The following is a 144179-nucleotide window of genomic DNA, read 5'->3' as shown; positions in this document are numbered from 1 at the left end:
TTCAAACAATTGCTGCCCTAGAAGCTGTAGACATTTTGCAATGCGAAAAAAAACTCACTTTGTGTTATGTTTTCCTACCACATCCAAAATTATGAGGTTTTCTGGGCAAGAGGAGGAATCATAATTGTGAGAAATCACTGTAGTGGAAATTTTTTCTTCAAGATTTCTTGCATATGATGATAACGTAACATCCATTTCCCACACACACCATATTGTTTCCTTATCTGAGGTAATTTTTCTCATCATATTAACTTTGAATAGTTACTCTGTTCTCTTCCATGTGACCATTTGATACCAAATGCTCAGATTATTCATACAACTGGTTAATGCTAATGATAATAATAAAAGAGTGAGATTGCATATGAAACTTTAAATGAATACGTACTGCATAAAATGAAGATTAGAGGTTAAATAAATCAAATACATGCCAAATAAAATGAAGATTAATAAGTGAATTACAAACCAAATAAAACGATCAAAACAGAGAGACTGAAGATGAACAACATGATGAATACATATGAATGATCAAAAACATAGAGATTCCCCGAAAGAATGGATTAAAGGTTACATGTATAAATTGCATACCATATAAAAACCAAAACAGATGATTTAAATTAATTATATAACAAAACTAAATGGTCAAATTAAATGAATTACATTGAGATTCAAATATAATTAAAATGAATTAAATGCCAAAATAGATTATCAAAACATTAGAGATTCAAGATAATTAAACGGAATGAATATGCCAAAATAAAATGATGAGAACAGATTGAAATGAATGATGGAGGTCAGCACTAAAATAAAATGATGAGAACAGTGTGAGGTTAAAGATTGAAATGAATGATAAAATTACATACCATCTTGTTGATTAGTAACTCCAATGACCACCGAAGGAAAGAAGAAGAGGAAGAAACTTGCAATGCAAAAGAATGAAAAGAAAGGCAATGGATTAAATCTCGCAGCTTTGACTAGCCACGAATACGGATTGAGGACCATGAAGAAGAAGAAGAAATGAAGATAGAAAGATGAATGGATGAATGAATCAATGAATGAAGAAGAAGAAGAGTATTAGATGGTTTGTTTTTTATTTTATTTCTTCTTCTTCTCCTCTGATCTTACAGGAATAGCAGAGAGTTAGAGGTAGCTAAAACAAACAAATAAACAAATAAAGAATAAATAGACAGGGGATTCTAATTAAGGAGGAAAGTGAGGTGATTGAATAAATGAATGAATGACGGCAAAGTAAGAATATAAAGGTTTTGGAGGTACAAACAAATCTTTACAGAAGATGGAGCTAAAGTTAATTGAGAGAGAGAGAGAGAGAGAGAGAGAGAGAGAGAGAGAGGGGAAACAGTTGGAAACAAAAGAAAAAAAGAACAGAGTATATATGTATATGTATACAGAGAGGGGAAAGAGTTAGACAAAAAAGACAAAAAAGAACAGAGTATGTACATATGTATGTACATATAGATATGAGAGAGAGAGATGTTAAAAGGATTTACACATATATGTATTTATTATACATAATAATAAAAAACTGGATTACATACATATGTACATACTCTGATTATCTTAATCATCACTTCTGTTCCTTAATTATTAGTAAATTCTATTAATTACTTAGGTTTGCCAAATGAGCGCAAGCGATATAAAAAAAACAAGGAAGCGAGAAATGTGGTTGTGCCATGAACAATCGTGAGGCTTTCTCACACGTGTCATTGTGTATTACGAATCACGATATAATAGCATTGGTTAAACCCGGCACAAAACTATCGATCGCGTCTCTTCCCGCTTTCTGTCCTGCGAATGGGTTTTGTGGTGTTGATAGCGTTAACAAGTGGCTACTTTTTGTCCACACACTACAAATGGGGGTGTGGTGTGGATGTCGCAAATAACAAACTTGGTTTACTCCCCTGCTTGCGTTGGATAGAGGGGGGCCTGTAAGGGAACTATTTGCGAATTGGGACATAAAATGTTGGCATGGCAATAAATGGTTCCTCAAAACTATTTTGCCTTTGGAAAATGGTGTAGTGTCGACGTAGCCATAGATTTGTGGCTCATTGCTAAAGAATCGGGTTGGTAGTTTAAGCTTCTGAGGAAGCCTTTCAATGAAGCCTTGGGGAACAATTAATTACACGGCAAATCTTATTCTTTTTCAAAAGGTGGGTCCTATGGGTTGTAATTTAGGGTAAACTTTGACCTAATGAAGAATTTTCAGATTGTGCCACACACACATTGATATGATGATAGTTTTCTTGTTGACCATATCACCGTCCAAATGTGTCATGAATATTACGATATTATATTTTCCCATTACCTTTAACCAATGATTATCCACATGCGACCTAAATTCCACCTAATAAAACATTACATACAAATATAATCGTGTTTGATAGAGCCACAACAACAACAAAAATGTTGCTGCCATGCATTTCTCTCTATCAAATGCCAAAGTTTGAAGTTTTGGGAATTTCTTGTGGTTAACAAAGTTGAGATTATAGTTTGCAGAGTCCATAGTAGCAGTAGTTGAGGAGCATTCCCAATACTTGTCTTGAAAAACGACAGTTTTACTGAAGTAACATGTTAGTTGAGTTTTCAATTTCTAATTGCGTAAAATATTTTCCAAGGAAAGGAGTTGTATCCTAAATTCCATTTTGTAGGTATTGCTCTCATGAATTCGTATTGTTTCATGCATGAAAAAGGAAACTTGACTACTCATAAAGAGAATTTGCCGAATACTAGAGCAATGGCTCAAATATGAATGAAAAGTAAGGGGTATATCTATCGAGAAACACTACAAACCCAATATAATCATTAGAGAATGGATGAATAATTCAAATAATGTGTTTTTGTGAATTGCTTACAGAGAGTGGTCAACAAGTCACAATGGTCTCTTTTGATCATTTTAAAAGAGCCAATCAATATTTTGGATATTATAATAGTGTCGTGCCACATTCACATTTGAATGTTTCAATGGTTCTTCTTCTTTGTGGTGAGCCATGACATCATGCCGACATCATGCCATACATTGTTTTGGATTACTTTCATGACATTGCTTTATTTAACAAGAAATTTACTAAAAATACACTTACATGAATCACAAACTCTTAAAGTAAGCTTACTAGTTATTAAAAAATTGACCTATATATGCTTGGTAAAACTAAGGTAGGCTTTCAAATCACATGTATATTAATAACATTAAGCATCAAAATTCTCAAACTGGTTTTCATAACAATATTTGTTATGGGACATATTTTTTAGCATGCGTTGTTAAATGTTTGACAAACACTTCTTACATGCGTGACCTGATGAATGATATGTTTCAAATGAGAATCCATATACCCCCTGCTCTAGAAAATATTCACAAGAGTTTCATGTCACCTTTAGAACTTCAAGGAAACTTTCGCATTCTAAACACACACACCCACATAGATGTTTCAATGTAGTGTTTTTTCAAATACAATTAATATGATTGTGAGTTTTCAGAACAAAAAAGGAGGGATGATGGCCAATAAAGGAAAAGTATTTTTCTTTCATGTTTTTCAACTTTTGAATCCTCAACCTTTGCATGAGGCTAAGGTAATTGCTTGGTAATTGCTGCCACGAATATTGGGGTGATCTCAACGACTAGATCAAAGCAATGACACGTTTGGTCTAATAGGACTTGATAGAGCAAGACTAGTTTTGACGATTGAGCATTGGGAAGAGTCTCAATTCATTTTAATATTGTCATGCATTTTAACTTAATAATCCCCTTACTCACGATATCTAGAAAACTAATACAATCATAAGAAAAGTTATGTTTCTTAATTCATGTTTTGTAATTTCAAAATCTTACAAATTTTGAACTAAGAAAACAAGAACAAAATTTGAAGTTAAAGCTTTATGCATTGAATAGGAGCAAATATAACCATTACATTAAGCCTTTCTTTTTTAACAATAAAACAAAAATAATTAAAGGTCATCTCATGGTAAGAAATCCATGAAAGATTGGTTCATGATGTTCAACAACATAATGTCACATATTTATGCATTCCCAAATCTCGTTTCACCCTGTCCTAAGGCTAGGACTAAAATAATTAAAGATGATCTCATGGTAAAAATGCATGCAATATTGGTTTGGGAAGTCCTAGCATTGTAATGTCACATATTTTTGTATTCCTAAATCATGATTTGCCGTCTATTGAGGCAACCTAAATTGTCTACAAGGCCCAAGGGTATAGGGAATCTAGTCTAAAAAATCTTTTGTATATCTTAGCCTTATTTCGAAGGTCCATGTAGCAATTCCTTATCAAGTGACTTTGAGGAAACAAGGAATACCCCCTATCTCTAACATGATGTGATTAATGTATACACAAATACATCGTAAGCATAGATTGACCCATGCATGATATTCGTGGTATTTGCCATCCGTAATATTTGAGAATACAAAATGACCCCAAGAATATTAGAGAACTATTCGTTTTAAATTTACATAATAGAAATGATTTAATTGACTAAAAAAAGAATTATTTCACTAAAATATTAATTAATTCACTAATAATGAATTAATTTACTAAAAATATTAATTAATTAGGGTTCCTAATCTCAGCCAAATTTAGGGTTTTAAGAATTAAAATATTAATTAATTTACTAAAACATTAATTAATTCACGAATAATTAATTAATTAGGTTCCTAATTTCAGCCAATTTTAGGGTTTCAGCAAAACCTTGAGTTTGGAGGCCGGGAACAATATGTAGGTGTCACTCAGAGGATGAGGGGGTGGCGAGGATGCAACTGAGAAGAAGAAATATGGTCGAAATTAGGGATTTCAACCAAAACCCTAATTTGCAAGCCGAGAACAGGATGCAAGGGGAGGTGAAGGTGTAAGCATCACAGACAAGATGCTTGGTGCAACCTCTTCGCTAATTGTTCGGTGTTGCTCGCTCATAGTAGCTAGCATTAAAAAAAATCATTTTTTTATTAAAAAAAAGTTAAAAAACGAATACTATTACCTTTATTCGTCTTCACATTCGTATGAATTCGTGGGGGAGGGCCCACAAATGCGAATATGTCAATCTATGATCATAAGAAAGATTTATTTATTTAATCACAACGAAGTTTTAGTTACTAAATAAGTTTCCAAATCTAGTTTGAGACTATATTTACTTATCTAAATTTGCACTTGCACATATTGCCAAGATTTTTAGATGCAAACAAATGTCCTTGATCAAAGAATGTTCAACAAAGTTATTACATTGTCGAACATGATATTGTCCTTTCCAATCTAAGTGCACTTGTTACAGTGACCTCATATATAATTCAAGATTGATGTTGACCAAGATTTCATTTCCTCAAGGAGTGTTTCTCCATAGGACAGGGAAGCAACTTCACAAGATACATATTTGAGATAGTATAACCATCGATGATTAAGTGGTTGCTTGTCTCTTCAAGGTCATATATATATATTCAAGAAAGATACACCTTAGTATATTACTTGAGAAATGTACATATAGAAAACAGAAGGAGACATTTCATCTCACCTCTATTGTAATACAAAAGCTACTACCAACATCTAATGAACTAGATGATATCATATAAGGAACAAATGGAGCACAATCTACAAGCTATGCAATAAAAAAGGAGGTATGGCATAATTCCACTTCATACCAGAAGTCGTATCTGAAAATAAGTGAAGCCCTCGCCACCGTTCCTTAAAGTCCACTTGACGTTGCCTTTGAGCATCAGATGAACCCTGCAGATCATCATATTGTCCACGTATGGTTTGTTGGAAGAGATGTTGTAGTGCAGCAGAACGAATTTGCAACCCAATGGTTGCTTCCCTTCCTTTGTTGTGCTCTTCAAGGTCATATTTATTATTGATGTTGGTGATTTCAGTCTCAAACATGTCAATAAATTCTCCCTCGTGGGAGATTGTGTATATATTTGTGTGTGTGTGTGAGTGTTGTTTAGTCATGTAGTCATCTCTTGTGCATTTCCCCAAAGTGTAACATGCCACATTGCACTAGTTTGTTATATACTAAGTGCATTTTTGTTGCATGTACAAATGTATGCAATTGCGTTTTAAAGTACTTTAATGTAGAAGCAAGCATTGGTATTTGTTTTGTTTGCCTACAATTTCAAGATGATCATCTTTCTTAGAATTTTATGGTAATAACCCCAATGGGTCCGTTCCCTATTTGATGCAAGAGGTACATATATAGGTTGATAATTCATAGTACGTAAAATTCGTGTTCGTCTAGCATGACATTCGTTTTCCTACGTTGGAAAACGAATGCGAATGTTATTCAAACATTCTTGTGTGTTTTTTTTTGTTTTTTTCCATTTTTAGGCTTATTTACCTCATAATAAATAGTTAATCCAAAAGTACGGTATTTATCATTCTTTGAGGGTGTTTTTCTTACACGAATGATTGAAACATTCGTGAATGCGAAATGCACGTATGGTACTTATGGTTCATACTATGGGTTGATTCTCCCTTCAACCAACCAAACTCGAATGTGGAAACTAAAGCCAAAGCTAAATAGATAGAGCTTATAAAAGAAGAGGTTCTCTCTTTATTAAGAATCTTTTAGTTTCTTTTGTAGGGCATCTATTCGTCATCGTGCTGAGAAAATACTTAAATTAAAACGAACATTCAAAAATTATAAAGAAAACCAAATATTGATTGCTTTCTCACAACACATACATATGAAGACAACAAAAACATATAAAGAGAGACAAATACACGTAAACAAATGTGCTCATAATGCCTCTCCTTCACAAACACAAACACACACAAACACAAACAATCAACAATATAAATAGAGAGAAAGAATAGGTTGAGTACAAGGAGAGAAAATACGAAGCAGACCATGTTTGACTAGAGTTGAGCAGGTGGAGAAAGAGTAGTTGCAACCATAAGCAAAAGCAAACAAGACCAAAAGTCTATTGTTGGGCACATTGTAGGCAAGGTTCGGGAAGACTGGATTAGACCAAAAGTAGAAGCAAAGCAAGTTGCAAAATATCGTATCTTTCAAGGTTAGGGTACGTGTGGTCACTTGAGCCCAACCAATCGCACAATGTCTTTACAAAAAAGAGCAAATGACTCAAATGACAACTAGATTGTAAAGAGTGTTTGACTCTCATAGAGTTTGGGAGTGAGGAAGCATTCAATGTGTATGAGAATGGGTGTGTCAACACGAGAAAAAATCGAAGAAAAAAATTGGAAATATACAAAAGAAGGGGGATGGCAACTCATGCACAAAAAAGGAAACTATATTGATCAACTAAAAATAATCAACAAAACATTATGGGCTAAGGGGGCTACATATACAAGTCCTCAAGGCACTACCACATTAAATGTGGCTGGTGAAGTCTAGTCATGGACATCCACTTGACTGTGATTCTTTCATAAGAATATATAATATTCTTTGACCACATTGAGACTTGACAACTAACTAGATGTCACAATCTAATCCTTTGTGTAACTAAATAGTTCACATGGATTACAATAAATAGTCCTTCGTGTAACTAAATAGTTCACACCATGGTTTTCTCAATAAACACGCATTCAAACGAGTTAAACTTGATTCTCAACATGGCACTCAAGGTCAATTGTATGTCTTGTTAAGCTTGTGCAAAGTTGTGCTACCTTTTAGGCCATGGTCTTCACGTTGTTCCTTTCTTCTCGATCTCAATCAAGCGAAGTTGATCTTCTAGATCCAAAAATGTCGATAAAAAATCCTAGGGTGTTGGGGATTTTCATCACAATTACCAATTCATGGTAAGGCTTATTCTTTATTTCAAAATTTCAAGCTTCAAAAAGTCTTCCTCCAATTTTCCAAGTCAAGTCGAATTGAGTGTGTCAGGTTTACTCAATGGTTGTTGGTCTCATTGTTTATCATTTGCTTTTCTTCGTCTCGTGAGGCGATTCTTCTTTGGGCTTATCCCATCTATCTTCTCCTTTGTCATGCTCCTTGGTCTCAATACTCGTTCTTGTACCTATCCTTGTACTCGTATTGGTACTGCCCCTCAAGCTCATCATATGGAGTGATCTAAGGCCTAGATTCACCAAGAATTGTCGCAACTTGTAAAGAGCTAACATCTTTGTTAAAAATCAACCACTTCCTAATTGGTACTAATGCATTGGAGGTCGAAGTCTCCCATTGTGTATGATTCTTTCTAGTGTCTCATAATCCTTGCCCCCACTTGTCTTAATCCTTTGATTAGGATAAACTCCCCCTTGCTTAACCTCCAAATCTTCTAAGTCTTTGATTCAATCTTGGCTCTCAAGAAACTTCAAGGCCTCCTCTTCTTGTCCTTGATGCTCAACATTTTGCTTTGATACCACTGACAAAAGTATATTACCTCCTAGTTGCAATACAAATAAGATGAACCCTTCCCTTGATAAGAAACAACAACAACCACCCTCCACTAAAACTCCAGTAGCTCTCTATAACACATAATTGAACCTTTGAAATTTTTTATACCAAAAATAGACTTTCCCAATCTTTCCAACAAGCTATAACTCACTAAATTTGTGGAACTTTATGATAATCAACTTCCTTGCACAAAAAAGACTAAAAAATTTGTCCAAATAGGCAACTTGCATCTATATCTATGTTTCAATCACATACACTTATGAATATACACAAATATCAGAAGACTTTCAAGCTTAGTATATTGAAGAATAATAAACAATTTTCAACTCAGATTATACTCAAGGGGAGACTTACAAGAATAGAACCAATATGAGCTATATTAAGCTAAATGCATGTTAAAACCTACATTATGTACTCTCAATGACAACAAACACAATACCCAAAAACTAAGAGGGAGTAAGATACTACTCTCCAATGCTTTTCTTATATAGTGCTCTAACAAAATTGTGTCGAATTTGAATTCAAAAGTCACTTCCAAATTCCTACACTTTTCTTAAGTACATACTTAGATAACAAAAAAGGTTTAGTGATGCATTAAATTACATAAGCAATGGTTGAAACTTCATACGCTTGAGGCTTGCTAGATTTCTAACACCAAGTAGCTCTCCACTTCCTTTTATAGACCTCAAGGGAACCTCATGGAAAAAAAAAGAATAATTGTGTTTCCCCCCCCCATACATTTGCATTCCATGCATTTATCTCATTGATGTCGACTTGATATTTTGTAGCCCAAACAAGAATCCAACCCTTCACCTTTCGCTCTTGAAGTAAGCTTATCAATTGAGTTCTACCTTTTGTTGAGTTTTATTTCAACACATTTATTTCCCTTCTTGTCATACATGTGACCTAAGGTTGAAAGATAGGTTTAGCTCATTTCCTCATGTGGGATCCCCATATCACAACAACACGCTACCCATATGTGCATTCATCTTCTTGATTTAATTTGATTTATAAACTCCTCTCCTCTACATACGCCTCCACATGTAATATAGTAGCACTACAACAACGATAGCCGGTTGTAAACGATGCCTTGAACAACTGACACAAATTCACTGGTAGAGCTTGATAAAGGATCTCCAACCGGCATGCTTTGATACCATGGAAAGAATGCTTACTCTCATAGAGTTGAGTATGCATACACATTTTATGTTTGTGATACTGGGAAGCAATCAAAGAAAACGATGTCGCGGATTTCTGCGTGGATGTGCTGGAATGGGGCAGGACCATCAGGGTCTCAGACCAAGGAGTCGGTAAGGGAAGAAGTGTTAATCGGATCGATGTCCTGAAATCTCTCGCCAGAGTGCTATTCTGGAGTTGGTAAGGAAAAGGCGTTATCCAGATCGGTTTCTGGGTAACTTCATCGGAGCGTGGTCCGGACAAGTCTCTGGCACACGTTATCGGTTCCGGAGCTACGCCGGACAACGAACAATGAGCACACGGGCGCACAAACCGAACACACACACTCAATCATAATAGAATAGAGATGAGATCACAAGATGTAGACGTGATAAACACATGACAAACAGAGAAGGCGCGGAATTACCTAAACACGAACAGAAACTCAACAAATACTAATAACTAACAAAGGAAAATAGAAGATTACAACCAGACGCGGTCGGTAACATATAACTTCAAGCTCCCGAAACTCACATACACGGACACTATCAAACCTTCAATCGGGAGCACACGGGCTACCGGTGCGAAACGGAGGGCTCACAACACAACAAACAAAACAAAGATTAGGAAAGCAGAAATCTGCAGAGCTTGGTCCAACATCACTTCCTCTTCCAAATTGTGGATCCCCTTCTCAATCTTCTCTCCCTCCTTTTCTATCTCAAGGAGAGAGAGAAGTTGTTACATTAGGCTGTTAAGACAACCACTTTTCTCTTAGATCTTCCCCTCGACTCTCTCTCTCTCTCTCTCTCTCTCTCTCTCTCTCTCTCTCTCTCTCCATCCTATGCGCCCGTTGTCGTGAAGATTTTCGGCAACGGTTTGAAAATTGCATGGAATGTACAAAATCGAGTGTGGTTCTTCACACACAATATGAAACAATAATAGTGAAGATATTATTTTATATTAGTTTAATATCTTGGTACGAAAAGATGGATGTCTTCAAGAGCTTCTGAATGCATTTACCTACATGTGAAACAGACAACTTAGTGTCAAGTATGTGAGTGTGAAGTTTGAGAAGAAGAACAGGAAAACAAAACTATGGGATATCCCACATAGATAGGACAACATCAGTATTGAAGATTATATAACTAGAGCCATATCTTTTCTTTTATCTATGTGCTAGGAGCACGGAAAGGTTGGGTTGTATAACTTGGATGAATGGATGTAGCCAAGTTGTTCAAATCGTGTTTTGGACGGAACCGGGACCAGACGACGACGACGATGGCGATGGAACTGGAACTGGGATCGGACGAATACGACAACGGAACCAAGACCAAGGCCGGATGGACCAGATCACCGGGTCAGATGCAGACCAGATGGATCAGATAGACGGGTCGGTCAGATAGGTTGATCGCGAAGCACGGTGTCTTGAAGATTTTCTGTGTGAAACGAAAAAACCGAGTCATTTCTTTTAGTTATATTTTATCATTATACTTTCACATTTAATTCTGATACATGAGATCTTGAATGAGTGACATGGTTATCATGCAACACATGTAATACATGAGCGCCAAATGGCAAACATACATCTCATGCATTTTATGCATTACATGCATGTCTTGCACCCTCACATGCATCATATGCATGGGGGCATCTATAAAAGAGTGGATGGAGAAGAAAAACGGGCTATGTATTAATCAAGAAATTAAGAAAAAGAAAATTCGTTATCCCATTTGGCGATGTATTAATCTTGTCTCTCAAAAGTAAAGTCAAGGGTTCAATCTTAATCTCCCTCTCTCTCCATCTCAATCTATCTCTCGCCAAATCAATCTCTCTCAATCTATCTTAAATACTTTTTCGCTAAAGCTAGTACAAACTTCGAATCCTTCCGGTCTAAGACCCCGGCGGTTCCGCCTCACGATTTGCACATAGTGACGGATTTTCACGACACCGTTTCTCTCTTGCCATCGTTTTTTCTGCGTTCTATATCTCGTTTGAAAGCTATTTCAGAGAGCTTTCTAATGAATGTTTATTAGATGAATTCCGTTACCATGGTGAGAAGTTATGAGCATTTTCATCCGCAACCCTCTTTGCCCCACGGTTCCTCAAACTCAAGGTAGATTTTGAAACCCTAAATCGATTGAAAGGTACATTCTACATCTTCTATCATTTTATTAATAGTCAATATGCCAAGAGGAGTAAAAGTCAATGATGATGTGACTGAAAGCCCAAACAATCAAATGCATACTTTGTCAATGGAAAAGATGGCAGTTATGTATATTTCATTGCAAGAGACAGTGATGCATATGCAAAGCGAAATGTATGGTTATAAGGAGAGAGAATTGTTAAGAAAACGTGAAGAAGGCACTCGGGCTCTTCTTTTGTATGCGCGGCGGATCGTAGTGTGCTGGATCGTTAGCGTGCTCTAAACAGACAGAGAAAGGAAAGGGGACTTACCTCTGTAGTAGCAAAATGGTTTTCTTCTATTACATGTAGAGCTCAACTTGCTCTCGTCAGTCTTCTGGTCTCTCACTCTCTCAGAGTTCTCTACTCACTATTCTCTGTTTTTTCTTACTACTTACTTACTATTCACTCTCACTTACTTTTACCTAAGTCATAAGTTATTACACATGCAGCTAATTAGCTGCCAGTAGCTAATTAGCTGTCAGTCGCTAAATAGCTGTTCACTAGCTAATTAGCTGTCACTAGCTAAATAGTTGTTTTACCTTTTTGTTCACTAGTAGCTAAATAGCTACTATAGCTTATTTCTCATAAGCATCACATACCATGTTGAGCTTGCTTCTCAACACTCCCCCTCAAGCTCAACTTATTCTTGCTTGAGGTTCTCTTCAATCTTCTTTTCCATTTTGCTTTTTTTTAGCCATCTCATCAATGTTTACAACTCCCATCATGTTCCGAAACTGTGTATGTTTTTCCACACTCAATCCCTTCGTAAGGATATCAGCAACCTGCTGATTTGTATTCACATACACCAGATCAACTTCACCTTCCATCACTTTTTCTCTAACAAAGTGATAATGCACCTCAATGTGCTTTGTTCTTGCATGGAACACTGGGTTCTTTGCAAGTTGAATGCTGCTCATATTGTCACACCATGCTGCTCTATACTCAGCTTCTGTACTGGACAATGCAACAGTAGCCTGTTTCTTGCTACTCCATGAAATTCCTGCACTTCCCAAGGTAAACATGTATCCACTTGTGGATCTCCTGTTTGTTTGGCTTCCAGCCCAATCAGCATCTGTATATCCTTCCAGATTTATGTCTAGATCAGCCCTGTAAAATAGTCCAAAGTTCTGAGTTGCTTTTACATACCTCAGAATCCTTCTGATGCAGTCCAAATGTGGCTTTGTTGGCTGTTGCATAAACTGGCTGACTAATCCAACAGCATAGCTCAAATCAGGTCTTGTTATAGTCAAATAAATAAGGCTGCCCACCATAGACCTGTACATGTTTACATCTTCTATCTTGGCTCCCAAATCAGCCCTCAACTTGCAGTTTTTATCAAGTGGTACAGCAATAGGTTTGCATCCAAGCATACCATACTTTTTCAACATAGTTGTTGCATACTGTTTTTGCAACATACATATACCACTTTCAGATCTGATGATTTCAATACCAAGAAAATATCTCAGATCTCCCAAATCTTTCATATGAAACTGCATTTCCAGATTTTTTTCCAACTTTCTTATTTCATCCACGGAATCTCCTCCAATAATCAAATCATCTACATAAATCAGAATAATAACAATGCAATCATTTTCACTTTTTACATACAAAGAAGGATCAGCTTTTGACATTTTGAAACCAAGATTTTTCAGAGAATCTGAAAGTTCTCTGTGCCATGCTCTTGGTGCCTGTTTCAGTCCATAGAGAGCTTTTTTCAGCTTACATACATAATCAGGATGTTTCTTATCTTCAAAACCTGGTGGTTGACTCATATACACTTCTTCTTCCAAGTTACCATGTAAAAAAGCATTTTTTACATCCATGTGATGCAAAATCCATTTTCTGGCTGCTCCTACAGCAAGTAGTGTTCTCAAGGTTGCCATCTTTGCAACCGGTGCAAAAGTCTCATCATAATCAATCCCTTGCATCTGAGCATATCCTTTTGCAACCAATCTTGCTTTATGTCTACTTACATTCCCATTGGAGTCATGCTTTGTCTTGTAGACCCATTTGCAGCCTACCACATTTTTCTCTTTTGGTAACTTCACTAAATCCCACGTTTTGTTCTCAGCCAATGCATCAATCTCTTCTTGCATTGCATCCATCCATTTCTTCTCAGATTTTGCTTCTTCAAAGCTGTTTGGGTCAGGGATCTGTACCACCTTAGACATATATGCATAGTGCATAGCCATATATGTATCATACCCAAATCTTTCCACAGTCTTTTTCTCTCTATCTGATCTTCTCAGTTTCTGATTTGCATCCTTCAATGCTTTTTCCATACCAGGGATTTTCAATCCTCTTATACCAAGAAGATCATCCAATGACACATCTGAATCCTCATCTTCCATGTTTTTAGACAAGTCATCCAACATTTCATACTCTGGCATTTTCTGTTTTCCTTTTTTATCATCACATTTTTTGTGTCCTCCACTTTTTCCACTCCAAGAATTTGAATCAGATTTACCATCTGAGCTTTTTGATGGTCCAGAACATTCTGTTGATGTTGGACTTTACTGTCCAACCTTGCTTCCATCTCTGTGGCAGTCTTCTATGTTTTCAGATTTGTCTTTGTCTTCAATCTCATTGTCTTCATCAGTCTCTGGATTCTGTTTTGGACTATACCAGCTGGCTAACTCATCAAAGATTACATCCCTACTTGTCACAATCTTCTTTGTTACAGGGTTATAGCATCTATACCCTTTTTGTTCTTCTGAATAGCCAACAAAAATACATTTTTCTGCCTTTGGATCCAACTTACTTCTTACTTCTGCAGGCACATGTACATATGCAAGGCATCCAAACACTTTTAAGTGTTCTAGACTAGGTTTCCTTCCATAGAAACACTCTTCAGGAGTTGCTTCATGTACTCCCGATGTTATACATCTATTTAGAATATAATTTGCTGTATTTACAGCTTCTGCCCAATAGTACAATGGCATATTCTTCTCTGTCATCAAAGCCCTTGCAATGTTCACCAATGTTCTGTTTTTCCTCTCAGCAACTCCATTTTGCTGTGGAGTATATCGGCATGTGAACTGTCTTCTTATTCCCTGATTACACAAAAAATCAGAAAATTCATTGGAGAAATACTCTCCTCCTCCATCAGATCTCAAACATTTTATCCTTGTACCAGCCTGCTTTTCTACCATGCATTTAAACTTACGAAAGCAGTCAAATACTTCACTTTTCTCCTTCATGAAGTACACCCATGTCTTCCGTGAACAATCATCAATAAATGTAACATAAAATCTGCATCCACCAATAGATGCATTCTTTGTTGGTCCCCATACATCTGTATGTACCAAATCCAACAGATTTTTGCTTACATGTCTCTCATGAGGGAATGGCAACCTGTTTTGCTTACCATATTGACATGCTTCACATACTTTTCCCATTTCACACTTTTTCAAGTTTGGCAGTCCAGCCACTGCATCTTTTCTCAACATATTCTTTAATGTTTGCATACTTATATGGCCAATCCTTTTATGCCACATTTCCACATCTGAGATTACACTCGTTCCATTTGCAAACATGGCTGAAATCTGTTTGGGCATTTCTACATCCAAGATAAACATTCTTCCTTGTCTCTTCCCTTTTGCAATGAGCTTTCCATTCTTTTCTATATAGCATCCACTTTGCTTAAACTTCACTTGCATACCTTGCTCTACAATCTGTCCAACAGAAATCAGATTCTTAGCAAGGTTTGGAACATGCATCACATTCAACATATACTTGGTTTTTCCTCTTTCTTCCCACAATGGGATATCTCCAACATGTTTTATTTGGTGAGTTGTGTCATCACCTGTTTGTACATAACCAGGAACCTCTGGTTCTCTTAAACTCTCAAACCAATTTGCATGTCCAGTCATATGGTTAGATGCCCCCGAGTCTACATACCACGTAAACTCTTCATTACATTTCTGTGAGCTTTCAGCCACTGCTGCTATCTCATGTTGCACTACAAAAAACACCTTCCTTTTCACAATCTTCACTAGTAGAGGCATAGTTACTCTGTTGTCCTTTTCCTCTTTTCTCATCATTTTGTTTCTTGTAACATTCAGCCTGTGTATGGCCTGGTTTACCACAATACCAGCAGCCATCATCATTTACATAAGTTTGCTTACCTCTACCTTGGTTGCTCCCCCTGCCTCTGTTGTTGTTTCCTCCTCTATGAGCTTGTTGTCCTCTTCCTTGAAAGCCATTATTATTGGTTCTTCCTGAGCCAAATCTTCCATGGCCTCTTCCTCGGCCTCTTCCGGCATTATTATAGAGGGCTTGCCCCTCGTTCTCTGAGTTTCCTTTATTTGCATCATCCATCTGATTCCTTTCCTCTACCACAAGCATTGAGACCAGATCTGAAAAACTTGGGATACTATCCCTTGTGAGCATAGAAGTTTTAAAACTCTTGTATTGAGGTCCTAAGCCTCTTAAGCATATTTCCACTTTGTCATCATCTTCTATCTTCACATTGATAGAAGCAAGTGATTCACATATACTCTTGATTTTTAGGGCATATTCATTTATTGACATCTTACCTTTCTCCAAGGTATTTAGCTCAGTCTTTAACTGGAGCTTTCTAGCCTTTGTGTTCACAGCAAACAGTTTTACCAAGTTGTCCCAAGCTTCTTTTGGGAGCATAGCATCTTGTATATGCCCAAGCATTGAATCTGAGATGCTGAGTGATAGCCAATGCATTACTTTCCTTGCCCCTTGATTCCAATCGTTAAATGCCTTAATATGTGCAGCTGTTGCATTCTCTTCTGGGATCTCTGGAGCCTCTTCTAGGTCTCCTTCAATGTAATCCCAGTATCCTTTCCCCATCAGAAAGTTTGTCATTCTGAATTTCCACGCCGGGAAATTGTTTTTATCTAATTTCTCTGTGACCATTTGACCTACATTCTCTGCAGCCATTTTTTTTCTTCCAAAAAACCAGGGTTTTGCTTTAGTTACTTCAACAAGTAACTTTCTGATTTCTGATCAGCAACCAGAGAAATAACTTTCTCAGATTAAGGCACTGCTATACTCTTCCTTACGAGCTACTCTGCTCTGATACCATGTTAAGAAAACGTGAAGAAGGCACTCGGGCTCTTCTTTTGTATGCGCGGCGGATCGTAGTGTGCTGGATCGTTAGCGTGCTCTAAACAGACAGAGAAAGGAAAGGGGACTTACCTCTGTAGTAGCAAAATGGTTTTCTTCTATTACATGTAGAGCTCAACTTGCTCTCGTCAGTCTTCTGGTCTCTCACTCTCTCAGAGTTCTCTACTCACTATTCTCTGTTTTTTCTTACTACTTACTTACTATTCACTCTCACTTACTTTTACCTAAGTCATAAGTTATTACACATGCAGCTAATTAGCTGCCAGTAGCTAATTAGCTGTCAGTCGCTAAATAGCTGTTCACTAGCTAATTAGCTGTCACTAGCTAAATAGCTGTTTTACCTTTTTGTTCACTAGTAGCTAAATAGCTACTATAGCTTATTTCTCATAAGCATCACATACCATGTTGAGCTTGCTTCTCAACAAGAATTACCTCTTCAACATACAATGGAAATGCAAAAGTTAGATATTAAAGCTTGGCGTGAAGGACATGACTATTCAAATGCAAGATAATCGGATGCCTGAAATAAAAAGAAAAATGTTGACTCTAGAAGAATAAAAAGAGATTTTAGTGAAGGCAAATGTCGAAATAAAATCTACAATTGAAGGGAAGGAATATGTGATCATGACAAGTTGGAAAGATGTTCTCTTGAAAGAAACACCGAAAATCACGCAAAGACATTCTAATACCATGGATGTGTTAGATGCAAAGGAGCAATATGAAATTGAAAGAACAAAGAATAATATTGTCATTAGAGGTATGCAAGAGAATGAAACAGGTAATGCATTATCTCTTGGAGAAAATATTACAAAATTCTTTGAAGATCACTTTGTGATGCGAATATTATTGTATACGCCGCACATAGGGTTGGCAAAAAACAACTAGAGGGAAAGTCATCTCGAGCTATTGTTTGTACAATCCTTGATGAACGTAAAAGGGCAATGATTCTAGGTAATAGTAAGGTGTACTTAAAAGGGACAAGTTTTTTTGTAAAGGAGGATAGAACTCGACAAGAGCAAGAACGTAGAAGGCAAGCATATGCATCTAGGAAAGCAAGTAAAAAGGCATAGCAAGCAACGACCTATGGGACTATAAGTGCTTCACGATTAAAAGTAAGTGGTGGTGGTGATGATGATGGTCCATTACCTTCTATAAGTGATTTTAATCCATTTTGAAATATGATGAATTGGTTTTAGTATAGACCTGGAAGACTTGATTTACCAAATGCTTGTTGCTTTGCTGCTTTGGAGGTTATAGATCCTGTAAATTCAACAGGTAGAATAATGGAAAGTATCCACCTTGCTATAGAGTATATGCGTCATAACCATGATGGTTTTTACATGGCTCTTGAATATCCTTTCAGAACACGCTTTCCCTGTCTATCTTTGGTAGGCGATTTATTGGTTTCTAGAGCACCGCTTGTTTAGCAGGTGGATCCAGAGTGCCAAAGAAAAGAAGAGCGGTTTTCAGCTTCTTCCGTCGGCCGCAGGTCAGCCTCTGAGGGCGCATCCCGGGTTTAGGGCTCAATGATGTAGCTCAAGGTATGGATATTGTATTTTTGGCTTAAACATGGGAGCATGAGGCAAAACGTATACCTAAGATAGACGGTTACCTCATAAAAACGATATGACCTCTCTCCAAAGGGAATATTGGGTGTGTCGAGATAGCATGTATCTACCATGAGAGCTTAGATAATTCTATCAAAGTATGCAAATATGATGATAGAGCTTAAATAATTCTATAAGAGATACATATGGATAAAGGTTAATTTGGGGAAAGAGAAGTTGTATATAGTTGCATGTTACATTCCTTACAAAGACTCAAACTACTATAGTAGGTTTGGGTTAGATTGTGACGATCCTTTTATAGAATTATGCCATGATATACTGTCATTTGAGAAGCTTGGTAAAGTTTTAATCACGGGAGACTTCAACGCAAGAGTTGGAAATTTCCAAAATGTGGAGTCATTTGAAGAAAATGTAGTAGAACATTGTCTATTGCGTGACTCAGAGGATTGTGGCATGTCAGATTATGGAAAACTTTTGATACATATGTTAAATTGCACAAACTTGATTATCCTAAATGGTATATAAAGGCATTCCCATTGACAAATATGCTCACATGTTTACCATCCTCGAGTGGAGGAAGTGTGGTTGATTACACATTCATGTTGGCATGTGATCTATCATTGGTGAATGTGTTTAAAATTGGTTCTCTATCTCCGGACTCAGACCACAAGCCACTATACTTAGAGCTTGCAATTCCACATTTCACCAATAGATGCCATGGAGTGAAAGATGAAAAGAGATGTACCATCTGACCTTGCTACGAAAAAGCTAAGATGTATGCAAATGAAGTGGAGAACCATTTGTTATATTTTTCTCTAAGCAACAATGTTAAAGAAAATTGACAACATTTGAAAGATATCATAATTAAGGTTGGGTATCAATACTTTAACAGGCATGTAGTTTTCCATGTCATTCTTGGTTTAACGATGATTATAAAATGTATCTCAAATGGTTTAAGTCCACAGAGGGGGGAAATGAAAAGATTGTTGCATGGCACCTATATAAGAAAGTAGTGAGGAGAAATAAAAGAAGATATTTCCAAATGCAAGAAATGAAAAAGAAAAACTTGTTTAAGCTCAAACCAAAATTAGCATGGGGACAACTCAAGGGTAAGAAAGAAGTTGTGAACGATCACTTTACAAATGAAGAGATGTTAGACTATGTACAAAGGCTATATATGCATGAAGGTGTGGCTCCTATGGTTGAGAAAATTGAAACACCATGCACTACATGTATTGATATTGATGACGTCAATAAGGGAATAAAGAAGATGGCGAGTGGGAAAGCAGCAGATGCAACATATGTCTCAAGTGAGCTTTTAAAATGGACAATGCCACATACTCGTCATTGGATAATGACAATTATAGAACAAACTATAAAACAATGATTTCCAAATGATTGGCTTATGAATTGGATTAAACCAATATTTAAAGTGGGAGATAAGAATCGTACAATAATGGTGAGCTCAACTATTGCTAAATTATATAGCACATTATGGAGCAAAAGATAAGCACATGAGCTGAAAGTGTAAGCAAAGAGCACTTGGGCAAGCATGATTTAGACCAAAACACTCCATTGTGGATCATTTGGTCACATTGAGAGTAATCATGGAAGAGAGTCGACTACAAGGAAAAACAATTTATTGTTGTTTTGTTTATTTTAAGAAAGCTTTTGATACCATACCAAGAAGTGAGCTTTGGAATAGAATGGTAGAGATTGACATGCCATTAGAGTATCGAGTTGTTGTTGCACGCCTATATGAACAAGTTAAATGCCAACTAAAAATGGATAGTGGATTCTCAAAGCACTTTTTAAGTAACATGGGGGTCAAGCAAGGATGGCCGCTATCACCCACACTCTTTGGCTTATGTATTGATAAATTAGAAGAAGTGGTGAACAAGGTTGCAAGAGAAGAGGAATTGAATGCCCCTAAATTGATGCAACATGTTATCTTATTGCTTCTATATGCAGATGATGTGGTACTCTTCTCATATGATGTTGATAGTATGCAAAATTTACTTGGGGTATTAGAAGAATTTTGTCATAGTAGTGGACTAGTAGTGAATGTGGAGAAAACAAAAATGATGGTAGTGCAAACCATCCAACCTCATCATTACCCTATGCTCACATATAGAGGTGAACATATACAATTTGTTTGAAGCTTTAAATATATTAGTATTGATGTACCTGCCACAAATAAATGGAGTGCATGTTTTGATTCTAGGCTCCAGGCCGGTTGGAAATCGTATTACCTTTTGGAAAACCAATGCAACGAAAATGATACTTGTGGATGAGAAGTAAAACTAATGTTGTTCAATGCCATGGTAACTGAAGTATTGCTTTATGGAGTAGACATATGGGGTGGCACCATCTCTCTTAATGCATAGAATGAGATTGAGAAAATTCAAAAGATATTTTTAAGGAGGCAATTAGGAGTTAAATGCACTACCTCTTACTAGGTCATGCTCTTGAAAATAGGTGTTCGACCCATAGAACTATTGACACTCCAAAGAGTATATAAATACATTACAAAAGTCAAGAATATGTTGAATCATCGATTGCCACATCTTGCTTGGAATGTTGGATGTAAGCTACAAAAGAATCATAAAAGTAAGATTCTCTCATCCATTTGGGTTGTTGACATAAGGAAATGGTTTACAAGATGGGGTTTGGATTATCTTTTAGAGCTTTTGGGCAATGCTATGCAATATGTAATGATTGAGGAAAGGTTGGTGGAATCATTAAGGATGAAGTGGGAAGATGCTAAAAGGACAAAGCTAGAATACTACATTGCAAATGTCAACCATGAATGTTGGTCTCAATATAAAGCAAGAATGGCTATTGATCATAGCTAACCTTATCTCATTACCAATATGAGTAGTAATGCTCGTAGAGCCCTTACACTACTTCGCACTAAATCTCACAAGTTAGGCATTGAAGTTGCATCATGGTATCAAAATGTAACTAATTTGAAGACATGCAAAGTATGCATTGAAGGCATGTTAGAGGATGAATGTCACTTTCTCTTCACATGCTCGACATATAGTGCAATTCGTTCAAGATATGCTGACATACTAAGAGGGAGTGATAACTTAAGTGCCATACTTAAGACACCACCGAGAAGGTTGAGCTCATATGTGCATGCTTTATTCACACATAGAGACTTTGTGCTTCAATGTATGAATACCCCTTCTTAGGAAGGAGACACACATCAAGAACACATGTATACTCTGATCCCATAGGTCAAAATTGGCCTCTTTATGGACGATAAAAATTCTAATGCTAATTCTAATTCTAATTCCCATCAATCTCTTTTATTCCTCTCCATCCGTGTGGTCTTAAAGTACCTATCGAATCACTCCGACCTAGTATTCATCACCACTTAAACTAACACTATACTATTTACACACATTTGTACATAGAGACCATTTTCGTGTGCATTCGGCTCCATTTTCTTCCTATGGCCGAAATCCTTTACGACAACAACCAGAAATGAAATGTACAAAGTGTTAGGAAACAAGTCCCTCTAGATGGGAAGGAGAGCACGATCCAGATTGAAGTCCGAGGAACCGACTAGATTAAGAACGAGACCGAATCCGGATCCGGATTGGATCTGGATAGGCATCCAGAAAAGAAATGTACAAAGTGTTAGGAAACAAGTCCCTCCAGATGGGAAGGAGAGCACGATCCAGATTGAAGTCCGAGGAACCGATTAGATTAAGAACGAGACCGAATCCGGATCCGGATTGGATCTGGATAGGCATCCGGAAAAGTCCATACTTGTAAATAGGTTTTGTTACGCCTATTTGGGTCAGGACTGTAAATAGCCCTAAAGTTGTATTAGTATAAATACAACTAGGGCAAATCATTATGTGTATGATGTAGTTGCAACTAGTGTGTATGAGAGTTGTAATCGTTGCTAGACGAAGAGTAGCTCAAGGTTGTTGCCTTAGAGTCTTATGTGTATTTCCTCCTACCATAGTGATATTGCTTGGAGTTTGTGTCCTCTTGTGGTTTTTCCCTCTTAGGGTTTTCCATGTTAACATCTTGTTTCATTGTCTGTGTCATTTTCTGTTCTAGTTTGATTCTTCTTGTCTTTGCATTTGACTTGCTACCTGGTTGTGGCCGGTCTCTCATTTACAACACAAAGGAGGGAAATGAAAGCTTATGAGCAGAAGAGAAAACTATATTGATCAACTAAAAATCATCAAGAAGACATGATGGGCCAAGTGAGCTTTATATACAAGTCCTCAAGGGACTACCACATAAAATGTGGTCGACAAAATATAATCATCGACATCCACTTGAGTACAAATTTGTCATAAGAATACCTAATATTATTTGACCACATTTACCCTTGACAATGTAGATGTCTCAATCTAGTTCTTTGTGTAGCTAGATAGTTCACACGGATTGTCATGCTTTTCTTAAATAAGCACCTTGTCGTGGCGTGGCCAGTCCAAGGGTAAAAAAGGAAGAAAAAGGGATAACTACATAAAAGAATGTATATATGTAAATATGCAAAAGAAATATAAAATAAAATAAGTTAATCGTCAAATAGTTAAGGTTATTGATTGTGTGTGGAAAGGTAAAAGGTTTGAATCTTGGCATTGTTAAACATCAGCCATTAGGGACAAAGATCCACGAAGACACCAACACTATTATTGTAAATTAAAATCACAAAGACACTATAAAAAGGGGGGATAGAGTAAATCTCACGAAAAATCTTGTTGTCAAATGGCTACCTTAATGTGAAAGGAGCCCAACCTCATCGTAAAAAGTTGGTGACTTTGGTAGCTCTTTTTTCTTCTTGGGTTTTCTACTTTCATATTGTTTTTACTAGAGCTCTAACTCACTCCTGCCTATCTTTCACTTGACCCAAAGAGTGATTAAAGCTAAGAGATAATTTAGATAAACCCTAACAACTCTACCTCTTGTATACGTATCATATGCATCTTCATAATGGAAGTCATGTTTGTATTGTTTTGAGATCTTCTTATGTATATATGTGTCTAAATGTTAATCTTGTATTAAGGGAGAGTTAACACAAGAGAGGGCAAGTATGAGTGCTAGTTAGACAAGGGTTGCGAAGCTAGAGGATCGAGCATGATTGACAACAAACCCTAGCCTAGTTTGCTACTAATAAGGTAAAAACTAGTCCGGATTCTTCGACTCAACGATATTGATGTGGAGTAGAAGTATATCCATTCATAGACAAAAACCACATGGACACGTGTTTACATGGGAATTACATATCATTTTTTTAAATCTTGATGAAAATGAGTAGATGAGCATTTATGAAAAGGGCATGGTAGGGCTCATTTTGGGGTTCAATCATTTGTGGGTTTTGGTTTTGTTTACGGAGAACTTTAGAGCATCCTCTCCAACTTCTTCCTCCTTTTGGGATTTAAGATTTTGGTGTTTTTATCTACCTATCTACTTCTTTTAGGTTTTTCTTCTTTATTTAAAGTTAATTTAGGGTTTTCTTGCAATGAATGTGAGAGTGGATATTAGGCCACTTCTCTTTATAGTTCTCCTTTCTAGGGTTGTGTTAAGGTTGAGGGTTTTTCTTCTTAATGGGCTAGTTTATTAGGGTTAGGATAATGGGTTATTAGGGATTCTCTTAAGTGGAGCGGCGGGTGCATGAGACAGAGAAGCAGGTACTTGAAGGGAGAAGTTTGAAATGAGAATCATGGAAAACTACATTGACAAAAGGCATGCAATCATCGATCAGGACCCCAAACCACCGAACTTGAAAACTCCTCCCTCATTTGATTAATTTTCTCTTTCTTGTTTCTTTGGTAAAGCCCACCTTTATTGTTATTCTATATTTAAAGGGTTCTTCATTGTGATTGGGCACTAAACATTGTTCTAAATTTATTATTAATTTTCATATTTTTTGTTAACCTTCAAGCTTGTTAATCACATTATGCATCAATGTTATGCAACTTCACAAGACTTAACACGTAAAGACGTCCATTGAATCCACGAGAGGCACGTTTGAAAGTACAAGTGCCCAAAGCATGAACATTTATTGAATCCACTAAAGCCCTCCTCATGTGTTCTCATCTAGTGTTCTACAACTATTTATCACTTTTGGAAACTTACATTTCAAGCTTTATTGCATATCATGTGGTTTCTCCACCTCCTATTGAGCTTGCTCACGGTCCAACATACGAGTTCAAAACCTTTTTTACATCAAAATCATACACCTTAATTGTTTTATTAAGTTATACATCTAGTTACCAAACTTTGGTGCCTATGTAGAATCTTATAAATACCACAAAATTTATTGCCAAATTTCATCGTCAATATCCCATTAAGCCAAATCCCAAACCATGCATTATGACTCATAAACCTTGTCACCAAAGGCAAGGCTTTCTATTGGGCTTTAGTCTATCCCCTTTTACTTATTGTCTTGTTAAGCTCAATGTCTGTTGTTGGTGCCATTTTCTCTAGAACTAGTGTCTTAGATGCTAGACAATTGGTGTTTTTTCTTTAGCACTAAAGGCTGTTATTCGCAATGAAAAAATAGAAGACAAGGAGATTTGATTTCTATGTTTGCATCCATAACCAGGATCCAGTCCGGAACCCATTGATAGTTGTGAAATTAGAGGTCTATTATAAATTTTGACATATTGAAAAGAATTCAAAGCATGTTGAAATATTTCCTATTGCATAAAAGGTCTATTGTTGATTGTGTGTTCTTTAATTGTTTTTTGCGAGCAAAGCAAGAGTTTAGCATGTAAAATAAAGTATTGTAAGAAGGTTTTTCTCTTCTTCTTTTTCCAGAAAACATCCTTCAATTAGTTCGAAAAAGACCCACAGATTAAGTTAGGTGCTTAATTCCAAGCAAAATTGTCAAAACATGGTTTTATTAGATTTTTTCCTCCTTGGTTTAATAATTGCAGCAATAAATCTTGACTAAAACACTCATGGGCCTTACCCTAACTCATCACACACTACCATAACCACCCTACCTTTTACTAAAATTACCAAGCATATGCTTAAAGGAAATAGTAGGCTGCATGAAAGCTGAAAGGGGATGCACAATTCAACATTTAAATGTTGCAAGAAATAACAAGGGGTCACAAAACTTCACAAGATTGTAGGATATATAGATATTTACGTCATAGGGATCACAAAATATCTACAAATGGCAAATCTAGTCCATGTATATGCTTAGGATGGAAATTTACAAATCCAAAAAAGCTTTCATAGAGAGATAGATTAATGCAACCATTTTGGTTACAAATCCATGTATATGCTCGGAGAATCATAATCCATCTTTTAAACCACAACAATAAATGAGTTAATGGTACAAATAAACAATAAGTGAGGTTTTGTTACAAATCAATGATAAATTATTTAATGTTACAAAACAATAATAAATGAGGTAATGTTACAAATCAACAATGAATGAGATGAAGATAAAAATCCGAAAATAATTCACCTAAAGCTACATGTTAATGGAAGAATCTTCGGAAAATGCAATATAGAGGTTAATGAAAGAATCTTCACATGGTACAATTGCCAGACTGCATAACATAGTCCATGCATATCTTTTTCGGGTTTCATTTCTTGGTATGTATGATTTATTATTTTTCTGCTTTAATTTTGTCTTATATCATTTCTTTTGCTTCTTCTTTTTTGGCTATTGAGCTAGTGCAAGAGTCATGAATCCAACCCATCAAGAAATTGAAAGGTCAAAGATTACCTTTGCGTCCGGAGCAGAAAGCAGAGAAATAGAGCTTTTTCGCTTTTTGAATCAGTATAAGGATGAGCTCACATGGTCATATGGGGTATATCTGCAATGCAAGAACCCGAATCAAAATGGCTGGAGAAATCGAGAGTCCCAAAAGTTCAAAGTTCATCTAAGCATCCAAAGTAGGATGCGAAGAATCTCGAGCATTTCAGCCATCTGAATCGATATAAGCATGTGTTTGCGGTGCCGTAAGAATATATGAATGGCCCCAACCCTACAATAACAACAATCCCAACTCCTCTGGGAGTAATTGACTCTTGAGATGATAATTGTACAAGTAGTATTGAAGATTCCCATCTCCGGGCTTAAACTTGAGGTCTTCAAAGACATCTTTATTGTGCATGATATCAAGAGCATTAAACACATCTATCCCCTTTTGCTTTGCCACAATTAGAGCATCCTTCATTAACTGACAAAGAGACGTTTTTGTACTCACATTATAGAATGAATATGCCGCTTTGAGCACTTTATACTTTTCATTGCCTAAAATGGTCGATGGGAGTATATAGAAGCTGCAAAAGTCTGTAACATTTCCTGACTCAGGGTCTTCGACTACAAAGGTATGTATAACATCATCATCACGAGTGGGCATGAACCAATGCTCAATATCTTCTTTAGAGAATTCGGGGGCCACAGTGAATTGTGCGAGGTAACTTCCGAGAAGTGACTGGATGGCCTCAACATCAGATCTCTTCATAGCTCTGAAGCCAGAGGTCAGCGGCATGTGAGGCAGTTTGTAAAACTTAATGGCATTCGTCAATGTCGAGCGAGGGCACGAGAATCCGATTTCGACAAGCTTCTTCGGATTCAATGACCTGTGCCAATACTGGGACATGCCAAAAGGTGGGGGTGTATGTAACACAATGCCAGTAGTGTATACGGCGTGCCATATGTCCATGATATGTACACGACGAGTAAGTTCTTTGATGAGCAGTGGTGTCAGTCTCTTGGACCTAAGCTTCTTGTGAATACAAAGGAAGTTAATTTCAGCCATCTCCACGGTTTTGCCCCGGATTTTGATTCTTGAAGGGACACCGGTGATGAATGCCACAATGCGTTTGGTGCGCTCGACTCGCACGCCGACATGCCAATCTGGGCAATGACGCGGTGGGCAAAGTGCCCATTTCAAGAATTCCATGGAATAATCGAAGCGAAACATGCTTTCCACATCTTCGACATAGTTGTGTTTCAGAAGGTTGTAGATCTCACTCATGGTTTCTTCATGGTTCACGTCACATGTACACCATTCGTAGTGCTTGGGCAGGGTGTAGGGTTGGGTTCGAATCTCGGCCACGCCATGTGGAGGATCAATGGGTCCTTCCTCTTCCTCTTCATCTTGTTGCTCATCGTTTTCTTCTTCTACTTCATCCTCGTCGTTTTCTTTTTCTTCGTCCCCTTCATGGTCTTCTTTTTGCAGAGGCTTCGACAGATCTTCTTCGTCGGATATGTCATCGTCAGAATCCAGATCTTCCTCTCCGATCGATGAAAGCTCTGCCATGCGATTCTCTGTCTCTGTCTCTGTCTCTGTCTCTGTCTCTGTCTCTGTCTCTCTCTCTCTGTCTAAACAAGATTCCACAGAACATGAGAAATGTTTTATCTTTCATGAAACTCCAGAAATACCCTTTCCTCAAAATTTCTCAAATACCCTTCCCTCGTATATCGAGACTCCCTTCCTCGTATTTCCAATAATTCCTGAAAATACCCTTCCCTCGTATTTCAAACAATTCACCCGATACCCCTCGTTGCTTCATGAATTTCCTCAACCACATACACGTAACACATACATCTTCTTACGCTCTACATCCAAGTGTCGCCCATAGTACTAACTTCGAGTAAAGATTATATATATATGTAGACACACACACACATATATATATAGAGAGAGAGAGATCATGGATGATGATGATAATTGAACTTCCTTGGGAGGCTGGAAACCTGTGGTCTGAGACCTAGTTGATTAAATAGGTTATGTTATGTCATGCATATTTGATTGTAGCTAGCGCAAATAGGATGTAACTAGCGGCCTCTAATTAGGAAACATGAGATTCTTCTCCCTTTACTATTTAAAAGATCAATTAACAACATAATCAGTTGTAATGCATTATTACGAAGATATTTTCCTAAAAAACTACCAAAACCCAATGAATGAACGAAGCTCTTCGATATTGCAATGAATAAGTTGGAGATTTGACATTGCAAATCGAAATACTAATGGTACATTATGAATATTTAGATTAACAAAGTATTTGTTTTAATGTGTTTAACCACATTGACCATCCCCAAGCAAAGGAAAGCAATAGAACATAAACTACCATCGGTATCTCATGCAATTGAATAATACCTTATGTTATACATAGGATGTTGAGGTGGACATATCCGAAAGAAAAGAACTTTGCCTCGCCAATAAAGTTTTGATGGTCCCTAAACCCTTGAAATTAATTCCCCAACACCTTAGGCTTCTAGAAGCATCACGTTTAATAAGTTCTTATTGTTTGTCTCACATTCTAAGATAAACAACTTCCCACTCACCATACGTGTGAAACATTTAAATTAGTTGTAAATTTAGTTCATAAGGTTATGTTAGTAACAGGTTTATCATGCGACTCCTATTGTGTATTGTTTTCATTCATACAACTATTGTATTATTCCAAGCAACCCATGATTCTTTTCGTTAGAAGAAGGTCACATCATTGTTGAAGTTGAGCTTAGGTAAGAGGACATGGGAATGTGTCAACACCGTCCGTTGAGGACGTGCCATTAAGCGAAGGCCGAGTCCATTGTATATAAGGCAAAGGAAGTCAAACTTCCTCGTGTGAGGAAAATCCAAAGATCCAATTGTTAACCACACGCATTGTATTCTTGTACAAGCACATGGTTCAGAATGCCATGGTCATGTGAGTGGAATCAATGACCACCACATGTAATCAAGGTAGCTATAAGTGTGTGTGTTTTGCCATGTTGGTGGGATGGGAACTTGGTGGAGGGGTATTTCTGTAATTTTGGAAATGCTAAATTTTAAGATGATTCATGAAGGCAGGGGTATTTGCGTAAGTTTGGAAGACCCAAGCAAAGCTTAGGAAGCCTTAAGCTATAGGAAGCAAAGAAAGAAAGATTAAAGAGAAAGTAAGAGGAAGAAGGAAGGAATGGAATATGTATGTTATATATGTATGTACATATGTAATAATATGATGGTTTGCTGCTGCTCTCCTTCTCCTTCTCCTTCTCCTTCTCCCTCGCTGAGCTCCATCGCCTGCTTTGCCTCAGTCTGAGTCAAGCTTTCCATTTCCCTTCTGTTTCAAATCCAAACTGTCTGTCTGTCTCTTTATCTCCAATCTCTCCCTCTCCCTTTCAGCCATGTCTCTGACCTCCAATCTCACTCGTCGTCGCCTTCTCCTTCTTCGTAATCGCCTTCTTCTTCCTTTCTCTCCCTCTGATTCATCTGCGAGCTTCCATCACCATCTCCATCACCATCACCATCTCCATTATCCTCCTCCTCCTCCTCCTCGTCGCCATTGTCATCCTCCTCCTCATTGCCGCCATTACAGCAAACCTCCGAATTTCGCCTTTCTTACTCCTTCTCCCACCATTCATTCTTCTTCCTCCTCCTCCTCCCCCTTTTTTCATTCTTTTGCAGTGGCTGGATTGCGATCTGCTCTTCGTCCCTTTCCGTTTACGTCATCCCCATACCATCATCGTTTCAAGAGTTTCAATGGATCCTTCCTCTCCAGACGCTACTCGGGGTAAATATATGTACATGTTCCCCATCTCTTCTGTTTATAATCAAATAAGAAGTATGTTCGCGATCTTTGAATTCAGACACTACTCGATCATAGCGTATATGAGATTCCTCATCTTTGCCTTCTGATCATTTCCTTACATATATCGTGTGTTCTGAAAACATAGACGATCAAGGCTTAGAGTAATGGGGAGCAAATGTAGGGAAACGCAGAAAAATTTATCCTTTGCTTTCTGATCACAAAAAGCTAGTTGTTCTCTTACATTTTGTGTACCTTGATAACAGAAAGATGAGAAAGGATGTATAAAAATATGGGGACTAAACGTCTTCTTTCTTTATGAAATAGAGAAGTAAGCTACTATCGTTCTTACACTTTGTATTCTCAATGAACATTACAGCTTGAAAAGCAAATAGTTAATGTTAAAGAAAAGTGGTGAAGGTATTCTTTTTGTTTCTCTTCTGATCGGAGAAGAAATCTCGTCTTTTCTTAGATATGGCATGTTCTCAGTACATCAAAGCTTCAGATGGAAAACAGTTTAAGGTTCAAAAAAGTGCTAAAGATCATGACGTTCTCGTTTCAATCATAGCAGCACTCTAGTCTTTTCCTTAACATAATATTTTCTCTGGGAACATTACAGCTTGCAAGGGAAAGCATCCAGAAAACCCTGATAAAGTATATAGAATCATGATACGATTACAGGTATTTTATTTATGATATCAGCGGATCAATCTTGTCCCAAGGGTTAAAATTGGATATAAGGATTGTGCTTTCTATCATTTTTTTCTCCTCTTTGACTATATTTTATGTAGCAGATGGATTCATAAGCTTTTACGCTAGTACAAACTTGGTTAATAAGATGATGTACACTCTTTTTTCTGAAGAAGCAGTTAAAAGAATTATTTAACAAGATGATATACACATTATTTTTTGGAAGAATTTTAGTAAAGCACTGAGCATAAAATCCGATTATTAGGAGTCTTATTGCTATATGAAGTAGCCTCTTTATCAAATTGAAAAAAAGCTGTTATGTACTTATCCTGGCCTTGAGAAAGAAAGAAAGATATCTTAACGTCTTCTAAGACCAAAATTGGCCCATGAAACAATTGGTTTACAACAAAAATGGGGTATTTACCCATTCATCCAAAGTAAAAAAAAAATAAAAAAAAAATTAGAACTTAAGCTAAAGAATTCTAGTATAAAAACATGTTCTATAAGGAAATGACTTTATACTAGGCCTAGTTTCATTTCTATCCAAGTCTCTCGTAAAGAAGCGGGAGGTCAAAGGGTTTCGATGTGGATGTGGCTCGTGGTCCCAATGTAAAAGGTACCCCAACCATAGCTTCTAGGTGGCGTAGCTCACGTTCCCTTATCTTCTTAATTGTTTCTATTCCACGTTGAGTTGCTTTGAAGCCCGACATCCGAGGGCGTTCAGTTGTTCTTTGCGTTTTTGCTTCATCAAGAGAGAGGCCGAGTGGTGTAGGTGTGTCCACATTCATTGTCTCCCCTTGTTCCTGAAAAATTACATTAGTTACATGTTGGTGAATATTAAAATGGTTATGGTTAACACTTTGTAGTTTATTTTCCCTATGTTGTTTTAGCTCTAAGATATATCTACCTAGTCTCTTTATATCCGGGGTATCTAATAGTTTGGAGAGGGTGGGAGAGGGTCCTAGTATGTCTTGGTATTTCACCCTTTTCTCGGCATAAGTTGGACACTTGCATGTAAAGGAATACTTATCCTCTATCTCTATGTGACATAACCTACATATCCTTTCCTCTCTAGGGACTTTATTAGCATGGCCATTCTCAATCTCAAGTTGGTGAGATGATATCCTAAGTTGTCCAATGAATACCTTTAGTGCATTTGATAAGAATGTATTTAGATATTTTGGTCGTGTAATAAAACCTAACTTAGAGAAGTGCATGAAGTGTTCGTTATAGTACAACATTTAGATGGGAGTGGCTCTCGTGGGGTGATCCATTTATATTGGGTGTAAATTTGCGATATTTCTTGGCGTATTACTTTATTACGGTCCTCATGAGAGATTAAAGTTTGATTAGTCCCATGGTTATACTTAAGGGGAGGTAGGTTATTAATGTCTATGCCATTTACAAGTAACTAACTCACTATAGTGCTATACCAAGAGCTAGTATCGCCGGACATATATAGGGATCAGGATGCCTCAAAAGCTTGACGGGATATCCTATCTTGTGGTTGGCTATGTATCCTGTGAATGAAAACTACCAATTGGAAAAGTGTTTCTACTAACATCGGGGGCAAATTGAATTCTGCTCTAATAATGTCATGTGATATTGTCGATTTGCTTCGGAGTTGACCTGGAGCCTATACTACTGATGCATACATGAGGGAAGGGGTCACTAATGAGTCGAAGAGCCATCCCTTAGTCCGTGGCTCTTGAAAGTATGTCTGGTGGCATCGTCTCTCTAAGAGTGAGAGGGATGCATACCCTCTCGCTAGCCTATCTTTGGCTGCTTGGGTCATCGAGAATTTACCTGAATGAGCACTAAAAGTGACTCCCATATATACATATGATCCAACTACCTCAATTGGTTTATGAGAGAGGATTAGGTGACATTGATTCCTAACTCGAGATGATGTATGAAAGATAAGGACTTTAGTTTTCGCTAGATTCACTACCACTCCTCGTTGTGTGCAAAAGTCATCTAGGGCATTAAGGTGCTTTTGTAGGTCGTGTTCAGACTCCGAGAGCAAAACTATGTCATCTGCGTAGAGTAAGAGACCAACTTGCGTAAACCCCATGGCTACTCCGTTGCCTCCCTTACGAGTAATAAAATCAGTGATCTCATCAATGTAGATCCCAAAAAGAGTCGGTGATAGGGGGCAACCCTGTTTTACACCAATGGTGCTGGTGAAGCAACTGGATAGACCACCTGGGTAGTGATTGGTGAATCCTTATGCATTGGTAATTACTGTATATTTGAGTGATGGTCAGCAAGCTTAACATCAAGGAATCATTAGCTGGAAGTAAGCAAGCACCACAACCGACCGTTGACAAGATGGTTATCAAATATTTCTCTCTTCTATATGTTATATGATGTCTCTTCTAAAGCAACATTTTAAACTTATTTTTTTGGTTTCATGTCTGCTAACTGATTTGCAGAGGGCCAGACTTGTTTAATGCAACTACTGTCCTTTGGACTTTGATTGGGACCAATGTGGCTGTTTATGTGATGTGGCAGCAAATGAATGTTAGGTTCATGGATAAGCATTTCACGGTGAGATACAAAGAGCCCTTTGAGCTTTCCCATCAGTAGGTAGGATAATCATGCATACAATGATTGTATCGAAAACACTGTAGTTTATTTTGTGATGATCATATTTCTAATATATTTCAATCTGTCTATATTTCTGATTCAAGGATTAAGAATCCAGACTCTAGTTTATTGCATGGATTCGCCCACATGTTGCTTGTACTGTGTGGACAGGTGTCAGTTGATTCTGTCTTGAGTGGACGACTATACACAATACTGACATCTGCTTTCAGCCAACGGGATGGGAGTCATTTGCTGTCAAATATGATAGGGCTGTATTTCTTTGGCTCAGAGGTTGGTTCTACGAAAAGTAATTATCGTTAATGATCCAATAAAAAGACTAAAACAGGAGATTTGGCATTTAAAGGTATGAGTGCCACATCTTTTGATATTACCAGCTGATTCTTGGAAGTCTCTATCTTTCTGGTCTTTAATCTTAATTTCATCAAACATTCCATTCTCACAAGAACCAATTTCATATTTTTGAGATCCTACAAGCATGAAGATCCTCATACTTCTGATTGAGCATTTCAATTTATTTTTGCAAGCATCAGTTCAGATTGGCAGAACATTTGGGGGAAAGTATCTTTTGACAATATATGTTGCGGGTGCTGTTGGTGGATCATTTGGCCATTTACTTTACTATACTTACATATATCCTTGGTTGCAGGTCATTCATATTTTTGCTGTCAATTCTCATGACAAATGAATTTTTTGATCACTCATATTTATATTGCATTTTCTGTGACAGAAAACTCCAAGATACTTTTACAACCCTCGATACTCTCCAACAGCATTGGTATGGTAGTGATGTGTAATGTATGTGTTGATCTTAATTTTCATATTCTAAATTTCAAAACTAATGCAATTCATGTTCAGGGTGCAAGTGGAGCAGTTACAAGCATTATGTTGCTCAATATTTTTCTCCATCCAAAGCAAATTATATTTTTTCAAATGTTCATTCCCATGCCTGCAGCACTACTGGTATCTTATTTGAGCTCTTTGATTTATGCAATTTATTTGTAGACTATTATTGAAATAATATATATGCTTGGAACTGCAGGGACTGATAATTATTGGAAGGGATCTATGGTTAGCCAAGCAGGTATTTTCTTTCTCTTTTTATACATTTGATTGTTTGAAGAATGAAGTTTTTAATTATATTGACAACACGTTTTGTGATAAAGCATGTTAAATATGGATATTTAATCTGGCATATTCATCACCAGTATAACATTCTATGAAGTATATTTTATTTGTAACTAATTGTAAATATTTTTGTGACGAAACCAGGCCGGACTATAATGTTTAAGGACATTTGATCTATTTGTATTCCATTTTCTGTTCTTGTATATGCAATGATGAATATGTGATTCATATATAGATATCTTTGCATTTATGAATGACTGCATTTCACTTTGGATGTAAATTGCGTAGTAAAATAAGTTGGAGCAACCAAACCAATAAGTGCTGGATTAACACTCAAGACCATATAGAGGTTGTAAATATAACATTCAAATTTTTTTATACTATGACAGTTCGAGTTCAATTAATGTTTGATCCTTATGGTTGATGTCATTTCTTTCAAGATTATTTGACTTTGGTTAGTTACCCATTAGTTCATCAGCTTATTTATAAGCTGAAGTTTTCCATCTTCTTCCTCGTGAATCTACCTCATATTGGCCAGCAACTTAGAAATTGGGACATTCTAAGTATATGGTTTAATGGACCTTTGGAAGGGCGTATTGAGGTATTTGTGTGAGGTGTTTGACATTCTTGTTTGCTATGCTATTTGAAGCTAGTTTGTCTGCATTTCCATACAGTTAATGAAAGTCCTAGGCATTTATGTAAGCATGATAGTGTAAGATTCTTTCTTTGTATCTTCTTTTGCCTTGGAAAACAATAGATCTGACTCAATCACGTTATTGAATGAAGGGTGATACAGATGTCTCAGGGCCTGCTCATCTTGGGGGAGCTCTGGTCGCACTCTTAGCATTCTTGAAAATCAGGTTTTAACTTCCAATCCTCTTCTCAAGAGACTTTAGGGGGACAATAGTGCTACTAAAGAGTTTTGCTAACTAATATTTATCTTCGCATGATGCTTTATGGTGAAGATATTATTACAACTATAAATTTTTTCTGTCATTCTCTGCTGTTTTGAGTTGTATACACATCAGCAAGATTGCTGATTTATTCATCTTGCTATCTCAACAAAATGATGCTGCAAACCTTTCTGGTCAATGCATTTAAAGTTGCTAGGCTATTGTGGAATAAACTGCATATCATGCATATATGAGTCTATTGTTCATCAATGCTCTGCATGTGGACACCCAACTCTATTCTGATATATTTATTGGAGGCAGTTGGTATATCGTTGTTTTGCATGAATATTTTCAAGCATTTTAACTCAATTTAGATAGTTGCTTATCATTTATCTGCAGATAGATAGAAAAATAAATACACTTAATATTACCATCTGCGAGAGATCAAATGCTATGGGATAGGGATAGGGCTGGGGCTGAGGCTGTGACAAGGATCAAACTTGGGTTCTCTCGATTCTATGCCTTTGATGTTATGGTATGTGAGTAACAAATTTATACACCTTTAGTTCCTTAACATCACTGTGTAATCTTATTGATGTGTTACTTAATGCATTTCAGTTATCTGGGTATCAAACACAGTGGCATTGTTTGATGCACCAACCCTATTCTCTTTTTTTCATTTCAATATCAATCTTCAATCACTCACATCATAGTTACAAGGACACATTTCCCTACTATGTGTATCATGTATCATTCATAATTTTTCAAAGACTTATTCAAAATCATTTTTTTTATTTAGAGCTCTGGCTTTAACATCTTGTTACAACTTTTGGAGACATGCCTAGATTGTGAGCTTCTACCAATGATGATGGAGAGAGATTACATCATGGACAACCCATTTATTTATTTATACTTTAACATTATAATTTATAAACCAAGTAATTGTACATATTTGGCATTACACAATAAAGTATACTTTACATATGAATGTACATTTTATTTTAAAAGTGAATTGTCCTACTTATCATGGGGAATATCTTGAATTAGTGGGTGAACGCATTCCAACTCCATTGTTGACTATGCTAGCAATAGGAACATCGGTGACCATCATTGCATATTTATCCATTTGGCTTGACAAATTAATTGGAATAGATTATGAAGCTAGGGAAAGAAAAATGGAGAGCGCATGAAAGATTAGACGTTTTGGGGTGTAGTAACAAGTAATAGCCTTTGATGATCTATTAGGCAATATCATGCATGGAAGAAAAGAGGCTTCAAAGAAAATAAAAAACCACATTGCGGCTGATAAACAACTATACAATGGAAACAAGAGATAAACTAATCAAATGTGGGAATATCTCCAAATGAAATAATACTTGTGAATCAATCTTCTAAAACTAGTAACAAACTTGAAGGGTGGAAAACTTGTCCACAATGTCCAAATATTGTTGCCACGTGTTAGAGCTTAATCCCAATGTAAGCAAAAGATAAGGAAATATCAGATAGGAAAATAGAGAAGAGAGAGAAAGAAGGGTGTCGATCCACTTGACCACCCTTGAGTGAAGGGATCAAGATGGACTCGAGCCTTGATCGATGCGTCCCATACCATTGTTGTGGCATTGAGTTGTACATGGTAATGGCTTGCTTGCTACAAGAGTTGATCCTTTGGTTATATGCACGACAACCAATTAATAGGCTAATGTGGGACCCAGGGGGATGGTCTTGGACTAGTCCCACGATGGATCCAATGCAAAAAGTATTGTGAAATTTGGTAGAACCTTACTCATGTCTAAGCATATTCCAACTCCTGCGGCTCAAATGCACTGGAATAAGTGGGGTGTCTCAAGCAATCACTTGAAGGCTTATTGGAAATGGATTTGGTTTTAGGGGACCAACAAAATACACTCTCTTCAGATGGCTTTTACTACATGCAACACTACTAGTAGGTCAGTTTTTTAAAGGAAACATGGCACCCATTCTTAGACAATGTAGTTATTGTGGTGACTTGCAGGAAACTACCAAGCATGTTCTCTGGTCCTCTTCAATAGCCCAACAAGTATGGAATAACGTTCTTTCTTTATTCCTAACAATTAATGTAGGTTGCCTATTCTCCCGGGGATCAACGGTATGGAGGGTTCTCCATTCCAGTCTCTTATTGTATGAGGCAGATGATGCAAGAGGCTAAGATAGTCGTCAATAGGAATCTAATATCTGTCTCCCCTTTTCAGCAACCTTGAAAGCAAATGCGTGCAACCCATGTATGGAAAACAGTATCCACGATTACATTATGGACCTTATGGAAGTATCGGTGTAAAAGACGATATGATTCTATAATTCCCCTTCTCTTAGATATATTGCTAGAATTATGGGACAACTTATTGGCGGTAGTGTGTGGGTAATATGACAATATGTCGCGCCCTTCGGAGGTTGTTCTTAAGAAAAGGAAAACATTACTGCAATTATGGAGGAAGTTGCCTCTATTCACGGTCTCCTCTCAAGGACCTATCTGGAAATATCATCATCCCTGGCCCTTCCCCTGATTATCCTTTTTGTATATAACACTCTCTAATTGTACAATTTGTAGCCTTACAAAGTTTTTTCTAATACCAATGAAGGAAATCTTTTTGGAAAATAAAGAGGTTGTGAATCAAAGGAGTTGTCCAATTCACATGACTCGAGCACAAATGTTGGGAAACAATAATCGTTTATTAGAAGGACATAAATCATAGACTATGTTACACACATATCTTGGTGAATGATCCGATTTTTTCCAGATAATTTCACACACATATGGCAATACTCTATTCAAATCTCTATTCAAATTTCGTCAATCTATCTTACATGTCCATTGTGATGTAATACTCAACTTTTGCCAAACATGTTTCATAATGTTCTTGGTTGAAATTTGAGGTTACAATCACAAGTTTTAAACCATGGTCAAATATGGGAACACACCTTTGGCTTATCCCATTCATCTATGTATGTACATGGTGCTTTATTTGTCGTATTACACATCTAAAGAGAAATTGAATACATCATGATGTGTAGTTGGTATGTGGCAAACACCTAATAATAGTATACTCTAACTTTGTTTTCAATAGGCATTTCTTGGAAAATATATGTATGTATCCTTGCATTACATCAACATGTGATTCAAAGTCCCAATGGGGGAATTAAAGAGTTAAAACTACTTTTGTGGGCAAAGTGATTGCATTTCATTAGCGAAATTGTGTGTGCACAAACAATGCCTCTAGATAGATAACATAAACATTCGAAATAGAGATGGGGTAAAAGGCTTTTATTTCATGGGGGTGAAATAAAAGGCCTTAGTGTTGCCATAGTCGCTTGAATCTCAAAACACCATGAACATGTCTAGAGAGGGGTCGACGTGAGATAATTTCCCGAATATTGTTTGTCAAGCAAAGTTCAAACACTATCTTTTTCTATCAGAATGATTGCTTAAATTTCGCCAACTTATAAGTAAATGTATCACAATGGCTCACATCAATGACTTGGTCTTCAAACCCTCCTCATTGGAGATGGGACTGGACAATGCTTTACATCAATGCTTTTCTAGACAATTGTCACCTATGCTACGTAGTGTTTCCATTTATCTTAATCTCATACATAATGATGCACTTGTTTATATTCCTTTGTATTGACTTAGTTAATCCAAAGCAGATGAGATTGATCCTCAACTTGAGGATTATTAGGAATGGACACATTCGTTACAATATGAATAATGGCACTCTAAAGTTAGTTAGTCTTATTCGATGTGAAATATTATGAACCAGGGCGACTATGTATCAACTATCGTCATTTGGATAAAGTATTGTTTTAGCATCAAATTTGGAGGATTACTAGATGTGAGATGTTTGTTGTGGACCACCATATCGATGCAATGAAAAGAATAACCATTACAGTAATGTGAACTAATTACTACCTATAATATTTTTTAATACAATATATAATTCAATTAACTTGTGCAAATCCTTATTTAAACTAACATGGTCAAGTAGGGAGTGCGTCAGAGTTTTCGGCACAGAATTTTGAGCTGGGGAGACAAAGTTAAAATAATTTGACAAAACCAACATTTAGTGTGTCATCAAGCCGTCTAACCCGAATCTTGTCATGTTAGAATAAAGCCTTCGTCGCGAGCATCGCAAGCATTTTTTGAATTTTAATTCTAACCTCCGAAATAAACATAACGTCCCACCGTAACTTTTAGGTGATAAGAGTCAAACCCACCACGCTAGCCGGAGCCGACGTCCTGTTCATAGGACGACACCTGTTCATAGGGCAAAAATACCAAAACTAATCTACTTTCCCTAATTACCTTTCAAGCCCTCCTCATGGGGCTAAAAATAATAATTAAAATCAAGAAAATAAAATATTAATTAGAGAAAACAGAAGAAGAAGGGGAAAACGACAAGAAAGGAACAAGTCGTGTATGGCGCGAACAACACAACCACATCAACAGGTGATCCCAGCACGAGCAAGAGGTCGACTCCGCACCAACCTCTTACTTCATCTGCGGCTGAACTGCATACGCGATCAGGGGAGTCCAGTGCACACCCCCAACTTTCGTCTCATTTGAGTGATGAGACTGTCGACCTAGTGTTATCGGAGGAGGATAGAGCTACAATTTTGGGCGAGGGAGGAAGCGGATAACATACTCGATATTCAATTCATGTCTTGAGGATGTTACCATATGGAATTTGCAAGCGAGGAGCCCGTCACAAGGCTACTAGCAATTAAGGAGGCGGGCGTAGAAGTTTGGTCATTTAGGTCGAGATTGTTAGAAGCGACGTCCGAATGTTGAAGCACATTCACCTCCTCGACCAAATGTTAATAATGAGGGAAGTGGAAAAGGAGGTGGGGATTAGTCATGTGGATGGTAGTTTTTCCCTCCTAGTTTTCACAAAGGAGCATTGGGTGGAACATAATTCGCAAGACACATTTTCGAAGGTACAAAAGGTAGAATCTGTTTCTAAGGCTAATAATCAATTTAGTAGCGATAAACAAATGTTTTTAGATCAAGTACAACAAGTTGATAGATCCGTAGCTTTGGAAGAGTTTTAAAATATTGAAGTGGTCAAGGCTAAACTTACACATGTTGACTTGAATTGTGGCAATATAGTTGCTTTTACTAAAGTTTCTAAGTCGTCTGATAGGGTTTCTATAATAGATAAACATATGCCAATGCGTGAACATAAGTTGACTGGGAAAGACATTTGGTCAAATAAGAGACAATTACGGGCCTCAAAGGATGGAAGAAAGGATAGAGACGGTGCACTTGGTGAAAGGAGAGTAGGAGTGCAGAACATGAATGATGGACATGTTAAATATTATTTCATGGAATGTACGGGGCATGGGGGCAGGCATTACTATAAAGTAAGGAGTGTTATCTGTCGTTAGTTAAGGAAGTCTTTGATAGGTAGGATTGATGTTCTGTTAGGAAATAGGTCCCTTCGGATGGGAAGTGAGAAGAACAGTGTTGATGAGCAACTCGGACGAGGCCGAATCCGGATGTAGAGTACCCAGCATCGGAAGACCCGGTGAGAACCGGATGTTGCAGGCCCGACATCGGAAGACCCCGGTGAGAACCGGATGATGTAGGCCCGATGAGAACCTCTCACCGGATGAAGGGACATATATGTAAATATGTTCCCGAGAGCCCACTAGGGCTATATTTTGTAAATAGCCAAAAGTCATATTAGTATAAATATGACCTAGGGCAAACTCAGTAGTTGTGTGTGTGTAATTTTGGTGTAACGACTGTACAGAGAGAGACAGAGAGAGCGATACAGAGCATGTCTCTGTTGTAACCGCCGCCAGGCGAAGATCGTGAGCAGGAGGTCGTTGCCTCTGCGCTCCTTGTTGTAATTGTTGGCATAGTGATAGTTTGGAGTCTGTGGACTCCCGTGGTTTTTCCCTCTCAGGGTTTTCCACGTTAACATCCTGTGTATTCTCTTTTCTATTCGGGTACTTACCTCCATTCCCATTTCTTATGTGTTCGATTGTTATCAAGTGATCTACGCTTCGGTTGTGACCGGAGATTATTCCGCGTATTCCACGTCATGTTCTTCTTATTCAAGAGCATCATTTAAATGAACAAAGGATACAAAAATATGGAAATTTGTTGTCAAGCCAATGGAGACAGTTATGGGTGCCTACAATTGGGGATGATAATCTGAATGTAGGACTTTGCATTGCAATAAATGACATTTGGTGGTCTTCTTTCTTACATTACGGAGTTTTGACTTGTGGTAGAGGTCATTATGTAATTCTACAAATTGGTTTGAAGAAATGGGGATTGTTGAATATATATGCACCGAACCATACGAAAGATTGAATGATATTATGGAAGAGCCTAATGGCACAATGATCGGTTGTTGACCACTGGGCAATTGCGGGTGACTTTAATATGTTGGAGGATGGGTGTGATAGGTTAGGAGGCACATCACAAACAATATCTGGTTTAGAATTATATGAATGGGAACATTTGATTTTTTCTTTAGGTTTAATGGACTTGTGGCATGTGTCTTCTTTTGCAAGGATACAAGATTCCTTAGAGTATTCGAGATCAGCTAGAAGACAGTCACATACCAATTTGTCTAGGTTAGATAGATTCTATGCCGATCTTTTTCTTTTTCTGATCATGCACCACTTCGTTTAGTTAGAGTCTTGCAGGAGCATTATAAGAAGTCTAGGTTTAGAATTCCAAATCATGTGTTTCTTAGCCAAGATTGTGCTCTTATTGTGCATAATATTTGGAATATTACCACCGAAAAGCTATAATCAATTTATGCGTCAACTATTAATATGGAATCCTTTATTTACTGATGAAGTCGCATGTGTTTTGGGTTTACGTTGTTAGAGTAGTTGTGGTTCGTGCGGCGAACTCGCAGGGACTAAGGTTAAAGGAAGTCGGCTATATATTTTATAAGGCTTATGCGTTGATGTTGAAAGGTTAAGGATAGGAAGACAAAGTAATGTGTGTGAGAGAGACGAGTATAGATAAAAGATATAGACAATGTATGATTTAAGAAGCAAGAGTATATGATATGAACATGATTTATATTAAGAAAACAAGATTTTACCAACTTTACAATTTGCTTGATAGCAAGATGAAACCTTTCTCTACCGACCCTTGATTTGAACCCTCGACTTCAACACTGAGAAACAAAACACTTCTCCAAATGAGCAAGCTTCTTTGCTTGATAAACTATTTGATTTCTTACTTTCTCTTCTTGATTACCCTGTTTTCCCTTTATTCATCCCTTAATTCCTTGCCTCTCTTTATAGGTTCTCTCATGCATATGATGATATGGGGGTGCATGGCATGCATGTAATGCATGGCGTACATGATCGCCATTTGGCGCACATGCTTTACATGTGATGCATGATAGCCATCATGCTCATCTAAGCTCTAATGTATGAAGATACACATGTCATAAGTATGATGATAAAAATATAATTATAGAAAATAACTTATGCTAATGGTATATGTTTCGTCCTTGGTGAGTGAGGTTATGGGTTCAAGTCTTTCGAATGTTACTTAATACAATATTGAAGTTTATTTTTATATTGTGAAGTTTATTTTTATTTTTATTTTTATATTGATTTCGAATCCTTCACGACAACGCCCTAGGTTATCTTGGGCTTCAATGGATAGTGGCCCAACTCGTACGGTTACGGATTGGATAAAGTTTCTGCAGTCTTCAGCGCAGGATCAAAGGAATAGGTTATCTAACTTAAGAGGGGCAAAGATCATGTTATCGCAACGATGCATAGTGTATCACGACACAATGCCAACATTGCAATTCGATCATTTTCAAAGTTGGCACGGTATGTTCTCGACACTCAATATACTTATTGGAGCTCGGTTATATCATCAAAATGACATCCTCTATTTTTATGAAGTTCTAGACAATGGTAGGTTGATACTAGTGGATGTGGAGTTTCCAATCATGTCCGTTGCGACAATTGCCAGTGCGAGTAATTGCTAGATTAGATAAAATTATATATATTGATCCTAGTCCACTAATTGCTAACTACTCATCTCATATTTGGGTGTTACACTCTAGGCCAATTGACGATCTGCAGTGGGATCCATCGGATTATGGTTGGAAACTGTCAATGACTTACTCCTCGACTAAGGTCCTCCCTTTCTTCACATATTCAATGGCGTTTGGGAGAAATTTTATATTGAAGTAGATGGAGTCGATACCTGCTGGAAAAAAGTATTGGGAGGAAGGTAATGTCTCATCTTCTCATATGGTGATGTTTTGGAAACAGTTTTGGTCAATTAAATACATGAATAAGATATTGCATTTTCGATGGTTAATGATTCATTATGCATTGTCAGTAGGTGATTTGCTGAGGGGATGGGTGAGTAATCGGTCATGTGTTATGTGTGGGTTTGCGGCTAAGACATTGCATGATGTATTTTGGGAATGTGTTGCCGCAAAAAGTTTTTGGTGTCGAATTCTTAGGCTTCTAGGTCGTAAGTATAGGTCAGTTATTTTCACGTGGGGTGTAGTCTTTTAGGGAATGTTGGATCAACAAATGCCTTTTTATCATTATCATCATTCTTCCTTGTCTTTACATGTAAGACGTTTTCAGGTATATTCTACTTCAAGTTCCTTGCAAGGAATCAAGTTCTTCTCGCGGAGTTATGTTTGACAAATTGTCTCCTCGTTGGCTTTATGGGTTCTTTGGAAAGTTAGGTGTTCCAAGTTATACAATGATTAAAACGCTCACGTTGTGGATCAGGTAAAGTCTTTTTGGAACTTATTGGTACATACGGTTAAAGGTGATTATGAAAGTTATAAGGGTTCTGGAAAGACAACTATTAAGACAAGGAGAATTCGCTGACTTTGTTCAGTTGTTCCTATAATGTTAGATGCAAGCGTTGAGGTCAGGTGCGATTGACGCGAAATATGCGGAATATTACTCGACCTTAGCCGAGTCTCAGATCGTGTCGTTTCGAATCGAGCACCGAGAATGGGAGTGGAGGTGAATACATGTACACATAGACAATATGAGAGAGGGTACACAATATATTTACGTGGAAACCCCTAAATGGGAAAAACCACGGGAGTCCACAAACTCCAACTATCACTATGTAAGAGGAATACAACAGAGGAACAAAGAGGCCACAACCTCTTGCTCTCAATCTTTGCCTGGCGGCAGTTACAACAGAGACTCGCTCTGTATCTCTCTCTCTCTCTCTCTCTCTTGTGTTGAAGAAGTTGCCATTGGGAATGTTGTAATTATGCTTTTGCTATATGCAGATGATGTAGTGCTTTTTGCAAATACTTTAGGAGATGCACAAAAGCTTATGAAGGCATTGGAAAAATTTTGCATGCATACTAAATTAAGTGTCAATAGCTCTAAAACAAAGATTATGCTTGTGAAGAGCCAAAAAAGAGATAAACCATGCATTATGTACAACAATGAGCCACTTGAATGTGTGGAAAGCTTCAAATATCTTGGCCTTGAAGTTCTTTCAAATCATAGATGGAATGAATGTGCTACACGCCACTTAGAGGCGGGCAAGCGAGCATACTATGCATTTGAGAACACATGCAATCTTGGAGATTTTAAGTGTTGGGTCCTCAAGAAATATCTTTTCGACACTTTGGTGACACCGGTTCTTCTCTATGGGGTGGAAGTATGGGGCGGTAGTATCCCTAAATCTATGTCGAAAGAGTTTGAAAATGTCCAAAAGCATTTTCTTCCAAGTTTCTACAAGTTAAGAAACAAACGCCCTACACCCTCCTCCTCCTTGAGACGGGATCGCTTCCCATTGAGATCATGGCCATGGAAAGGGTTGTTGAATACATGCTTAAGGTTCAAAAAAGCCCCTCACATCAACTTCCTAGAATTGCGTGGGAAGCAAGCAAAAAGATCCAAAAGACGCATAAAAGCAAAATTTTGTGTTCCGGTTGGATGCAAGATATAGAAAAATGGTTTGGTAGATGGGATGCGAGACATTTGCTTCATGATACATCATTAGATTCCTCTGTAAATGAGGCATTTTTGCAACGCCAATGTATCATGACATGGGACAAATGTGGAGGCTCACGCTTCACACATTATACTACACATGTTGCACCTAACTACAAAACCATATTCTTTGCAGAAAAGGGAAATTGTACACATCCATACATGTTAGAGCCCATACCGTTATCTGCCATTCGAACCATTGCTTCCATGCGACTTCACTCACATGCATTGCGATGTGAAACAGGGCATTGGGGTACAAGTGATGAGAGTGGTCGGCTATGCACACTTTGCCGTAAACAAGTTCACGAGTCTGAGTATCACACTTTGATACAATGCTCTACCTTTGATCATATTCGACCATGCTTTCCACATCTCTTCGATCGAGCCCAATCTTTGCATGAATTCCTCTCACAACCACAATGTGCACTCTCGATTGCAACATTCATTGGTAAAGTTCTTGAACATCAAGAGTCACTACTCACTTTCACACGTATCACGTGAAATGTAATATTTTTGGTCTCATAGGTCATATTTGACCTCCGAAGACGATAATATAATCTATCTATCTATCTATCTATCTATCTATCTCTTTCTCTCTCTCTCTCTCTCTCTCTCTCTCTCACTCTCTCACTCTCTCTGTACAATAGTTACACACAATAACTCTATACAATAATAATGACAACTCACAACCTCTGTTTGCCCTAGGTCATATTTATACTAATATGACTTTAGGACCATTTACAAGTATAGCCCCAATGGGCTCTCAGAAACATATTTACATATATGTCCCTTCATCCAGTGAGAGGTTCTCATCGGGCCTGCATCATTCGGTTCTCACCGGGTCTACCTTGCCTGATACATATCATCCGGTTCTCACCGGGCCTTCATCATCCCATCCGGAGGGACCGAAATCCTAACAGGTGGAACTACGTACCACCTCGTTGGTTGTGCCCACCACCGACACCATTCTTATTGCAAACAACATGAGTTAACTTGGAGGAGGAGGTTGTGGCATGTAGGAAGGCTCTTTCAATGTACAAGGTGTTGATGATAATCGGAGATAGTTAGATGGTGGATGTGGACATGACGATGAGGGATGATGATGTGGGGGCTGAAGTAGAGTATTATGAGAAGGTGAGAAATTTTTTTGACTCAATTTTTGGCTGTCAGTACAGGATTTTAGCGGTAATTGGCGGAAATCCTGAGATAATCGGAGATAGCAAGATGGTGGATGTGGACATGAGGAAGCTGGTTTTCTATTTTTGTGATCAGGATGAGTGATGTTGGTGTGGGGGTTGAAGCAGATTATTATGAGAAGGTGAGGATTTTGTTTTCACTCATTTTTTGGCTGTTAGTACAAGATTTTCGCGATAATCGGCAAGATCTCAAGAGGGTCAGTGAGATGCTTCAGATGTGGGGTGAGTTAAGAAGATGTTATGGTTCTCATAGGTTGAGGGATGACGGCGATGGGGTTTGAAGCATATTTGTCAGGACAAGAGGATGAGTGTTGATGGTGTGAGGGTTGAAGCAGATCATGAGGGAATGAGGAAACATTTTTCACTTATTTTGTTGTTATTTGCACAGGACCTTGCTGGTAATCGACGAGATGATTGATGTGGACTGAATGAAGCAATTTGTCTATTTTTATGAGTGATGATGGTGTGGGGGGGGCAAAGCAGATCATGAGGGGATGAGAAACACACCAAACTCATTTTGTTGTTATTTGTATAGGACCTTGGTGGTAAGTGGCGAGATAGTTGATGTGGACTGAATGAAGCAGAATTTTGTTTTGTGATAAGGTTGAGTGAAGATGGTGTGGGGATCGAAGCAGATTTGTTTGAGGTGAGGAGGACATAGATCATCTTGTTTTATAGGGAGATTCATTACAAGTACATTTTCAATGTTTGTGGAGATAAAGGACATGGTCGTTTCGATATGGGAGAGGATAGATGGGGGCTATCCAATGCGGCCCATCATGTTTTACCCCAAGTGGCATGTGCATCATGGACTATTTTTGTGTCTTCAACTGCAACAGTTGAAGAAGATCTTGACGTACAAAACATTTGCCAAATTGCAACAGCTAGTGGACAACCAGGTGATGGTGAACAACTTTAGTATATGTGGAAACACATTCAGCCAATTTTGGCTGCAACATGAGGTTTTTAGAGGTCCTGATGTGTTTCAGACGCTTCGTACTACAAATATGGTCTCATGGAAGGTAATGGTTATAGAGTTATAGAACATGGTTATTTCGATGTATCATTAATTGTTTTCACATGTTGGAGATTGATAGTATGGTGCTTGATTCTATCCCCTTATTTTGGGTGGTACCCTAGCTTGTCGCAGCAAATAATTTGTTGGCAAAGGCTGAGAGTTGTTTTCATGGATTATAATTAGCCATATGTTACCAAATGTCATCGCTTATATTTAGTCCTTTTTTTATGATATATACTTGTGGAGTGGAAACTATTATGTACAATTTGTATATTGCCTTTGGCATTGTTAATTTTAATACCAATGGAGCATATTTTTTATGGAAAAATAAAAAAATATTAATTAAAAAATAAAGTACAAACGCACACACATGTACAATTGTACCCATGAAGAATCGTTAACCCATCCTCTCCGCTTCCTTCACACATGTGTTACCAATGCCCCATTGCTCCTTGTGTTTGTCGCAACATGGGTGGTTGTGTAATAGTAGGAGGGGGTAGTGGCGGTTATGCAACCCACCATGCCCTCTAGCTGCTCTACAGTCCCCCAATACAATAAAAAATCAAAAATAATTTGGAAATGAGGCATCAGCCCATTCTTCTCCATATGAGCAAAAACCCAATTGAATGAATATAATTTAAATTATTCCAATCAAGAACATCCGCTCTAAATTGATACACCTCCAAACCATTCTAGCCATCATGCATGAAAGAAATCAATGCCTATTATGTTCCAATTCCACTGAACAAAAAAACACATTCCCCTAGCGATGCTTCTTTTGTTTAATGCATCCTCAAATGGTAAAGCTCCAACCATAAGTTTCCAAATGAATACCTTAACTCATGGCATCAATCGTCCAACTCCATTCTAGAATATTGGTTGTTGAGAGATCAAGCTCAACTAGAGTTATTTAGTTAGTCAACTATGTAACTTCGTAGTTACCTAGATAGAATCTAGTTAAAAGTGTTTACTATAATGCCTTAAATAGGACCTTGTACTTAAGTAGGATATTCTAGATCCTCCACTCCCAATGTCATTTAATATAGGACTTACACGTTTGTACCTATATTCTCCTCACACATGTGCACCCTTGCACATGAGCTCTATACATACCTCATTGATGGTATTTTTGTATTTGATGATGCTTTCTAATATAGTTACTCATCCCCCATCTTGTGTTGTTCATAAGTGTATCTTCCTCTCTATCTTCCTCTCACACACATATCACTTAATCTTCTGCTTGTCAACTAATCACATAATTAGGTACTAATTAACCTGTAGTTAATCACCTAGTCTTAACATTGGTCATAGACCAAAAGTATACAAGAACAAGGTTATATTGTACCTTGCCAGGAACTATCCTTTATTAGATTGCAATGGCTAATGCCAATGAGCTTGCAATATTAAGAAGACCAAGGTTTCCAAATTGTAAAAATGCTAGAGTTCACATGTCAAATGGGCCTTTGGGTGCCCCAACTTTGGGGCTATCTTTTGGTTCTCTCCTCTTACATCCATTAAGAATCATTTTCCTATATGTGCCTCTTTCACACTAATTAATTAAGATATATATGATTTTACTTAGTAATATCTATTTAATTGAGACATCTCACATGTTTCTTAATTGGTGGTGTGATTAGGACCTAGTGTGTTTTAATTTTACTTTAATATATCAAGCCTTGAGGGTTCCACAAGTTTTATGTGTGAAATATGACGTGGTCTTTGTCATTGGGGAGTGATGCTCCAAATCCCTTAGATAGCCCATCGTGAGGAAGGCAACCCCTTGAGACTCAATGGTAACACTTGGAAGTGCAACACTCTACAAGGTAATGGGTAATGTTGGCCCCTTCCGGGGTACTTGATCCACCAACATTACTCATGGAGCTAAAGTCAGGCACATTATCTTCTTCATCACAAAAATGTGACTAACCCCAAGTATGTTTGGGCTCCACCTTGATAATCAATCATGAATTGCATTAATTTTCACTCAAAAGCAGCATGAGAAAGCGAGCATGCCAATTGCAAATACTTCTATATAAACGGTAATTTGGAGAAAGATACAGGAAAATGAAATGGATTTGAGCTTTACACAAAGCTTAAACCAATGGGCAAATTTTCTCATGGAAGTTGTATAGAGACCCTCCTTTTGTATGAGCAATGGGCAAATTTTCTCATGAAAGTTGTACAAAGACCCTCCTTTTGTATGAGTAATGAGGGAGAGTGTGAACACTATTAATAAAGTTTGAACATTAAAATAATTATCTATTAACAAATTAAATATGAATAAATGTACCTCTTGGAATCCACCTCTTGAAAAGCTACGACCCTTAGAGCCTTAAGAAAAACTCCTACATTTACTGAGAAGTTATACAAAAATAGAAAACAATTATCATATACTTAATTCTCATATTCCTTTGAATATAAATCATATTATTTGAATGCTTAATCGTTTATCTCAGTCATTAATCATTGTACAAGCCATCTTAGTTGTAATTTGAATGGAACATCATTGTAATCAATGCAACATGATTGTGAAGCATAAAGGTTGAATTCACACCCCATCAAACATTGCATGCGATGTTCATGATTCAATGATTTTCATGTTCTAATGGTTTCAACACATATATCAAAATGATTGTCTCTTCAAGAAATTCTAAAGATGGATGGAGAGAATATTCTTAATACAAAGTTCTATTTTATCTATTCATAACTTACTATAATGTTGGTTTAAAAACTTACCATGCTTCAAGATTGCAACTAAATAGATGTAAATTTTTCATGGTGCATCAACCCTAGCCTTCAACTTTTGTACCATTTGTGCTTTGGGCTTCTGCATGTTAATTTCTTGAACCATTTTGAAGTTTTGTTTGGACTTTGTGTTCAAGAAATGTTAGACAAATCTTTTATGGTCATCAATGAGGTAGTAAACATTTTCTTTGCTATAAAGGCCTTATGCATTGACCCATGTGGTGTTTTTTTTTTCCTTCAAAGATTTTCCTCAATAGTATTAAGAAAAAACATGTAAATGCTACAACTTAAGCTTGTGTGCCCAAAAGCTTACAATTTTTCATGTACAATGATATACTATAATCCTAAGACCGAAGATAGGACCCATGTAGTGTTTCATTATGGTGTGTTTTATATTTGAACGTTTCTGCACCCTTGTTCTCTCTTAATCTCATGTTCACACAACAACATTGAAATGTGCGTGCCACTTCTTTCTACATTCTCTAATATGAGCACGCTTCTTGTGGGCTTTGCTATAGTTTCCATATTGTGCATTATAAAATAGTAGCCATTACGTGCACTCATGTGGCTAGTCGGATATGTAAATGTTACTATACAAGTTTTGAACAGTTGCTCATCACTCTTCATATCTCATGAATCCACACGTGATAAATTTTGATGCCAATGTTGTGTGACTTATATATGTAATGACAACATTTTCATATGATGCTTTAACACAAAGTTGTTGTTCTTATATTGGAGCATGAGAAGATAGGTTAGCTTTTTAATGTCGAAAGTCATTGGAGATTTTACAACAATAGTTTGTTTCTTTTGTTACCATACTCGACGTGTTTACTATTATGCCTTGTTTATAAAAATAAATAAAACGCGTTTGCCTATTCACTAGTTTTTGTGTCGTGGTTTCCATTCATAAACGTACGAACCAAATTCAATTTACTACTAAACCCTCTTGCTTTTGTAGCCTTTAATATAGTGGTCGTATATGTCATTCATACATTCACAAACAAATGGTCGCATGAGGGCTTACACAAATTGTACATTTGAACCTTTACAATGAATGGAAATCTCGTATGAGCCGCAGGTTTTTGAAAAAATCAACACACACACACACACACATCTTGCCATATATGTATGCATGTACATGTAATTTATTGTAAGAAGGTCAATTCAATCATTAAGGGAAGTGCGGGCGGCTATGGAGGAAGGGGGGGGGGGGAGAAGAATGTGAGTGTGGTGGGTTCAAGAATCAAGCCTAGTGTGTATATTCTAGACTTGTGGCCATAATATGAAGTTGATTGTGATTGAGAAGAGAAGAATAAATTATCTTTCCATTATCCATACAAGTCATCACAATGAGATAAGATCAAGAATGTATACATTGGCCATGCATAAAATATAAATATAACAAAAAAAAGATGATTTATGGATTGACTTGTGCATGTGTGTGCGCACACACACACACACACACACTCACTTTTAATAAACAAAAAACATAAATCGCCACATAAACTTGAGAAAGTTAGCAAGAAAATTTACTTGTTTTTTTGGAAGAAAAAAAGAAAGAAAGAAAATTTACTTGTGCTCAACTGATTTTCGTAAGTTCCCTACTAATATACATTTGGTCGAGGAATGAGTCTCCTAATCACGTTGGAGTTAATATTAAACATGCACACATGCACACACACACACGCACGATCATACCCCTCTTATCATCATCATTGTGTACAAGGTTGATGTTGAGTGGTCAGATGATTAACAACGTTATTACATACGAGATTTAATTGCGAAGAAGCTCGTTGCTGAAGCTGGTAACTGAGCAAATGTCCTAATGAGCCGAAGTAATGAGGAAAAAGAGATTGAGAGAGATCGAAAAGCTTAATGAGGTTTGGGGCATGGTCTGAACTGAATTGAGGTGATTATTATTAGAAGCCGAATTTGGTTGTAAAAATTGGCTATTCACTTGCTAAATGTGTGGCTGAGGCTCTCTTTGAATTTTAGACCCCCCCCCCCCCCTCCCTCCTCTCTATATATTATAATTAGTCACCTTTTGGAACTAGGAATACCACACATATACACACACACACACACCCATACATACATACATACATACATACATACATGCATGCATGCATTGCACCAAATGCATACATAGATGATAGTACATACATACTACAGTCTACAGTACAACACAAACACATGTGATCAAATATGTACATGAAAATAAAAGTTCATTTAACTATAATTATATTTACTAATATTTTCTTGATAGAGAGAAAAGAATTCGCCCATGTAAGTAGATAAAGAAATTTTGATCAATTTCATCGCCCAGTTTTCTCGCTCTGTTTCTCTGCACTTCTCTCTCTGTCTCTCTCTGTGTCTCTATACATATATGTTAGGGTTTTCCACCATACCAGCAAAGAAAGAAATATATTTGTATATATTAGGGTTCCGAAAATAATAATAGCAGTAAAAATCCTAAACAGTGTCTGCTTGTAGAAGAAGAATAATCCATACACTATCAAACCCGAGAAAACAAAAAATCTTGTTAGGATTTCTTTCCGTATATTTCTATATAGTCAAGCCACAAAGGGCTTCTGCATTCAGTATTTTAACCATATCAGGTTTCAAGTGGTTTCCATGGAAATAAGAAATATATGGGATTTTACATATTTTATCCCTCGGAATCCAATACATCATGCGATTGAAACAGCATATCTGGCAATTATTTCACCACATTTATGGACAGGCTTTATGATGGGTATTCTTATAGGATGGACATGGAAGCCAAGATGGGTGGAAAACATGTTTCTATTAATTAACAACAAGAGATTCTCCGTTGTTCCTACTATCCCTAATCTGTTACAGACAAGAGTTGTTTCAACACTCAGAGGATTTTCCAAGTCAAAAATGTTTAAGATGATTTGGTTCAACCATGAGGGTGTTATGTCAGATACCAATACGATAAATTCCAGGTAATTTCATTCATTTGCCGTTGATTCAGAAATAAATCTTTTTTAGACATTTCCTTTAGGGGAAATCCTTGTAATATTGCTGAGTTTTCTTTATTTATCACAAATACCAGTAGGTTTTTGTTATTTCTCCAGATGCTCTGGCCCATTTGCTAGTTGTATAGATGAATCCAATTCCTTCTTGTATCTATATGATTGGCTAAGATTGCATCCTTATTTATTTTCTTATGTTAGTGGTGCCCTTTTCTCCTGTCTGGGGTAAGAAACTGGCATAGCAAAATGCCGAGCTATAGTGGCACCATCATTATTCATAGTGAAATGTCTATATAGTTGCCCAAATAGCGCATAGAAATATATAATAAAGAAGGGGATGATTTGACCATATAATTGCTCAAGATGGTGTTATCTAAGGGGATTTGGGGAACTAAAGAAACATGCCGGGTATTTCTGAGTATTTTCATTTCTTTAATATGCCAGCACTAAATCACTTACTGTTCTCAATAAGTTTTCTAGATTTATTTATTTTCAATATGTCTATCTAAGTATGTGAGCCTCACCCCTGTTGCTGAAAAAGTAGGAAAACATGAGGGGAAGTGGGCTCTTTCCCATCCAAAAAAAGGGCTCTTTCTTTCCTGCATGGGAAACTGGTACTTCTATGTGTAGGAAAACCTGTTATCAACCCCCAGAAACTTGCAGATATGCCACATCACCTACATGAGAGCATGTGGGAAATTTCCTGGTCTCTTCCCTCCTTGGGAAAACAGGCTAACATACTCCCACAACATCTCCTCCACAAGACCGTATGGGAAACCTGAGGCTGTATGGAAAATTTACTCACATGGGTAAATGTCTGCCACAGCTAGGTAGGTGTGATCTGCCTCGCCTCGAGAAGCTTGTAATATTGAACAAAAACTGAGGAAAAGGTTTGCATGGGAAACCCACCACTGCAGTTTATCTAGATATGCAACTTAGCTTGAATATGCTCACAGTTTCAGACATTGTAGAGAAACATGGGAAAATATTTAAACTCCCAAGTCATTAGTCTTTGTATATTCAAGTCAAAATATCGTTTCGCCACTTATATCCCACCCTGGAAGGTGTACAAATGTCCCATACCTACCCCTGCACCTAGTTATGTATGCAGCTTACCTTGATTAAGCTCATGATTTCCCACATGGGAAAAAAGGTTCTTTCCCACTCAGGAAGGTATCAAAATGCCCCATACCCACCATGGCACCCAGCAAGGAATGCAGCTTAGCTTGAATAAGCTCATAACTTAACACATTGTAGAGAAACCTGAGAAGATATTTAAAACTTCTTGGGTATGCATGCATAATGTTATGAGTGATTAATCCTTGTATATTTAAGTCAAAATATTTTTTATCCACTTATATTCATGTTTTGATTTGTTTTTTTTCAGTAGTGTGACTGACTCAGAGAAACTTGTTGCACAAAAAAAGAACTCACCTCCGAGTTTGGCAAAGTCCGTTATTGGAGAGGGAGATTTTGAAGAACTGAGGAGGCTGCTCCAAGGTAAAGATGGAGGGCTTCCTTGGGTTTTAATGATGGAACGATCAGCCTCAGGTTTTACTTATCAAGCTTGGCGTCGAGACCCTCAAGTATGTTTATTTAATTGATTTTCCTTATGCTGTTGCAGATGATGAATCAGCTCCTTTTTCTTTATTACTTTTCAAATCTTTGTCATGTTGGCACAGCTAGCTGGATTTGATATTTTTATGAATTGATGTAGCACAAGAACTTCTAGACTTTTCAACTAAAATACCTTATTGTCACTATTATGAAGTTTTGGATTTTTCTTAAGCTCATTGTGACAATGTGTGTGCACGTAAATATGTATATATGTATATGGCTGGGTGTTTTCATTGATACATTAAGGTTACAGCTTTTACATGCACTTTGTCGGAATTTTCATTTCAAATATCTAATTGTTTTGACCAATGTTTTGGTTCTTGGCAGGATGGCCCTACAGAGTACAAGAGCCGCACAGTATTTGAAGATTCTACTCCGGATCAAGTGAAGGATTTCTATTGGGATGATGCATTTCGGTCCGTTTGGGATGATATGCTTATCCATGCCAAAACATTAGAAGGATGTATGGAGACTGGAGCAGAAATCGCACATTGGGTGAGAAAAGTGAGTTCTTATATCCCTTATTCTTTGTATTTTCTTTCAAATAATTTGATTTGGCAAATTTCTTTTTTCTACTGTGATGACTCAAATTCCAGTGCTGACTAGTACTGGATTTCTCTGCAGTTCCCATTCTTTTGTAGTGATCGAGAGTATTTGATTGGAAGGAGGATTTTTGAGTGTGCTGGCACATTTTTCTGTATTACAAAGGTGTGTTTATGTTATTACTGCATAAGAAAAAGGTCCATGTATTATAACAGATGAAAAATTTTCTGTTTGAAATTGTAGTGGAACCCAATATTAAATATACACACATATAACTGGATATATATATTTAAGATTAGAAATATGTGCATTTGCATCTGGGTTGATAGCTAAGCGATGGTTGTATTTTACTTTGTTTGTTTAATCTAAAAGGTTATTTTATATTCAGTCATTTAAATTTGATTATGGCCTTGATTAGCATCCAGTTTACTTATTTGGTTTGATGAGATCTGTCAAAGTGAATTATATCGATGTTGGTCTGATGCAGGCTGTGCCCTACCATGGTGTTCCACGAAAAGAAAAACCTTTGAGGGTTGATATCTACTACTCGAGTTGGTGTATTAGAGCAGGTTTATACTTGCGATTTTCTTAGTTTCTTGTTTCATGTGGGAAGTTTCATCTATATAGGCTGTCATGTAATAATAATAGGGACAACACCAAAATGCACCAATAATTGTGCGATAGAATAATTCTAAAATTTCAAGAAATCACCAGGAGACCCCTATGTACGACAAAATCAACTAGAATTTACACCTAAGAGGAAAATATTCTAGGTGCATTTCTTGGTAAGCTTAGGACCCAAGGGTATTGTTGTAAATATATATGAAAAGTGAGGGTTATTTTGGTGTTATGCTCCATAATAATATACATGTGGGTGATTTTGTTGCTTTTTCTGTTGCACAGCTGAATCTATGAAACACGATGGACAAATGACGGCATGTGAAGTAACTTTCTTTCATTCGGAGGATATGCATATACCCAAACGTATTGCAAAATTTGGTGTTCAACAAGGGATGTGGGGATGTGTGAAGAAGATGGAGCCAGGACTTCGGAAATATCAACATCATCAATCCAGTTTGAAGACCCTCTCTCGAAATGCTTATATGGCACAACTATACACTAGAGTACCCTCAGACTTCCTCTATGAGGATTTGAGTGCAACAAACAAGGCTTCGAATGCTGATACTGACAATTCAGAATTGCAACAGATGAATTCATCTAATTGTGACGCTTCCAAGCACATTGTCGGAGATGAAAAGGTTAATGGTTTGAAGTGGTTAATAGTTGGTGGAGCAGTAATACTCGCATGTACCCTTGATAGAGGAGCACTTGGTAAAGTCCTTGTGTTTGGTATGGCAAGGAGGTTTTCTAAGTTGAATAGAAGGCTCTAACTTCCTATCTCAACAATCTGTGGAATGAACTCATTCAAATGTTCATTATAGGAACCTGATTGTTCCATCAATAGAGAGCTCCGAAGAATGAACTTGTTGAGAGTCTGTACATTTTTCATTGTAGTTAAAAAAATATAGATGGGGAGAGGAATAGTGAGTTACCATCACTGAGTTTTTTTCAGGTGCATTATACGAGTTTTATCTATACCAATATGATCTTGCCTAGTTCCTCGGGGCTTAAATTCAAATATCTTGGAAGTTATTCTTTGATTGATCATAGTGTTTAGTGATATGATTGTTCCATGTACAATAAAAGCCAAGTAAAGATAATTATTGAGGAAAGTGTCACGTAATCTGACAAATGCATATCCTTTTATAATTATGCTCCCTGCTCCCACAATTATTGGGTCAGTTCTAAATTTGGCTAATTAAATGGGTGATGATGCTATAGCGTATGGGCATTTACAGAAAGTACGATTTCAAATGTCACTACCTAAGCAAGGCTATCAGTGGCGCCTATAAAATGCAAAACAAATGTTGGCCGTGTGAATAATTAGTTATAGTTATGTTTTGTCGACATTTCGTTAGAACAATGGAGCTAACATGATTTTGTCACTTAAAAAGAGTACTTTGCTTGATGATATATCTTTTTGCAAGCTCGCATATAAAATTATAGACTCAACTATATTTAAGATATGCTTGAAATTTGGCATCTTACATACCATCCTCATCCTTCCAACTGAATTCGTATTTATTGTATTGCAATATGCTAGAAATGTGTGATTTGATACTGTCACCTTAGTGACATTTTCAACCTTGAAATAGCAATGAACAAACATTGATAATGTCACGAAGGCAACAATTTCAACCTTGAAACAGTAGTATACTCCATCAATAATATGCCATATTGAGCAAGCAACATTTGCCATAAAGGTTGGTTGATTCATGCTACAGCTAAATGGATCCACCAACCCATACATAAAGGAGATATGGAACCAAAAATTCAAATCCCCATCAATTGCATTAAGTGAACATCATTTTGTATACAACAGGAATTGAATATTACTGAAACATTGATCCTTGACATTCATATTAAAGATCGCGTGTAGATCTTTTGGTCTCATATTCTGTTCACGCGAGAACCACTTAGATGGAAGGCTGAAAATTTACAACAGCAATTTTGAAATATTTTTATATGCAACCTAGACCACAAGACCATGTTTCTAAGGACATCATTGGACAATAATGCTTGTATCCTAGCACATCATATAATCAAAATTTACATACACATAATTTAAATACATGAAATGGCATAAAAATTGACAATTTTATTCAAAGGAGATTGCACAAGTTGGTTGTACATACATGATTATACACATTCAGACTATAGTATACAGACAAGGTCTATGTCAAGACCATAGCTATCTGAGACTGGCTCTGGTGATGCAAGAGATAAAGGGGCATGTCTCTAGCGACCACATGATTTTATACATAGGCTGTTGTTATTCAACCAAGTTTGCTTCAGCAGGTAGCCCTCTGTGTATGTCCATACCCAGTATCTTTGGAGGAAATGACTCCATTAATGTATATGATTGCATGTATCTCATATTGTACACGCTTTTATGTACATGTAGTAAGTAGTTAACCCATAGAACAACAACAAAATTTGGCGTTAACAGGAATGTTTGGCTGAAAAGCTTCTTTGTCAAGGTGATATCTTTGCATGGAGGTCCATTCTTGGCATTATTGCAATATACAGCGCCAACATAGATTCATCATTGGGCCGGCCTTGCACCCTTTTCAACTATGTAGCTAACTCCATTTAGTCCATGCTTGTTTTTTACCCAATTTTGCAATCTGTATGTAAAATCCATTTACACCTATCTTTTCCATCATGCCTCTCCCATAATCTTGCTGAGGGATTTCCGGCGCCTCTTTATACGTAGTTTCTTTTGGCATATGCTTACCGATTCCTGATCAGCATCGGCGATGTGCTGAGAAACATTTTGTCTTCTCTTTTGCTGATAAATATCGGTTAGAAATCTAGTTTTCTTTCGAGGCCGCACATCAAAATTGGCGTCTTCTTGATAATGCGTGGATTCATGAGCATCATGTTCACCTCTCTCATGTGTTTTATTCAAGGTCATGCCATCAGTATCATCGACAATGGTGAAATCCTTGTGTCCTTTTCCATCCTCAAATTTAACCATAGATTTGACGTCCAATTTATTGGTAATAGAACAAGAACCCCTAGAGATGACATAGATATCTTTGTGTTGTGGCCATCGCTTTCGTGCATGCACATCTGATTGTGAAACATGAGACAGATCAAAAGAACGGGAAGGTCCTTGGCACGTGTCAAGATCTGAGTTCGAACCTTCATTTGCTTCATCAAGATGATAATGATGATGATCATTATCATAACAATCTCTATCTTCATCATGTTCATGTGAAGAGATTTCTCGAATTCTTTGCAGCTCTGTCAATTGTTCAACTGCCACTTTCTCCTCTTCAGTACACTCGGAAGTTGTTTCTTCGCCCATACTTAATGGTTCAGAATTCCCAACACTTCTGTGTTTTTTGACATCATGAATATTGTCACCTGTACACATTGATTCATGCCTAAAACGATATACACACAAAGTAATGATAAGTGATCTGAATGACAAATTTAACAAAGAGTCCAAGGCTTAACTTTAAAAGGAGCATTAAATCTGCATTGACACAGTACTGAGATGGGGAAAACAGCTCAAAACATTAATCAAACCATAATGTTTTGAAACCTAATGAGCGTAAAAAATACTAATGAAGAATATTGCATTGAAACCTAATGATACAATTAATATAGGAGAGAATAGTGCACAACATATTCGAATCAAAACCATAATGAGTATGGAGAACATATACTAAAACAGGATTGCATCAGAAAGCTAATGCGCGCGTGGATAAAGACTACAAAAGCTTATTGAGTCGAAACCCTAATTGAACCTGGAAACGCACTATTGACTTGAAAGCCTAATAATGAACGTAGGAAAACATAAAAAAAACCATAATGAGCTTTGAGGAAACACGGAATATCTCCAAAAAACCGAAAGAAAGGATTGAGCACTTATATACGATAAATGGAATTGAAACTGTGATGGGTATGGATTCATTTTTAAAGAGATTGGAGCCCTAATGAGTGTGAAAAAGCTAAACAATAACTATTGAATTGAAACCCTAATGTGCTGGAAAACACAAAAAATGCTATTGGAATGAAACCCTAACGACTATGGAGTGGAGTTGGAACATTGCTAAACCATTAAAAAGCTATCGAATCGAAACCCTAACAGGTGCATGCAAGAAAACAACAAGAAGCGGCTGAGTTGAAACTCTGATGAGCCCGGAAAAAAGCCTACAGAGAAACATCAAATTGAGACCCCCTAATGACCCGGGGGGGGGGGATCATTTTATCGAATCAAAAACACCTCAAGAGAACCGAAGAAAATATCGAATCGAAACCCTAATGAGAATGGGACGAACGTGGGTAAAGAACAATCACGCTTGAACAATCACGGGAACTCTGACGCCCTAAAATAAGCATGGTAAAAGGAGAGATGAGGGGCATTACACAAGTATATGATGTACCTGAAGGAAAGATCGGAGGAGGAAGAAGAAGAAGAAGAAGAAGAAGAAGAAGGAGAGGAAGGATTGGAAGGAGTGGAGGAGATAGGGAGGAAGACGGAGAGGCAGCAGGGGTGTGCATCCATGTCGTTGTCGTCCATCGCCATGGCTGAACTGTTTTCCTCCTCCTGGGACCTGTAATCAGAGAACCAGCGATGAAGAAGAAGATGAATGAATTGATGAATGATGAAGAAGAAGAAGAAGAAAACAGAGTATTTGCAGGGAAGGGGGCCCCCCCCGTTTGCCACGTGGCTCCCCTGCTTCTGATATTCCTCTCTGCTACGCCGACTCTCAGGCAGCACGTGCAGCTCTTCGCTCGTGCGCCCGCCAATCATCGCCTGACACGTATCAAATGACTGGCCCCCCGCTTTTCTTCTTCTTCTTCTTTTATAAATAATATCCTGCGTTTTGGGACCTCTTTGTTAGTTACACTTACACTCACCCACCCATGTATGTATGTATGTATGTATGTACGTATGTATATTATTTATGTACGTATCTATGTATCTATGTTATGGATGTATTTACATACGTATGTGTATCTATGTTATGTATGTACGTATCTATGTATCTATGTTTTGGGATGTACGTACGTATGTATCTATGTTATGTTATGTATGTATGTATGTATGTATGTATGTATGTATGTATGTATGTACGTATGTATGTCATATCTATGTATCTGTGTTATTTATTTATGTTTGTATGGTATGTATCAGCCACACTTCCCTTAAACTTGCATTCCACATTGATTGATGATGTACAACCATCGGACGATGGCTAACCATACGGTCTTGAAATACCTGATACACGCCATCCCTCTCCACTCACCTCAATCTTGTCCAAACTCAAATTTTGGAGTGCAACTTGGTGGACGCGTACTAAAAGAGCAAGCGCGATAATGTGGTTTTATTTGGACTGCTAGATGTTCTAAGGTGTTTGATAATACCATTGTTCATCCCGTGGAAAGTGTACGGAACATCTAGATGCATATGGTGCATACCTTAAAAGGGCGGTATGATGAAATTAAAGGTGAGATAGATGTTGCAGTGTTGCGATGCCTCAAATTTATCGCCTATTGGAACAAGGGCCCTTTTCTCACACTACAAAATGCAAGACCCATGTGGTGCCTAGCATCACCAATATGGTTGTTCCCACCACCAATTACATAACTAGGTTATTAAGTGTTGGCGTGTTGATACTATCTATCCTTTAGGGATGGGGACCCATGGAAGAGCGCAACATATCAAGGGAAGCTTGATGGTAGGTCAACATTCTTGTAACAACTGTTTATAACTAATGAAAGGATATTTTCAGGGAAAAAACGAGAGCAAGCACGACCGATTATTATTATGTTGTAAGCTCTATCACGTCCATATGCGACCATCGCTCGAGTCAAGTTCTCGTGAAGATTGCTATTCGTCAGAGCTAAGAAGGTTGATCATGCCTTCTTGTAAATAAATAATTCACACTCGCAACGTCTAACCCCCATAGTGGTGGACAAGACACCATCATTCATACCTGAATAGTGCCCTCATGTTACACGTTTGGGAGGGGACCCCATTCGTATACAATATCTATGGGAATGTCATTCATAAAGCTATTAGATGAACTAATAAAGAAGGAATTTGCACAATGTATGCTTTTCCCCATTGAATGCCACGTACTCGTACCTTGAATATTATGTCTGACCTTGGCATGATCGATGATTCTTCTTTTTTATTTTGTTTGGGGGAGGGGGGGGGGGCTCAAAAGGGATAAAAATGTGGGACTTGGACACTTTAACTTAGCTCTAAAGGAAAAAGAGAGGGAACAATCGACCCACCATTGATGCAGAAATGTTAATTTATGAAGGAACATAACGAGAGAGCATGGTGATTGTTCCCTAGATGGGACATAAAGCACCTGGCTAGAGCAGTGAGCCCAAAAGCTTGATTGAGGACGAGATAGACATTGTTGGCAGTGGGCACCAAGGGTCGAGGTTTGAGTTTCCCCTAGATGTGTGTCACCCCAGTGGACGCTTGAATACTAAGTTTTGTGATTTTTTCGACTCAAATGTCTAGTTTCACACCTTCCCATCCAAATACACATTTTCAATGCAAATGTTTGGTCTCACACCTCCCCATCTGAATACATATTTTCGGCACAAATGGTTGGTTTTCACACATGCCCATCCAAATACCTATTTTCGACACAAATGGCCGGTTTCACACATGCCCATCCAAATACATATTTTTGACACAAATGGCCGGTTTTCACACATGCCCGTCCAAATACATATTTTCGGCACAAATGGGTTGGTTTCACACATGCACATCCAAATACATATTTTCGATGCAAATGGCCGGTTTTCACACATGCCCGTCCAAATACATATTTTTGGCACAAATGGCCGGTTTCACACATGCCCATCCAAGTACATATTTTCGACACAAATGGCCGGTTTTCACGCATGCCCGTCCAGATACATATTTTCGAAACAAATGGCTGGTTTCACACATGCCCATCCAAATACATATTTTGGACGCAAAATGGCTAGTTTTCACACATGCACGTCCAAACACATCCATATTTTCGAAACAAATGGCCGGTTTCACACATGCCCATCCAAATACATTTTTTGGACGCAAACTGGCTGGTTTTCTTCTCATCATGATCGATCGATCGATCGATCTATGGCGAGCTTTTGCAGGATGCTACAATTCCTAGGGGTTCTGAGTCCCCCTCTCGTGTCAGACAAAAGCAGAGGATTGCAGAAGGTCTCCATAGTCTTCTTCTCTTCGCACTGTATAGAATCTAGAACCAGCATTTCACGGCTCACTCGAGCTCTTGACCTGATAGATCGGAACGATTTCTACTTCAATTCCTCTTCATTCGCATCTCTTCTACAAATTTGTGGAAATTTGAAGCTTCTTCAAGAAGGAAAGCGGCTTCATCGCTACTTGGAGAATATTAAACTGAGGAATGATCCATATATTGCAAGCTTCCTTATTCAAATGTATGTGAAATGTGATCATTTTCGCATTGCACAGGATTTGTTCATGAATATAGAAGGTAAAAGTGCTTATTTGTGTAATTATATGATTGGCGCTTTTGCAAAGCATGGATTAATACATGAATCACAATATTTTTTCGATCAAATGATGTTGGAAGGAATAGCTCCTGATAGAATAACATGTGTGAATATCATCTGTTTGTATGCTGGCCATGGATCAAATTTAGAACAAGGGAGAAGATTGCATTCATGTTTATTTTATTTAGGATTTCAGCAGGACCGTGTTGTTTCAACATCTCTCATAAGTTTCTATGGGAAACACGGCAATTTGGAAGAAGCAATGCGAATGCACGATGGCATGGATGAGAGGAATGTGGTATCTTGGAATGCTATGATTGGTGTGTTCTCTCAGGATATGTTTGTAGAGAGGTTCTTACAGAGCTTTGAACAAATATTGCAAGAAGGGTTACTTCCCGATAGGATAACTTTCATCAGCATCATCTCAGGATGTGCTGAGAAAGTGTTGTTGAGTGCTGGTAAGATAATGCATGCTCGCATTGCACACAATGGAATTGAAATCGATGTTAAAGTTGCCAGTGCATTAATCAATATGTATGGAAAATGTGGAGAAATAGAAGATGGCAAATATATATTCGACGTACTTCCGAACCGGAACTTGTTCTGTTGGAATACAATGATCGGGGCGTATGTTCAGCTTGGATTTATAAAGGAGGCTCTTGAACTTCTGTATTCAATGAAACAAAAAGGAATAACTCCAGATAAAGTGACCTTGGTCAGCATTTTATCAATCTATGCACAGCGTGGTGAGCTTGAAGATGTACGATGCATCTTTGAAGACATCCCAGATCGTAATGTTATCTACTGGAATGCTATTATCACAGCACTTGCGCAGCAAGGACACGATAAGAAAGTGTTTGAATACTTCAAACAAATGCAATTAATGGAAATTACAGCAAATGAAGTTACCTTTTGCAATGTCTTGTTATCTTGCACCAATCAGTTGAATATAGGCTTAGGCAAAAGATTGCATATTCAAATTGTTCAGTTTGGTTATGACATGGATCTTTACATTTCAAACTCTCTAATAAACTTGTATGGAAAATGTGGTTATACAGATGAAGCAAATAGTGTCTTTCAAAGTTTGTTAGTGTGTGATGCTGTCACTTGGAATACCATGATAACAGCACATTCACGATATGGAAAACTAAAAGATACACTTCGAATGTTTGATCAAATGCAATCTGAATCAGTCTTACCTGATAAGGTTACATTTTTAAGTATCCTTGAAGCAATTCAGGGGCATCTAAGTGAAGGAAAGAGAATACATGCCATGATAATTTATAGTGGATTTAGATCAGTAGATGCCATAGTGACCACTCTCATATCTATGTATGGAAAATGTGAAAGTTTGGATGTTGCTCAAAGGTTGTTCAATGAGTTATCAGAAAAGACTAATGCAGCCTGGAATGCAATTATTAGTTTGTATGTCCAACGAGGGCAAGGGTTGCATGCACTCCAGTTGTTTGATGAAATGTTACAAAAAGGAGTCATTCCTAATCACGTTACTTACATAAGCTGTCTTGGTGCATGTGCAAGTTTATGTGTTCTTGGCAAGGGCAAGCATATATACACGCAAATGATTCATAGTGAATTGGGCTCAAATGTGCTACTTGGTACTGCTCTTGTGAACCTGTACGGTAGGTGTGGAAAACTTGTAGATGCACAAAGAGTATTCGATGAAATGCTGGAGCATGATGTGATTTCATTCAATGTTATAATTGCTGCTTATGCTCAACATGGATGTGGGAAGGTCGTGGTTGAGATCTTTTATCAAATGCTGAAAGAAGGATTTGTTCCAGATTCAATAACTTTCACCCACACCCTTTCTGCATGTAGCCATGCTGGCTTGGTTGATGATGGTAGGCATATTTTCCAATTAATGAAGGTCAAGTATGGAATCAATCCTGGTTTAGAGCATTACGATTGCATGATTGATCTGCTAAGTAGAGCTGGTTGTCTAGAAGAAGTTGATGAATTGGTGATTAGGATGCCTTTTAAGCCTTCATTGATATCGTGGACAGCTGTATTAGGCTCGTGTAGCGATGTGAAGATAGGAAACAGGGTAGCACATTCTATGTTAGAAATTGATCCGATGTGTTGTTCATCATATGTTACCTTATCGAATATATATACAAGTGTTAGTGGAGAAGATACTAAAACATTGATGAAAGCAAAATCTAGTAAATCTTTGAAAAGAAAATCCTATAGTTATTTGCGGAATAATGGACTGATGGACAGAACTCTCCAAGCATTGGATACTGTTAAGCCACTATCAACCACGCGCTCTAAGTATGTAACACCACAATCAAATGAAACATCCATTTCTGATTTGAGATTTATGTGTTATAGCATGAAGGACAATGACGAGAAGCACTTGAGTTATGATTTATTTTTAGCCATCAAATTCTTTATTTCTTTTATGTGCCTATATATTTTCCTTACCATCTCTATATATTTCTCTTTTAGAGGTCTTTTCGTCCATGCATTTTATTTTAGTAGTCTTTTGTTCACTTTGGTATTTAAACTTTGACTTGTTATAGTAGATTAGTTATAGGGCAAACACATTCATGTGGACAAAGAAAATGCCATGATAAAACTCTCATTTTTCTAGGTTCTAACCTTATTTATAAGTAAGATTGCGGATGGTAAAGAGAACATTATTAAGGCTTGGAATAATACATCATCGAATTGGAAATGAGTAGGCGAACATATCTTAACTTTCAAGCATATTTCGCTAAACAACTATTCAAGTTTCACGAGACCTAGGACCTAACCTTCTTGTAATCAACCATTGGTCAATGAAACATTATCATTATTGGCATATTGCTTTTAACGTTCATAGGTGGCTTTGATATACTCTTATGAGAGCTTATCTTTAAGCATGGGCTTAAAATTTCTCCTTGGATACAAGAAAAACCTAAAAACTTGGAAGAAACAACGTTCAACTTTTTACTTTTAATGGCTAGTTTTGTAATCTAAGGGATTACAAAAGAACATGTAATGAAGTTGGTTTGTAAAATAACAAACTAGTTTTGTAATTTCAAGAATTACAAAAGAGCACATAGTTGAGCTAGAGAGATATATCACTATCATGTCTATTCTATGATCTTAGGTGCAACCCAAAAAAAGGCATTTTGCGGGTGGAAAGCACCCTACCAAAATTATATACATGTGATTTCTCCTCCTTCCCTCTCTCTCCACAATATTTTTTTCCTCTCTCTAAAATTTAGAAAATAGATATGAAGTTAGTTGATAGAAGGTTTGTACTTCAAGGTTTGATATTTCCTCAAATTCCTTAAAATTTGTAAACTTATTGGTTCCAAGTTTGTATCTTACAATATGTGTATCACCATTATTGTTATCGTTTGTTAGGTAGCAAAAATTGTTTTACTCTACACATGAACTAGACAAAATACTATCTCCCATGGACCCCAAACTATTGAGTATAGTGGGAACAATGTGGGAAAGTTGTGAAATCTTCTCTCCATTTATATAAAAGAAACTAGAGAGTGACAGATTGTGATCTTTAAAAAAGAAGTCAAAGAGAGAAAGTTGTCCATAGTTTTAATACTTTGGTTTGGGCAAACTATGTCAAAGGTTGAAGCTTATGGTTAGAACTAGACAAGTGTAAAACAACGAAGAACTAAAGATTCAGAAAGCGTTTTCATAGCCATGTTTCAAAATGCTTCCACAATCACAATGATCAACTTGTTATTGTCAAATAAGATAGTGAACATATTGGTTGCTCTTCATGAAGTTACTAACGAGGCTCTAAGGGATACTTGACATCAATGAGTGTAGAATCCACAAATATTATAAAAGTGGAGATGCGTGAAAGGAAATCCTTAAAGTCTTCTCCATGTTTTATGACATAGGCATATTATTTGTTTCTTTATGAGAAAAATACAATTGGTATATTTGGTGTACTAGTGGATTAAGCTATGGCAAGTTAGTTATTTTTAGAATAGAAGAACAACCCAATAGACTTTTGTCTCACCTTTCCTATATATATATAGTAACACTTTTATTCCTAGTGGGAAACCTCAAAGTGTGGTGAAACCCTACTTTCTTCAATAACAAATTGGTTTATGATTCATGATGTTGGGTTAATTGAACAAAACTTGGTGGTACCTTTCAATCAACATAACATAGATAAATAGGGAGGTTGTTGATCAACATATATGCAATGCATGATGAGGTATTCCATTTGGAAGTGTTGATAATGTAGGTGTCTCAAGTGTAGTCATTATCTAACCATTTTTCCAGTTTTCATGGAATGCACACATCATACGATGGATGCTTTTGGATGTTTATTGGTAAGGAAACCCCCTATATTTAATTCTTCATTATTGGACATGATCATTTTCACCAAATTATATGATACTTGATAAAGAGTTTATAAGAAAAAAATTAGGCTCACAACATTCTTTCATGGGATATTTGTCTCTCTAATATTCAACTTGTTGCCATCATTATGTTATTTTGCATGCATTGCTATGTGAAGAAACTATGAGACTCATCCAAAATCATTGGGATGTAATGCATTTGTGGGTGTCACTCTCCATAGATATACGTGTTGTTAGACATACAAGTAACCTTGTCTCAAGCTCTACAAGAGTACGATGTGCATAACCTTCAAATCTCATATGATGTGCATGAAGGGGGAACTAGATGATATAATTGTTAGGCCCATAAATTCTTGCATGCCTCCCATGCTAGATTAAAATGTGGTAATGCCTAGAGATAGATGGTAATTTGAATATCAATCCTTATATGTACATAATTGCATTCAACATTTCACAACTCCTTTAGGTTAGGAAAGCTATCTTAATGATTAACTAATACAATAAAGTTCAACATTATTTGGATCAATCATGGAGAAGGTTAGACACCAAGTTGTGATGACTTTGGACGAATATATAAATGACAATGTGGTGGAGTGTATCCTTTCATATATTTTTGATGATGCAATAAAAAGGTGGAGATGGAATTACAAACAAAAAAGTGAAAGCATTTGTTGAGCAACTTAAAGGTCCTCTTTTGATATTGTTTCGAGAAATGTAGAGTTCCAATAAGATGTGTGATTGATGAAAAATACCCTACATGAGGGTTTTTGATACTTGACATGCTGGTTGATGTGGATATGAGGGTTGTAATATATTGTATGAATTTGTAGCATTTTGGCATCTTTCCATTAATACCAAGGTGAAACTTCTTTAAAAAAAATAAAAAATAAAAAATTGTTTCATTAAGCTTGTATCTAAAGTTGCCTCATCCATGTCTTTTGGTAGTAGAGATATATATCATAATGGGTGAGTTTTATAAGATTTTTGCCAACTAGAATGGTCTACTTTTTGTTGTCTAACCTATCTAATATGGATGTACGTGTGTGGACATCCTTCATAAAATTTTGAATCTACAAATGTGTGTAATTTTTATGCTACAAAATCATAACAAGAAATTGCAATAGAGAGGGCATACAATCATGTAAGTTGGTTGTTTATTACCTAAGCTATGTCTCAAATAGATTTCGGTGCAAGGACATCATGCCTAACTTTCATATTGGGTATATGTGCAATGTCACAAATCAATACAACGGTGCTCATTGAGCCCATTATTGATTTCCAATGCTACTCACCCAAATCATATTATGATGCATAATTTGGCTATCCGGGAGATATTCTTGGATTTGATCTCCTATTAGGGAAACAATTGATAGCTCTAGCATTGTTAGATGTCTTTGTTCTTGTTTCTTAAAGGTCTAGCTAATAATATAGCTACAAGCATGGATGTGTTCAATGTATTTGCATTTGTGTTAGGGTTAAAACATGAGTATATGTAAGTTTATGCTTACTCGAGGTATAGAAAGAGATTTGGTTGATCTTTGTGTGGCATGGCCAATCAAAACAATATTTGTTGTGAATTAGGTCATCTTAGTGGCGTTGATCATTTAAATGCTTCAAATCTATTTTTGTTGAACACTCAATGCTCTCTTGGTAATAAAGCTTTGGTCAATTCGCATTGAATAGTAATAAAGCATAGACATTGAATAGTAATTCCATACCAACTCAAGCATTGGCTTCCATACCACTCCTACATTGAGATGAAAAGTAAAGTCTCAAGTTGGTTTATGTGTCTAAGGAGCTCTAGCTTTAAGGTATTGTTTGACTACCTTTGCACATTTGACGATTAAAAGGCATATTGGTATAACCATTATGCTCGTTAAAGAATTCACATAGGCCAACACAAGAGGAGTTAAGGGGTTGTAGGTATGTAGTGCATTATGTATGGCAACCATTTGCATTGGTTGTTATCGAAGTGTTATGATGTATCTAGTATGAGGGATGATGGACGCATTGGGATCCTTGAAGCTTTTTTTAGTGGCTCGACAAGATCTTGTATTCCTCCTATCAAGTGTAACTCCACAATTTCATAATTCATATATTACTAGAGAGAGAGAGAATTAGAATTAGAATTTTTTATCGTCCATAAAGAGGCCAATTTTGACCTATGGGACCAGAGTATACATGTGTTCTTGATATGTGTCTCCTTCCTAACAAGGGGTATTCATAGATTGAAGCGCAATGTCTCTATGTGTGAATAAAGAATACACATATGAGCTCAACCTTCTTGTTGGTGTCTTAAGTATGGCACTTAAGTTATCACTCCCTCTTAGTATGTTAGCATATCTTGAACTAATTGCACTATGTGTCGAGCATGTGAAGAGCAACTGACATTTATCCTCTACCATGCCTTCATTGCATACTTTGAATGTCTTCAAGTCCGTTACATTTTGATACCATGATGCAACTTCAATACCTAACTTGTGAGATCGAGTGCGAAGTAGTGTCAGGGCTCAATGAGCATTACTGCTCATATTGGTAATGAGATAATGTTGGATACGATCAATAGGCATTCTTGCTTTATATTGAGACCAACATTCAGGGTTGACATTTGCAATGTAGTATTCTAGCTTTGTCCTCTTAGCATCTTCCCACTTCATCCTTAATGATTCCACCAACCTTTCCTCAATCATTACATATTGCATAGCATTGCATGAAAGCTCCGAAAGATCATCCACACCCCATCTTTTAAACCATTTCCTTATGTCAACAATCCAACCGGATCAGAGAATCTTACTTTTATGATTCTTTTGTTGTTTACATCCAACATTCCAAGCAAGATGTGGTAATCGATGATTCGGCATATTCTTGACTTTTGTAATGTATTTATATACTCTTTGGAGTGCCAATAGTTCTATGGGTCGAACACCTACTTCCAAGAGCATAACCTGGTAAGAGGTAGTGCACTTAACTCCTAATTGCCTCCTTAAAAACATCTTTTGAATTTTCTTAATCTCATCCCATGCATTAAGAAAGATGGTGCCACCCCATACTTCTACTCCATAAAGTAATACTTGAGTTACCATGGTATTGGACAACATTAGTTTTACTTCCCATCCACAAGTATCACAAGAGAGAGAGAGAGAGAGAGAGAGAGAGAGAGAGAATTTACAACAAAAATGAGTGTTTATCCAATCATCAAAACTAAAATAAAAGAAAATAGCTTAAGCTAAGAGAGTTCTAGTAGTGTAAAAAACTCTTCTAAGGCCAAATTTGGCCCATGAGACAATTGGTTTACAACAAAAATGAGTGTTTATCCAATCATCAAAACTAAAATAAAAGAAAATAGCTTAAGCTAAGAGAGTTCTAGTAGTGTACAAAACTTTGCACTAAGCCTAATCTCATTTCCACCCAAGTCTCTCAAAAAGAAGTGGGAGGTCAAAAGTTTTTGGTGTGGGTGTGACCCATGGTCCCGATGCATAGAGTGCCCTAGCCATGGCTTCTAGGCGGTGTAGTTCACGTTCCCTTATTTTCTTTATTGCTTCTACATCTCGTCGAGTTGCTTTGAAACCCGGCATCCAAGGGCATTTGGTTCTTCTTTGATTTTCTGCTTCATCAAGGAAAAGCCTGAGTGGTGCAGGTGTGTCAACATTCATTGTCTCCCCCTATTTCTGAAAAACTTCATTTGTTACATGTTGGTAAACATTAGCAACATTATTATCAACGTTTTGTAACTTATTCTCTCTGTGTTGTTTCAATTCTAAGATGTATCTACCTAATTTCTTTATATCTAGTGTATCTAATAGTTTAGGGAGGGTGGGAGAGGAACCAAGTATGTCTTGGTATTTTGCCCTTATCTCGGCATAGGTGGGGCATTTGCATGTAAAATGGTACTCACCCTCTATCTCTATGTGGCATAACCCACATATCCTTTCCTCCCTAGGGACTCCATTAGTATGTCCATTCTCAATCTCAAGTTGGTGAGAGGATATTCTAAGTTGACCAATGGCAACCCTTAGTGCATGTGGTAAGAATACATCTAGATATCTTGGTCACGTGATAAAACCTAACTTAGAGAAGTGCATAAAGTGTTCCTTATAGTACGGCATTTTAGATGGGAGTGGCTCTAGTGGGGTGATCCATTTATACCGAGTATAAATTTGCCATATTTCTTGGCGTATTACTTTCTTACGGTCCTCATGAGAGATTAAAGTGTTATCAGTCGTGTGGTCGTACTTAAGGGGGGGGAGGTTATTAATGTCTAGACTGTTGGCAAGAAGCCAACTCACCATCATGCCATACCATGAGCTAGTATAGCTGGACTCATACAGTGCTCGAGAAGCCTTAAAGGCTTGATGGGATATTCTATCAAGTGGTTGGTTATGTATCCTGTGGATAAAGACTACAAGTTGAAAAAGTGCTTCTACCAACATAGGGGGTAGAGTGAACTCAGCCCTAATAATGTCATGTGGGACCGACGATTTGCTTCGGAGTTGGCGTGATAACATCATCACCAATGGTCTCTCTAATTGGGTCCACATGAAAGATGGTAGTCCTGGAGCCCAAACCGCTGATGCATACATGAGAGAGGCAGTCACTAATGAGTCAAAGAGCCACCCTTTAGTTCGTGGCTCTTGGAAGTATGCTTGGTGGCATTGTCTCTCGAGGAGTGAGAGGGATGCATGTCCTCTTGTAAGTCTATCCTTCGCTGCTTGTGTCCTCAAAAATTTACCTGAGTGGGCACTGAAAGTGACTCCGAGATAGACATATGATCCAACCACCTCAATTGGGTTATGGGAGATAGTTAGGTGACACTTAGCTCTAACTTGGGCCGACGTGTGGAAGATAAGGACTTTAGTTTTCCCTAGATTCACCACCAATCCTCGTTGTGTGCAAAAGTCATCTAAGGCATTAAGGTGCCTTTGTAGGTCGTGTTCGGATTCAGAGAGCAAAACTATGTCGTCTGCATAGAGCAAGATACGCACCTACGTATCCCCAAGGACTACTCCATTGCCTCCCTTATGAGCAATAAAATCTGTGATTTCATCAATGTAGATCCCAAAAAGAGTCGGAGATAAGGGGCAACCTTGTTTTACACCAATAGTGCTAGTGAAACTATCGGATATGCCACTTGGGCATCGAACACACCCGAACACTTGTTCATATAGTGCGTAGATGGCCCAAAACATGTCATCTGGTATCCTCAAGCTCTTAAGCCTATCAAACAATCGCTCTCTAGGGACCGTGTCAAAGGCTTTGCGGAAGTCCACAAAACAACAATATAGTTTCTTCTTGCGAGCCTTAGTCTGGTCAATTAAGCATCTAAGTGTGAAGATATGATCAATAGTGGAGAAGGCTCGTCTAAAGCCAGCCTGTTCAGGTGCACGAAGATTTAAGGTCTCCAGATAATCACTAAGCTCTGCCTCCATTACTGCACCATATAATTTAGCAAGGGTATGACCTATCATAATGGTCCTATAAGTATTTGGGTCCATAGGGTCCCCCCCCTTTATGTATTTTTTTTTGTCCATAGAGAAGCCAATGTTGACCCAGGGGACCTCTCTAGTGGAGACAAGGCACCCTTAGCCAGAAATGATAATGGAGGGTATTCTTGCGAATTTTGAAAAATGAGGAGGGGTAGCAGCGTGTAATTTCGGGAAATCTGACCCGAGAGAGGGGTATGTCTGTAAATTCCGGGAAATTTGAAACAATGAAACCGATGCTTTCCCTGTAACGAAATTTCTTCTGCATTTTTTTGTCTCGCCATTTGGTTCTGTCTTCACACATAGCGTAATCGTCAGAAGTAAGATGAGTATTTTTTTTGTTTTTTGTTTTTTTCTGCATTCAATGTTGAGAATCTTAATGAAAGTTTGGAATTTTTTTTTCTGCCTCCATCAGAAAGTTTAGCATCCATCATCTACCAGTTTTTCATGAAATTCTTGTAGAATCAATATACTCTGCGTTATCTGTCTTATTATATGAAAGAAACTTGTATTCCAATGTATGCTTGATTGGTTTCTCTCTTTCTTTCTCTTTATATGTATAATATGATATACTATGTTACATGTACGAATGCATGCTTACATGTATGAGTTTATTTATGTAAAAGTGTGTATGTGTATATCCGCATGTATACATATATCTGTTTGTGTATAGTATATATATGCATGTATGTATATTTGTATGCATATATATGGTTGTGTATATCTGTGTATGTAAGCATTTTTACGTCTATATGTGGTTTTCTATGCGTGTGTATGTGTTTGCTTAAGTAAGTAAGAATGAATGAATGTGTTTGTGGATGTGCTTGCATGTGTATGTATGTGTTTTGCAGTGAGGCATGTATTTACAAATGATCGTATGGCCTTTTTTGCATCAAGATTATGTTATGAACATATATTCAATTATTTTTATTATAGGAAAGTAGAGTATGGTTGATATATTTCTTTGTTTCCTCCGAAGTTCTAAATTGATCTATGTAACTTTTTCTGTGCCTAGAATCTCAAAAAAAATGGAGACACCTGGAACAGAACTTACATTAGCTCTAATCAAACCAGATGCAGTTCAGGCTGGCCATGTGGAGAAAATTATGCACGCAATGGAAATGCATGGTTTTGTCATCGTAACCTATGCTTGCGTCCACGTGAGCTCAAAAGACATTATGAAATCCATGTCTTTGTTTGTAAATAGTGTTGGCTGTATGTGATATATATACAGAGAAGATATATGCTATATAATGTATAGCTTAGGCGAAACTCTATACTACCCTTGAGTTTTTCTTTATTTCTCAAATTTCCAATATTGCCATAAATGGCCTTGGTCAGCCTTTCTCTATATATAGCTAACAAATAGAAGTTTTCAATGTACTTCATCTGAAGTTTTAGCTTGCTTGTATCAGCTTACACGGGTTAGAGCTGAGGAGTTTTATGATCATTCCGAGGGTAGCGACTCATTTGAAAAGCTTTGTCGTTTTATAAGCAGGTATTAACTTCTAGTAGAGCCTTATGAAACCTAATTATAATGTAACCATTTTCTTAAGATTTTTGTAATCTGCAATGTCCATGTCACTAGTCTTACTTTGTATGATAAATAGTGGAAACATAAATGCCTATGTCTTGGGAAAAAAGGATGCTATTCAAGAGTGGTCTTCACTAATTGGACCAATGGATCCTGATGTTGCCAGGAAAGAATCACCTTCAAGGTAAATCTGCTCTATGTTTTATATGTTCCTATATTGGATAGAAACCTACATGCCCTTCAATATGTTCTCTCTTAGAAAAAGATCTGAAATGCTCCTGAGTTTTCTTTCTTTCCCCAAATGCCACTATGTTTTTGTGATTTCCCCAATTGTATGGTCAATTCATCCTCAACATGTTAGATATTACCAGAATACCCACAAGGATTTTTAAAGTGACAAAAATGCTGCTCTCCGTTATTAACTACAAAGCAGGATATTATAATGTGTGTGATTGTCTAGGACATAGAAATTACATTGGATTTTAACACAATGTAAATGCATGCAATGCAATGTTTGATATATGTTGATCCTCGGCCTTTCCATTATATCTTCATGTGTAATGATGGTATATGTGCTTATTTCCTTAGTTTGCGTGCACTATATGGCACGGACTTGATAAGGAATGCTGTTCATGGTAGTAGCTCTCGTAAAGAAGTCCATCAGGTATAATGCAATTTAGCTCATTAAATGGTAAAAGAGTTCAGGATCTGGATATATATTTGTGAGATTTAATGCTAGCATGTATAGTGTCTGCTGTGCTGTAGTATGCTTGATAAAAGGATTTTCTCCTCGATCTTCGCTGACATGGCCATCATAATTTTCAGTGATGATAGATCCACTACCCACTGAAGCTATGGCAAGAGAATATTTTGATAAACACATGAAAACGACACTACTCAAGGGTCTCACTGCTCTTGCAAAGGCCAAACCACATAGTGATCCTTTGGAAGTTATTGTATCCTTTGGGAAATCAAAGATTTAATTAAAGAAGAATGTATGTATTATACTAAATTTCTCTGAAGTTGATTTCTTTAATGCTATTAGACATGGCTAGCTGTTTGGCTTCAGGAGAACAATCCAAACAAGCCGCTTGTTAATGGAACTCGAGTAGTCGTGGGTTTGTAGCGAGCTTTTCAATTTTTATTTATTTATTCCATAACATTGAGGCTCTGAATACCAATTGTATTATTTTCACAGAATAACTAATTATTTTAGCCATCATTAACACGGCTGTTTGATGTTGTGGAAAAGGTGATGCTATAATGGTTAATCACAATAATAGGACACTGATGGCCAAAATGATCAGTGAGACTTTTATGAAACAAGATTCATCTTTGGAATAACATTGAAACACTTAAATTTTCTGTATCTCCAAATCTGGACATGACATCATGTGTATTTCTTTAAGACCTTTTATGTGTGAAGACCTTGTCTGTGTGATCAAAGAAGGTTGATGAAGGAAACAGTTGTTCCAAAAGCTCCGAAAAGCAAACCAAAAGCAATCAGCACATAGTCAGCTGCCATGGCAAGAAAGGAAGGTGATTTTTCAAGGTCTTCTTTCGTGATCTTCAGATGCAAAGCCGCAGGAAGAATGAAACCTAACAAGCAAGAGATACTACTTCCAGCCAATGACAAGAACACTGCAAATTGTTTCACAGTTGTAGCCAAGAGACATATCACAAACAGCACCACAGCTCTTAACCATAGTGAAAGCTTCCGTTCTGAGAAGCGACGCTCGATGAGCTCCCACATTGGATTAAATTCAAGTGGTAAAGCCAACAACAAACTGGAGCACAAAGCACCTTTAACTACGATGGCCACTATACCTGCTTGGAGATTGAGAGTGATGATTTGTTGTACATCCTCACCAAATGCCATGTATCCGAGCATGGCGAATCCGGCATATATGAGACCACCAAATGTAAAGGCCCATCCCAATACATTACCAAATTTCCATGGCTCTGCCATAGATAGTTCTAAGGGAATCATCATCCCCGCTGATTGGAATGCATATATCCCTACCCCGAATGCTGAGGGTACTGAAATTATGTTGCGAAATGCAGCTACTGCTGGAAAGCCCGATACCTTCTGAATCTCCACTATATCTGCAACCGCTACAGCTGCTAATGCTGCAAGATTGGCCAAATCAGCCAGAGAGCTCAGTGGAGCTAGGTAAGTGAGAGAGGGTATGGCAGCTAGGGCAACTTCAAAAGGAAAAATAATCCATGCATAGAGAGTCGATGATGTCCATGTCCAAGTGGTTATAAGACCTAACAGAATATTCTCCACCAACACCGGGCTATCACCGCCACTGCTGAAGGCATTTTTCTGATGATGAAAAGCATCCTCAAAGAGAGAGGATGTGGAAGTAGTTGTGGATGTATCAATAAGTGTAGAGGCAATGGAGGCTATGTTTTGTGTTATGAATGTGAGATAAGAGATACCACATGCGATGGTACTTAGTGTGAGGAGGATGTCAACGGCCAAACGGCCATAGCGGCCAAAGACATGAAACATGAGGTCACCATATCCGGCCACAAGAAGGTCAGGATGATGTTGTACGAAGAGGCACTTGGATCGGACCAATAGCATCATACCATGATAAGCAATTGCAGCACTAACAGCAAGGATCAGGAGGCCACTGACCCATCCAACAGTGGAGAACGTGTAGGGTAGGCCCAGCACCCCTGTTCCAAGGGTGCATAACATTAGATTGGCGAATGTCTTGGTGGTTGAGGATAAAGGTTGTGCGCCTTGTGATGGCGTGCTGCCACTCCTGCTGCCATTGGATACCTCCAACAATAGAGGCGATTGTTCTCCCTCTCTTTGCTCCGAAGGGCATGCCATGCCTAGATCTGTTCTAACCTCACAAGACTGCCCTAGATGTTACCTTTCTTTTCGTTGGCATCGTGACTTTACGCTCGAGTACCCATATAAGAATAATATGAGGACATCATGTGTACATTACGTAATCCTAATGATAGAGATTCGAACCTCTTGTCAAAGCCTTAGAAAACTGTAGGCATATATATTCTTCATTGACCTTTCAAATTGTAGATTAAACGTGGATATACAATGGAAAAGGAGAGGTAAGGGATGTCATGGGAACCCTCTTTGATTTTGTGGGGAGTTGATAGGATATCATACTCCATCTATTGTAATTCGGCTTTTGTGGTTAATGTATTACTATTTTTAGAGAGAGATTTATCGTCCATGAAGAGGCTGATTTTGACCTGTGGAACGAAATAAATGTATAGGCCTTGTCTCATCGATCACAATCATCTCCCATGGACATTAAAAAGATCTCTCTCTCTCTCTCTCTCTCTCTCTCTCTCTTTCCCATCAAAAGGTAAAAATGCCAAAACATGTGCCCTAGCTCTCGAAAAGCCTTAATACGTCTTCGAATTTGCTCACACAAGTTAGGTGTTGAGGTAGCATTATGGCATCATCGCCTTGGTATGAAGATATATGAAAACATATTGTTGGATGAATATCACTGTTTACATGCTCAACATATAAGGTAATTTAACAAACAATAAATTCAAGTGTCATATCCAAATCCCCATCAAGAATGGTGAGCACATGGGTGCACATTATTTTCATATAGAGAGTTTTTATGATAGAGTTGTAACCCCCCTTCTTAGGTAGGAATGACATATATTGTACCGTGCCAATGAATGAACTATTATCAATGGATTTTTAAAATAAAAGTCATTTTACTACACTAGTAGTATATGTTCAAATCCATGTTTGTTGATTTGTAAATAAAGTTCATGCAATAAAAAGCTCCACAACCACACATTAAGTTGAGAGAAGCTACATTTCAACAATCAAGCTCTCACCATTGAGATTCAGTATCAGAGGCAAAACAACCATAAACTCATTCTCACTCCAAATTATGATAGGTCTTTATCTTCTCTAAGATTGAGTGTTAGTGAGTCCAACTTAATCAAACATACCGAATGCCGAGCAATCATAATCCATGAAAGTATATGGCCATCCGAATACACTCCTAACTTGTCAAGTTTATGTTAGAGCCACTTTAAGGGTATCAAAATATTGGCTAATTGGCAATGTAGATGTTATCGATACAAAAACTTTTAAATGCCATAGTCAATGAATCTCTTCACTTGTGCTTCAATGACTTGTCTCACATGGAAGAGAATGTGATATAAGTCGTATTGAAACCATAGTATGAACCATACGTACCATACGTGCATTCACATTCTCGAATGTTTCAATCATTCGAGTATGGTAAATGCCATACTTTTGTATTCATTATTTATTACAAGGTAAGAAAGTTAAGGTAAAAAGTGTAAAAAAAAAGCATAAGAATGTTTTGATAGCATACACAGTCATTTGCATTCGTATGAGAAAGAATGTTTGCCAATGCATTCGAGTATATTATGTACAATGATTGAAACAATGATGCAAATGACGAACATAATGGTGGGTTCTATCATGTATGATAAGTAGAATTTTTTTTTGTTTCGTGTCTTTTCCCTACAATATCAACATATACAACAAAGTTTGGTACTTCAATTTTCTTAATTACTACATTCAAATCTTAAATTTTTGGTGCTCATCCAAAGGAGAAACTAAAGTAAATTTAGAATTTGATATTACTATTTTGGGTGAAATAAGAAAAAGAGTGGTAGAAAGAACACGCTTTATAATGTATACTTTCTTTGATTTAGTGTATAAGAAAATTAAGTCATTAAAATCAGCACTTGATCAACATATTCTATGTACATATGTCAATTAGAATTTAGCATTATAGAATTGCATGTAAAAATTCAATACGAAAGTGATTAAAAGCATTTCTTAACAAGAATAATTCCATCTAGAATTTGCCAATTGCATTTAATGCTCGATATTGACATGATAGAAAACATAACAAGACAAAGACTCCATGGAATTTACTATTTAACCCTAGCATGAAGACATAGACACACATGTAGAGTTATATGTAAGAAGAGAATCTAGAGATTGTAATTTGTAATCAGGAGCTCAGTTAAGGGAATGAAGAAGAGAAGAGAAAAATGAGAGATAGATAGATAGATAGATTATATTGTCATCTTTGGAGGTCAAATTTGACCTATGAGACCAAAAATATTACATTTCACATGATACGTGTGAAAGTGAGTAGTGACTCTCGATGTTCAAGAACTTAACCAATGAATGTTGTAATCGAGAGTGGACATTGTGGTTGTGAGAGAAACTCGTGCAAGGATTGGGCTCAATCGAAGAGATGTGGAAATCAATGTCGAATATGATCAACTGCAGAGCATTGTAGCAAAGTGTGATACTCAGACTCTCGAACTTGTTTAGGGCAAAGTGTGCATAGCCGGCCACTCTCATCACTTGTGCCCCAACGCCCTGTCTCACATCGCAATGCATGTGAGCTAAGTCACATGGAAGCAATGGTTCGAATGGCAACGAGTAATCTTACGTTAATAACGAGCCAAACTCCGCGATAACGGGATGGGCTCTAACATATATCGATGCCCAGATGGATGTAGCTCAGTTGGTAAGGTTGCCCAATGGAGACCAGGTGGTCATGGGTTCAACCCCTACATTCCACAGTGGCATCTAGAGAATTAAGAGTGTATGAAGTATCTATATAATAGAGAGGTGAGAAAATCGGGTTTTGAACCTATTACGTAGCACTTGTAGTGTTAACAACTTACCACTAGGGTAAGGTAATTGAGAGAAAGAAAGAAAGATATATTAACGTCTTCTAAGGCCAAATTTGGTCCATGAGACAAATGCCATGAGACAAATGGTTTACAAAAAATGGGATATTTACCCATTCATCGAAAGTAAAAAAATCAAAATAAGATAAAAAATAGTTCTAAAAAAAACATGTTCTACAATGAAAAGATGTTATACTAGGCCTAATTTCATTTCCATCCAAGTCTCTCAAAGAGAAGTGGGAGGTCAAAGGGTTGCGATGTGGATGTGGCCCATGGTCCCAATGTAAAAGGTACCCCAACCATAGCTTCTAGTTGACGTAGCTCACGTTCCCTTATCTTCTTAGTCTTTTCTACTCCACGTCAACTTGTTTTGAAGCCCAACATCCGAGGGTGTTTGGTTGTTCTTTGTATTTCTGCTTCCTCAAGGGAGAGGCCGAGCGGCGTAAGTGTATAAAAATTACACTAGTTACATGTTGATGAATAGAGAGAGAGAGAGAGAGAGAGAGAGAGAGAGAGAGAGAGATGGATGGAGTAGCTCAGTTGGTAAGGTTGCCCAATGGAGACCAAGTGGTCATGGGTTCAACCCCTACATTCTTTTTTCTCTTTTTTCTTTTTTTCCAAAAAAACACTCCTTCCATTAGTTATAAAATTTTACAAATGAGACGATTATGTACAAATCCCTGAAGGGATGCGATAGTTCCATCTTATGTGGATGCCCACTGACTCAAAAAAGGGAGAGGACGACCATTGTTGGATGAAGGCTATTTGTTGTCTTTCAACTCCCTCGGAGCCGCCCTTATGGCCATCATATTGGCTCTTCAAAGTGGCTACAATTTCACTCCATATCTCTTGCAGTAACCTTGTTGGATATGCGGTTTGGTTGGAGAAGACTCACCTACATCGTTGTTTCCATAGAATCCAAAGAGTTATTGGCCTGGCCAATTCCAACACCTCTTGAGATTTGTCATTAAGAGGAGTGGAGTGGATATTACAGCTGGGGGAGAAAAAGACCTCTTGTGCTTTTATCACCAAAGTCATCCCCTCCTCTTGATGCTCGTATCTGCCAATTGCGGCATGCCATGATAGCCAACATATATTTCCCCACTTGATTGAGCCTTGCACTTGACATAATTGCAACAAGCGGCCAACCCCCCGCCATATTCGATGGGACGTTGGGCAGTCCCACAGAGCGTGTTGTATTGATTCTACTGCATGTGGGCACTCTACACAATTAGGAGAGCTAAGGTTCCCACGTTGCCATGCTCCCACCGGTAGGGACTTATGTATTAATAGCCATTGGAACGTGGTAATTCGCCTCGCGTGTTGTTGTTTCCAGATTTTCTGCCAAAACTTGGTGATTATTGTGGGAGGAACTTGAAATGTGTGCCAGACCTTCGCAGCAGCCGGCTCTCGGGCGGTTTGAGTAGCTAGAATGTGGCAACCCAATCTAGTTGTGAATTGGAAGAAAAGGATGGGTTTGCTTCCTTGCCCCGCGTAGGGATCACGCCATGTCCATTGCAAAGGGTCCCAACTGACCTTATGTAGCCATGTGTTTTCATGAGTACATACGTGCCAATCGGGTTGTACTTTGATCGGATCAGGATCTACAATCCATTTATGACCAGTATACGCGAGTACTCGAATTGCATTTTTCTGTGTTGGAGTCTCATTGTCTCGCAATTCAGAGCCTTCGAGTCTGTCTGGTGGTCCCCTACCTCTCGGGATCAGAGATCCCTCCTCCTCGTGGCCTATCCATTTCTCCATTGTCATCCTTTGAGTAGCAGATTCCCTAATCAATAGAGCGTTAATGATTTCCGATCTCATAGTCCATCCGCCCCTGATTCCATGGAGTATGTTCACCTAATCTTGTAGTGGTAGTGACGTAAACTGTCGCCAACATTCTATACTTTTTCCTGGACCTTCTGCAATGTATCCCCATGACAACCCCTTATGTGATCCCAGTAGTTGATTAGATTCATCCTTGATACATGGGTTCCATAGGATACGTTGACTGAGCCAGGTAGGTTCAGATCTCGGTTGATCACACTTGAGCCCTCCACGAAGGTCACACCATGCCTTCCACATGGATGCACTGAATCTATCCTCCAATTGGCGGGAGAAACTAGGTTTGAGATCCATGTTTAGAATCCATCCCATTTGGGGGGCCCAATTGACCCCTTTTCGTGGCCTAAAGTAAGTGAAACGCAACCTCAGTAGCATTTTCCAACAATCATTTCTTGGTTGGAGTCCTCGCACCACAAATTTGGCAAGTAAGGCTTTCGATTGTGAAAGGGGATCAATAAGACCCAATCCCCCTCTCGACTTAGGCGATGTGAGTATACGCCACGCCACCTTGGCGTGAGCTACATGGTCTTCCTTACCAGGCCAGTCGTTGAATCTGATGTATACTTTCCTTGGAGATTGTCCAGCATGATAGACTGTACCATGTTGTTGCGAGTAGTACCTAATTTGCCACTATGATGCGGCCCACTAGCGACAGTTTTTTCGAGCTCCAATGTATCAACTTTTGTCGAATGGAATGGATAACGGGTGCAATTATAGTCTCCGACGGTATGTTGAAACCAATTTGGAAACCCAAATATTTTGTGCTCGCTCCTTGATTGATCCATTTGAAAGCGGGATGTGGGTGTCACGCCAGATGTGTTTCGTGAGAGAGCCATATTGTGCAGGATTTGTGCCAATTGATCATGGTGTTGGATCTCTTGCAAAATACAGCTAGCCCACTTTCTAGCTTTTGGAGGTTTTCCAAGTCCCCTTGCAGGTAAACTGTTGTGTCATCTACAAATTCTATATCCAGGATGCTTTGGTGAGAATGAGGTACGAGAAGACCATGCAGGTTGAGATGCCGCGAGTTGAGAAAGCAAGAGAGTGCTTCGGCGTATAATAGGAATAAGGATGGAGCTAGTGGGCATCCCTGCCTTACAGATCAGGATATTCGGAAAAAGGGGCCCCTTTCACCTGCCAGTGAAACGCAACTGCTGTCATTCCTATAAAGTCTTGCACTGCCTTTGATCCATGTCTCTTGAAAGCTGAATTTCCCCATCACACTTTCTAGAAAGTTCCAGCATACCCTGTCATATGCTTTCTCAAAATCTAGTAGCACCACCGCTACCTTGTTGTTGGTACATTTGGCAAGGGCTACTGCTTCCCAGAATGAGAAGAGGTTGTCTAGGATGCTCTGATTTCTAACAAAACCTATCGAGGACGGATGAATGAGCCATCACTTTTAGGAATGAGATGTATCATCCCGTGTCGAAATTCCTCCGGCATGCTTCCAGAGGTGATGATCTCCTCATATGCCTGGAGGAGGTCTTCTTTAATAGTGTCCCAAAGGCATGTGAAAAAGTGTGGGGTGAGGTCATCGATTTTGGGGCAACTATTGGCATCTAAATCAGTGAGGGCCTCCCATATCTCGATGATTGATAGGGGACGCATGAACCATGTATTCATTTCTGGTGTGACTTTCTCGGGTATGCTTTGGAGGATAATGTCTTCTCTTATGTCTTCACCTATAGCTATAATGTCTTCGGTAAGTAGGCGGTTATAATAACTTGTGGCAATATTCCTCATTTCGTCGCCATCCTCAGTGGTCGTTCCATCCTCTCGGTTGAGGCTGTGCATCACAGTTCTAGCGTGCCTCGGGCCTTTGGAGCGGAAGAATTCCTTCGTGGTTTTGTCCCCTACTCAAATCCATCGCGCCATGCTTCCATGAAACTCCATGTCATATATTTCCTTTTCGGCCATGCTAAGTTCATGTTTGGCCGTGGCGACTTGTCCTGCGATCCAAATACATGACGAGTATCTCTGTTGGAGTCGTTGTAAGGCTATTAGTCCCCGTTTTGTCCTCTGTCGCTTCTCTTGAGCATCCTTGCTTCTAGTCTTGACAATCTCATGTAGGAGAGTAGAAGCTCTTGTTAATTTAGCTAGAAGTTTGTCAGATGCTGATGAGGCCTTGACGGGTAATAACCATTGGTTGGATAGTTGGTCCTTCATGTCTATAAGTGTGTAAATAGTGTGTGGGATGTGAGCCTGGAATGGGCCCCATTTTCGGTGCAATTGAAAATGACCAGCTACCGGGTAATGGTCAGAGAAAGTTGTGCCTGGAGTTATGTGACACCACCCTCCCTTTGCTTCTAGAGCCTCCCCCACATAAATGTGGTCAATGCGAGATAGGGTGGGTCCACTATTCCGCCCGTCTGATCGGGAGAATAGGAGAGAATCCCTTTTTCGTTGGAAGTTGTCAGAATGTCAGATGTCTCGCAGGTTAAGGTGGACACATAGCTTCTCCCATTGTTTACGTTCCCTTTCTTGTAGAACTATGGGGTTTTTGTTGGAGCTATCGTGAATGGATTCGATCATATTAAAATCCCCTCCAATGCACCACTCTTCCGCACCCGCTACTTGTAGGTGGATGCGGTCCCAGAATGTTGCCCTTTTTGTTATGCTATTTGCAGCATAAACATTCATGAAGTTCCATTGTTGCCCTTGGATGGCCAACATGCAAAAATGTGCCCTACCAGGTATAAGTGATTCCTGGTGTATTAAGCCTTGGGCTAGATGTTCCCGAATCAAAGTGCAAATACCACCATGATTTCCATCCTCCCTGATTGTTGGCTCCCAAATCATTCGCCATGATCCTGGTAGGAGGTTTCTGACTTCCTTTAACTACATGCTATTGAGGTGGTGTTCGTACAACATGATGATGTCAGCACCACTCCCTAATAAATATTCTTCAAGATCCCTTCTCAGTTTCCATCTGTTTTGCTGGTCTAGTCTACTTCTGAGCCCTTGCACATTCCATGTTATAATCTTCATACTCATGGAATGGGGTGGGAGAATGCCAGTTGTTCCTGGTGCTTTGCACAACAGGTCATGAGTGGGGAGCACTCACCATTTAGACATCCAGTCATTTCCAAGGATGGAATAGTGGTTCACATCAATGAGTGGAGTTTGTGGGCTATCCTGTGAGCTTCAATCGCCCCTTCATGCTTCTCATAGAAAAAGAAAAAGCTTGGAGTTAGTTGGGCATCTATGATAATCCGCAGGTGGATGTGGCAAAGATGAGGTTCCTCTTCATCCATGGTGCACCAGAATTCAGTGTTATGCCAATGCTGCTTTAATTCGTTCATGAGCTCTTCATCTCTTATTTTTGCTACAAAGCATGCTCCTTGGCTACATAACGTATCTTTAATCTTGGATTTCGACCAATCTTCCTATGTCGGAAGCAAGAGTGGAAAGGAGATTGAGGTTGTCGAGACTCCGTTATTGTGTACCATTGATACATGTACCCTTATTTTTTCCACTGTCTTGAGCCCTATACCTAGCCATTTCAAGGCATTTTGTGGGTGTGGTTCAAGGTCTTGGCTAGAGGAAGCACACTCATTTGTATCCAGGAAGACTATGATCTAAGGCGTGACATTCAAACTTTTGCCTTGGTTTGTTGCTTCTGCATTGGGTGCCATTCCACTCAAGCTCCGTATTAAGGTCTTAACATGACTTATTCTTCTTCGCTTCCCTGTTTTGTAAGCTTTAACGAGAACTTTCTCTTGTGTGCTTGGTGTCACCTTAGGCCGTTCCTTGGGGCTTAAGAAAGAACTAGGGGAATGCTCGTCCGTGGGGGCGAGCTCTTGTAGTAGATCAAATTGATTGGGGCTCATAGGCGATGGAGGATTTTGTGTCGGTGAAGTTTTTCGAAGGACATGGGTTTTTTCCACCACTCGCCATTCCATCACAGCCTTGTCGGGTCGTGGTGGGGGAGGCTTCTGATGTCTTATGGTGTCCTGACCTTCCAGATTCTCCTTTGTAGGATCTTTAATACGTCTTGTGGGGCAGTTCTTTTTTATATGAACAAGTTTTTTGAATGCAAAACATTGCCCCAGTACGCCAATCACTTCTATGCGTTCAACACCTACATTCCACAGTGGCATCTAGAGAATTAAGAGTGTATGAAGTATATAATAGAGAGGTGAGGAAATTGGGATAACATCTGTCTCATGCTTCAACTAATGCCAAAAATGTTCGAAACTTGTCGACCACTTCATCCTTGCTATGAATAGGGTAAATCCACCCTTTTGCTCATGTGAATAGCCGACAAGGATTGACGCAGTGCTCGTAGTGTTAACAACTTACCACTAGGGTAAGGTAATTACGAGAGAGAGAGAGAGAGAGAGAGAGAGAGACCTCGGGAGGTGAGGAATTTGGGTTTCAAGCTCAAGATATAGTGCTCACTGCTTATGGATTAACAACTTACCATTAGGGTAAAAGCTAATTATGATAAATAGAAAAAAAGAGTGACAAAGAGAGATTCACTTAGAGGGAATCAAGAAGCAATGAAGTTGCAAGTTGTTGATTTACACAATATAGATCGTAGTTTGTATTGTGAGCTTGTTACAAAGTGCTCAAAGAGAATCAATAAGAAAATATTAACAAAAACCATGCATTAGAGAGTTTTTGACATTCAAATAGGAAAAACGAAGGTTTTATCCAAAAGCAAAAAGAACGAATTTTTTAACATTCAAACGGAGAGTTTTTGACATTCAAATAGGAAAAATCGAGGTTTTAACCCTTCAAACCAAATCATTGAACCTTGAAACCGAACTCAATGTGATTTACTCATTTTGACTCAAAACGCTTGCATGCATTGTCAATCCTTATGAGAATTGTGGGTCAAAGGAGGACCAACGGCGATATTCATGGTGGTACACCTATCATGGAATATTAAGTTGAACCTAGTGTCGAGAGCTCACATCCAAAGCTGATTGAACTACACAAAGAGAAAATCAATAGGAGAATCCTTGAACCTTCCAATTGTCATACTCGAACTGATGGCTCATTGAATCGAAGAAGAACGAAACCTTGTGTTTCATCCAAGACCGGCAACCTATCAATAAAGTGACAATTCATAACACATGGATCAGATCGAGTGTCGACGAATCGTTGAAGCTTCCACAAGATGTTTTATCTACTAATCAGATACTTATACTCAAGGTATGACCAGGATGGTTTATCTAGTGTAGATGTGGAGCCTGCCATGGTGTGACACAAATTTTGTAGCCCACATGGTGAATGCAATAATTAAAGTGCTAAGAAATTGCATCCCAAACATCAGTAGGCCTTTCCTCGATGACATTCCAACAAAGCGATTCTTTGAAGTGGATAAAGATGAGACATTGGGTGAGGATGGGTGTAGATGCTTCATGGTAGATCACATCATTGATTGTGACAAGGTCCTGTGGAGGCTGGAAGATGGGGATCTAACTTTCTCGACTGAGAAGTTGGCATTTGGTCGATCAGAGATTCTTGTGGTGGGACACTTGTAGGGGGCATACAAACGAAAGCCATCCTTGGCAAAGGTGGACACCATCAATAAAATGAAGGAAGTATGCAATCGCAAATAGAGGTGAGACGGTTTCTTGGTGCATGTGCCTCCTACAATATTTGGATTCCCAACCTATCTAATATGGATGTACTGTGGGTGTGGACATCCTTCATAAAATTATGAATCTACAAATGCATGTAATTTTTATGTGCCAACGTATACCTGTAAGGCAAGATTCAAACCTTGGACCTATAAAGCTAGAAGCATCGTATTCACAAATAGGGTGAGTGTTGAACTTCTCATAGATAAAATTAGTAGACCAAAACAAAAAACCACAAAGAAAAACCCTTTAAGCACTAAACCAAATATCGGGGGTAGCGTGAAGTCACCAACATAATAATTTGAGTTTGCATCCCATACTCTCTTCTTAAAGTCCCCGGTGGTTCCATTCACATTTCACACACGTTTATACATTTGCAACATTGTATTCTCTCTTTCCTACATCATTTGGTCCATCTCCACGGCCATCATGGTGGCCAAGTCTTCTCCTCACATCTTTCCCCTCCCTTCTCGCTCTTGCATGTCAGGTTCACCAAATATGTTGTATAAACGCAAAGTCTGCTACTCAAGCAGGGCCCCGGGGAACTTGGACTAGGAAGGGTGTGATGCTACAAGATAAGCATTAAGAACCCCCTTATAGGTTGCCTCATGTAAACTCATCTTTTATGTGAATTAACACCCTCGAAATTGAGAAGTTTATTTGAATTGAATGCTTAATAGAGCAGAGACATTGAATTAGAGGCTCCGTGGAATTGAAAGTTCCCTAAAGTATTAACTATACCCGACATACCACCACTAGCTCATGAAATAACGGCCATATTATGGTTCGACACATCTTGCAAGCTAGTGAACTAGTTAGCCAAACGCCTACAGTTTGCTTATGATCAATTGGCGCAGGAACACAAGGATCGGGAGATGATCCAATGCGCATTGCTGGGAGAGATAGAGCCAAAGGAAGAGCAGGATTTGTAGAGACTCGGCCAGCAACAAGATGTTAGGAATAGAGGTATGGCGATTCAAATGCCTCTTATAAATACAACTTTGGTCGAAGTCCATCAAGAACTAGCTAAAACAACCTGACAAGCAAAAGAGATAGTTGAAGTCTGCAAACGTAGGACACATGCGTCGGAACATATGCACCAAGAGTGGTCGGCAATGAAGCAAGCCAATGAGGAATTAACGGCCCAATTGCAACAAGTAGAGTCAAAGTTGCAGGTGATGGAGGAGTGATTTCAAATGTACGAACATGCGATCCCGCATGTACCCGACAGACGGCTATGGAAACAAGCAAAAGATGCTATAATCGAAAGTGCCAATAAAAGAATAAAAGAAGCGGACACCAAAGTCCACAGTATCTGTGACTGACTCCGGAAGGCACATCATCAAATGGAAGGGTTCCAGACAAAACTCTAGGACACGCTTCAATCTCGCAAGAGGAAATGGATCAACTCAATGGTTAGCCTACTCGCCTCAAAATACATTTTAATAGGAAACAAAGAATGATCTATGACCTCCAAGCAACTCTGAACACACAAGAGGAGTTAGATAAGAAGCACATAGTTGCATTCGAAGCCGAAATGGAGGACATGACTCAATGCTACAAACAGCTCGTCGATAAGTATGAGTGTCAGGAACAGTACTAAGACAGAGAAGGAATTAGTACTAAAAGATGAGGATTAGTACTAAGGGAGGTGTAGAACTCTCGAGAGAAGGAAAGAGAGAGAGAGAGAGAGAGAGAGAGAGAGAGAGAGAGAGAATGATGATAACAAAAGATATATATTATGTTAAGAGAATATACAATAGTAGCTAAGAGGCTTAAGACTGGCATTGAACCGATTTGGTTCGAAATAACGCCTTGTGCCTCCTTTTATAGTGTTCTCAGGAGTACTCCTGAAGTTTCTAGAATGTTCCAGAGAAATCTGGAATATACATCGATTTTCTATAGTAAAACTTAAATGAAAATAATATTTTTCGTATTATAACATATAGTCTAATGGTCAAGAGCTCGACCCATGTAACATAAGGTCATGGGTTTGAGTCTTGCCATATCATGACAATGAGCGGGTGTGAAACACACTCATAGTGGCAGAAGCAGAAGTTATGTTCGAGCACGACTCCACGATAGGTCGACAAGAAGAGTTAAAAATGAAATCAGTGCTTTAAAGTATCAACTCGAAATAGGAGAGGAAAAAGTGCAGGCCAAAAGATGCATCAGGTCATCACAAAGGCTCTGGACGACGGTTGGAAGCAGTGATCGACTCAAGCATTTGAATTACAATCATTAAATGTAGACCACAAGAGCATGAAAAAGCAAGGTCAAGGATTTTTTAAGATGGATGAGGCGAGCATAACCACAATACGGGATGAGCTGGCCGGAGATATATATGAATTAACAACACACCACAAGGAGGAAATCAACAACTTGCTCGAACAATATGACGACCAACTAATTACACTCGCTCTAGAGCTTGATTCCTATGAAAAGGAACGCCACCAATAAGAGAGACAACAAAAAGCAACAAAGGTCGAGGATGAGGTAACAAAGCAACTAGGACAGGAGTTGGAGTCGAACCAAGACACGGCAGAGCATGAGTCAGGCCAAACTGAACGAATCAACGAGGAGTCACGGCAAGCACACCTGGATCAAGAGAGAGAGGCATAGTCAACGTTGCGGACTTGAGCGAACACAACCAGAAGATCAACCAACTCCGAACAACACTAAATATGAAGAAGATGAGGAGCCCAATTTGTTGGACATTCTAAATGAGGACGAGGACGAGGATGAGCTTGAGGAAGAAGACCACAACAATGATAATGACGACCTGAACAACGACCAAGAGGATGAGGACGATGAAGCAAATTATCAGCACTGTCATGTGATCAACAAGTGATTAGAACAGGTGTGCCATGTGTTAGTCGATCGACCAACCGAATTATACTAGTCGGAGTCAGAGTCAAAGTCAGAGTAATAAAAGATACTGTGAAAAGGAAGTACCCGAAATGGTAATTTTTGCCAAGTAGGAAAAATAGAATAGAACAGTTAATGTAATTGTAGGTTCTTGCCGAATAGGCAAGTGTATTATCTTGGAAGAGTCTCTCGGGTCCCCTATAAAAAGGGACCGAGAGCATTGTATCATTATCGGTCTATTTTGGTTATGTTAATATTGTGGTGTCCCTTGGATGCAAGTGCATTCCTTCATGTTGGGTGTGCATGTGATCCTTTGTGCCCCTTTTAGCATACCCTTGTTAGGACGCATGTAGCTAAGTAGAGCCAACCCAAATGGGTACCTTTGTACGACTATAAATTGAATAGGAAGTAAGAAGCTAAGGAAGCTAGTTTTGGATTCCATTTATGTGCATTTCACATAATTGGTGGAGAAACGAGGTAAAATTTTAGCCACTATCACCTCGTTCATGGCGTCCCAATTCCGTCCCGTCGTCGTCAAAGTCGATACCCCTATGCAAGTTGAGTTCCCGCAACCTCCTGAGTGGCCACCCCCCTTCCAAATGGAGCAACTCTTGCAAGTCCTCTCCAATGCCATGCTTCAAATCAGCCACACGAACCAAGCTATGCTCTCCTTCCTCTCCGCTACCAACGATCGGTCTCTAGATCGGCCCGATTCCAAGGTTCGCCCAAAGTCCTTCTCCAGCTTGCCCTCTGAGGACATCTTAGCATGGTTGGATCACTTTGAGATGATCTCAAGTTACCACAAATGGTTTGACGAGTGCAAGGCTTTGGAAGTTCGCACCTTGCTCGAAAATGTCGCCGCCACTTGGTACGTACAACAAGCCAACGAAGTGACGGAGAACTGGGTGATCCTCCAAGATCTCCTCATTCAAAACTTCGCCCATCAAAATTCGGTCTAGACGGCATTGCAACAACTCGAGACGTTGCAACAACAAGTGCACGAACCAGTAGGCCAATTTGGTGTTCGCCTAAATCAGCTCCTCGTCCAAGCCGATCCAACCATGCCCGAGCATGTCAAGCTTTTCTTCTTATGGCCCCATCTGCGCCCTGACATCACTCGTCATGCCCGGGACCAAGGTCCCAAGACCTTCAACGATGCCATCCTCATTGCCCAACCCATCGAAGCTTGTACGCTATCTGACTCCCAACCAAGATGGCCCCCTCCACCATCGACCGACTTGCGCGCGCAGTACCAAGGAGCGACCCCCATGGACATTGACGTCCAAAACGTGCAGATGCAGACTCGCCGAAACCTTCCTAATTGCGATGCCCAAGGACGCCCGAAGTGTTTCTATTTTCACAATTATGGACACGTCCGACGTTATTGCCGGAAATTGCAACAACAATCTCACAAGCAACAAGCCCAGATAACCATGGCTGACACCGCATCGTTGGTTGAGCTTCCGGGAAACTACCTTCCGGGGTACTGATGGAAGAGCCAGCCCCCCACGTCCAAGCGTCCGCCTCTTCTAGTTCACAGGTATGCACCGCTCTCGCCACCATTAATCACTCCACACACACCATCCTATTAGACTCTAGTAGTAATATCTCTTCAATTAGCACCACCTTAGTTCACCAATTATGCCTTCCCACAACCACCGCTCCTTCCATCCAAGTCCTTTTTGGTGATCACCAACATCTATACCACTCTTGCACGCAAGCCCATTGCACCGTTACCTCTCACATTCTCACACCACTTTTATATCTTGCCCCACCAACTCTTCCCCCTCACCTTAGGTTGCGATTGGCTCCTCAAGCGTCGCGCTATGATTGATTTCGATGCTCACAAACTGATTGTCCCACAAGCTCCCCCTATCCCCCTCCTACACGATAGCCCCCATGTCGCTCACCTCAGCCAAGTCCAGGTGGCCCTCAGTCCCAAAGAGTGGTTAATCTCTGTCCGCCAATTGTTAGCTCGTTTTCTGTCACTAGCCCCCCAACCCACGCATGCCGCTACTGTCTCTTTCCCGGTACAACATGTCATTCATACCGGGGATGCCGCTCCCATCCGCATGGCTACACGCCAACGTTCCCCCCTCGACCACGATCGCATCGATGTTGCAGTCACCGATATGCTCACCAAAAGTATCATCATTCCTTCCACTAGTGATTGGGTTTCAGAACCCCACCTCGTCAAGAAGGATGATGGCACCTTCCGCTTTTGCATCGACTTTAGGCCTCTCAACAAAGTGACGATCCATGACCGCTACCCACTCCCTTGTGTGGACGACCTCTTGGACCAGCTCGGGGGCTCCCGTTATTTCACCTCCCTCGACTTAGCCTCGGGATATTGGCAGATCCCCTTTTAAACGCCGTTTGACGCCCACAAGACCGCATTCTGCACATGACGTGGCCTGTTCCAGTTCACCAGCATGCCGTTTGGCCTGTCTAACGCCGGCAGTACATTTCAATGCATGGCAAACTCCATCTTTGCCGACCTTATCAGTAAAGGCGTCCTCCTTGTTTATCTCGACGACATCCTTATCCACACGACCACTTGGGAGGATCATCTACAAACTCTCGCTGAAGTCCTCGCTTGCATAACTAAGCATAACTTGCAATTCCAATGGAAGAAGTGTCGATGGGGAAGCACCAGCTTCCGTTTTCTTGGCTTCATCATCTCTGGCGATGGAATCCGTATGGACCCTGCAAAGGTAGCTGCCATCACCGACTACCCCCGCCCCACCTCAATAAAAACATTGCAATGTTTTTTGGGCATGATCACCTTTTCCCTTCGCTTCATCCCGAACCTCGCCTTGGTCACTTTCCCCCTCTGTCATCTCTTGAAGAAAGGTGTGTCATTCGTTTGGGATCCTGCTTGCGAAGACAACTTTCGTCGCCTCAAAACAATGGTCCAGGAATCAGGGTTGCTCGCCCATCCTAACTTTGACCAGCCGTTTACGTTGCAGACAAATGCCTCTAACCATGGGTTAGGAGCCGTCCTCCTGCAAACCGATTGCCACAGGCAAGAGAAGGCGGTCTCCTTCATTAACCGAACTCTCACGCCGGCTGAACGGAACTACTCAACCACTGAGAAGGAACTACTTGCGATCGTCTGGTCTTTCCAACGTCTTCACCCATACCTTCATGGCGGGCAGGTTACGGTTGAGACTGACCACCAACCCTTACTTTCTCTGATTCATCGACCTCACCCCCTGGGCCGCTTGTTGCGATGGATATTGGCACTTCAAGATTATCAGTTTACCCTCTCCTAACGAAAAGGTGTAACCAATTTGGTCGTTGATAGTCTCTCTCGCGCCGATTTCCAAGTTGTCCAATTTCTAACCGCGACATCTGACCTTCCACTGCCATTACCACAACTCGCTACACTTCAGCAACACGACCCCGCCATCCGAGAGATAACCCATCAGTTGTGCTCCCTCCAACCATTTCCCTCACAACGACAGTTCATGCTCTGCGATAACTTGGTGTTCTTCATTCAGGCGCATCACGAGCCGCGTCTCTATATCCCTCATGCCCTACAACAGACGTATCTCCAATTTTATCACGACCACCCATTGTTGGGTATTATTACGTCTGTCTCTACCTACATCAACCAATGTGCTTTGTGTCAACACATCAAACCCGCGAACAAGCCCGCCGAAACGCTCCAACCCATCACCGTCACATCGCCTTTCGAGCTCGTCAAATGGGATTTCATGGGACCTTTTCCCGAAACCCCCAATGGCAACAAGTATATCCTGGTCATAACAGAATACCTCACCAGATGGGCTGAAACTGTTGCCATCCCTGACATCACTGCGCCAACAATCGCATCCCAACTTTTGCACAAGGTAATTTTTCAACATGGTTGCCCTGTCCAACTCTTATCTGATCAAGGCCGTCAGTTCCATGGGGACGTCCTCAACACGATTGCAACTCAACTAGGTTTCTAGCAGGTGTTTACATCCCTATACCATCCGCAAACAAACGACCTCACTGAACGCCTCAACAAGACCCTCAAGCAGGAGATTGCCACTTACATCGATCCAGGCCACAAAACCTGGGATCAAATCTTGCCTTTCGTCACCCACACCTACAATACATTTGTTCAAGCATCAACATGAATCAGCCCTTTTTGAGCACTCTATGGGCGTGATCCTCGGCTCCCACCAGAACCATCCATTGACGTCCATTCCAAACCTACCAACATGGATGGTGCCACTTGGGGGCTCTATCTCCAACAACTGCTACCTCTCCTTCGACAAGCAAGCTCTCGAAACCTACAAGTCGCACAACAACGCCAAAAGCGACACTACGACGTGGGTCGAATTACCCCGACTTATGATGATGGAACCAAAGTCCTTGTTTACTTCCCGGTCCGGCGGTGCGGTCTCAACAAATCACTCATGCACCGATGGATCAGCCCATTCATTGTGGTTCATGCAATCAAATCCACGACTTACTTGCTCTGATGCGATTCCAATGGTCGCTTCACCTCCGCCCATGTTGCCTGCATCAAGCCCTATGCTACCCCAAGCCCATCTTTTAGCGCTCGTCCTTTCCCCATGTCGTAAAAATCCTTGTTTCTCTCAGGGGGGAAATGTGGTGTCCCTTGAATGCAAGTGCATGCCTTCATGTTGGGTGTGCATGTGTTCCTTTGTGCCCCTTTTAGCATACCCTTGTTAGGACGCATGTAGCTAAGTAGAGCCAACCCAAATGGGTACCTTTGTACGACTATAAATTGAATAGGAAGTAAGAAGCTAAGGAAGCTGGTTTTGGATTCCATTTATGTGCATTTCACAATATCATTTTGGTAGTTAAAGTATATGTTGTGTCATATGCTTTGTTTATTTTCTCTATTACGCATATTATATTTATAACTAGCAGTCGATCAAGTTCGTATGTCATAATCATATTAATTAAGTGTGGTAAATTGTTATCTGTGTAATGTTCTGAGTAAGTAATTGTCAAAATCGGCAAACATCACATCTCCAACCACAATCTTCTTAACTAAACGACTTAGTGATTACGACATTTGACCCCTTTGTGTTGGTCAACAGAGACAACAATAGTTTGTGATGAACATGTCCCTTTGTTGGATGTTGTTCAACTCTTGGCAGAGTTGACGCTTTCTTGCGTCGAGTGTGATTCTATGTAGCGGAATAGATTGGTCTTGTGTGTGTGTGTGTGTGTGTGTGTGTGTGTGTGTGTGTGTGTGTAAAGAGGAGAGGAGAGGAGAGAAACACAAGATAAATAGATAAGAGAAATGAAGTACTCAAGATGGATGTATGTATTAACAAGACACGGAGAACAACTACAACAATAACAATATGAATATTACAAAGGAGATTAATCGACAATTACAAAGTAGGAGGGTGCTTTATATAGGTTCACCCTCTCTCTTCCTTAACTCACTAAAACGCCCACTCTCTCTAGAACCTTGGGGAATGTGGAGACTCATTAGTCATGGGGAATATGGAACTCATTATATATGTGTCATAGAATATGATTCTATGACACATAGTTAATGTGTAGAAAGTAGTGATGACTTTTGACCTTTGAGTGCTCATAGATTCTCAGAATGTGTGTTCACACACTAGACTAGGTTAAGCTTGATTCTCAACAAGGTTAATAGGGAGTATAAAGAATGGACGATTACTTTAATCCTAAGGATTGAGACAACCCATAAGTCCAAGTGTGAACTTGCCTGGGGGCCTTAGGTCAGGCTATAAAAATGAGGCCTAGTTATCCTCATTAGACAACCTTGTGGTTAACAGACTCTTGTGGCACGTGCGCGCTAGTACCAAATAGAACTTGATGCCATGGCGGTCGTATAGAACACCGATCAAGCCTCGAGTTTGTCTTGATCCCTTCACTCAAGGATGATCAGGTGGATATGAACCCTTCTTTCTCTCTCTTCCTCTTTATTACCTATAATATAATCCCTTGTCTTGTGCTTACATTAGGAATAATGTCTAACAAGCGGAGACGACTAAGAATTTTGGACTCCAAATTCTTACAACCTTTTACTCCAACACACTTAGGACAAGGTGGCGCTCAATAACCATACAAACAAAGGGTCCTCATACAAGACACAAATCTGTGACATATACGTACAGAGTTTAGTATACTAACCACTTAAACTAATTGCCTTATTACACATATTTAAGTTACATGTAGTATTACTATAGAGATATTAAGGATAATTCTAGAAAACTTTAGATTGCTCTACAAAAATCACATGCACATGTGGTGTAGCAATGTATCATGCATACAATATGATATGGGAGTTTATCCCAACCACCTAAATGGTGTGATCTAGGCCATTTCTTGTAAGTGATAACCTCCATAGATTGAAGCTTCACATTCTCATTGAATTATTTCGGTGCAACGGGAGTCGTGGGCCCTTTGTGCGCCAACCCTTGTTTCATTCACTCATTTATCTTCTTTTGACATTGTCCTTATGTTAAATATATCTTACTCCTTGATTCCTTGTGTATATTTGTGTGCTAGTAATGTTTAATCCAAAATTTCATCTTCTTGTAATATCATCTTTATATTTCCTTGTAGACACTCATGTCATTTAAGTTCACTTAAAATTATGTCATCATGATCAAGTTAAAAAAACTCTACGCATTTCCCTAGATTTAAAATCCACAAATCACACCCACACAATTATACAATTCTTCTCATGACATGACTTAGTTTATGACTATAGATCAATAATATGATTTTGTTTCCTTAGGGACACATTCAATTCCAAGAGAAAATACAAATTTGCAACAAAAGCTTCCTTAGTTGGGTGGATGTGAATGGAAACTAAGGCATTCTTATGCCTCTGAACATGGTCACAAATAAAGGCACGATTTCTACCCAAGATAAAGACATGCATAGAGCATCATACACAAATTTTGGTGGCATTATAAAACCCTAAAATGCATGCAAATAAACATAGATGACACAGAGAGAGAGAGAGAGAGAACATTGAAACTACAATAAAGAGAAGAAAGAATAGCTTCCCACCGTGGATATATATAAGTGCAGAACAAATCTCGGACATTATTCAAGAGCACACATGGGGCACAACATGCGTCTAGATGAGCATTGTGTATGATTTTTGTGCCGATAGACACATTCAGAAATACGCGGGAACCTCGCGAGAAGATCAAGTTTTTATTCTTTCCACTAGTGTGAAATGGATCGCCCTTATGACTTAAGAGAACGCCCAGGCCACACAAAGAAGAAGAAGAAGAAGAAGAAGAAGCTCAATGAAATCAATGGAAATCTGAGAAGAAAAACAGAGGAAAAACAAAATTAACAAAAACAGGAGAGCATTGAATGACACAGCGATGTCTGCTCGTATGCTTCAACGCGCTCTGCGGAGCCAGCAGAAATTGAAGCTTCATGGTACTGTACCTCCACGAGAAGAAGAAGAAGGAGAAGGAGAAGGAGAAGGAGATGAAGATGAAGAAAAGTATTTAGAAAATCAGAGAACAGAAACAATCAGCAATTCCTTCGATCTGCTTGAAATCACAGTAATATTTTTCTTCTTTATCTGATTAATTAAACTTGTGAGTTTAAGTGGTGTACATAGATCTGTAGAAAGTCATTCTTTTGATGCTTTTATGCATGATTTAATATGTGTCGTTTTGCATCTTCTGAGTTTGGTTGCAACTTCCATGGATTAAGTGCTTTTAAAGTAACATAACAAAACTACTGAACCTAATATTAAGAATCCAAATCTAACACAGAGCACGGTAAAAACTATTGAGGCAATGGTGAAGAATGGAAAGTTACTACATCAGCATTGTGAGAAGTCAGAACTATCTATCTAATCTTATGCCTAATGAAAATTTAGTACAATACCAAGCTAATAGTACTATGGAGCTAATATTCCAAAGTCAAAGAATTCAAATCTAGTATAATATCATGGTGAAAACTATTGAGCTAATGTTTGAAGAATTCAAAATCTGCTCACAATCATGGTAGTAGAACTATTTTGGTAACACTGAAAGAATCTAATTCAGTGCAATACCATTGTGATGGAACCATTTAGCGGATGTTGAATGCAAAAATAGTATGGTGAGAACAATGAAGCTAACATTACAGAATCCAAATTTTAGGAGAATAGTGTGGTGGGAACTATTGAATAACAACATGGTGAGAATTATTGAGATATTGTTAAAGAATCCAAACTTTAACACAATAGCACAGCTGGTCGTGGAAACAGCCACTTCCATCTTCCATAGATTATTTTCGAGCCTTTTCCCCTGTTTTCAAGATATTGAAATTGATATCCAATATTGTAATGGTTGTCTTGACTTTGCATGCCTTGGTTCTCAATTCACTTACCAAAGTTATGCTCCATAGTTAATCATTTTTGTTTCACCCAAACGTGTCCAACAATAAGGGTTTCCATTGTGACAGTTTGTCTCATGCACTATAATTATTACAGCTTCACCTGAACATGTCCAAGGATATGTGTTTCCATCCAGAAGATTTGTGTGTGTCACAAAAATGCACTTATCCCTTCAGTGGCATGGTATAGACAAAGGTGTGGCTTGGTTGAGAAATGGTTGTGTACTTTTCAACTTTTAGTTTGCATCTTTCTAATGTTTTCTTTTTATCAAGGCCTTCCTAATCAGAAGTTCATTTTTGCACACTATTAAGTCTTATATATTGTAATTTATGTGCTTTTGAATCACGCTACACTCAATGAGATTTCCCATGTCCTTCTGTTTTTATTATTGTAAATATCTTAATAGCTTACTATAATTTCATTCTCTAAAGCTTTTATTTGTATTCTGTGAGGAGAAAAGGAAAGCAATCACATGTAATGTTGCTGCAAATTCTATTTTATCAATAATAGTTCAATTAATTTGAAACTATTTTTCATGATTTATTTGTTAAGGATGAACAAGATGAACTGGAAGAGTTGATTGATGCAATGGAGAGTGTCGTGCACGAAAAGCCAACAGCCCCAGTACAAGGAGCATCTAGAAAATCAAAGAAGAAGAAGAAGAAAAAGAAGAAAGGAAAGAACTCAGTATCAGAAACTCCAGCAGATGATGATGATGATGAGGATGGTGATGATGATGATGTTGATCAACTTTTGAAAGTTTTTACAGTGAGTGAAAAAGAGGTTGCTGCCTCATCATCAAGTATATCTACAGAGTCGCAAAGTAGAGTATTGTTAATTGCTTCTAAATCAAATAAAGCACCATTGGTTGTTGATACCAAACATCTGAGGGCAGAAGATGAGTTGAAACGCATTTTTGGGTCCAAAGTAATCAATGCTGTAGAACGCAGCAACTATGGTAACTCTGGAGGGACAAGACGGAGGCAAGGTATGAATCGAAAGATAGGACGGGGGAATTTGTTGAGGAAAACTGTCCTTGTGACACCCAAAGATTATTGGCCCTCTTGGGATAATAGTATCTCTATGGAGCAAACAAGTGTTAAAGATGGTTTACAAGAATTCAAGTGAGATTTCTGCACTCTCTAAGCTTGTAATTATTGTTCTAGTTTATTAGATGGCATTATTGAAAGGAGATTAGATGAATTCTCATACAAGTCCCTAAAACGTATATGGATTTAGGTTCTCTCTTTTGCTAAATGTGGTTTACATCACAGGTATACTTACTCTCCTTCATATATAGAAACACAAAAGAGGTATGAGTTATCTGGCGCTTCATATGACCCAAATACAATTGCTATGCTTCTAGCTCAGCATCCGTATCATTTGGAGTCTCTTGTATCATTATCAGAGGTTTACAAGCAGCTTGGGGAGTATCAACAATCCGTTGAATGCCTTGAGAGATGCATATTTGCAATGGAGTGTGCATGGCATCCTCTATTCAATCCATTCAATGGGCTTTGTAGGTTACCATTTGCATGTGATACAAACAAAGTGTTCTTCTCGGCACTTTTTAAGCATATGCAACATCTGGGTAGAAGAGGTTGTCATCGTTCAGCTCTGGAAGTATGCAAACTCATCCTGTCGATGGATGCTGATGATCCCCTCGGAGCACTCTTTCTGATAGACTATTTTGCATTGAGAGCAGAACAATATGAATGGCTAGAGTGGTTTATCGACAGCTACAGCAATGACACCGCCCTTTGGCTACTACCAAACTTCTCACTTTCATCGGGAGTCGCGAGATTCTATCTTGAACAACAACAAAAGGAAAAGAAAGATATTAATCATGATTCGGTGGTGCAAGGGGAAGTGGTATCATCTCATTCACTCCTAAGGCAAGCCTTGATGCTTCATCCGGCTATTCTCCGTAAAGTGGTGGACAAGGCTCCAATCAAAGAGGATAGTGAATGGGGGAGGATATTGAAGCATCCTCATTTTAAGAAAGCGACACCAGGAGGTCCTTCATTAGAGCACTTATTAAATCTCTATGTTGAAAGGAACTACTTGATATGGAGGGTTCCGGATTTGCAAGCTCACTTGAAGGTTGCCGCCTCAGCTGTCATCAATGCCGCAGAGACTGATAGTGGAGAGCTAGCAAACTGGGATTGCGTTCGTCAAGAGACTTTCTCATCGGAGAGTAACGAGTAAGTTCTTTTATATCACAATACCAAAAAATGATCTAACTGTTGGAACGTGTGATACATGTCAATTCCGCACCCATGTGTACAGAGAGCCTTTTGTTGCAAAGTAACTAGTATGTACCATATGGAAACTCATCGAAACATGTTTTTTTGTATTCTACACCATGTGTATAGAGCATGTTCATCTCAACGTGACAAGTACTGTGAAATCTCATTTAAACATGTTCATTTCGTATTCCACATGTCTATGTAGACCTTATTCATTGGAAAGTAGCAAATACCATGCAATTGAAACATGTAATTTTTATATTCCACACCATGTGTGTAGAGCTTGTCTATACATACAAATCTCATTGAAATGTATTATATTCATATTCCAATTGTGTATATAAAGATTCTTCAATACTATATCCGAGATAGTAAAAATATAACTGAGAAACCCAATAACTCATCAAGTATAAATAATTGGGCAAATTATATCGTATGAAACCCTAAAAGGATGTGAATAGAAGATTAATATTTAAACCTAAACCTTACTCACCATTCATCTTACTTTCCTGTTTCTCTAAATAGGTAATATAAAGTTTTATTCTTCATTATTGTTTGCAGAATAAAGAGGGAATGCATCAGAGTGCTTTGCATGTGTGTATATATAGCCCAATAAAGTCTTCTATACCTCAAAGCATATATTATATACATCTTTTGAATTTTCATTTGTTCTTTCTCGTTCAGGTATCGCCATCTTCATTTCTCTGAGTTCTCCGATACTGCGCCACCATTGCCACCAGAAGAAATGCCAAACATGGAGTTCCGTGGTGATCAAAATGAACTTGCCGTGGCTATCGATGCCGTTCTGCGTGCAGGTCATGCGGGTGATGATAATGATAACAACAATAATGATAATGTTCGTGCATTACAACGTAATGCAGTGCTCATGTTTTTCCAATCATTTTTACCATGGGCAAATTATGGTACCGATTTGCGTGGTGAAGATGTAGGTGGAGATGGTGCTGGAAACTCAGATGCCGAAGAAAATAATGACCATAACTAGTCATAATGACGACCATAGCTAGTAATGACTAGTGTTTCTTTATCGTAGTTGTTTATTTGGAGTTTTTGCTTTAGTAAATGCTGTTACCATTATCATCATTTTTGTATAACATCCAGCCATGTGACTTTGTGCCAACTCATGTCACACCATGCATACAAACAAATTATCTCTGATGAAAAAGAAATGATGAGGCAAAGGCATCATCAAGTGAAGTAACTATTATACGAGTGCATCAAGAGTTGTGGCTATAACCATAATACAGGAAATTTGTATGTGTTGGTGAGCTTTTTGTTGGTTATATGCAATCCCTTTTGTGATTTTAAGCCCATCTTTTATAGGCATGTTCTGTGAGAAATTATCCTTTTTGTATTAAACTCCAAAACAGACAGAGGTCACCATGTTTTTAGCGAATGCATAAAAAAATGGAGAAGTAAATTAATGTCATGTTATTAAGGGTACCTAGAAGCATGTAAATCCCATGTCCAGGTTGGTTTCTCTGAAGGTTTAGGATAATTGTATACCCCAAATGCTTCGCAAGAAATTTGACATTGATTCAACTCTGTGTAATTTTCATGAACATAGTTACGAAGTTTTTGATATCGTGGTTCTATGGAATGAACTAATTTTAACATTGGCAATATAGAATTCCAGAAATAGGTTTGTGTGATGCATGATCAGAAATTACTGAGTGCGTATTTTTGCCAAAAATGGCATACATTGGCTTGTTCAAATTGGAGGCACTTGATCACATGAAAATGAAAACGAAGAATCAAGCACATCAATCTATATTAATGTTAGTATATTTGACACTATTGAGTATTTATACACAAGAAGAAAGAAGTGAGTTACATATGAATTGTAATTACTCATTGGTATCTAATTAGAAAGTGAACATGTCCTAACTTAATGGATTGCAAAGATTTAAAAACTTTAATCATTTCAACAAGATGTTAGACTAATTAAGATTATTATAATCATGTTGCTGATTTTATAGCTACATTTGAATAAATAAGCATATGTTTTGCATTTCTAACTCAAATAAGTACACTTTAAATGTTTTCATGACAAAAGATTGTGAGTTCTATTCTGAAAAGTAAACTTTGATATGAATCTATTGTGGGTTCTCAAAAACCATGACACTATTATTAATGGCAGAAGAAATGCATTTGCAAAATCCTACATCATTCTAAAAACTTCTTGTATGAGAAAACGAAAATTATAGTATTGTCATAACTCAATTTGATTGAAAAAAATATAGGGTAGACTTTGAAGTTATACCCTTAGCCTTTTGGTTGTTCAAGTCATAAGCTTCCTAATCATATAAATCTATTGTTATTAGAATATTGTTGGATATCAATTTCACAATAGAATAGTTTTCGTAAACCATTACCAACCTAGTATTAGGAACTATAATGCACATGTAGGGAGTCTAGAGAGGGAGAGAACTAACCGTAAATGACCTGTGGGCATTCATGTGCTCTACATTCGATATGATATTTGTGATCTTTTTAAACAACTATCTACATGGCTTTCTTGTGAGAAGGACACCATTTGGGCATTCGACCAAACATTGTTAGATCCTAAACGATGCATGAACACATCGAATGACCTATTATCCTTCAAAAAAGAGAAACTTTTCCTCGGTTAATATAGTCAAGTGGAAGCATTCAAACAAAAGTTTATTAGGGATATTCACTCCCCAAGTAAATATGTTTCATCATTTCTATGTTCCAAGGCAAACAATATAAGTCAACGTACATAAGTAATAGTTTATCATTGCCAAAAATTTATAATACACCAAACGTTTAAACAAGTTAATCACTCTAGAAGGTTTGTTTTCGATGAAAATTTATTGAATTTTTATACACCTTTCGAATCAAATAAAGTTAATTTCGTTTCTAACTTATGAACTGGACATGGCCGTTTTGTACTAGAAACAACCTTTGGTATAATGTCTTTGGGAATTTTTTGTTTAATATATCTCATGCACCTAACAAGCCTTGCAAACTTTAACTCATCTTGGTGGGGAAAGGGAACCAAACACCCTTTCACAAATATGAAGCTTGAGTTTGACATTATAACAAGACATTGGACTCAATTAGCAAATTATGCTCATATCCCTTTATATTTATGTAACCCACTTGTATGTAAAACAAGCAAGATCTTATGTATTAAAGTAATATTGAGCCTTCGTAGGTTACATGTTAATCTTACCATCAAAAAATATCCATATTGGACGTCTCAATAGTTACATTAGTTAATTAACACTCTAAAAGAAATGTTTGAATGCTAGGTTTTAGGGAACATCGTTGCAGCTTTAAATGAATTATAAATTCTGAACCCATATATTTCTATCAAAACTTGCTCCTCCTCAAGAAATGTTTAGTGAAGTCCAAAAACTTTTAATGGCTTTGGGTGAATAAACCCAATGAAAACAACCATTTATTGAACGTTGCGTCCACATACGTAAAAGTTACACGTGTATGAAATGCATGATATTGTGAAAGCATTTACGTGATAATTGTTCTTAAAGGTTTTCTTGCACTTGGAAGTATAATGCACAAACAATGAACATAGACATTAGAGAGAGAGAGAGAGAGAGAGAAAGAGAACAAGGACATGGAACCCTATATCTTTTTGTGATGCATTCAATCCACAATTCCATGATGTTTGAACTCTTTGCATTGTTGTTCAAGCCCGTAACGAAGGCCAAAAAATATGGCATCTAGTAGTATTCCACCAAAACCAAACTAGCTAGATAAAAAGGACATGCTAAAAGGGAAGCAACATGTAGAGACTCCATTATTCATTGGAAAAGAGAAGCAAGTTGGCTATGTATATGTTATATAGTCCAAAAGAGTAATGGGATATATCATCCATGTATTCATTCACTGAACAACGTGTGCACGAACCAATTCGAGAAAATATACATGAGTGTTTCAAAGTCAATAATGCTAGATGTTGAGCCCCATTCTATAGGCCATTCTTTCTTAGAGTCTAGAGACCTAGTGCTTAAGTTATTGTGCTCACTACCATAAGGTCCTTACTTGACCGGCCAAAAACCACTCCTTATGGTTATTGAGTCTCATATTTTGACAGAGGAATGGGTTCAAAGTGCAATGTTTATGAATGAGAAGCAATCAATTTAACCAACAAAAAATGAAGTTTACAGACCATCGCGAGTTCAAATCCTACTTTTGCCTCTTTCAAACATGAATGCAATGTGAATGTATGTATGTTATGTATGTATGTATGTATGTATGTAAGAGAAATGAAGCACAGATTGATCAATACACAAATATACATGGATCCACCTTCATCTCCACATGAGACAGGGGAAATGGCACATCTAACAATGTGCATTCTTCTTCTAAGAGTAGATTATCAGCCATGGCTATTACTTTTGATTCTTCTTCTTCTTCTTCTTCTTCTTCTTCTTCTTCTTTTTCTTCTTCTTCTTCTGCATCATGGGCAGCATGAATGCCATATCCTACATAGAAGAGAAGAGCTATGAGTGTCCATATCCCAAACCTAGAGAAAGCTTGTCGATTCAAAGACCCAGCCAACACCACATTCACGAAGATAGAGAAGACGGCAAGCCATGGCATACAAGGAGCTCTCCAGAGTCGGTCACCAGACCCTGACCCTACAATGGCTGGTTTAACGGTCGGCACACACGCCCAGAAGATCATGGTGGCCACAATTATGCCTGCACCACACGCGACAAGACCTAGGACACTTAACGATCGATTAGGATAGTGATTAGCTGAGGTTTCCACAGATCGAAGGATTGCAATGAATCCTACAGAGAGAAGTGTTGTCGCGACGAGAAACAGGGATGTCGGCCATGGATTTGTCACACCTGGTACCACGTGCCGCCTGAAGATCAAGGCATTGGCTACCATGTAGAAGACGAAGAGTGTTCCGATCGATACAAGGTCTACAAGAATGGCCGAATCCACCACCAATGCCAGGGTGGATGTCAATGCACCTGCATTTGCGTGGAGAGAATCAGGGGGGGGATATGGAAGAACACATTAACACACAGGAAGGATTGAGGAAGACCAGAATAATTGCAATGGTGGTATGTAAAGACTGATCGATTTACCTAAGAAGACCGAGGATCGGACGGGTGTGCCCGTTGCCGTGTTGACCTTTGCTAACCATGCGGGGACGAGACGGGCTCGGGCTATGACACAAAGGTAGCGAGCTTGCCCTAGCATTGCCACCAACAAAGAGGTCAGAATCCCAAGACATGCTCCGATCCCCACTATGTTCGACACACATGTCCACCCCACCACACTCCGGAAAGCTTTGGCAAACGGCGCATCAACATCTATCTATCTAATCCAACACAAATCATTAAATCATTATCTGTTATCGATTGGGTCCCGATTTCCATGAGCTCATTTTACCAGATATCTATGTTTTTTTATACCTCATCATAAGGTAAGACCAGCGTTAATGCCATAGCCATCGCGCAATAGAGAACGGTCACGAGAACCACAGACCCAGCTATGCCGATCGGCATGTTCCTCGATGGATTCTTGACTTCTTCGGCCATGGTGGACACGGAATCGTAGCCAATGAAGCTGAAGTAGACCACGGCTGCACCTTCCAAAACCCCGCCTATACCGAAGGGGAAAAACCCTGCATTGTGGCTAGGGTTCCCCGGGTGAGTTAAGTTCCGAGCTTTCCCGTTCCAAAATCCAGCTACCATGATGAAGAGGATCAATGCAACATGAAGCAAGGTCATGAGAATGTTGAGGCGAGAACTGCGTTTCGTACTGCGTAAGAAAAAGAATCCATCAGATGAAGAATCCAATGATTCATGTTGTGAATAGGAATCTGTGCAGAACCAAGACAAAGGTAATTTGCATCCAGGTGTTGCTTTTGTGGCCCTGAATTGCTGGGAACATGATAATAAAACCTTGTATCCTGAGTAGTCAGTGGCACAAGCCAAGACTTTCTTGGTATGATTAGGAGCTTACCTTAAGCATATGCAGACGGTGAGCATTGAAACAAGGCCGAATGCCGGAAAATCAAGCAAATAGTGGCTTCCTTCTACGAATCCGGGGAACTTGATAAGCCATATCCTTCCATCATATCCAAAGATCGTGGCAAGGTACGATGTGAACGTGCGCGCCACGGCCGCATTCGAGATTACGTATTCTAACAACAAGTTTGCTCCCGTGATGTAGGCCGCAAACTCGCCTAAAGTACCATCATCCCGTACACCGCGGACAAGATGAAAGAATTAAGTTAGTAATGCAAGCAGAACATAGCACTAGGTCAAGGATTCCATAATCACAAGCTAGCTTACAAGCATGCCTCCCCCCCCTGCCCCAATCCATCCAAGATGGCTAGAACACATATCTCTACTATGTAGTAGAGATAGGCTATAGAGAGTGGAAGGGGTATTTGAGTAAATATCCAAAAAGTCAGATGCCGAGAGAGAGAGAGAGAGAGAGAATTGGATCAAAACATATGTCATATCCAAAAACAAGATTTAAGGGTTAAGGGGCATCCTGGCAATTTGTGAAAAACAAGCAACTGTGGGGGTACCTAAGTAGTTTTGTGAGCACACACACACACACTCAGGATTTTTAAGGTTTTGTGTGTGGTTTAAAATTGACCCCCAACACAACAGAAAAAAGAGCAGAAAAGAGCCCCCCACCTAGAGAGATGCGGATGTAGCTGAAAGCCCCTCCAGCAGAAGGCAGTTGGACAGAGAATTCAGCATAGCAGAAGGCGGAGAGGAGGGCCGAGAAGCCGGCGCAGAGGAAGGAGAGAACGAGGGATGGGCCGGCCAGTCCGTGGGCCGCCACACCCGCTGTCACGAACACCCCGGCACCCACCATCCCCCCCACGCCCAGGCACACCATGTCCACCCACTCCAATGTCTTGCGCAGCCGGGCCCCCGACCGAGAGCGTAGCGAGTTGAGCTCGTGCTCGATCGGCCATGTCTTCCCCGCCCGCTGCCTCAGTCGGGAATGTGTCTGAGATAATGCCCACACATACGACCTCAAATCCACGAAACTGCTGCTGCCTTTCCTAGACTTGTTCTTCTTCTCCTTCTTCTTCTCTGTGTAGGGATCCCCTGCTTTCATCATATTCCAGTTCTTCATGTATTCGGCATAGCTGCCATTCCTTCCAGTAGATGTGGTCTTGTTCAATTCCTCGTCTTCTTCTTCCTTTTCTTCTGCTTTTGCTTTTGCTTTTGCGTCTGACTCTGCTCTTGCTTCTGGTGTTGCAGAGATGGAGAGAAGCTCATATTCATAATCTGAGCTCATAGGACAAGAAACTAGAAGAAGAAGAAGAAGAAGAAGAAGAAGACAGGAAGCATGTAACTACTGCTTATATATATATATATATATATATGCTTAGGGGATGAAATGACAAATTTTGTAGCAGAATGAAGAAGAAATAAAGACAGAAGGAGAGGATTAATAAAAGAGAGAGAGAGAGAGAGGATGTTTAAACCTTATTTAGCTGGAAACAGAACAAGTTGAGAGAGAGAGAGAGAGAGAGAGAGAGAGGGAGGGAGGGAGGGAGACTGGCTGACTGTTTATCCTGCCTTCATTCTTCAATTAAAAACAGAGCTAGTACACAGAGAGAGAGAGAGAGAGAGAGAGAGAGAGAGAGAGAAAGAGACTAGTGTGTGTGTGTGTGTGTAGAGAGAGAGAGAGAGAGAGTGTGTGTGTGTGTGTGTGTGTGTGTGTGTGTGTGTGTTTATCCTTATTAAATTGGAAGGAGGGTAAGATAGAGAGAGTCTTTATCCTTATATTGTCATATTGAATCGGAAACTGGGCCAAGTAGAGAGAGAGAGATAGAGAGAGAGACTGCTTCTTATGCTATACATACTCTCATGCATGATAGGGGTTGGAAACAGAGGATCTAGAGAGAGAGAGAGAGAGAGAGAGAGAAGGGGGAGGGGGGGGGGGGGGGGTTAGGAAAAGAGTTAGGGTGGTTTTCAATTTTTTTGCTTTTGGCGGTTTCCGGGAATGGCGCCTGCCACGTGGGACGTCCTGATTGGATTGCCACATGGCCCCCTCTCATTGGCTGGATCTCAATCGCCCCTAATCTCTCTAAGGATGAGGTTTAGTCCAAATCACTACTCTCTCTCTCTCTCTCTCTCTCTCTCTCTCTCTCTCTCTCTCTCTCTCTAGGCATTGGCTTGGTGGTCTACACCATATCCTTGGAAAGTCATAAAATCGAGAGACGATCTAAGTAGGTTCCGTGCTCCTCTCACAATGGGTTTGGCTTTGCCCCGCCCGTCTCATAGATCACAACCAACGTCTCGAATAACTTAGAAAAGACCATACACATGACATGACGACATCCACAAGGCTAAGTGAAAAGATCCACCTCCTATATGCTACATACAGGCCTCAGCCACAAGGCTAAATAATAAAAGCTCCAGCCCCGCAAAGGGGTTGTTGTGATTCACTGATCTAGTAGCGGGGCAGTTAGATTTTTGGAGCACGAAGAAACTTGCACATCGGTAAATTGATTGTGCATTTGTTGACCTCTTCGATACAGTTCTAGAAGTTTGAGATGTTATCACGACCTATTGGTCCCTTTGTTGGTATTGCATGTTGAGCAAACAAGCTCAACATGGGCCGAATCGGATGAAGATCGATCAGCTAGGCCTGAATTGGCTAAATAAGCCGAGAGCCGAATCGAGCGTGGGTCGATTGGCTAGTCGAGTCGGATGGAATTTGACAGGCCATTAAGGGCCTTTATTCCTATTTTAATAAATAGGAATATTATAGGTTGCCAGTGTCAGTAGCTCAGTTAATGAGCATCCAAGTACTTGTCAGTACTTGTGTCAACCCACTCGTTAGGGCTTGTATAAAAGTGCTCTATGAGCACATTGTATGTACAGAACAGAGAATGCTTTCTAATAGAAGTTTTTGTATGCTCACTCTGTCTCTCTCGCATCTCATCTTTGTGTATACCTAATTGTTGTATCGCCGAATAACCGACTGTGTACTTTGTGTCTCGCGCAACGCTTTCGCGCGTATCTTTTACATTATATGTAATGATTTATGGATCTAAGTGAATTAGATGGAGAAGGAAGATGACTAAAGACGAAATGGACATTATACATCTAGACAACAACAAGATCATGGTAAAATTGAAGAGCAAAAAAAAAATTATGTGAATGAATTGATGAAGTTTGCATCATTGACCTATTGAAGCTTCATCGGAGACATAAAATTTTCTTTGTGATTGTAGAGGATTTTGTACATCACGCATTGTATCTAGGCAAGGGTTATGCATTCAAAAAAGGAGAGCATTAATTGAAGTTATAGACACTCACACATTCAATATTTAACCATACTATTGTATTCCGCCACATCACATGTTCTTTCTAGTCAAGGGTTATGCACTCAAAACAATGAGCATTAACTGAAGTTATGGACACTCACACTTTCAAAATGTAGCCATACTATTGTATTGTACCACGTAATATGAGCATAATAGAGTCTTATATGAGTCCTATTTCAAAGAGAAGCAACTCCATTAGCTCATGAGCATCTTGCCTACTCCAATTAGGAGCAATTGGTAGAAGGACAATGGTAGATGAAGCATGCTTGGCATACTTTATGTATATTGTTTTATTTTAACATGTCTCGTGTGGCCCCGTTTATGTAAATAAAGCGAATCGTCTTTAGTCACTTGGGAAAGTAGATGTGCTCATGCATCTTGTCAATAAAGGCGTCTTACAACCATGGATCTTGTATATGTCATAAGATAACAACGTTCATTCAAAACATGCAAAAGCAAAGTGCTAAAAAGATTTTTTTTAAAAGTTAATGCATTGTCGTTTGTTATTCTAATTTGTATTTTATGTGCAAAACGTTTGGCTTCCTTTTGTAGGTCTAGATACATGAAGATAGTCAAGTTTCTTGGAGTTCAATATATCGATAGCTTGGAGTGATACGACTCATAAAAAAGTAGTGCCACAACATAATTTTGCATTCATAACTTGTCATTTCCTTCAACCTATTTTATACTATCCAAGTTCCAACACATTAAGCTTATTTATTCTATCGTTTATGTATATGTTATGTGCACCCACAAAATCTTCACCTTTACATCGTCATCTCTTTTAATCTCGCAATAATCTATTCGGGTCCTCTTAACCTTTTGATGGATTAATAAGGTGATGATGCGACCTTTATTATACTCGTATTAAGTCTACCTCTCTCCTTTTTTTGCGCACATGTAGCGATGAAAATTCTACCAATATTGATCAACTTCATATTTGCTATGAGTTGGCCGAGATAAGAAAAATAAAGAACATTAAAATTATAGAACCTTTTCATTATATTCAACTCTTTTGCGAATATAATAAGTAAAGTCTTAGGTTCGTTGTCAATACAGAGTAGTTGGATAAGAAGTGAATGAATCGACGCAAAAGAGTTTGGATGAGTACAACAAGAAGAAATCAAGTTGGCGTAAACAACAATCGAAGAAGAACGTGTGTGATATGCATGATGTGTCCATTTGTGGGCCATGCACATCCACGAGTCACCAAATACCACCACCATTTGGAGACATTTTGTACCAAGCGTGGGTTTAGCCATGGAGAACCAATTCCATTTCACCAAATATTGGAGCGTAGTAAAAAACAACAATAAAGCTTGATCTGGAACAAGAGATGCCCCTCGTTATAAGAGGTGCACCAAAGCCATGGTCTACCTTGAGTGATGAACTTTTAGTGGTAATGTGCATAATGTATTGGAACGAGGCATAAAGGATAGTGGATTCAACTCAATCTCTAAAAAACATTAGTCCATGTTGCACCATCTCATTTCCCTCGTAAGCTATCATAATGTGTTAGGAAACAGGTCCCTTCGGATGGGAAGGAGAACGTGAGTCGGGGAGAAGAGAAAGCCGAATCGGTCGACAACGACTCGGCCGAGGCCGAAAATCGGGTAATAATCGATTAGGCTAATAGCCGAATCAATCAAAGACAACTCGGGGTTATAATTGTAAATAGCTTCAATCTGCCCTTAGTGGGCTATATTTGTAAATAGCTCATATTGTGTATACAAGTATAAATATATTTAGGGCAAGTAGTTAGGGAGGATTATGATTGTTATGAAAAGTTATAGCGTGTAGTTGCCTCAGTAACTAGAGTGAGAGTGTGTGTGAGTAACTCTATAGCTGTCTGTGGACGAAGAAGAGCTCAAGGTCGTCCTTTAAGATTCTTTTTGTATTACTCCCACCATAGTGATTCATTTTTGGAGTTTGTGGACTCCCGTGGTTTTTTGCTTTCAGGGTTTTCCACGTTAACATCTTGTTTCATTGTCTGTGTAATATTCTGTTTTGGTTTGTTTCTTCTTGTCTTTGCATTTGATTGCTATCCGGTTGGGGCCAGTCTCTATTTACAACAATATGTTGAAGCATGACAACCAAGGAACAATGAGAGCCAAAGAAATTGAACCGCTCCACAAAATGTCTTATTTATCATGTGATACTCCATAACATGCTAATAGGATGATGAAGTTGGTGCAAAAATATTGACCACACCCACAATCAAGATTGAAATGTTGAGCATGGTATGGTGAATCATGATTGGGGATCGTCAAAGTTTGATTTGTGAAACTAGATTGGATGGTTGAAAAATAAGTCGTGCAAAGTAAGTGTAACGTATATTGGACTATGGTAACACATGTTTGTTTCTACATCCAAGGTGTTCCCCCACTTAAAAGAAGACCAATGCTTGGAAAGGGGATCCCTCCCTCCCCATTGTCAGTGGATTTGCACATGCACATAACCACGAAGGACAAGGTAGTGTATCCTAGGTTATTCGATACACACAATGAGATCATGGGCTCAACCCTTACATGCCCCGTGGCCATCTCAAGCAATACTAAAATAAGTAACTTTGGATCCCAACTAAGGTCAATAGTTTAATGTGTCCTACCACAAGAGTAGAACTACCAATATCTAGTGCATGTAGAAGGAAATATCCATGTAACATTTTTAATCTTAGTTTTCATTATATAGTTTCCATGTTTGGGAAATTATTTTATATTGATCTAATTGTTTACTTTGAGAATTAAAATATCAAAAGCTTGAGCATGGGAGACATTATTTGAACAACCTTATATTAAACTCACATAATGCATATCCCATAGTGTAGAAAGTTCGTTTCATGGGTCTCGTAAAAAAGTTAGCAATTTTGGTGAGCTTTTGAAAATATAATAATTGGATCAGAGGGAATAACAACTCTTTCAATTGTCATGTACAACAATTCATAATCCACCCCTAACATCTATGATCTATCAATGACTCGTATGATTCCCATGCATTGACCATTCTTGATCATCCTTGGACCCTAACCTCTGTCCATGATCACATATAACCCATGCAGCTCATCCAGAACGCACATTGACCTCTTAAAAAATCCATACATGCATATCGTGTCTTTAAGATGATTTAACACATTATTGTTGATATTATATGGCATTTGATTCTCCACAACATGTTGCCCTTCTTCAAAAAGATACCCTATGGCAAATTCCCTGTCAAGAATATTTATCGTCAATAAAAAAATATTATTGATTCGAGTATGGATAGATTTGTTGTTTCCTTATTTTAGTTAGAACTTTATAAACATGTGGTGGTATGTGGAGGCTACATGTGCATTTATTTATTTATTTATTCCACAAAAGAATATACTCCATTACTTAAAATGTCATTTTGTACACAACATTAGTCCCTTTATTGGGTAGTCCTTGCCTACTTCCATATGGCTGACATCACTTATTTATCTTACACATCACTTGCATTCAATAGCCCACATGTTTGTTCTCCATGTATCTCATGTCATTCATGCCCCTCTTTCATCTAATGGGAGGGGGGAACAACCATCTGAGTACTACGTACTGCCATCGTATATTCATTTCAATTTCTGCAGTCATCGATGTAGTACATCAACGTTTTCTGAAATTTAGCCTCATTAATTCTGAAACATCATCTGTTCCATCAATCACTCATATTGTGCCCTCAATGTAGTTATTAATGTATGTCATATTAGCTTAATAGATTTAGTTGGAGGCCATTTGTTTGCTGAAAATACCTTGGTACATCTTGTCGTCCATATGCACCATATGATAATGGGTGCAAGCAACATCCATAGATCTCCAATTTTCTGCTTTTGTGCACTAACTGTAGGTGCCCTGTTATCAATGATCAATAGAATAATTCCATTCTCCCCTTTGTGCATTGCCTTACATGTGCCATCAAATTTCTCCACATCATCATCAAGGCAGTTCCAACAAGCATGTCCCCATTTGAGCGAGGCATGACATAGCAATTGTAATGTCCTTCCCCATACAACCGTTGCCTCACGACATTCCCATAGACAATGGGAAATGCTTTCTAGTTGTCCACATGCTTTACATCTAGGGTCTACGTTGATATTCGTGTTGTACTTGATTTGCCTCTTGATATTCGTGTTGTACTTGAAAAATTGAACTAACTTGGCACCCTTAGTTCGTCCTTGAGTTCTCCAAAAATGCATCGTTGGGTTCCATGATTGCTGATCTGAATGCCCTTCTATTGGCCAACACATTGTCGTCAGTGTGATCTCACTCGACTTGGGGTCAACCATCATATCCTTTCCATTTTTTGCAATCAACCTAATCGACCTTTCAGTTTGATAGGCTGGTTGCTCACATATTGCCATTCCATGCCCTATTTTGTAGTAGCATGGCTCATTAGATCCTGCTTTCATTCCCTTAATTCCAATTTGATAATTTCCATCATTTATTCAAATGGTTGAGGAGAGGAGAAGCTACTTGATACTTGGGTTTCAAAATTGGTATGGACATTGATAAATTAGAACACTACAATCTACTTGTGGACAAAATAAAAACAAAGCTAATATGGAGGAATGCAAGAAAACTATTCTTTGCATGCCGGATTGTGATTGCAAATCGGATTCTAATTGCCACTATATGGCATACTGTTGCATGCTGGATAATCACACCCAAGTCGATGAAAGTGATAAAAAGGCTTATTAGAAATTTCTTATGGGGGGGGCACTGAGGAAAAACATGCTCGTGCAAAGGTTGTTTGGACCACACTTATAAAAGAACGAAGTGAAGGTGGGGTGGAACTGATAGATCCCATGGTGCAAACGAAGGCCTTGCTCGGCAAATTGATGGTCAAGAGCTTGCAACCACCTGAGGCACCTTGGAAAATTCTTTGGAGACGTAGATGGAAGATGTGGTTGCCGAGACAAGGTGGAAGCTGGTCAAGCAACCCTTTGGGGTTTTGTGCCAGAAATGTGATCCAAATACTGGGGATGTATGTAGAGTATATGTGTTGCTGGAATTATGAAGGCGTGGCAAGGAATTAGAAAGTGTTGACCAACAAGCTCAACCGGATCCGGATCGACATCCGGAAGGATGAGCCAGTGAGCAAGCGAGTTGGTGAGTTGGGGAGCCAGTTTGCCGGATCAAGCAGTAACCGGAAGCCTAGTAGCAGCCTAGACTACTAGGTAGTTAATGTCTCGTAGTTAGTGCCAGACGCTCGTGTGAGCATTGAAGTACATTGTACTTTTGTCAGTCCTCTTAGGACTTGTATAAATAGTGCTGTTGAGCACGTTGTATATACAGATAATTTTACAGAGTTGTTGATAATAGATTTAAGTTGTTCTGCTCTTTCTCTGTCTCTCCCGCGTACTGTGTATATTCAAGCTCTCCATTAAACCTGCGTTTTTGTTTTCGGTTTTCTATTGCTTCCGCACGCTATTCTTTTTTTTACATGGTACCAGAGCGCGAGGGTTGAGAACCTTTGCAGCCGACATCAACATCTGAAGACAAACCCTAAGACCCGGTAAGAACAGAAGGAGAAGTGATGGAAAGAGGAATGGCTAGCTCGCTCCTGATGGAGAAGCTCAACAGATCCAACTACGCATCTTGGTCATACAAGATGCACCAGTACCTGCTTGGGCATGGTTACTGGAGCTATGTTGACAAAGCTAACGACATAACACCTGATGCGGCACACAAGGACTTCCTAGTGTGGGAACAAGCGGCAAGCAGAGTGATGTACTGCTTTGCGTCCAGTGTTGGAGACCAGCTGTTGAGCCATGTTTGAGATGCCAAGACGCCAAAAGAAGCTTGGGGAAACCTGAAGAAGGTTTTCGCGGCAAGCACTACGGCCCGGAAGCTGCAACTCCGACAGGAGTTGAGCAATGTCCGACAGAAGGACATGTCGGTAGCCGATTACACGACCCAAATCAAAGAGATCCGTGACTCACTTGCCTCTATCAACGTCACTATAGAGGAAATGAGATGGTGCAGATCTGTCTTGGGTGTCACGGATCATAAACTCAAGAGACAACGAAGAAGATAACCAAATGGACAAGAAAGAAGATAGTACTAAAGGAAAGACTCCATAACTGGTGTTGTTCACCTTGAATTCCTTCAAGGTGAACTCCTCTATTTATACTACATGGCATGCATACTTGTTGCACGCATGTGAATCTACAATAGAGCATGTAGGTATGCATGCATGTGCCAAGTGTAAATACTACAAGGGAGCAACTATGCACATGATGCTAGCAAAATAATAAGGACCAATTACATACATAACTAGTACTAGATATCTTGGTTAACTCATAATAGTAGATTATAACATGGTTGTGTCAAGAGTTTGAATCTTGACATTGGGGGCCTAGCGTCTAAGTTTGGAGCGTTCCGAACGGCAGTATGTACAAGGGAGAATACGCCGTCATTTTTCGACTTACAATCGATGCTCCTTGTAGAGGAGAACCACGCCAGTGTGTCAACAAGTGCACCCACCGATAGCCAGATGCTGTACACGGAGGCGGATCGGCCCCGTGGGCGTGGTGGACGAGGCGGGTCGGCTCACAATGGTAGTGGCCGACAAGAGCAGGACCAAAGGCACAGAGAATGTGCCGACAGTAGTTTCGAACCCTCCACAAGCAGGGGGAGTCAAGGTGGTGCCGGAGGCCGGCAAGCAAAGGCCGACACATAATGCTGGTACTGTGGTAAAAAGGGCCATAGGGAAAGCGAGTGTTGGAAGAAGCGTGCCGATTCGGACAGATTCGGATCCGGCAAGGCCGATAGAGAGAACCGGCAATACTCGCACTACGCAGAAGGATCGGGAGGATCCAAAACCGGAAAAGCCAGTAAAGGGCCAGCCTTGGTGATGAAACACGAGGCTAACTCGATGAAGAAGACCACTTCCAAATCGGAGGAAGTGTGGTACGTTGATTCCGGTGCGTCGAATCACATGACGAGTCATAAAGAGTGGTTCTCGTTCTTGGACAAACCGGAACAATCGGGAGTTGTCGAAACCGGAGACGACACTCCTCACCCAATCGTGCATGTCGGAGAAGTCACTTTGAGCCACGCCAGACAGAAGGGGAAGCTGATGAACGTATTACACGTTCCGACTATCACGAAGAACCTGGTGTTAGTTGGTCAGATCGTTGACCAGGGGATGCAGGTGCGGTTTACGTACCTTGGGTGCCTCATTGAGGAAGAGGGCCAGATTATTGCGCAAGGGCGCAGAGATGGGAGGATGTTCATCCTCGACGCCAATGACGTCGGCACCGCTTTGTTCGCCAAAGGACAGAAGATTGAATCAGATATTGATCTCTGGCACAAGCGGATCGGCCACGTCAATTACCGGAGGCTTTAGGACCTGCAGACGAAACAAATTGTTTTTGGTTTGCCGAAGTTCAGTGGCCAGAAGGTCCAAATATGTGAAGCCTTCCAACTTGGGAAGCAACACCGGCTTCCATTCCCCACAGAACGAAATCGTAGCCATAACAAGCTTGACCTTATCCATTCGGATGTATGGGGAACGACACAGAACGTTAGTCTTGGCGGGAGTCGATACTTTGTCTCCTTCATTGACGACTACAACCAACACACATGAATCTACCTCATTGAGCAGAAGAGCGAAGTCTTCGAGTGTTTCTGGAACTTGCAAAGCCTGGTTGAACGGGAACGAAGAGGAAGATCAAGTGCCTGTGGTCGAATGGAGGAAAAGAATATTTTTCCAGCCAATTCAACAGTTATCTGTAGCAAAAAGGAATTCGGAGAGAGTTCAGCTGCAGATACACACCGGAGCAAAACAGTGTGGCCGAGAGGAAGATGTAAACGTAAGTGTTTGCGGAAGCGTAAAACAGAGAACAACAGAGAGAGAGAGAGAGAGAGAGAGAGAGAGAGAGAGAGAGAGAGCAGAACTCAATTTCAAAATTATATTAAAACTCTGTACACACACTGTGCTACGTAGCACTATTTATACAAGTCCTCTTGGGACTGACAGAAGTACCATGTACTTCAATGCTCACACGAGCATCTGGCACTTACTACGAGATTATAGCTACCTAGTAGTCTATCCTATTCTAGGCTTCCGATTGGACTTCCGGTTACGGATTGCACCCGGCCTCCACTGCTTGCCGGTTCGGTTGCTCACCGTAATACCGATCCGTTTCGCCCGATCCGTCTCGCTTACCGGCTCCGGCTTATTCAGCCGATCCGGCTCCGGTTGAGCTTGCCGCTCAACACTCCCCCTCAAGCTCAACCTGAGGTGGGGTCGTAGTGTCGACCTCTGTGGCAGTCGATTCTTCCAATCGACTTCTCCTGGCTTCACTCCGCCTTGCTTGCGCTCCTCGTCCGGTCCGGTCCCGTTTGCCGCGACCCCTTTGGTTCTGCGCGCCTCGACCCTCTCGGTCGGCATGTCTGCTCAATAGGCCCTTCTCAGCACTCACGTTACTGTGACTCCGGCGCTTGCCGATCCGTCGGTTCTCCCACGATGGCATCGACTTCCGCTGTGTCCGTGTCCCCTTGGCCTTCAGTCGATCCGACTCATCCGGATCCATCTGTTGATCCGAGTCACCTGTCTTCGACTCGTTCCAGCTCTTGTCCGAATCGGTACACTCCGATTCGACTTCCGGCTTCAGGCCTCTCACCACATCGGACCACTTTCGAGTCTTGGCCTTCTCCATGCTTCCCTCGGCTTCTTCAACCGGTGAACCGAAATCGAATTCTTCATTCGACTTTGTATCATGGTCAGTACTGTCGTGATGACATCCGCACTGCATACGCTTCTCTTCCTGAGTGTACAACTCTTCTTCATAGCCGCTTGCTCCGACCTGCTCGGATGTGTCGACTTCCTTCATCTTCTTGTCTACTCTTCTTCCGGCTCTCCTCTTACCGACGGGTTCAACAGTTTTCTGGCCTTTGCCCATTTCGGTAGAGACTTTGCCCTTTCTCCCCCTCAAGTGCGGCACGTCGAGATGCTGAATACCAAGCATGTCGGTAAAGTGTTGCAACTTGTCCGATCCGAGCGGCTTGGTGAAGATGTCGGCAACTTGCCGATCCGTATGAACATACCGTAGGTCAACTTCACCGCTCAGGACCCGCTCACGCACGAAGTGGTAGTGCACCTCGATGTGCTTTGTGCGAGCATGGAACACAAGGTTCCTGGCGAGCTGCAGGTTGCTCATGTTATCGCAGTAAATCGGGATCGGGGTCGGTACCTCGATCCGCAAGTCTCGCAACAGTCGCCGAAGCCAGATGGCTTCACAAGTGGCTACGGTAGCGGCCCGATACTCAGCCTCAATGCTTGACAAAGCCACTGTGGGCTGCTTCTTGCTGCTCCACGCAATGGCCGCGCTACCTATGGAGAACATGTATCCGGAAATGGAGCGGTGATCAGACGCATCGCCGGCCCAGTTAGCATCTGTGTAACCGACAAGCTCTTCGGGTATACCTCGCTGGTATAGCAGTCCCCGGTCCTTAGTGCCGCTGACATACCGTAATATTCGTTGCGCGCACTGAAGGTGCTCCACGGTCGGCTTCTGCATGAACTGACTTACCATGCCGACCGGATAGCTGATGTCGGGTCGGGTGATGGTTAAGTAAATCAAGCTTCCGACAACCTGTCGGAACCGTTTCTCATTGCAGGCCAGTCCGGAGTTGGGACAAAGCTTCTGGTTCCGGTCCAGGGGTGTGGAGACAGGTCGACAATCCGTCATGCCGAACTTATACAACATATTCAACACGTAATGTTGTTGTGAGAGCAATATGCCGTTGGGGGTCCGGATCACTTCGATCCCAAGAAAATAATGAAGGTCCCCCAGGTCCTTCATTTCGAATGCGTCCGACAACTGGGACTTGACGCGGTTGATTTCGGGAAGACCCGGTCCAGTGATGACTAAATCATCCACATACAAGAGTATACATACCGGACCGTCAGAGCCTGGCCGGATGAACAACGAAGAGTCCGACTTAGAGACAACAAACCCCAGCTTACGCAACCGGTGCGTGATCTTCGCGTTCCAGGCTCGGGGGGCTTGCTTCAAGCCGTAAAGCGACTTTTTCAGTCGGCATACCGCCGACTCGTTTATCTCCGATTGAAATCCGGGGGGCTGAGTCATAAAGACTTCTTCTTCAAGCTCTCCTTGAAGGAAGGCGTTCTTCACATCCATCTGGTGAAGATGCCACCCCCTTGCCGCAACAACCGCCAGTACCACACGAACCATCGTCATCTTCGCCACAGGAGCGAAGGTCTCGTCGTAGTCGATTCCGTGGGTCTTCGCGTATCCCTTCGCCACTAACTGGGCTTTGTATCGGTTAACAGAACCGTCGGCGTTGTACTTGACCTTGTACACCCACTTGCATCCGATTGGTTTATAGTGACGGGAAGGATCAACTAGGTCCCAAGTTTCGTTGGCATCGAGTGCCCGCATTTCTTCGTCCATAGCGGCACGCCAATTTGCGTCCTTTGCCGCTTCTGCGTAGCTCTCCGGCTCACACACTTCTGTCACCTTAGTCATGTACGCATAATGATGCGCCATGTATTCATTGTACCCGTACCGCACGACGGGATCCTTCTGACGGGTTGATCGGAGCAACGCACCGTCACCTGATTTGAGGCCCTTCTTGGCCAGTTCGGTCTTCGTTGCCGAAGATCTGCCTTTCTCCTTTCCGGAGTCGGATACGCACCGATTCGACTCATCGTTGCCGGTTTCGAATTCCGGCATCTTCCTCTTCCCCTTCTCTTTGTGCGTGAACCGTTTCCTTGGTTCCTTGTGCGGGGAGAGCACGGCAGAGTCTCCACCACTTGCCGTCTCTTCATCCGACTGGTCCAACCGACTCAGTCGCTCGTTCGGTCCACTCAACCGTAACGATTCCAGACTCTCATCTTGAGTCCCGGCTTCATCATCCTTTGACAGGGCTGATTCAGGCTCACTGGCCTGATCTTCCGACATTGGGTCGGGATCGGAAGTCGGAGTCGGTACGGAGTACCAGGATGATGATTCATCGAACTCGACATCCCGGCTAACTCGGACTTCCTTCGTCCCGGGGTTATAGCACTTGTACCCCTTTTGCTCTTTAGCATAGCCGACTAGGATGCATTTTTCCGATTTTGCATCCAGCTTTCTCCGCTTCTGATCCGGCACATGCACATACGCTATGCTGCCGAATATCCGAAGGTGTCTTAAGTTCGGCTTGCGCCCGAAATACAGCTCATGAGCTGACACCTTGTCACCAATGCGGTTTTGTATGTAGACGGTTGTCTGGACCGCCTCCGCCCAGTAGAATCGGGGCATGCTCTTTTCCTCCAGCATTGCCCTTGCCGCTTCTACGAGTGTCCGGTTCTTTCTTTCGGCCACACCGTTTTGCTCCGGTGTGTATCTGCAGCTGAACTCTCGCCGAATTCCCTTCTGCTGCAGATAACTAGTGAATTGGCCGGAAAAATATTCCTTTCCGCCATCCGACCGAAGGCATTTGATCTTCCTCTCCGATTCCCGTTCCACCATCTTCTGGAGGCTCCGGAAACAGTCGAAGACTTCGCTCTTCCGCTCAATGAGGTAGATCCAAGTATGTCGAGTATAGTTGTCGATGAAGGAGACGAAGTATCGGCTCCCGCCAAGGCTTACACTTTGTGCCGGTCCCCACACATCCGAATGGATGAGATCGAGCTTGTTACGGCTCCGGTTCCGTTCGGTGGGGAATGGAAGCCGGTGTTGCTTCCCAAGTTGGCAGGCTTCACAAATTTCGGCTCTCCGGCCGCTGAACTTCGGCAAACCGAAAACGACTTGTTTCGTTTGCAGGTCTTGAAGCCTCCGATAGTTGACGTGGCCTATCCGCTTGTGCCACAGGTCGATGTCTGACTCGACCTTCTGTCGTTTCGTGAACAGAGCGGTGCCAAAGTCGTTGGTGTTGAGGATAAACATCCTCCCGTCTCTGCGTCCTTGCGCAATGACTTCGCCCTCATCCTCAATGAAGCACCCAAGGTGCGTAAACCGCACCTGCATCCCCTGGTCGACAATCTGACCGACGGACACCAGGTTCTTCGTGATTGTCGAAACGTGTAATACGTTCATCAGCTTCCCTTTCTGTCTGATGTGGCTTAGAGGGACGTCTCCGACGTGCACGATTGGGTGAGGAGTGTCGTCTCCGGTTTCGACTACTCCTGGTTGATCCGGTTTCTCCAGAAAGGAGAACCACTCTTTGTGGCTCGTCATGTCATTCGACGCGCCAGAATCAACTTACCACACTTCCTCCGTTTTGGAAGTGGTCTTCTTCATTGAGTTTGCCTTGTGATTCATTACCAAGGTTGGCCCCTTACCGGCCTTTCCGATTCCGGATCCTCCTGATCCGTTTGCGTAGTGCGAGTTTTGCCGGCCATCCTTACCGGTCTTGCCGGATCCGGATTTGTCCGAATCGGCACGCTTCCTCCAGCACTCGCTTTCCCTGTGGCCTTTTTTGCCACAGTACTAGCATTCCGTAGCGGATTTGTCTTGCCGGCCTCCGGCACCGCCTTGACTCCCCCTGCTTGTGGAAGTCCCGGAACTGCTGTCGGCACACTCATATTGCCTCCGTTCCTGCTCTTGCCGGCCGCCTCCATTGCGTGCCGACCCACCTCTTCCACCACGCCTACGGAGCCGATCCGTTCCCGTGTACAACATTCGGCTGTCCGGGGATGCACTGGTAGATGCACCGGCGTGGTTCTCCTGTACAAGGAGCATCGACTGTAAGTCGAAGAATGAGGGGGTATTCTCCCTTGTACACATCGCAGTCCGGAATGCTCCGAACTTGGACGCCAGGCCTCCGAGACATATCTGCACCATCTCTTCTTCCTCTACGGTAACATTGATAGAGGCGAGTGAGTCACAAATCTCCTTTATCCGGCCCGTGTAGTTTGCCACGGACATGTTCTTCTGTCGAACATTGCTCAACTCCTGTCTGAGTTGCAGCTTCCGGGCAGTGGTGCTTGCAACGAAAACCTTTTTCAGGTTCCCCCAAGCATCCTTCGGTGTCTTGGCGTCACGGATGTGGCTGAGCGGTTGATCGCCGACACTGGACGCGAAGCAGTACATCACCCTGCTTGCCGCCTGTTCCCATACCGGGAAGTCCTTGTGTGCCGAGTCGGGCGCTGCATCATTCGCTCCTTCGACATAACTCCAGTACCCGTGTCCAAGCAGGTACTGGTGCATCTTGTAAGACCAGGATGCATAGTTGCTCCTGTCGAGCTTCTCCACCGGGAGCGACGTAGCCATGCCTCTATCCATGTTTTCTACTGTGTCTGTTTTCGACCTGTTAGGGTTTTCTTCACAAGAGTAAATGTCTGCAGCAGAGGTTCTCAACCCTCGCGCTCTGATACCATGTAAACGTAAGTGTTTGCGGAAGCGTAAAACAGAGAACAACAGAGAGAGAGAGAGAGAGAGAGAGAGAGAGAGAGAGAGAGAGAGAGAGAGAGAGAGAGAGAGCAGAACTCAATTTCAAAATTATATTAAAACTCTGTACACGCACTATGCTAAGTAGCACTATTTATACAAGTCCTCTTGGGACTGACAGAAGTACCATGTACTTCAATGTTCACACGAGCATCTGGCACTTACTACGAGACTATAGCTACCTAGTAGTCTATCCTATACTAGGCTTCCGATTGGACTTCCGGTTACGGATTGCACCCGGCCTCCACTGCTTGCCGGTTCGGTTGCTCACCGTAATACCGATCCGTTTCGCTCGATCCGTCTCGCTTACCGGCTCCGGCTTATTCAGCCGATCCGGCTCCGGTTGAGCTTGCCGCTCAACAGAAGAACCGATTGATTATCGACGGGGCAAGGGCGATGCTGAGGAGAAGAGCATGCCCAAATCTTACTGGGCTGAGATGGTCCGAACGGCCACTGATATCCAAAACCGGATCGGTGACAAAGTGTCCGCGCATGAGCTGTATTTCGGGCGCAAGTCGAATTTGAGACACCTTCGAATATTCGGTAGCATTGCATATGTGCATGTGCCGGATGAGAAACGGAGGAAGTTGGATGCAAAGTCGGAGAAATGCATCCTGATCGGTTACTCGCATGAGCAAAAGGGGTATAAGTGTTATAGCCCCCAGACGAAGCAAGTCTAAGTAAGCCGGGATGTTGAGTTTGATGAGACGGGTGTTGGAGACAATGTCGTCTTTGCGGAAGATCAAGGAGCATTCGATTCCTTTCTGTATACCTACGTATGACAGTTTCTAGGTCTTTGCACAGAGAGAGAGAGAGAGAGAGAGAGAGAGAGAGACACAAAAGACTTCTTATTCATAAAGCAAATAATACAACAACCAACCTCACAAAGAGGTTACAAGGTCACTATATATAGTGACCGACTTAGGGCAATTACCCTTTATGCTAATTACATAAATGGCCGAAACGGGATAGTGTGAATACGTCCATTATACACATGTATTCGACACTCCCCCGTAATGGGCGTATACATGGGTTATCTAAGATTACAGGTATAGACTTAGGTTCTCGGACATATCAGCTTTGTTCGAGTCGGCAGGGTCCGAAGGCAGAAGACCGAACTGGTCGGGTCGGAACAGTTGAAGCCGATCATTAAGGAACTGATGTCGGTTGTCGGGAACCATCCTGCTCTGTGTCCGGCTCTAACCGGACTGGTTTGTCGTTACGCCCATCTGATGCCGAAGAGACCGAAAACGGTCTGCCGAAAGACACTTGGTCATTCCATCTGCGACATTGTCGGTTGTGGATATTTTCTCTAGACCGATTTTCCCTGAAATGACGCAGTCCCGAACGAAGTGATATCGAACGTCGATATGTTTGGAGGCGTTGTGGTGAACCGGATTTTTCGACAAGGCAACAGCACCTTGACTGTCGCTGTAGACAACTGGAGCCGAGTCATGGTCGACTTGTCGAAACGTGTGCGCCAGCCGACCGAGCCACAAAGCTTCTTTTGCTGCGTCGGACGCAGCTACATATTCTGCTTCGGTCGTTGAGGTCGCTGTGCACTCCTGAAGTTTCGACTTCCACGAGATTGCTCCATTGCCGAATTTGAAGCAGTATCCGGTTGTTGATTTCCGACTGTCTATACAGCCGGCGAAGTCCGAGTCGGTGTAACCGACTACGCCTGAGGTTCGGTTCGGACCGAAAAGGATGCCGTGGTCTTTTGTGCCAGCCAGATATCTGAACACATGCTTGACTGCGTTCCAATGCGATCGGCCAGGATTGTGCATAAATCTGCTAACGACTCCTACGGCGTGAGAGATATCAGGCCGTGTCGCGACCATCAGGTACATAAGGGAGCCGACTGCCGGTGCATACGGTACCGACTTCATATCTTCCCCCTCCGGACCGGATGTCGGGCAGTCTCGCTGAGAGAGCCGAAGATTCATGGGGAGCGGGGTTGAAGCAGATTTGGCTGATTGCATGTTGAAGCGTTCCAAGACACGTCCGATATAGTCGGTCTGAGACAAAAAAAGATGTCGTTTATCGCGATGCCGACTAATCTTCATGCCAAGGATGTGTCGTGCCGGACCGAGGTCCTTCATGGCAAACTTCAACCGCAGTTGCCGAATGAAATCAGCAAGTTCGCCCGCGTGGCATCCAGAAATTAGCATGTCGTCCACGTAAATGATGAGGAAGATGGGTGAGCCATCTTGAGCTGTGTTGGTGAAGAGACAATGGTCCTCATCGCTTTTGGAGAAGCCGATCGATTGGATGAAGTCGTCGAACTTCTTGTACCATTGTCGCGGTGCCTGTTTGAGGCCGTATAGACTCTTCCTGAGTCGGCAGACTAGATGTTCTTGGCCGGTGGCCACGAAGCCTTTGGGCTGCTCCATATAAATTTCCTCCTCGAGATCACCATGGAGGAAGGCTGTTTTGACATCTAGCTGAATCAGCTCCAAGTTGTCGGCTGCCACTACGCCGAGTAGGAAACGAAGGGTTGTCATTTTCACCACTGGTGAGAAAATCTCGTCGAAGTCGACGCCATATTCTTGTCGGAAGCCCTTCGCAACTAATCTGGCCTTGTACTTTGGGGTGGTCGAATCAGACGTCTCTTTAAGTCGATAAACCCACTTGCAAGGGAGAGCACGTCGATTCTTAGGTAATTCGACCAGATCCCAAGTCTTGTTTGCCCGAATGGAGTGCATTTCCGACTCCATCGCCAGATGCCAGGTGGCGGAATCGACAGATGTCGATGCTTCTTCGTAAGACGTCGGTTCGCCGGCGTCGGTGAAGAAAATTCCAGGAGAATACCTCTCCGGAGGTTGCGACAGTCTCTCGGATCGTCGAGGTATGATTGGACTGGTCGCATCGGGTATCGAGGTCGGATGGTCCGAAAGTGAATCATTCGGCTGTACCGAGTCGGAGTCGTCCAAGTCGGTAGTGGAAGGTTCAGCTACCCGTGAAGCTGACCGTGTGTTAAGAGCGGGGCCTTCTTGAAGGGTCGGCACATCGGAAAATGTTACCCTTCGGACTTCGATCGTTTTTTCGACTGATGGATTCATAGCCGACTCGTTGAACACAACGTCCGAACTTCGAACGATTTGTCTGCGTTCGGGGTCCCAGAGTCGGTATCCCATTTCGCCGTCTGATCCATATCCAAGGAAAATGCATTTCCTGGACCGAGGTGCAAGTTTTCGGCGATCATCTTTCGGAATAAGGGCGTACGCCTCGCATCCGAAGATCCTCAGCTTGTCGTAATTCGGCTTACTGCCGATCCATAGTTCCTGAGGAATTTGAAGTCCTAGAGGTCTACTTGGCGACATATTGATTATGTGTACTGCCGTGAGTAGAGCCTCTGCCCAGAAGCCATCCGACAGTCCGGAGTGTTGGAGCATGGAAACTATCCGTTCTTGGATTGTCCGATTCATGCGTTCGGCAATCCCGTTTTGCTCCGGACTGTGTGGTGCCGTAAATTCACGTCGGATGCCGCGTTGTCGGCAGAATTTGACGAATTCTTCGGATTTGAACTCTCCCCCATTGTCTGTCCGAAAGCATTTCAGCTTTCGGTCGGTTTGATTTTCTATCATAGCGAGCCAATCGGTGAAGATCGAGAAGACCCGATCTTTGGTGCGAATTGGATAAGCCCACACCTTTCGAGTCGAATCGTCAATAAAAGTGACGAAGTAAGAGGCACCGCCAAGAGACTGATGCGGCATTGGGCCACAGACGTCCGAGTGGACCAAATCGAGAGGTCTCGTTTCTCTTGGTGCTGATGTCGGGTGTGATGCGGCTGCTTGTTTGCCATACTGGCAATGCTCGCAGAATTGATGGTCGGAGAAGGAGAGTTTGGGGATGTATCCGGCTCTAGATAGATGCGTGATGCCGGCCTTGCTGAGGTGTCCTAATCTTCTGTGCCATAGTGATGACACAGGAATATCCACCAAAAACAGGTTACCCTCTCTGAGTGTAACATGTAACGGATACAGTGAGTGTATCTTGGGTCCTCTAGCAAGCAGGAGGTTCCCCCTATGGAGTGTCCACCCTCCCGAAGAAAAACCGGCACGAATGCCGTCTTCATCTAGCTGTCCGACTGAGATTAATGGCCTTGAGAGCTCGGGTACATGTCGGACATTGTGGAGTACAAGTGTAGAGCCACCTGCAAGGTTGAGCTCTACTGTGCCGATTCCGATGATGTCACAGTGTTGCGAGTTGCCGACTCGAACTGAGTCGGAGTGACGGATCGTATATTGCCGAAATTGGGATCGATGAGGAGTCACGTGAAATGACGCGCCCGAATCTAAGAGCCATGTGCTCGATTCTTCAGTCGTGAGTAGAACTTCTGATCCGACTGGATTTTCGATTGATAGTATATTCGGGTCGTCCGGTAGTACGTCAGCTGAGAAGCTGACGTAATTGATCTCCTCATGCCGGCCACTCTTCTTGTTGTTTTTGTTCTTGAGTGCGCGGTAGTCGGCTTTGATGTGTCCGGGTTTCTTGCAATAGTTGCAGATTCGGTTATCCCGTGACTGGCTCCGTCTTCGCTGATTGTTCGGCGGTCGTGAGGAATCTCTTCCTCGTATGTTCGATCGGTCTGTCGAACCTTGTACTACATAAGCGTCGTCTGCTGAGTCTTTGGCGAAAGACTTTCTCCGAGCTGCTTCGGTCAGGATTGCGCTTGTGACTTCGGAGTATTTAACAGCCGTGGTTGACGCGTTGCACACGGTTGTGACGAAAGTTTCCCATGATGAGGGAAGGCTGCTCATGAGTATCATTGCTCTGAGTTCATCCTCGATTGCCGTCCCCTGTGACGAGATTTGGGAGCTTATGCTTTCGTACTCATTGAGGTGTGCTTGGACCGAATCGGATTCTTTCATCCGCAAGTTGTAGAGGCGCCGGATCAGAAACATCTTCGTTGCGGCGACCTTCTTTTCGTAAGTGTCCGACAGTGTTTTCCACAGTTCGAATACTGTCGTACACGATTGCACCGTAAAATATACCGATTCCGATAGGTGCATCCGAATCGTGGCGCGGACAATTCTGTCCAGCTTCTGCCACTCGATTGGTTTGTATCCTTCTGGAGGTTCTTCATTTTCGATGGGATCGATTTGCCCCTTGACTATGAGATAGTCCTGCATTTGCTCCTTCCAGAAGTTAAAGTTCGATCCATCGAACTTTCGTAGACTCATTTCTGACGAGCCGGATGTTGATGCCATCAAATTCGGTTTCGGTTGACGAAGCTCGGTTCGGAGTCGACTACGAACCTTGTTGGAGTGCAGCCGGTTGGCTCACCCGATATCGTTCTAGTCGGATTTGAACCCGAGTAGGTTCGGCTTCGGAGCTTGCTCGAATTGACTTCGGTAGCTTGAGGGACAGAACCGACTGGTCTTCCCGAATGTTACCGAGTCGGAGTGAGTCCGGTTCGCTTCGGATATATCTGCCGAATACCGATTATTAAAACCGATTATCTGAACCGATTCTGCTTCGGGTGGCTGCAGCGACGAGAGAGATGGATCCAACTGATCCTCTCGAATGTCGATCAGCCGGATGAAGCACGAATTGGGGTTGTTGTCTTGAGACCGATCTGCACCGAGTGGTTACAACGAGCGGCGATTGATGACCTCTTCGGATGCCGTTTAACCGAATGGAGCACGATCGTGTCAATGTTGCACAAGGGGATTTCACCTCGAGCGGTTACGATCACGAAGGACAGAGTACAACCTGATGGCTTACTCCAAGCAAGATGATCTAACACGATAAGATGCAAACCTGGTTTTTCTTCTTCTTCTCTCTTCTTCGAATGACGCGAATACTGTGCAGGCCGTGATGAAGTGAAGAACCGAATGCTGTGCAGGCGGTGATGACGGCCGACAGCGGATTGAGGGACCGATTACTGTGCAGGCTCTGATACCAGATGTTGGAGACAATGTCATCTTTGCGGAAGATCAAGGAGCATTCGATTCCTTTCTGTATACCTGCGTATGACAGTTTCTAGGTCTTTGCACAGAGAGAGAGAGAGAGAGAGAGAGAGAGAGAGAGAGACACAAAAGACTTCTTATTCATAAAGCAAATAATACAACAACCAACCTCACAAAGAGGTTACAAGGTCACTATATATAGTGACCGACTTAGGGCAATTACCCTTTATGCTAATTACATAAATGGCCGAAACGGGATAGTGTGAATACGTCCATTATACACATGTATTCGACAACGGGATCATGGTATGCCTTACCAGCTCCGACTTCTGACCTAGACCCGATACTGGAGGATGAGGCTAGTGAGCTTGAACCGGTCTAGTTAGAAGACGAAGGGTTCGAGACTCTAGATGAGAGTCCTGAATCGTTTTGGTTGAGCGGGCCAAACGAGCGACTGGGTCTGACAGACCAGTCGGATGGTGAATCGGCGAGTAGGGGAGACTCTGTCGTGCTCTGCCCATGCAAGCAACTGAGGAGACGGTTCACGCGCAAGGAAAAGGGGAAGAGGAAGATGTCGGAGCACGAGACTGGCAATGGCGAGTCGAATTGGAGCGGATCCGACTCCGAAAAAGAAGAAGGTGGATCTTCAGCAACGAAGACCGAATTGGCCAAGAAGGGCCTCAAACTAGGTAACGATAAGTTACACAAGTCTTCCCGCCAGAAGAACCCCGTGAAGCGGTATGGGTCAAATGAGTACATGGCGCATCATTATGCGTACATGACCAAGGTGGCGGAAGTGTGTGAGCCGGAGAGTTACGTAGAAGTGGCAAAGGACGCAAATTGGCATGCCGCTATGGAGGAAGAAATGCGGGCACTAGATGCCAACGACACATGGGACCTTGTTGAGCCTCCCCGACACTGTAAACCGACCAGTTGCAAATGGGTGTACAAGGTAAAGTACAATGCCGATGGTTCGGTTAACCGGTACAAGGTCCGGTTAGTGGTGAAGGGATCAACTACGACGAGACCTTCGCTCCGATAGCGAAGATGACAACGGTTCGTGTGGTGTTGGCGGTTGTTGCGGCAAGGGGGTGGCATCTTCACCAAATGGACGTGAAGAATGCATTTCTTCAAGGCGATCTTGAAGAAGAGGTTATTATGACCCAACCCCATGATTTCTAGTAAGAGATGAACACGTTGGCGGTATGCCGGCTGAAGAAGTCCCTTTATGGCCTGAAGCAAGCCCCCTGAGCTTGGAATGCAAAGATCATGCACCGGTTGTGTAAGATGGGGTTTGCAACCTCCAAGTCCGACTCTTCGTTGTTCATCCGGCAAGGTCTGGACGGTCCGGTTTGCATATTGCTGTATGTTGATGATCTATCATCACCGGACTCGGACTCAGTGAAATCAGCCGAGTCAAGTCCCAACAGTTGGACGCATTTGAGATGAAGGACCTGGGGCACCTTCACTATTTCCTCGAGATTGAGGTGATCCAAACCCCCGACGACATATTGATCTCACAAAGACACTATGTGTTGAGTATGTTGTACAAGTTCAGCATGACGGAATGCCGACCGATCCCCACACCCCTGGACCGGAACCAGAAGCTCCGTCCCGACTCCGAACCGGCCTGCGATGAGAAGCGGTTCCGACAAATCGTCGGAAGCCTTATATATTTGACAATCACCCGACCCGACATCAGTTATCTAGTCGGCGTGATCAGCCAATATATGCAAAAGCCGACCGTGGAGCACCTTCTGTGCGCGCATCGAATTTTGCGATATGTCAGCGGCACGAAGGACCGGGGACTGTTATACCAGCATGGTATAACCGAAGAGCTAGTCGGCTACACCGATGCTGACTGGGCCAACGATGCATCAGATCGCCGATCCACCTCTGGCTATATGTTTTCCCTTGGTAGCATGGATGTTGCGTGGAGCAGCAAAAAGCAGCCAACAGTGGCCCTTTTGAGCACTAAGGCTGAATACCAGGGCGCTATCGTTGCCACCTGTGAAGCCATTTGGCTTCGGCGACTGTTGCAAGACCTGCAGATCGAGGTGTTGACCCCAATCCTGATCTACTGCGACAACATAAGCAACATGCAACTCGCCAAGAACCTTGTATTCCATGCTTGCACAAAGCACATAGAAGTGCACTACCACTTCGTGCGTGAGCGTGTCCTGAGCGGTGAAGTCGAACTTCGGTATGTTCATACGGATCGGCAAGTTGCCCACATCTTCACCAAACCGCTCGGATCGGACAAGTTGCAGCACTTCACCGAAATGCTTGGTGGTCAGCATCTCGACGTTCCACACTTGAGGGGGAGAACGGGCAAAGACATCGGAACGGGCAAAAGCAAAGAAACTGCTGATTGCGTCGGTGAGGGAAGAACTGACAAAGGGAGATACAAGAAGAAGAAAGGAGCTGAGTCCAAAGGAAGTTGACACATCCAAACAAGTCGGAACAAGCGGCAGCGGCGACAGAGTCAAGAAGGACAGAGCCGACCGGAAGAAGAAGGTGAAGGGCCTGGAACCGGAAGACGAATTGGAAGCGACCGATTCGGACAAGAGCTGGAACGAATCGGAGACAGTTGATTCGGTTCAACAGAAGGATTCGGAAGAACCGGATCAATTCAAGGCCAAGAGGACGAGAAGGTAGCGAAAGTCGACGCCAACACAAAGGAATCGGCGAATCGGCAAGCGCCGAAGTCAAAGCAGCGAGGGAGCTGAATTGGGCCTGTTGAGCAGACAAGGCGACCGAGGAGGTCGAGGTGCGCAAAATCAGAAGGGTCACGGCAAACAGGACCGGACTAGACGAGGAGCACGAGCAAGGCGGAGCGACGCTAGAAGGAGCCGGGTGGAAGGACCGGTTGCCATGGAGACTGACACTACAATCCGACCTCAAGTTGAGCTTGAGGGGGAGTGTTGAGCGGGAAGCTCAACAGTATCCAGATCGGCTGGATAAGCCTGAGCTAGATCGGCATCCGGAAGGATAAGCCGGATCGGTGAGCCGGTTAGCCGGATCAAGCAGTAACCGGAAGCCTAGTAGCAGCCTAGACTACTAGGTAGTTAATGTCTCGTAGTTAGTGCCAGACGCTCGTGTGAGCATTGAAGTACATTGTACTTCTGTCAGTCCTCTTAGGACTTGTATAAATAGTGTTGTTGAGCACGTTGTATATACAAAGAATTTTACAGAGTTGTTGATAATAGACTTAAGTTGTTCTGCTCTTTCTCTGTCTCTCCCGCGTATTGTGTATATTCAAGCTCTCCATTAAACTTGTGTTTCTGTTTTCGGTTTTCTATTGCTTCCGCACGTTATTCTTTTTTTAACAAGGCCTTGCTAGGCAAATTGATGGTCAAGAGCTTGCAACCACCTGAGGCACCTTGGAAAAATCTTTGGAGACACAGATGGAAGATGTGGTTGCCGAGACAAGGTGGAAGTTGGTCAAGCAACCCTTTGGGGTTTTGTGCCAGAAATGTGATCCAAATACTGGGGATGTATGTAGAGTATATGTATTGCTGGAATGATGAAGGCGTCGCAAAGAATTAGAAAGGGAATCATTTGTAGGTGGAGAAATGATGCATATGCCCAGATGTACATGCCAATTGTGTGGAACCCACTGATCGTAGATGTGGATGTTTGATGATAGGACAAAAAGCAAGGTTTGTATTTTGGCTTTGCAAGGAATGTGGTTCGATATACCACTCGAACATGGAGCTGTAGGTGGAATATGCGTGGAAACGTTGTCGAGGAAATCCTCGTGTATTCGCGAAATGAAGTGGAACCATCGAGGTCTTGGACCGGAAGGATTTGAAGTTTGTACTAGCTTTAGCAAGAAAGTATTTAAGATAGAGAAAGAGAAAAAGATTGAGAGACGGAGATTCCAATTTTGAGACAGATTGAGAGCAAGATTTTGAACCCTTGACTTCAAATTTTGAGGGACAAGATATATCACCAAAAAGATAACTACATTTTATTATTATTATTTTCTTGATTCAGTACATAGCTTGTTTGATCAACTGATTTATTGATTCCTTCCTCTTTTCTTTTTCCTCCACTCTTTTATAGATGCCCCCATGCATATGATGCATGTGAGGGTGCAAGACATGCATACAATGCATGTAATGCATGAAATTCATGCGATGCATGTTTGCCATTTGGCACTCATGCATTACATGTGATGCATGATAACCATGTAACTCATGCAAGCTCTCATGTATGAGAATTTACATATGAGAAAGTATAATGATGAAAATACAACTTTTAAAGAAATGACTTGGCTTTGTGATAAGTCAATTGTGTTATGTAAGATTGTCCCTCCTTGTGGGGGAGTCAGCTGAAAAGCCGAAACAAGAGTCAACTAGCCGAAATCGGTCAGAAAGCCCAAAATTTGATTGGCCAAAATTGATCGAAAAGAAAAAACAAGCTTCAATCCAACGGTAGTCGACCCTATAGAAGTTCAAACAAACATACACATATATATACATAGTCGTATATATATTTGCAATAAGTTCGTATATATATATATAGAGAGAGAGAGTCCTATTAGCTGCATATGTATGTGGGATAACTCTCTGAGAAGAAACATTGAGCGAAGCATGAAAGTGAACCCTTCTCGGTTTTCTCCTTTTTACGTGATTTTCTCATCGTTGCCGAAAATCTTCACGACATCCACCCCCACCAAACCGCACGTCCTCTGGTACATGCCAAGAAGAGAGAGTGTGAGATTTCGGCGACGGTGATTAGTATGATTCCTCCATTTCGAGCATGTCTATTTCTTTCACTCGAACCATTGTCACAACCCAATCCACTCTATCATTCGCTCATTCTTTGTTTTACCATGACCAGTTGTCATGGCCCCTTGTTCTCCTCCGAGCATAACCGTTTAGGCTTTATGCATGTTCCACCTTTGTGCCAATCGTCTCCTTGCTCAAGGCACTTTGACCCGTCACGCATTTTTGTTTTGTGTCTTTCTCCCCAAGCCTTTATTTGACCATGCTCTCCATGTAGTACCTTCAAGTGCATGCCCACTCTGAGATCCTTACACTACCATGCTCTATGCTTCTCACTTTTTCTACTTTTGTGGTAACTTCTTAAGTTAGAGTTGTCCATCGCTTCCATGATCTTAATGATAGTGTCCTCCTTCAAGTTGAATGTTAGATTAATATCTTGGGGAACACCATTCAAAACTTCTTGGGCCACTTGACCCTCGTCATTTCTTGTTGTGCTTTGCTTGGCCTCTTTGACACATGCATAACCCTTGCTTTCTCGCTGCCACCGTCCTTCTCTTGGGTCTTATATCGGTTAATGCCCAAGTCTCTAGAACAAGTGTGGAGGGATCCATATGTTTTCATCGTCCGCCTTTTTCGTGCTACCCTTAGCCATTTCCATCTTAACGTTGTTCGCATCGGCTTCGACCTTTGCTTCCTCGGTGCCACATTCCGTCTCTTGGGTCTTACATCGGTTAATGCCCAAGTCTCTAGAATTTGTGTGGGGAAAGTTTCATCATGGCCATTCACCATCCTCACCTTGACATCATTCTCCATGGCTATCTCTTCAAACTCATGGGCCTCGTACCCATTGACCCTCTTGATTGAGAAAGCCTTAATTATGCTTCTTTCTTCGTCGCATGTGACGGGAACTACAACGATCCTTATGCACAACGCTCGGCCACAACCGAGATTCTTTTCATACACAGAAACTAGGAAACAAAAAACACGCGACACAAAGAGGAGAAGAGTACACAGGGTGTTTACGTGGAAAAACCCAAACTAGGGAAAAAACCACGGCAACCCACAGGCTGCAAACTATCACTATACTAGAATGTACAAAAAACAGTGAGTTCACGGAGGCAACGACCTCGTGCTTACGTTCTTCGCCACAGGCGGCGGTTACAACAGAGGCAGCGACCTCTATCTCTCTCTCTCTCTCTCTCTCTCTCTCTCTCTCTCTCTCTCTCTCTCTCTCTCTCTCTCTCTCTGTACGCTGTTACGCGCTCTGATCTCACACAGACAAGAAATAACAATAACAACTGCTAAAAGTTTGCCCTAAGTCATATTTATACTAATATGACTTTTCGCCTATTTACAAATATAGCCTCAATGGACTCTCAGAAACATATTTACCAATATGTCTCCTCATCCGGTTCATATCGGGTCTGCACCATCCGGCTCTCCGTAGCCGGGTACTCCTCATCCGGTTCATACCGGGTCTGCACCATCCGGCTGCCAGGAATAATACTAAATAGAGATAGGATTAGTACTAAACAGAGAGAGAATTAGTACTAGAGAAGGGAAGTACTATTAGAACTAAGGGGACGGGACTGCGTAAGACTCCCGAGAGAGGAAGAGAACAGAGGAGAGAGAGAGAGAGAGAGAGAGAGAGAGATAGCGAGGACGAGAGATGATGATAACAGATTATATATTATAAGAAGAGTAAGTACAAAAGGGCTATGAGACTAAAGACTGGCGTTGAACCAATTTGGTTCAACATAATGCCTAGTGCCCTCTTTTATAGTGTTCTTAGGAGTAATCCTAAAGCTTCTAGAATGTTCCAGAGAAATCTGGAATATACATTGATTTCCTATAACAAAATGTAAATGAAAATAATATCCTACGTATTACAATAGATGATATAATGGTCAAGAGCTCGACCCATATAACCTAAGGTCATGGGTTCGAGTCTTGCCATATCATGACACTATCCCCCCTTTAAAACGACGAGTGTCACGAGTCGTTTTGGATGGAGGACCCGGTTTGTGTGGATATTGCCGATGGAAGTCTTCAAGAAGCGCACGAGCATTGGTCACATTCTCGATCGGTTCCCAAGTACGTTCGCTGGGACTATAGCCTAGCCAATCGACTAGATAGTAGAGTTTGTTGCGAACAATCTTGGAATCAAGGATGGCGACAACCTCGTACTCCGGTCCATCTTCAAGCTCGATCGGGGGTGGAGGTTGTATAATACGCCCTGGGATGGTGCTCTCGTGATAGGGTTCAAGGAGAGAACTATGAAACACTGGATGTATCCGAAGTTGAGGAGGTAGATCGAGACGAAAAGCGACATCATTAATTTTCCCAATAATACGGAAAGGACCTAATCGCCGATAATCCAACTTCTCACATGGGCGAGTAGTCTTGATGTGTCATCGTAGCAGCCACACCCGATCTCCAATGTTAAAACTAGATGGAAGTCGATGACGATCCGCGTAGACCTTGTGTGTTTGTTGAGCTTGCTGGAGATGAGTACATAAATCTGCTTGTATCTTGCGTAACTGCTCCAAACGATCCTCCGCGCAAGGATTTATGGACACCTCTGGGGTTTCAAGTACACTCCACCGAGGGTGACATCCCGTATAAGCATAAAATGGCGAAACTTTAGTCAATGCGTGGATAGAGTTATTATAGGCAAATTCGGCGAAGTGGAGAATATCTACCCAGTTATCCTGATGATAGTTGAGAAAGCACCGCAAATACTGCTCCAGCGTTTGATTTGTTCGTTCGGCTTGGCCGTCGGTTTGTGGGTGGTAGCCGGACGAGAGGTTATAAGTGACCTTGAGCATTTTAAAAAGGTGCTTCCAGAATTTTGACACGAACTGGGGTCCACAATCGCTGACGATACTATCGGGGAGTTCATGATGCCGACATACTTCACGCATGACAATTTCGGCGGTGTCTTCACTTGATATTTCCTTAGTACATGGCAAGAAATGAGCCATCTTCGTATATCGATCTACCACTGTTAGAATCGCATTCAACCCCTTAGAGACTGGAAGATCTGTGATGAAGTCGAGAGCAATGGATTGCCATGGCTTGCTTGGAATTGGTAATGGTTCTAATAAACCATAGGGATGATGCCTCGGCATTTTCGCTCTGCAGCATGTATCACAAGTCCGAACAAACTCTTTGACAAATTGTCGCATACGGGGCCACCAGAATGATCGTTGTACTAAATCTAATGTTTTAGTACTACCAAAATGCCCAGCTGTATATATGTCATGACAGTTTTGTACTACTCGAAGGCGGCAAGAACCATTAGGAACATACAAAAGTTCTTTAAAGAAGAGTAATCCATCATGGTATTTGAATTGCCGATAGTCCGTACCTGGTGGTTGTGACTGTGAACACGACACTTGAGAGGGATCAATCTGTGCTAGTATAGCTTGGGCGAAAGCATCTGTCTTCAGGTCCGCACGTATGATATTGATAACGTGGGAATCCATGGGCATGCCAAAAACTTGTGTTGCTTGCAGTCGTGCCGGTCCCAAGATTACTTGCTTTTGGTTATCAAAAGCCGACTCGCCGGGACGCGGTGTTAGATACGAACGCCGTGATAATGCATCCGCCTTCCCTTGGTGCTTCCCCGGACGATATGTAATTTTGAAGTCGAAACGCCTGAGGAAGTGGGCCCACCAAGCTTGACGTCGATTTAACACTCGAGCATCCTGAAAGTAGGCAAGGTTTTTATGATCACTGAATACAGTGACTTGATGAGAGGACCCCTCTAAAAAATGCCTCCATTGCATAAACGAGTCCGCTATTGCCAATAGCTCCTTATCATGAATTTTGTAATTGATTTCGGCGGCGTCAAACTTGCGTGAGTGAAAAGCCATAGGATGTAGCTTCTCATCATGACCCCGTTGTGACAGAATGCTCCCCAATGCAAAATCCGATGCGTCAGCTTCAATAATGAATGGTAGTTCCGGATCGACATGAGCTAGAATTGGAGCCGATGTAAATGCCTTTTTAAGACTCTCGAAAGCCATATCTGCTTCTTCAGACCAAACGAACGATTGTCCCTTCCTGGTAAGCTGTGTGAGAGGTAGAATGAGCTTTGAGTAATCTTGTATAAACTTCTGGTAAAAATTGGCAAACCCTAAAAAGCATTGCACATCCCGCACCGAGCGCGGAGCCTGCCATTCTACCACCGTCTTGACCTTAGCTGGGTCCATGGAGATGCCTTATGAGGAAATGACGTAGCCGAGAAATTCCATCTGGTTGCACCCAAAACTACATTTTTCTAGCTTTGCGTAAAGACCATGTTCTCGAAGTCGTTTTAGTACTAACAGTACATGAGAATCATGCTCTTCTTCGGTCTTTGAATAAACCAGTAGATCATCCAAGTAGATGATCAGACACACATCCAAGAGATCTCGGAATATATCATTTTCCATGTGTTGGAAGACGGCTGGCGCATTAGTGAGGCCAAACGGCATGACCGTATACTCGAAGTGCCCATATCTAGTGCGGAATGCGGTCTTCCATTCATCTCCTGGTCGGATCCGTACGAGGTTATAGGCCCCTCGTAAGTCGATCTTTGTGAAGAACCTGGCACCATTGATCCGTTCTAAAAGACTTGAGATAAGGGGAAGTGCATACCTATTGCGGATTGTAACTTTATTCAAGCCACGGTAGTCTACCACCAGACGAAGTGAGCCATCCTTTTTCTTGAAGAAGAAAATGGGTGCGCCGGCTAGAGATTTCGAATGTCGAATGAATCCATTCTCCAAGTTCTCCTCTATATAGGCTCGAAGGACTTCTAGCTCGGTTGGTGACAAATTGTAGATCGGTCCCCATGGTGGCTCTTTCCCCGGTTGTAAATCGATGGGGCAATCATATGGTCGATGGTGAGGAAGTGTATTGGCTCGTACTTTATCGAATACATCGGCATAATGATGATACTTCTTTGGAAGCTGAACGGTGGACTCCTCTTTAATGGTGTCGGAGGGTTTTAGTGATATTGCGAAGAGAAACATTTCTTCCTTGTGTCCTTCTTCCCGCAACTGATGTAGTGAAATGGTGGCAATCTTCTGAGTAGATCCTCGGGTTTGTCGACACTGGATTTCTCTTGTTCTCCAATCTATGTCTGGGTTATGTAACTCGAACCATGGTAATCCCAAAACGATGGAATGTTCTGGGATACTAATAATGTTAAATGATACTACACATGCTAAGTTATCTAGGACAATATTAACGGGTTCTGACTCTTCTATGATATTTCCGGAAGCAATGGGACGACCATCAATGACGACTACAGAGGCTGGACACAGAAGTTTTCTAAGAGATATCTGATGAACTTGGGCAAAATTCCTATCCATAAAGCAAGAATTAGCTCTGGAGTCTAGAAGTGCTAAGACGTGTACTGGAGGGGTACTTTTAGTACTAACTGTTACTTGGGCTACGAACACATTGCTAACTTGCTTAGAGGGAATGGAACCACTAATGGGCTGCACAGATCTAGGACTGTCCAACCAAACGGCTCCTATTTTGGCTGGACTTAGTCGTTTAACTCTTCCTCTAACTGACTAAGGACATCAAATTTGTTCGCTAGATCTAGGCTATTAGTACTATTAGTACTATCAGATATCCCTACTGTAATAGGCTCGGGTTTAGTACAATTAGAACTAGCAACTATTTGGTTTACCTGTCTTCTTGGCCTATGGGGACAATTGATTGCAATGTGTCCTGGTCCACCGCAGTAGAGACATAGTCGATTTGTTCGGCGTCTCTGCTTTTCTTCTTCGGATAATGGTCCTCGACAACGTGTAGTGTCAATCTCCATCGGAGTCGGAGTATTCACTAGAGGCGCATTATAGTACTCCCTGGGTAAAGGTTTGCTACCATTGAGGCGTAGGTGGGCTCTGATCTTGCCCTCGGCATCTGTAGCTGTAGTTTCGAACGTCGCTCAAAGAGGCGGTTATCACATCTTACCGCGCGACTGATTGCTTCTGTTAAGGACTTCGGCTCTTCAGGGAAAGTCAAGAGTAAATCCTTGACATCGTTGCGTAAACCATAACGAAATTGCTCCATCAGCGCTTGATCATCCCAAGGGATGTCAGCGGCTAGTAGACGGAAATCTGCAGCATATGCAGAGGTTGGACGGTCTCCTTGGCGTAATCGCCGGATTTTGTTGATTGCGGTCCTTATGCTGCCAGTATCCCCAAAGCATGCTTTAAACTCACCTATAAACTCTTCAAATTTGTTGAGTAATGGAGACTCTTTTTCCAACAGTGGAGCGAACCATGCCAACGCTGAGCCACTTAACAGCGTCCCTACTAAACCCACTCGTGATGCATCGGTAGGATATCGGGAAGGATGCATTTGAATAACTAATCATACCTGATTAAGGAACCCTCTAAACTGCGATCGTGTTCCATCGAACTTCGTGGGAAGGCCAATCTTGGGTTCCTTGTGAATCCCTTGTGTTCCGGGGCCTTGTTGTTGCATCGCTACGATGGTTGCTTCGAGTTGTTGCACGCGTAATGCAAGTTCCCCATGTTGTTGTTGCGTTTGCTGCTTTTCTAAGGAGATTTGTTGAAGATCCCCCAACAACCGTTGATTTTCTTGTTCCAAAGCAAGGAACTTCTCTTTTAGGCATTGAAACTCTGAGAAAACAGATTGATATTCCTGAGCGCTAACTGTGGCCATGGGATGAAAAGAAAAGAGAAATAAGAGATTAGTATGAAGGGAGAGAGACAGAAGGAAAAATTGGTTCAAACTGTCAGGAATAGTACTAAACAGAGAGAGAATTAGTACTAGAAAAGGGAAGTACTATTAGAACTAAGGGGACGGGACTGCGTAAGACTCCCGAGAGAGGAAGAGAACAGAGGAGAGAGAGAGAGAGAGAGAGAGAGAGAGAGAGAGAGAGAGAGAGAGAGAGAGATAGCGAGGACGAGAGATGATGATAACAGATTATATATTATAAGAAGAGTAAGTACAAAAGGGCTATGAGGCTAAAGACTGGCGTTGAACCAATTTGGTTCAACATAATGCCTAGTGCCCTCTTTTATAGTGTTCTTAGGAGTAATCCTGAAGCTTCTAGAATGTTCCAGAGAAATCTGGAATATACATTGATTTCCTATAACAAAATGTAAATGAAAATAATATCCTACGTATTACAATAGATGATATAATGGTCAAGAGCTCGACCCATATAACCTAAGGTCATGGGTTCGAGTCTTGCCATATCATGACACCGGCTCTCCGTAGCCGGGTACTCCTCATCCGATTTCGACACTGTTCTTCTCCCTTCCCATCCGGAGGGACCTGTCTCCCAACAGCATGTATCAGCTTCGACCCTTGCTTTCTCGCCACCACTGTCCTTCTCTTGGGTCTTCTGTTGGTTCTCGGACACAACTGCCCAAGTCTCTAGATCAAGTGTAGAGAAAATCTCACCGAGTTCATTGTTTGACCTTGTTGTGATGTTCCACCTCCTTGACCTTGTCATTTGTGGCTTCTTCATCAATCATATTGGCTTCGCACCTATTGTCCTCCACGATACATGTCATGATCACATCCTTTAGATCCACATGGCCAATTTGCCATCGTTATCCCTTTCTATGCTTTGTTCGGCCTCTTTGTTGTGCACACGGTCTTGGTCCTTCCCCTTACTGCCACCTTCCATCTCTTGGGTCTCATGTTGGCTCTCAGCAACTGCCCAAGTCTCTGGAACATGTGTGAAGGAATCCTCGACATGACCATCCGCCATTGACTTGTCCATAGCCACCTCTGACTCAATGTCATTTCTCGTGGCTATCTCTTCAATCTCATGGGTCTCATACCCGTTGAACCTCTTGTTCAAGCAAGCTTCGATTATGCATCTCTCTTCGTCGCATGTATTAGATTCAACCATCGGTTCCTCGCCGACACCTTCTATCTCTTGGGTCTCATGTAGGTTCTTGGACACAACTGCCCAAGTCTCTAGAACAAGTGCGGAGAAAACCTAGTCGTGGGCATGGTCGTTGTCGACGCTTGTGGTCTTGTTCATGGCCACCTACTTGATGTTGATTTTAGTGGCTAGATCCTCTATCATGTCGACCTCACACTCTTTATCTCCCTTGATGCAAGCTTCGATTAAGCTTGCTCCTTAATCATCTGATATTTTGAACATGATGTGTGTTCCGAAACATTCATCCTCCCTCGAAGTGGCCTTCTTCGTCCTCGAGTCATCATCAATCTTCTTTTCATGTAGGTTGCTTTGTTTAGGTGGCTCAACTTCTTTAGATGGTCTTGTTTTTTCTACGCTTGACCTTACCAAGTCAATATCATCAAGCCATTGACGACGCCTATCGATCTTGTTGCACACTCTCTTCACTACAACCTAGTTTGCCACAAGCTCGTTCACTTGGGTATCATCTTAGAGGAGAGTCCCCAATTCTCATCTATCCTTCATATCCACAACTTTTAGGAAGTACAAAGTCTTGTCCTCCTCAAGTAGCACTTGGTATGTGGCAGGGAGATGACTAAACATCTAGTTGAATTCGTCGTACACCCTCGAGGCGCTCATCTTCTTATTCTTCTTCTCTATCCACTTCATCAAGACATGTTGAGTCATCCTTGACAAATCTTCCGTCACGAACTCCTCTAATATTGCGTTCTCGAACTCATTCCATGTTGTCTTCCCTTCTTGAAGCTTGATGACTCGCCTTTGGACGTTGTTGGCGACAACTCTCTTGAAACTTGAGATTTGACGTGCTTCAGACATGTCCCTCTGATTCATCTCCCTTTTGTATGCATCAAGGAACTTCGTAATGTTCCGTCCATCAAATTGACCCACGACCTCCACGACACGATTAACAGCCTTCTTCACGCTCGCATCGTTGTCCCCAGATCTCATCATTTGTTCGAAGATTATCATCATTCTTTCAAACTCTCCTGCTTGATGGCTTGAGGATGCCATCTCCAAGTATCGGTCGATCCTCGTCTTGATCCTTCTTACCGCTTCTTCACGTCGGGTTCACCAAGAAAGATGTCGAGGAAATCCTCGCGTATTCGCGAAATGAAGTGGAACCACCGAGGTTCTGGACCAGAAGGATTCGAAGTTTGTACTAGCTTTAGCGAGAAAGTATTTAAGATAGATAGATAGATAGATTATATTATCGTCTTCGGAGGTCAAATATGACCTATGAGACCAAAAATATTACATTTCACGTGATACATGTGAAAGTGAGTAGTGACTCTTGATGTTCAAGAACTTTACCAATGAATGTTGCAATCGAGAGTGCACATTGTGGTTGTGAGAGGAATTCATGCAAAG

The 144179-nt window shown here is 40.5% G+C and overlaps 9 protein-coding genes and 2 pseudogenes across 14 annotated transcripts in view; 6 read left to right on the top strand and 5 right to left on the bottom strand.

The window, feature by feature from the left end:
• The window catches only part of LOC147862998 (leucine-rich repeat receptor protein kinase HPCA1-like), a 9175-nt gene extending 7852 nt beyond the window's left edge, over positions 1–1323 (bottom strand). The window contains exon 1 of the mRNA XM_087320753.1: positions 861–1323. Coding sequence (XP_087176879.1) covers positions 861–999 — 139 coding nt within the window. The 5' untranslated portion in view covers positions 1000–1323. The remainder of the gene's footprint in view (positions 1–860) is intronic.
• Positions 1324–25676: 24353 nt separating this feature from the next.
• LOC147862997 (glycylpeptide N-tetradecanoyltransferase 1 pseudogene) lies at positions 25677–27911 on the bottom strand (annotated as a pseudogene).
• A 1492-nt stretch (positions 27912–29403) lies between these two features.
• Positions 29404–36203, top strand: LOC147862996 (RHOMBOID-like protein 12, mitochondrial). Of its 5 annotated transcripts, none has more exons than XR_015529986.1 (11): positions 29404–29476; positions 29513–29900; positions 33041–33155; positions 33366–33485; positions 33751–33861; positions 33943–33990; positions 34071–34175; positions 34255–34296; positions 35127–35200; positions 35633–35768; positions 36033–36203. XR_015529986.1 is itself a non-coding variant. In XM_087321813.1 (10 exons), exons 2-10 carry the CDS (start codon positions 29515–29517, stop codon positions 35634–35636), a joined length of 1005 nt encoding a protein of 334 aa, XP_087177939.1. In that variant the 5' UTR covers positions 29404–29476; positions 29513–29514; the 3' UTR covers positions 35637–36024. The 5 variants fall into 5 exon arrangements, 3 of the variants coding, with proteins under 3 accessions (XP_087177939.1, XP_087177937.1, XP_087177938.1); XR_015529987.1 differs by having other exon boundaries at positions 36079–36169; XM_087321813.1 differs by lacking the exon at positions 36033–36203 and having other exon boundaries at positions 35633–36024.
• Positions 36204–52574: 16371 nt separating this feature from the next.
• On the top strand, positions 52575–57033 carry CP5 (Polyketide cyclase/dehydrase and lipid transport superfamily protein). 2 transcript variants are annotated; one of them, XM_087321882.1, is made up of 6 exons: positions 52575–53178; positions 54596–54794; positions 55153–55329; positions 55450–55533; positions 55856–55937; positions 56272–57033. In XM_087321882.1, the coding sequence occupies exons 1-6, from the start codon at positions 52844–52846 to the stop codon at positions 56757–56759; spliced, it is 1365 nt and encodes a 454-aa protein (XP_087178008.1). In that variant the 5' UTR covers positions 52575–52843; the 3' UTR covers positions 56760–57033. The 2 variants fall into 2 exon arrangements, with proteins under 2 accessions (XP_087178008.1, XP_087178009.1); XM_087321883.1 differs by having other exon boundaries at positions 52576–53178; positions 54599–54794.
• Positions 57034–58067: 1034 nt separating this feature from the next.
• Positions 58068–60568, bottom strand: LOC147862994 (uncharacterized). Its single transcript, XM_087320682.1, has 2 exons — positions 60387–60568; positions 58068–59381 (listed from the first exon to the last, which is right to left on the bottom strand). Exons 1-2 carry the CDS (start codon positions 60527–60529, stop codon positions 58652–58654), a joined length of 873 nt encoding a protein of 290 aa, XP_087176808.1. The 5' UTR covers positions 60530–60568; the 3' UTR covers positions 58068–58651.
• Positions 60569–63039: 2471 nt separating this feature from the next.
• Positions 63040–66028, top strand: LOC147862993 (pentatricopeptide repeat-containing protein At5g27110-like). The gene has a single exon (XM_087321171.1). The coding sequence runs from the start codon at positions 63098–63100 to the stop codon at positions 66026–66028; it is 2931 nt and encodes a 976-aa protein (XP_087177297.1). The 5' UTR covers positions 63040–63097.
• A 7538-nt stretch (positions 66029–73566) lies between these two features.
• On the top strand, positions 73567–75632 carry LOC147862992 (uncharacterized). Its single transcript, XM_087321169.1, has 6 exons — positions 73567–73644; positions 74340–74484; positions 74740–74822; positions 74935–75042; positions 75447–75522; positions 75624–75632. Exons 2-6 carry the CDS (start codon positions 74353–74355, stop codon positions 75630–75632), a joined length of 408 nt encoding a protein of 135 aa, XP_087177295.1. The 5' UTR covers positions 73567–73644; positions 74340–74352.
• LOC147862991 (uncharacterized) lies at positions 75603–76145 on the top strand. The gene is made up of 2 exons (XM_087321450.1): positions 75603–75814; positions 75904–76145. The coding sequence occupies exons 1-2, from the start codon at positions 75686–75688 to the stop codon at positions 75982–75984; spliced, it is 210 nt and encodes a 69-aa protein (XP_087177576.1). The 5' UTR covers positions 75603–75685; the 3' UTR covers positions 75985–76145.
• Positions 76146–76281: 136 nt separating this feature from the next.
• Positions 76282–77850, bottom strand: LOC147862990 (amino acid transporter AVT3C pseudogene; annotated as a pseudogene).
• Positions 77851–98100: 20250 nt separating this feature from the next.
• On the top strand, positions 98101–102802 carry LOC147862989 (transcription factor-like protein). Its single transcript, XM_087321020.1, has 4 exons — positions 98101–98400; positions 99777–100348; positions 100499–101428; positions 102158–102802. The coding sequence occupies exons 1-4, from the start codon at positions 98215–98217 to the stop codon at positions 102474–102476; spliced, it is 2007 nt and encodes a 668-aa protein (XP_087177146.1). The 5' UTR covers positions 98101–98214; the 3' UTR covers positions 102477–102802.
• Positions 102803–105735: 2933 nt separating this feature from the next.
• Positions 105736–108832, bottom strand: LOC147862988 (cationic amino acid transporter 6, chloroplastic-like). Its single transcript, XM_087321473.1, has 5 exons — positions 108154–108832; positions 107468–107690; positions 106915–107263; positions 106585–106816; positions 105736–106467 (listed from the first exon to the last, which is right to left on the bottom strand). Exons 1-5 carry the CDS (start codon positions 108767–108769, stop codon positions 105764–105766), a joined length of 2124 nt encoding a protein of 707 aa, XP_087177599.1. The 5' UTR covers positions 108770–108832; the 3' UTR covers positions 105736–105763.
• Between the last annotated feature and the right edge of the window lie 35347 nt (positions 108833–144179).

The sequence above is a fragment of the Azolla caroliniana genome, unplaced genomic scaffold, assembly GCF_043228905.1.
Source record: "Azolla caroliniana isolate FFs.n. ecotype wild unplaced genomic scaffold, voAzoCaro1.0.p SCAF_6, whole genome shotgun sequence".
Taxonomy (NCBI): Eukaryota; Viridiplantae; Streptophyta; class Polypodiopsida; order Salviniales; family Salviniaceae; genus Azolla; species Azolla caroliniana.
Note: the sequence above shows the minus strand (reverse complement) of the source record. Positions and strands in the feature narration are given on the sequence as shown.

Excerpts from the sequence above, each read along its gene's own strand:
- LOC147862996 (XM_087321811.1), top strand. The coding sequence starts at position 29,515 with ATGTCTCTGACCTCCAATCTCACTCGTCGTCGCCTTCTCCTTCTTCGT. Across the intron at positions 34,176-34,254 it reads CCATGCCTGCAGCACTACTG|GGACTGATAATTATTGGAAG; the intron begins GTATCTTATTTG and ends TTGGAACTGCAG. Across the intron at positions 34,297-35,126 it reads ATCTATGGTTAGCCAAGCAG|GGTGATACAGATGTCTCAGG; the intron begins GTATTTTCTTTC and ends TATTGAATGAAG.
- CP5 (XM_087321882.1), top strand. The coding sequence starts at position 52,844 with ATGGAAATAAGAAATATATGGGATTTTACATATTTTATCCCTCGGAAT. Across the intron at positions 53,179-54,595 it reads ACCAATACGATAAATTCCAG|TAGTGTGACTGACTCAGAGA; the intron begins GTAATTTCATTC and ends GTTTTTTTTCAG. Across the intron at positions 55,534-55,855 it reads CATTTTTCTGTATTACAAAG|GCTGTGCCCTACCATGGTGT; the intron begins GTGTGTTTATGT and ends GGTCTGATGCAG.
- LOC147862994 (XM_087320682.1), bottom strand. The coding sequence starts at position 60,529 with ATGGCGATGGACGACAACGACATGGATGCACACCCCTGCTGCCTCTCC. Across the intron at positions 59,382-60,386 it reads TCCTCCGATCTTTCCTTCAG|GCATGAATCAATGTGTACAG; the intron begins GTACATCATATA and ends ATATCGTTTTAG.
- LOC147862993 (XM_087321171.1), top strand. The coding sequence starts at position 63,098 with ATGGCGAGCTTTTGCAGGATGCTACAATTCCTAGGGGTTCTGAGTCCC.
- LOC147862992 (XM_087321169.1), top strand. The coding sequence starts at position 74,353 with ATGGAGACACCTGGAACAGAACTTACATTAGCTCTAATCAAACCAGAT. Across the intron at positions 74,485-74,739 it reads TAACCTATGCTTGCGTCCAC|CTTACACGGGTTAGAGCTGA; the intron begins GTGAGCTCAAAA and ends TGCTTGTATCAG. Across the intron at positions 75,043-75,446 it reads AGGAAAGAATCACCTTCAAG|TTTGCGTGCACTATATGGCA; the intron begins GTAAATCTGCTC and ends TTATTTCCTTAG.
- LOC147862991 (XM_087321450.1), top strand. The coding sequence starts at position 75,686 with ATGATAGATCCACTACCCACTGAAGCTATGGCAAGAGAATATTTTGAT. Across the intron at positions 75,815-75,903 it reads GTGATCCTTTGGAAGTTATT|ACATGGCTAGCTGTTTGGCT; the intron begins GTATCCTTTGGG and ends TAATGCTATTAG.
- LOC147862989 (XM_087321020.1), top strand. The coding sequence starts at position 98,215 with ATGTCTGCTCGTATGCTTCAACGCGCTCTGCGGAGCCAGCAGAAATTG. Across the intron at positions 100,349-100,498 it reads GATGGTTTACAAGAATTCAA|GTATACTTACTCTCCTTCAT; the intron begins GTGAGATTTCTG and ends TTTACATCACAG. Across the intron at positions 101,429-102,157 it reads TTCTCATCGGAGAGTAACGA|GTATCGCCATCTTCATTTCT; the intron begins GTAAGTTCTTTT and ends TTTCTCGTTCAG.
- LOC147862988 (XM_087321473.1), bottom strand. The coding sequence starts at position 108,769 with ATGAGCTCAGATTATGAATATGAGCTTCTCTCCATCTCTGCAACACCA. Across the intron at positions 107,264-107,467 it reads ACCGTCTGCATATGCTTAAG|TACGAAACGCAGTTCTCGCC; the intron begins GTAAGCTCCTAA and ends TTTCTTACGCAG. Across the intron at positions 106,817-106,914 it reads TGGTCTTACCTTATGATGAG|ATAGATGTTGATGCGCCGTT; the intron begins GTATAAAAAAAC and ends TGGATTAGATAG.